General features: G+C 39.5%; 2 protein-coding genes and 1 non-coding gene across 17 annotated transcripts; 2 read left to right on the forward strand and 1 right to left on the reverse strand.

The window, feature by feature from the left end:
- Positions 1-15,782: 15,782 nt before the first annotated feature.
- Positions 15,783-79,088, forward strand: LOC132616546 (plasma membrane ATPase 1-like). Of its 15 annotated transcripts, none has more exons than XR_009573252.1 (25): positions 15,785-15,974; positions 16,263-16,350; positions 17,109-17,228; positions 17,330-17,428; positions 19,016-19,153; positions 20,443-20,577; positions 20,780-20,959; positions 21,728-21,934; positions 22,026-22,145; positions 22,230-22,349; positions 22,446-22,568; positions 22,640-22,744; positions 22,854-22,998; positions 23,692-23,856; positions 24,114-24,352; positions 24,826-24,858; positions 24,996-25,077; positions 25,199-25,359; positions 25,804-25,992; positions 26,072-26,254; positions 26,434-26,609; positions 27,080-27,204; positions 32,373-32,430; positions 35,157-35,400; positions 75,741-76,071. XR_009573252.1 is itself a non-coding variant. In XM_060331025.1 (23 exons), exons 2-22 carry the CDS (start codon positions 16,297-16,299, stop codon positions 27,174-27,176), a joined length of 2,871 nt encoding a protein of 956 aa, XP_060187008.1. In that variant the 5' UTR covers positions 15,785-15,974; positions 16,263-16,296; the 3' UTR covers positions 27,177-27,204; positions 76,614-79,088. The 15 variants fall into 15 exon arrangements, 9 of the variants coding, with proteins under 9 accessions (XP_060187011.1, XP_060187008.1, XP_060187006.1 ...); XR_009573251.1 differs by lacking the exon at positions 75,741-76,071 and adding an exon at positions 47,675-47,983; XR_009573250.1 differs by lacking the exon at positions 75,741-76,071 and adding an exon at positions 44,565-44,893.
- LOC132620546 (U6 spliceosomal RNA) lies at positions 16,103-16,207 on the reverse strand. Its single transcript, XR_009574989.1, has one exon. It is a non-coding gene; the product is annotated as a U6 spliceosomal RNA (small nuclear RNA).
- On the forward strand, positions 48,443-49,228 carry LOC132619921 (uncharacterized). The gene is made up of 2 exons (XM_060334673.1): positions 48,443-48,945; positions 49,003-49,228. Exons 1-2 carry the CDS (start codon positions 48,443-48,445, stop codon positions 49,226-49,228), a joined length of 729 nt encoding a protein of 242 aa, XP_060190656.1.
- Positions 79,089-144,179: the final 65,091 nt, after the last annotated feature.

The raw sequence follows: 144,179 nt of genomic DNA on the forward strand, positions 1-144,179 counted from the left end.
GCCGGGTTCCGTTTGGAGTTATGCTGTGATATGGCTCGTGATGCGATACGCTCACCTATGATTATGTTTGTGTTCGGGGATGTACGGAGATTTGAAACCTTCTGGTGTTATGCTGTGTGTGGCGCCAGCGTCGGAGTGGCGACCACGTTCCTAAGCGTTTGCATGATTTCGTTTGCATTATGTATACATATATGATTTTGATACGGATTTTGACATACCGATTTGTACCCCACTTTGTCATTCGGTTTGCTTTCGGTTTTGATCCATATTTCTGTACTCCGTGCTTTACATACTCAGTACATATTTCGTACTAACCCCCTTTCTTCGGGGGCTGCGTTTTATGCCCGCAGGTACAGACATTGGTGATCCTCCACAGTAGGCTTCACTCTTTGCCGTTCCGGAGTACTCCTCTTTGATCCGGAGTCCACTTTTGGTACAGATTCCTTTTGCTTTGTTTATATTCTGTACATTTGACTATTTGGGTACGGCGGGGCCCTGTCTCGCCATATGTCTTTGTTTTGAATTCGTAGAGGCCTGTAGTCATATATGTGGGATGAGGGTCCTGTATGTGTTGGTTTGATTTCGTTTTCTGGTCTTAAAGCGGTCTGTTCATTATGATGGCCCCAAATGGCCCTTATGCTTACGTTTGCACTTTTGACCGGCGATGTCTATTCCGCCGCTCAGTTTGTATTTGATATGGCATTTTGATTTGGTGCGACCGCTTAAGACATATATTGATATAAACTACGTTTGATATGATTTTGAAAAATTCAGAAATAAGTTTGGATTTGATAATGAATATGTGATTCGGTCTGGGTACCCAGGTAGGGTACTAGTCGCGGCCCACGGGGTTGGGTCGTGACAAAAGTGGTATCAGAGCGGTTTGTCCTCGGAATGTCTACAGGCCGTGTCTCGTAGAGTCTTGTTTATCGATGTGTTGTGCACCACATCTATAAACAGGAAGCTACAGGGCATTTAGGATGTTACTTTCTTTGGAATCTTAGATCGTGCGATAGAGCTGTGCTATTAGGATGATTTTGATCTGACTCGCTATTGTGCTTGCAGTGATGCCTCCGAAGAAGGCAACGGCGGCCTAGAAGGGCAAAGCGAGGATGGGAGAGACTAGCCAGGCCCAGCGAGCTACCCGGGCTCGTGTTTATGATTTGCCTGAGGATGTGCCTCATTCTGAGGGGTCTGCTACACCCCCACTAGTACAGCCTGGAGCAGGACCTTCAGCAGCTCCAGAGGTCCGTGTACCCGCACCTGAGACTCCAGCTCCTCAGCTAGGGGCGGAGGATAGGACCCTGAGAGAGGCTGTACAGTTGCTGACTACATTGGTGGCAGGACAGGCTCGCAGGCGCGGGCGGAGGGACGAGGATGACGACGACAGGCGGGACAGCCTGAGAGTTCGGGAGTTTTTGTTATGTGGCCCTCCAGAGTTCTTCGGGTCTAAGCCCGATGAGTACCCCCATGACTTTATTCGGGGGATGCGACGCTCACTGGACTTGGTCAGGGCTTCAGAGACTGAGTCGGTCGAGCTGGCCTCGCACAAGCTTTGAGATGTGGCTACCCACTGGTACGAGACTTGGGAGCTGTCTAGGGGAGAGGGTGCCCCTCCAGCCACTTGGGATCAGTTTGTGACAGCATTCACCCGCCACTTTTTGCCCCCAGAGTTACGGCGGGCGCGGGCTGATCGATTCTTACGTCTGCAGCAGAGGGGTCGGAGTGTTCGCGAGTATAATCTTGAGTTTGATTCTCTGGCCCGATATGCACCGGCCGTGGTAGCAGATATGTCCGATCGGATGCACAGATATGTTATGGGATTGGACCGGTATTTGGTTGATAGTTGTATGGCAGTGTCATTGCAGACAGACATGGACATTGCCCGACTTCAGGCCTATGCGATGGGTACGGAGGACCGTCGCAGGTCTGATCCTGCTGGCAGAGATCGAGATAGGAGGCCGCCCAAGAGGGCTAGGTCCGCAGGTTATTCTGGAGATTCTCGAGGCGGACAGCCTCAGCAGCAGCAGTCAGATAGACATTTTCCTCCCTCCGGCCGGAGTACTCAGTCAGGCAGCCGGAGATTCGATAGTACGGGACCGTCTGGGGCCGGTCAGAGCTCTAGAGCGGCAGGTTCACAGATGGCTAGAGGTCCCAGCCAGACCAGACCACCCAGGCCCCGTTGCCCTCATTGCGGGAAGTCTCATCCTGGGGAGTGTTATCGAGCGACTGGAGCTTGCTTTTCTTATGGTGGTCAGGGCCACTTTATGAGAGACTGTCCATTGGCTAGCGGTTCTGGTAGTGCTGCTCAGCAGATAGGCTCAGCCGCCGGTTCTTCATCTGCTCCATCTGTTGCACGCCCTGGAGGGCGAGGTATGCCAGCACCGGCAGGACGCGGTCGAGGCCGCGGTGGCGTTTCAGGTTCTAGCGGTCCCTCGAACCGCATATATGCTTTGGCCAGCCGCCAGGATCAGGAGGCTTCGCCAAACATCGTCACAGGTACATTACTGGTTTTCTCCAGATCTGTATATGCATTGATTGACCCTGGCTCTACCTTATCATATATTTCCCCGCTCGTTGCTAGTAAGATTGGGATAGTGTCTGAGCCTATAGAGCCATTTGAGGTAGCTACGCCGGTTGGGGATTTTATTGTAGCGAGACAGGTTTATAGGGATTGTTCTGTGACCATCTATGATCGTAGCACTAAGGCTGATCTGATAGAGTTAGATATGCTTGAGTTTGACGTCATTATGGGCATGGACTGGTTGTCTTCCTGTTATGCTAATGTCGACTGCCAGAAAAAGGTAGTCCGTTTTCAGTTTCCAGGGGAACCAGTTATCGAGTGGTTTGGATCTACTGCATCGCCGAGGGGTAAGTTTATTTCATACCTCAAGGCTAAGAAGATGATCCAGAAGGGTTATATCTATCATTTGGTCCGTGTGCACGATACTGCCGCGAAGGTACCTACCCTTCAGTCTGTTCCGGTCGTCAGTGAGTTTCCAGATGTTTTTCCTGACGAGCTTCCTGGCTTCCGCCTGAGCGGGAGATTGATTTCACTATAGAGTTGATGCCGGATACGCAGCCTATATCTATTCCTCCGTACAGGATGGCACCAGCTGAGTTGAAGGAGTTGAAAGAGCAGCTGAAAGATTTGCTGGATAAGGGCTTTATTAGACCCAGCACATCACCCTGGGGAGCGCCGGTATTGGTTGTCAGAAAGAAAGATGGGTCATTGCGGATGTGTATCGACTACCAGCAACTAAATAAGGTGACTATTAAGAATAAGTATCCCCTTCCCCGGATTGATGATTTGTTTGATCAGCTGCAGGGTGCTAGACATTTTTCAAAGATAGATCTGCGCTCAGGTTATCATCAGGTGCGAGTACGGGAGTCAGATATCCCGAAGACTGCTTTCAGGACCCGGTACGGGCATTATGAGTTCAGAGTTATGTCTTTCGGGCTGACTAATGCTCCAGCGGTATTTATGGATCTGATGAATCGGGTATTTCGGCCTTTTCTGGATATGTTTGTTATTGTGTTTATTGATGATATCTTGATCTACTCGCGATCAGCCGAGGAGCATTCAGATCATTTGAGGACGGTACTTGGCGTTCTCCGTCAGCAGAAGTTATATGCTAAATTCTCTAAATGTGAATTCTGGTTAACTTCTGTGGCATTCTTGGGCCATATTGTCGGCGCAGACGGTATTCGGGTCGATACGCAGAAGATTGAGGCTGTGCAGAATTGGCCCAGGCCTACTACACCGACAGAGGTGCGCAGTTTTCTGGGATTGGCTGGGTATTATCGCAGGTTCGTGGAGGATTTCTCTTCTATTGCAGCACCACTGACGAGGCTTACCCAGAAAGCAGCAAAATTCCAGTGGACAGATGCCTGCGAGCGCAGCTTTCAGATGCTGAAGGAGAGATTGATTACAGCACCAGTTTTGGCTCTTCCAGAGGGATCTGATGGGTATGTTGTCTATTGTGACGCCTCTGGTATTGGGATAGGATGTGTATTGATGCAGCACGGTCGAGTCATAGCCTATGCTTCCCGGCAGCTCAGACCGCACGAGAAGAACTATCCCACTCATGATCTTGAGTTGGCCGCGGTGATTCATGCTTTGAAGATTTGGCGGCATTATTTATATGGGGTCCATGTTGATATCTATACGGACCATAAGAGTCTCCAGTATATTTTTAGGCAGAAGGAACTAAATCTGCGGCAGCGGAGATGGCTTGAGCTACTAAAGGATTACGACGTTGATATTCTGTACCATCCGGGGAAAGCCAACGTGGTAGCTGATGCGCTTAGCCGCAAGTCCGTGGGCAGTCTGGCTGATGTTCCATTTGATAAGAGAGATTTGGTTCGTGATATTCATCAGCTGGCCAGCCTCGGAGTTCGTTTGATAGATTCTGGAGATTCTGGGATTTCTGTTCGTCCAGTTGCTGAGTCATCTATTATTCAGGAGGTAAAGCAGCGCCAGTTTGAGGATCCTCTTTTGATTCAGTACAGAGATGTGGCCCTTAATAAAGCAAATACTCAGTTTGAAATCTCGCCTGAAGGAGTATTATTATATGACGGCAGATTCTGTGTACCGGACATTGCGGGCTTACGACGGCAGATTATGGGCGAGGCACATTATGCACGGTATTCTGTTCATCCTGGTTCCACTAAGATGTATCGGGATCTCAGGTGTTTGTATTGGTGGGACGGCATGAAGAAAGACATTGCTGAGTTTGTTAGTCCGTGCCCGAACTGCCAGCAAGTCAAGATCGAGCATCAGAAGCCCGGTGGATTATTACAGGAGATGGAAATTCTAGCCTGGAAATGGGAGATGATTAATATGGATTTCGTTGTTGGGTTACCGCGCACTCCACGCAGGTACGACTCTATCTGGGTTATTGTGGACAGGCTGACGAAATTAGCCCATTTCCTTCCGGTCCGGACTACTTATTCGGCTGAGGACTATGCCAGATTATATATCAGAGAGATAGTCAGACTTCACGGAGTCCCTGTATCTATTATTACTGACCGAGGTGCCCAGTTTACAGCTAATTTTTGGAGGTCATTTCAGGAGGGATTAGGGACTCAGGTGAGCCTTAGTACAGCTTTTCACCCTCAGTCCGACGGGCAGGCCGAGCGCACTATTCAGACGCTCGAAGATATGTTGCGGGCCTGCGTTATTGATTTCAGGGGCAGCTGGGATGATCATTTGCCGCTTATTGAGTTTGCCTATAATAATATTTATCACTCCAGCATTCAGATGGCACCGTATGAAGCCCTGTATGGCAGGAAATGCAGATCTCCTATTGGTTGGTTTGACGTGGGCGAGACTAAGCTGATTGGGCCAGATGTGATCCAGGAAGCTGTAGATAAGGTAAAGCTTATTCGAGAACGATTATTGGCTGCTCAGAGTCGTCAGAAAGCTTATGCAGATAGACGACGTCGACCGTTAGAGTTCCAGATTGGCGACTGGGTATTCCTGAAGGTGTCGCCCATGAAGGGTGTCATGAGATTCGGTAGAAAGGGTAAGTTGAGCCCCCGGTACATTGGGCCGTATCAGATTGTTCGAAAGATAGGCGAGGTCGCCTACGAGCTAGACTTACCATCCAACTTGGAGGCCGTACACCCGGTGTTTCATGTGTCTATGTTGCGGAAATGTATTGGTGATCCTTCCAGGATATTCCCAGTTGATGACATTCAGGTGACGGAGCAGTTATCTTATGACGAGCAGCCTGTATCTATTCTGGATCGACAGGTGCGGAGACTACGCACTAAAGAAGTGCCTTCTGTCAAAGTTCTGTGGCGCAACAATAACCGAGAGGAGATGACTTGGGAGGCGGAGGATGAGATGAAGAAGAAATACCCCCATTTATTCCCTACGCCTCTTGTAATCTAGACTTTTGAAGTTGTTGTATTAATGAACGGATGGACCATGTGTGTTATATATAAAAACGGTTTTCCCGTCATGTTTGTGAGCCTTCATAAGAGTTATTTAACATTCGGGGATGAATGTTCTTAAGGGGGGGAGAATGTTATGTCCCGTGTTATCGTATAAGTGGAAATCGAGAAATAATTAAGATTTGTGCCTTATGAGGAAATAATTTGATTTTAGTGAATATGACTATGTTGGTTATGGAATCTTAAATGTTAAGACATCGGGGAAGGCCGAGGGTAAATTTGGAATTTCAGAAATTAGTTTCGGGAATTACAAAACGGGACTTTTCAAGAATTGGGCCAAGGAAAATATGACACAAAGTTGAGGCCCAAAACTTGTGAAGTGGCCGGCCATATCCATGGCCCAAGCCTCTTCCTTAATGATCATGTGCTATGCACATGATCAATTATATGGATATATATGATTCACACTTAGTAATTATCAAGAAACAAAGCAAAATTCAAAGAACACCACAAAAAGGGGCATTCGGCCGAGACTAAGAAAAGAAAAGAAAAATCCCAAGCTTTGTTGTTGATCCAAAAATCTTACTTTCTACATAGTTGTGAAGTACTCAAGACCCTCTTCAACGGGGTACAATTTGTTTGGCACAAGAGCGACGTTTGCGACAAGTCGGGTTTTCAAGAAAAGGTGAGAATTCTTCCACTTTTGTGTTATGGAATTGATATGAATGTGTTAAGAATTGAGAATAGACGAGAATCCCGTAACTTTGGTGTATATAGAAAGCCGTGGGTGTGTGTGTATATTGCATGTTGACCGTGAGCCCTAGGAAGAAGAAAGTGATGTGAATTGATCTTGTTTAGTTTGTATAATGTGTTGTTGTGATCTTTATGTCGTAAATGATTGATTGATGAATTAAATTGGCGTTGGAAAATGATTTCGGACATTATCGGAAAGTGTATACCTTTGGTATAATTGTGTATATCATTGTATATTTAGGGTGCTAAAGACTTTAAGTATGAGTTATAGTTGATATTAATGAATTCGGAATGAAACGACGCAAGTTAGAATGTTCGTCGTGAATTTTCGTTGTTTTGAACAATTATGGAAAGCAATGGATTTTGGGGCAATTTCGTGTATGGCTTGGATTGTATTTGGGATGTGATTGTATAAGTTTGAATGAGGAAATGAATACAATTATGTAGATATAGAGTTGGAGTTTTGGAAGTTTGAATGAAAGTTGCCAACTTAGGTAACAAAGTAGAACTTTGAAGCTAGAATGGTTTGATTATTACTTGTGTTGTTTGATGATGTGTGGGCTGTTGTTGTTGATATATTTTGGACCGAGCTAAGTCTCGGGGATGTTAGATTTATAGGGGAAATGCTGCCGAAATTTCGGTAGGCAAAAATGAAGTTAAAGGCATTCTTAAGCCTAAGAATCTCAATTGGTAACTTTGACCATTTGCAGATTTCGGACGAAACGGGACTTGACTTTTGGGAGAGCGTAAGACGTCCGTAAGGTATGTAAAGCTTCCCACTCCTTCGTTTGGCATATCTTAGTATGATAGGCGAATATGAGAACTTCCGGAGCATTTCTGCTCCTCGAAACCCGATCCACAGAAAAGTTACTATTCATTCAATTCAATTGAAGCCTAAGGGCTCTATTTTGGCTAGAATGCCACCACTCGTCCGAAACCTATCGAAATGTGGTCGGGTAACTTAGAAATGATTATGTATGACCTTTGGCCTATAAACGTTCGATAAATATGTTCGCCACCTCAATTTGACTCGAGGTGGGCCCGCTACCCCGAAACGCCCTATTTGTCTTATTGGGCTATCTTTGTAAATAAAGTTTGACATGCTACTTTCGATTTTGGAACTTCCTCCTACGGGATATGTTTTGAATATTACGATGCGCTCAGTTACGTTTTGAGCTATACGTACTATTTTGGAAACGTCTTGTGAAATGAAACCTTATATCGACTAAGTATTCGATTATTTTGTATTATGGAATGACTTATGGGATTACTCTGTTTTGAAAGACTATTTTGAAGTATGATTTGCATTTGTTTGCTCACGACTCCGCTCGTGCCTTATTACGACTTCGTTCACCGGTTCCCGGGCCGGTTTTGATTCGTACGCTTTATGATAATTCGACCGTATGCTGTGTTACCTAAACTCCCGCTCAGGTAAAAAAAAAATCGCAAGTCAGAGATTTGCTATAGGCCAAAAATTAAAGATCACCCCAAAATAAGGGCATTCCTGCGAATTGCCCTAGTTTTGACAATACTTGGGCCTTGTAATTGGACTATAACTTTCTGTGGATCTCTTCTTTTCTTACTCCTTTCATTTCTTTTTATACTAATTTTTTTTTTTCCCTTTTAAACTGTCTATTTCAGTAAATCACAAAAGATTTATTATTTTTTTCCTATATTACTCTTATTATTTAGTAACATAGAGTATTAATAGTCAAACCTAGATTTTCAAAGCATGATTTATAATGGTAATTTATTAAGTTTGTTTTACTCCTAATAAATAATTTTTTAAGAAAAGTGTTAAGTCAACAAGAGACGGGTAAAAAGGAATAGAGGGGTACCTTTTACATTATTTGCCATTATACATTTTTGTACAATTTATGCAACTTTGGAGTCATGGTTTCATTCTAATCAATGCATTTATTAGGTCCACTAATTAGTACCCCATATTCTTCTGTGTTCGGTGTGAAAGAAAAAAATATTTATGAAATATTTTATTTTAAAATATTTTTTCAGGAAAATAAGCGTATTTCATACTTATTTTTTTATGTTCGGCACATAAGCCAAAAATATTATCCTTAAAATATTTTTATATAATCTAGACAAGTATTATGGGTGGTGGGAGTTGTGGGATAGAGGGGATGAGGGCTATGGGGTGGGGTGAAGATGAGATGTAGTGGAGGCGGTGAAGACATAATGAATGTAAAATGCCACTTGTGGAACTTGATTTTCCTACCTTCACCAGGGAAGTCATTTTTCTCATTTTGAAGGAGCTTACTTTCCTATAGAAAATGTTTTAAAAAGAATTTGACCAATCAAACATGAAAAAATAAAAAAATATTTTCTGAAACATGTTTTCCTCCATACCGAACACAAACTTTATTTGTTTTAAGTCTCTAAAATTTTGTATTCGTTAATTCTCCTTCCAAACTTCTTTCCTCATAAATAATTTGTTCTTAAAAATTATTTAATTATGTGACTAAGAAACTTTTATAATTATAAAAACTTACCAACAAGATATTAATTAACATGGCTCTAAACTAAATTAATTATGCAATAAAAAATTGTGACATAAGTTATATTTTTTTAATTTATTTTATTATTTTTGTATCATGAGTAAGCTCAGGCCTCGTGCTACGTGTGATATATATATATATATATATTGCACAAAAGAAAAATTTACAAATGATATACAACATTAAGAACTCTAGGAAAAAAAGGATTTTTTAAAATAGGTATGGTTGGAATTAGTTGAAAATAAATAGACAAGGCAATATGGAAAATTTTGAGAAAGATTGCAAGTAATTTAGACTTGTTTGGAGTCAAAATTCATATTTAAGATCGAGTTGAAAAATTTCTCTGCGACACATGTTCTCACACAGAGACATACACAAATATATACACAACGAATATACAGGATACATAGGAGATACACAATAATATATATAGAAACCTCATCTTCTTCTTCAAACCATATCTCAATTTCAACTCAAACAACCTCAAATCTCCACCAAATTAATAACAATTTGAGATTCATAGCCTTGAGAGTACCCAATTTATTGCAAAAACACTCATTCAATACAAATTTATATTCCGAATATCCAAAATTTTAAACTTGAGTTTAAATGAGCTTCAATAGATGTTCATGGAGGCTAAATAAGCTCGCCACTATGCCATGAGGTTCAAGCGCTTATTTAGCCTTCACAAATGGGTCAATTTTACCCCGTTGCATTTTTTACTCAAAAATGGCTGCGCCCTTTTGTTTTTTCGAGCAAAAATGCCCTCTAAAGACCTAAAAAATATCCTTCGCACTACGCAAAACAAGAAAAAATTGGTCAATTTTGTCTTTAAACTATCTGAAATGAGTCAGTTTTGTCTTCCATTTAAAGTTCGAGACAAGTGCTCTTAATTGTAAGGACTTGAGCAAAAACTTATATTGGAGATTATGAGATTACTTTTACTATATAAACTATAATTTGTATACACTGCCAATTATATGTTTTATAAAAAGTTTAATTACCTGTTTTGTATACGAAAGAGTCGCTAATTCGGCTTAGAAAATTTTGTGCCATCAAGTATTAATAAATTTTAATTTGTCTTTGTGATTTCTAGTTAAGCATAGTTAACCTTCATTTAATTGATATGCACACTTCTAATCCTTTTGAGTGTGAATCTTCACAAACTTAGCATACTACTAAATGCTAACCATTTAGCTATTAATGTTATGTGGTATATTTTATACTGCCATTGCATACTTGAGGGTAATATTATTCTAGAAATAATTCAAATATAACAGGTTTCTTATAAAATGGATGAAAATATAAATTGAAAGTTAAATACACTTAATCAAAATTAATAATTGAAGGACTAATAGTACATTATCCCAAATGGTTTTGAATCTAAGATTTTATAAATTTCATGTTGCACCTCTCCTTTAATCTGCTGGTATATCAAGTTGGGACTTTTGTTTATAGTCATAATTATCTGTCTATTTAATTTCTTGTATATTTAAGTTCTAGTCCTTCGTGGAAGCTAAATAAGTGCACATATTAAGTTACCTCACTCATATCACTGATATTTCTATTTTAAAATATTACGTTAGCATAGATGGGCAGTCCTTATGGTACTCGAAAACAGGGGTGGCTCAGGGTAAAACAACTAAAGCCCCCACCTTAGGCCTAAACGTGTCAACCGGTCCGGTTTAACCGATTCAAACCGGTAACCGGACCGGTAAAATCGGAACCGGAGCCGGAACCGGTAGAACCAGTTAACCGGTTAACCGTTTATTTCTTACCGGTCTGGTTCCGATTTTTTTGAAACCGAAACCGGTAAAACCGGTGAAATTAAAAAAAATATATATATATAGTCGTTGCTGCTGGGCTTATGGACTGTTGGCAACGGTCCATTTGCAAAAATGGCCGTTGCTAAACAACCATAAAGTCATTCCCCCCCCTCCAAACTTTTTTTTTAACACTTTAACCCATTCCCCAACCCTATATAAACCCTTCTTCATTTTCATTTTAATCCACACCAATTCACTCTTCTCTTTCTCTCAAATCTCAATCTCTCAATTATAGTTACTTTGCAATAATTAGCCACTTTAAATTTCTCTCAAATAAATATTATAGTCTTATTCTAGTTTCAATTATTAATTTTACAATTATAATATTGTTGGTGGAGTTGGTAATTTTGCAACAATTCGAAGTAGCTTTGATGGATTTGCAATTCTAGCCGCCTTCACTTTGTTGGAAATTAATCCGGCAATTTGGTACCTTCGTTCCAACTCTATCTTTATTTTTCGCAATTTAATTCTAGCAATTTAATTTGTTGCAATTTATTTTCTTGTGATTTATTTGATTGTGATTTAAATTAATTCTATTTAATAATGGCAAAGAGATTTAGACATGGTGCCGGTAGTAGTAGTGGTATTGTTAGGGGTGGGCTTAATAAGGAAACATTTGTGGAAGAAACACCTACTTAGGTATTGATGTTGGTGGAAATAATCCACTTTTAGGTCATGAGGCAATGCAACAACATTTTACCGATACTTTTAATGAAATTGATAATGATGATGATGATGATGATGAAACACAACCCCCCGAAAATCCCATAAGAGATACATGTCCTGCACAATCACATACACAAGACAAACCGCCTAGAACTCGTAAGCCAACCGCTAAAATTTGGAAATTTATGACTAAGAATAAAGAAAACCAATCAGCTACATGTACCCTATGTGGACAAGTATTTAGTTTTAAGCAAGGAACTAGTAAGGATGGTGGAACGGGTACACTAAATGGTCATATGAGAAGCAAACATATGGATGTTTGGGGAGAGCAAACGGGTTCAAATGTGGGGGGTATTCAAATGACGATAGACCCACGAACTGGTAGAAATTTTAAGTATGACAAGAAAAAAGAGCGTGTAGAAATAGCTAAAATGGTAGCTTATGATTGTTTACCATTTTTCTTTCCCTAGGGTTTGGGATTTGTTACTTACATTCAACGTTGTTATAATCTGTTATTTGAGGGTATTCCTAGAAGTACTTGTAGAGCGGATGTTATAGATTTGTATAAAAAATATAGATTTTATTTGCGCCATGTATTTAATTCTTTAAATTGTAATGTTTCTCTTACCGCTGATTTGGGTCTTAGTCTTAACAAGTTAGATTTTTTTTGCTATTACATGTCATTGTGTTGATGACAATTGGGTTATGCAAAAAAGAATTATAGCTTTTTTATATGATGAAGGAAAAGGTCGTCACGATGGAAATTTTTTAGCGGATTCAATGTCTACTATAATGAGATTTTTTAATATTTATAGAAAAACACTTTGTATTGCTTTAGATAATGCTTCTAATAATACAAAGGCAATTGGTCTTTTAAAAAGAGAAATAAACTCTCCGCTAAGAAATATTTTTCATGTAAGATGTAGTTGTCACATTTTAAATTTAATTGTTAAAGATGGTCTTGTGTGTTTTGACGATTCTATTCAAAAGGTTAGAGATGCGGTTGCGTTTCTTTTTTGTAATGCTAATAGGGCAAGAGTTAGAGATTTTAAGACTGCTTGTGTGGAAAATAACCTTAGACCTAGGAAAATTCAAGTAGAAATTGAGACTAGGTGGAACTACACTTACATTATGCTACAACAAGCATATGAGTATAGGATTCCCATACAACAAGTTCACAACAAATTTAATACTGATAGTGATGATTGGTTAAATTTTTCGCATTAGGAAGATGTTAAAGAATGTGTTGAACTCTTAGAAATTTTTTATAATGCAACTCTTGCTTTTTCTAGACAATTCTATCCCACGGTAACTGGAATTTTAGCCTACTTAGCGGAAATAGCTAGAGTTTTACAAGAGTATAAATATAAACCCGGTTATCAAGCATCTATTTTTGAAATGATAATCAAATTTAAGAAGTATTTTTTTCCCATCCCAACTTTATTTATTTTGGGTTCTCTTTTAAATCCTTGTTTAAAAGTGTCTTATACTAAAACATTGGTTGGTAAAATTTATACATTTTTAGAAATTGAACCGGGAGTTCAACCATCTTTAGCTGAAGCCGAACTCGCTATTGATGACGAGTTTAGAAAAGTTTTTACTCATTATTCTAATTTTGAAGAACGTGCTACACCCGTTGCTCCACGCCCTACTACTTCTCAAAGTAGCAAAAAGGGCTTGTCGAGTTTGTTGCATTTAAAAGTTTTACATTCATAGCCAACTTCTTCTTGTAATGCAAACTTTGATGAATATAACTTTTATTTGATGCAGCCAAATGTGGATATCAAGGAACTGGATGAATTGGAGGTCTTAGCATGGTGGAAGAAGTACAAGGCAAGTCATCCGATACTCTCAAGAATGGCTCGAGATATCCTTACGGTTCAAGTATCAACCGTGGCTTCGGAGAGCGCATTTAGCCAAGGAAGACAGCAAATTGGAGACCATAGACATTCATTATCCGGCTTTAGCTTACAAGTACTAGTGTGCATTCGCGATTGGATTAGATCGGAGCGACGCAACCAAAACTCAGAAGCGGAGGAAGGCGAAGAGGAAGAAATTGAAGATTTGATAGCAAGTGGACTGGACCAAATGGAAGACTTTGAAGATATTTCCATGGCCGAATACGATATGGGGGAAATTAACGAAATGATTCAGAATTGGTGATTTTATTATTCTACTATTTCTTTACAACTCATGTATTATTTGCAAGTTAAAAAAAACTACAACTTGCAAATAAATGTTATCCAAGAATGAATAAAATATATGGTTCATTGAGCTTTCTTCTATTTACTTGTGTTCATATTTTTACTTTTATTAAGTTAGGAATATACCTAAAATATACTAAGAATATACTTATAATATACATTTACTTAAATTAAAAACTAGAAAGTTATATACTTGAAAAATAACTAAAATATATTAAGAATATATATTATAGTATACATATAATATATATTAAGGATATATAGTATACATAAAATATATTTGGAATATACTTATAATATATAGTATACATATAAGTATAACTTTTATATATATATATATATATATATATATATATATATATATATATATATATATATATATATATATATATATATATATATATATATATATATATATATATATATATATATATATGTTTAAGTTATACTTATAGTATACATATAATATATATTAAGTATACATATAATATATATTAAGAATATATAGTATACATAAAATATATTTGGAATATACTTATAATATATAGTATACATATACTATACTTAAACATATAATATACATATAGTATACATATAGTATACATATATATATATATATATGTTTAAGTTATACTTATAGTATACATATAAGTATAGTATACATATAATATATATTAAGTATACATATAATATATATTAAGAATATATAGTATACATAAAATATATTTGGAATATACTTATAATATATAGCATATAAGTATAACTTAAACATATATATACACTATATATATATATATATGTTTAAGTTATACTTATAGTATACATATAATATATATTAAGTATACATATAATATATATTAAGAATATATAGTATACATAAAATATATTTGGAATATACTTATAATATATAGCATATAAGTATAACTTAAACATATATATATATACTATATATATATATGTATACTATATGTTTAAGTATAGTATATGTATACTTAAACATATACTATATATTTATATTTTAGTTATTTTTCAAGTATATACACGTATATGCTGTATTGCTAAACATATACTATATATTTATATTTTAGTTATTTTTCAAGTATATACACGTATATGCTGTATTGCTGATTTGCTGTTAGCCTGTTAGTCAGTAAATATTTAAACTTTACTTATAAACTTATATAACATATGTAAATATACCTACAATATACTAATAAATACTATAATATATATATATATATACTATACGAAAAACAAAAAAAAAAGGGGTTTTGGACTGTTTGAACCGGACCGGTTCCGGTTTTGGTTTTGTAACCGGTTACCGGTCCGGTCCGGGTTGACCCGGTTAACGGGCTTACTTAGGCCTCGAAAAAATTTAGGTACCAAATTTTTTTGTCTTATATGATATTGTCGTTATGTAGTAGGCGTAATTATAACAGAAAAAGGCCACACAATGTTCATTTTAGGTCATTATTTAAATTGTCTATATTATTAGTAGACTCTTCTTAAGGTTTGGCTTTAAGCCACAAGGTTTGTTAAGCGTGCTAATACGATACTCTAAACTACCACCAAGCCTATCTTTCAGTAAATCGAGACAACACTCAACTAACTATTATCTAGTTTTTACCCTAATTTGCGACCTTCATATATCCTCTTATATATCTAAGGGCATATTCTCGGTAAGTTGAAAATGTACAATATCCTTAATAATTACCACTCCCCAATTTATTTACTATTTGTTGAATATAAGTCATGAAGTTGACATAATCTTGAATGATTAGACAAAAAATTAACATTACATCTGAAAAAGAAAGGAATGTAGATCAGTTGCAAAACACATTACGAAAACCCCACCAAAGTCCAAAAGTGCGGGGGGAACTTTTCCCCTATAAAATAAAGCAGAGTAACCTGCCAAGTGTACCATTTTTATACACGGACAATCATCCACTGCCAACAAACCTCTAAGACTACAATCATCTTTAGTAACTTCAGAAAAAAGACTGCCTTATAAACTATATATAAGTGGAGAGGGTTGGTTCCAATAGTTGTATTCTCACCTTTAAGACTTTTCTTTTTCTCATATTGCTAAGTTTCTCATCAGTACCTTCTAGGTAAGTCTTGAATCTTGATTGATCGATCCTTCTATCAGCTCTACTAAAATTAGCGTGTTCTTTTACACTTTTTGTATGTATGATCATATTATGCCGCTGCCGTATTTTTGGGTTCCTACATATTTGGCTTCATGTGTGATCATCATGAATTCTGGCGCTTCATCCTTATGCTGGGACCATGCTAATCTTCTCTATATTATTTTAATTTCATAGGTTGTCCTTATGTTTTAGATGCGTATATATATGTGTGATCATGTTTGTGATGACTCTTTGTTTACTGTGTGACAGAAGAGGCAGACGAGGGAATAGAAAGGGGGTAATAATGGCAGATAAAGATGAAGTTCTGGAGGCTCTCAAAAAGGAGGCTGTTGATTTGGTAAATACTCTCACTCTTTTATTTCACTCTCTCAATATGAATTAATTGAAGTTAACACTTGGTTTTTATTTCACATTATATGAATTAATTGAAGTTAACATGGTGAGATTTTTCTATCTTTAATTGATCAAATGCCTCAAGTTCGAACCTTGAATGAAAAATTTCTTAGTAAAAAACGTTTTTTTCATAAGCTTACGCAGCACAAACTCAAAAAGCCTAAAGAAACAAAAAAAATTAGGGAAACTTACCCAATATGTACAATTCGGCCAAACTCATTTACCAATATGACTGAAATATATAAAACTTATAACTGATCATGTATGTTATGTATATTATATGTATAGTATATGTATATTGTACGTATACATGTACAAAATCTATATATTTGGTCATATTTGTAACTTAGATGGTTATTGGCCTGTAATTTTCCCAAAAAATTATCATGTGGATGGTGGCATAGTCTCTTTTTTTTTTGGTTGATTATTTTTACTTTGATTGTCAATTTACTGCAACACTTTCTTTCATATAAACATGAAAAAAAGATTACGCAAAATTCACTAACGAAGCACAATAAAGCAGAATGAATATAAATGATCAGATCATGCTATATTGGGATTTGAATTATCTTTCTTTTTCGTTTTTTTTTTTGGTTGGGGCGGGGGGGGGGGGGGGGGGGGAGTGTGATGATTTTGGATATGACATTATTTTTGTATAGATATTTTCATTAGGAATTAATATTATTGTTTGTGTGTGAACAGGAAAGTATACCACTAGAGGAGGTTTTCCAGAATCTGAGGTGCAACAGAGAGGGGCTTACTTCCCAAGATGCTCAGAGGAGACTTGAAATATTTGGTTATAATAAGCTTGAGGAGAAGCATGTATACATTTCTCTGTTTTTAGTATTTATGTAAAAGCTACAAGTATTTAGTAGTATGTATTTTGTGAGTGAGTTTTAGAAAATGTTGGTTGGTGTATGCAGGAAAGTAAATTCCTGAAATTTCTAGGATTTATGTGGAATCCACTTTCATGGGTGATGGAAGCTGCAGCAATTATGGCCATTGCTCTTGCCAATGGAGGAGTGAGCCTCTTCTTCTTCTTTTCCATTTAGAATATGCTAGAATTCTGATCATTTTAATTTAATTGAATTGAAGTTATACATATGGACAGTTTAAATAACTTTAATATTATTAGTGTATTTTAAAATATTTTGTAGTAGGGAGATCACATGTCATATTTTCCATGTAAGTTTAAAAACTACTAACTCTATTTAATTTATGAGTTTAAGTTTTATTGAAGTCTCAAATTATTTATCATTTTTTTGATTTATAAGCCCAGAAATATTAATTAGCAGGATATTTGACCTACTTTATCTTTATTTATGTCTAATTTGTTTTCTCTCTCTATTAATAATTTACTCTATTTATGTGTCATTTCAATTAATGACAAAATTCTGCTAGGGGTAAAATGGAGAAAAAATAATTAATTATGCGATGAGCTTCTAAAACGACAAATAATTTGAGACGGAGGGAGTAACCAGTAACATACATTAACAATGAAAAAATTTCTTTTAATCAGCCGTCCAGTTTAAGTGTCTTACTTTCTTTTTTGGTCTGTCCTAAAAAGAGTATGTCTTTCTATATTTAGTATGCTGACAATTCAAACATCTTATATGATAGATAAGTTTATAACCACAAAATTCAAAGTATATTTTAATACATTAGACATATGTTTAATTTAAGACCACAAGTTACATTAGACATATGTTTAATTAAACATATGTCTTTTTTGGTCTGTCCTAAAAAGAGTATGTCTTTCTATATTTAGTATGCTGACAATTCAAACATCTTATATGATAGATAAGTTTATAACCACAAAATTCAAAGTATATTTTAATACATTAGACATATGTTTAATTTAAGACATATGTTTAGACATATGTTTAATTTAACATATGTTTAATCTAATTTGTTTTCTCTCTCTATTAATAATTTACTCTATTTATGTGTCATTTCAATTAATGACAAAATTCTGCTAGGGGTAAAATGGAGAAAAAATAATTAATTATGCGATGAGCTTCTAAAACGACAAATAATTTGAGACGGAGGGAGTAACCAGTAACATACATTAACAATGAAAAAATTTCTTTTAATCAGCCGTCCAGTTTAAGTGTCTTACTTTCTTTTTTGGTCTGTCCTAAAAAGAGTATGTCTTTCTATATTTAGTATGCTGACAATTCAAACATCTTATATGATAGATAAGTTTATAACCACAAAATTCAAAGTATATTTTAATACATTAGACATATGTTTAATTTAAGACCACAAGATTCAAAAGTCTCTTTTAAATTCGGAAACTCCGTGCCTTGTCAAAGTAAGATATTTAAATTGGGATGGAGAGAATACCATTTCAATAAAAAGGATTTATACAATCAGGTTATTTATAAGTTAATTGGTAAATTTTTATGAAGCATTAGTTTGCATTTTTTTTTTTTTTTTTCTTGTGTATGTATTTTTAGGTATTACAGGACAGGTGAAAAAACATTGGTGGAAAAGTACTTGAAAATAATGTTTTCTGCCCTTTCATTGATTGTTTCCACCCATTTTCTACGCTGACTAATAATTGCAATAATTTTTCTGAGTGGTATTATTTTCTCTTTTGGGTACAGGGGAAGCCATGTGATTGGCAAGATTTTGTTGGGATTATTGCCCTTCTTTTTATTAATTCAACGATAAGCTTCATAGAGGAAAATAATGCTGGTAATGCTGCTGCTGCTCTCATGGCCCGTCTTGCTCCCAAAGCAAAGGTAAACAAAACAGGAACTTCAATACTTTTTACTGTAATTTATACCTTAAATAGTTTAAAAGTTAACTGAAAATATATACTTATTAAAGGCTTACCAATATGTACAGTTCGGCTAAATTTATTTATCAATATGATTGAAATATACCAAACATATACACAGATTATATGTATATTAGATTAATATACAAAACCTATACATTTTGTCATATCTAGTAAACTAGATCGCCCAAAGGCATTGGGCTGTAATTCTCCCTTTATTAAATTTGTATGGGCAATTCGAACGAATACCCTTATTTTGGGGTGGTCTTTAATTTTTGCGTTTTGCTAGAACCCCTTGGTTTAGTGTTCGAACCTCCGCTCGTCAAAATTTTTTAAAAAAATTGTAAGATAGAGTTTGGATTTGCAACTCTACCTTCAGGCAGAGATTTGCCTGCAAAACTGGAGTTTTGCTACCTTCAGGTAAAGTTTTGCCTTCAGGCTCTGCCGAAATTGCCCCCCCCCCCCTTTTTTTTTTTTTAAACTGAGCCGGGTTTCAAACCCCAAATCTCATGGTATTAGGCGAAAGGGCAAAAATTAAAGACCACCAATTTGAAGGGCAATTCGCACAAAAAAATGAATTGGTACTCATAGTGAACGCAGTGGTACTTCGAGCTAATTTTTCAAATCGTCATCCAACTTAAGGGTCCAAACTTCAAAGTAGGGTTGGTAATTATTTTAGGGATCATTAATGGGTAAATATTTAGCTCTGCTTGCTAACATGGAAGGTCACTTGACAGTTTAGGTGATTTGGCATGCCATCTTGGCTATTCATAAGATTTAATGGACTTCCATGACTAAATTTATTTTTGAGAAATCAACTTAAATAGCCGCCCACCCAAAAAAATAGTGCTATGTACAATTATTGTATAATATATGTATATTAGCCTGGGGCTATAAATACTTTTGGCTGAGCGGCCAAATGTGTAACTTCCCTTTGTATTTTGAATAATCAGCCATAAGTTCAATGATTTTGAAGTTACAAAATTTAGTTCAGTGACTTTTGTAAATCAAAATTGTGTTCTTTAGATGAGCATTTGAGAAAATTAGTTCTACTTTGCAACCAAGAACTTGAAATCTTATATCTTCATTCATACATCTATAAAGTTCCTTAGATTAGTTAGGCAATAAAGGGTTCACTATGGCCATCCCGTATAAGTTTCTTTTAATTAATAGTATAAGTATGTCATTTATATAGTAGTTGTTTTTTTCCTCTTCCTGCACTATGATACATGTGAAGTAAAATGTTGGTAGGTTCTTCGAGATGGAAAATGGGGTGAGGAAGATGCTGCTGTCCTTGTTCCAGGTGACATAGTCAGCATAAAGCTTGGGGATATTGTCCCTGCTGATGCACGTCTCCTTGATGGAGATCCATTGAAAATAGACCAGGTAAATGTTTACTACAGTGTTCCATCGAATTTGACACATTAAAATAATTTACTTTACCCATTATAACGATAAAGTCAATAAATTTTACTTACTATAACGACAAAATCTATCCATTAAGGTGACTTTACTATTATAGTGGATAAAGTTTTGTAACTTAAATCAACCCTTTATTCTTCTATTCGTTTTGTTTTTGGTCGTGCAGTCTTCTCTAACAGGGGAGTCTCTTCCAGTAACAAAAAACCCTGGAGATGAAGTTTTTTCAGGATCTACATGCAAACAAGGTGAGATTGAGGCAGTGGTCATTGCCACAGGTGTCCATACATTCTTTGGAAAGGCTGCCCACCTTGTGGATTCCACTAATCAAGTGGGACATTTTCAGAAGGTATGGACTATGGTCTAAAAACCCAGTAATGGATAATATTTGATCGAAATCGAATAAAAGATTATCTGAGTTAGAGTTGAAGTTGTGTTTGGACAAGGATTTTACTTAGAAAAACTGAAGATGTGTGAGTAAAAACCATTATTTCATGTGAGATATTCCTCAACCCATTTTTCAATAATTCAAATGCTTAAGTTCAGTATTTGCAAATACTGATAGTATCAAATCCCAAGGGGGAAAAAGATAGCAAAAGCTACCCAACCTATTAAATCCTTTACATAAGCTATTTTGTCCATCTCTGAATGTACACTCAATGGATTATTGGACCCATATTGATGCAATCCGGTGAAACGGTTTGACGAAGAGGACTGTCTTTCATGTGGACAGCGACCCATGGAAGTCTTCGTGCTTGAAATGTAGCTCACCAGGAAAATACAGGTTCAAGTATGAAGGCTTTTCCGTGAGCTTAGATGGAAGCCAAGTATCAGTATTTTCAAATAACGAACTTCCATATTTGCAAATACTGAAATATTAACGGGTTATTAATTTCCTCCGGTTACAAGACTAGGAATTATTGTTTCTTTCTAGGCTGGCTTTGCACTCTCTGTCTGATGGGATATGAGTTGCTCACTTTATGCTAATCTCATTGCGTTTCCTTTTGTCCGAATAATGACTTTCATAGTTCCAACTTCCATGAGGCAACCTCTCTACATAACAACTATTCCGTTCTCCTTTTGTTGGCTATGGAACTTGCTTCTTTACATTGTTTAGGTCTTGACTGCAATAGGGAACTTCTGTATTTGTTCCATTGCCGTGGGCATGATCATCGAAATCATTGTCATGTATCCCATTCAAAACCGGGACTACCGTCCAGGAATTGACAACTTGCTTGTTCTTCTGATCGGAGGCATTCCAATTGCGATGCCAACAGTTTTATCTGTAACGATGGCAATTGGCTCCCACCGTTTATCTCAGCAGGTCGGTTTTCTAAGAGGCCCATCCTGTTCCAAATTTGTGTTGTTTTGAGGGTTTTGGTATAGAAATGATATTTTCCTTGTCAATGCTGCAGGGTGCCATCACTAAAAGGATGACTGCCATTGAGGAAATGGCAGGCATGGACGTGCTGTGCAGTGATAAAACTGGAACCTTAACATTAAACAAATTAACTGTCGACAAAAATCTGATTGAGGTCGATAGCTTTCTGCACCCTCAACATCATGTTACTAATATATATACCTATGATGTCCCAATGAAGCATCTATTCAAAGTGTAGGTCTTTGCAAAAGGAGTAGATGTTGATTCCGTGGTCCTAATGGCTGCTAGAGCTTCACGGGTGGAAAACCAAGACGCAATTGATGCTGCCATTGTGGGGATGTTGGCTGATCCTAAAGAGGTTTGCTAGTGCTCAAAACTTATAAATTTGCTTTACTGTTTGCGATAAGTAGCATCCTTACATATTTTACCTCTGTCCTTCTACTCTATAATCTAGGCGAGAGCTGGAATTCAAGAGGTTCATTTCCTTCCGTTCAATCCAACTGATAAGCGAACAGCTCTAACATATCTTGACAATGAAGGCAAAATGCATCGAGTCAGTAAAGGTGCACCTGAACAGGTAAAGAGTTATCTGCTTTTGATTTTATATCTTGATAGTTTGCATTACTAATACTCTGTCATGGTTGCTAGATTTTGAACCTTGCACACAATAAATCCGACATACAGCACAAGGTTCATTCTATCATCGATAAATTTGCTGAGCGAGGATTGCGTTCTCTTGCAGTAGCATATCAGGTAATGTATAGTTGTATCTATTTCTCAGTTAGACAGTCCATACCAACTGTCTTAGATTCAATGTATTGTGTGTTGTCGTTCTGAACTTGATGCCCGTAACGTTTTACAGGAAGTTCCTGAAGGAAGAAAGGAGTCTCCAGGAGGTCCATGGCAATTTATTGGTCTCATGCCTCTTTTTGATCCACCAAGGCATGACAGTGCAGAGACAATTAGAAGGGCCTTAAATCTTGGGGTGAATGTGAAAATGATCACCGGTGCGTATATCTTTTTATACTCCCTCTGTTTCAATTTGTTTGAACCTATTTCTTTTTTAGTCCGTGCTAAAATGAATGACCTGTTTCCTAATTTGGAAACAAATTCACTTTATGAATGATTTACAGCCACACAAATTTTCAAGGCTTATTTTGAACCACAAGTTTCAAAAGTCTTCCCTCTTTCTTAAATGTCGTGCCCAGCCAAATGGGTTCATATAAATTGAAACGGAGGGAGTATTATTCATCTTTTTCCCTACTTAGTTGAACAATATTCAGATGAATTTAGTACGCTGATAACAAACATTGGATGTTTTGAAGTACAATGCAATTAAATTATGAATAACAAACACGGAAACCATGTAAATTTATTCTTCAGGTTCATCCTTGCCTACTGCTATATTTAGCTTCTTTGTAGTTTAGACAACATCTGCCTTCTAAGGCTCGAACTTATTGCTAAGTACGAGAGGTCTTGGACTCATCTTTTTCTTTTTTGCTGTCGCGGGGGGGGGGGGGGGGGGGGGGTTGGGTTGCATCCGCGAAGTCCTAATCTGAATATTCAGCATATAGAATTTCTTTTTCCTTTTCGTGAGTTGTCAGAATCTTTTATAAGTATGTTGAATGGGATAAATTTTTCATTATCTTTTATAATGACTTTCTGGTCTAATATCCATAAGTAATCTTCTCCCACATCAGGTGATCAACTAGCGATTGGAAAGGAGACGGGACGCCGTTTAGGAATGGGAAACAATATGTATCCTTCTGCTTCTTTACTGGGCCAGGACAAGGATGAGTCTATTGTAGCTATGCCTGTTGATGAGCTCATCGAAAAAGCAGATGGTTTTGCTGGTGTTTTTCCTGGTAAAGTTTTATTCTCTAGAGAATTTGATGATTAATGTTCTTCTTCCTTTTCCTTCAGTTGATAAATGTTAGTATTAGATATTAGTTAGGATTAATTTTAAAGTGGTAATTAATTTTTAGATGCTGATGAAGGCAATATTTAGGGCAGTGAACCTTTAAAAGATCCTTCCTTCAGTTAATTTAAGTTTTCTAATGTTTTTCCTTATGACGTAATCTTTCTTTTCTTCTTCTTCACCCATAAACTAATTGATATGCAGAGCACAAATATGAAATTGTGAGACGTTTACAAGAAAAAAAGCACATATGTGGCATGACTGGTGACGGCGTGAATGATGCACCTGCTTTAAAGAAAGCTGACATTGGAATAGCTGTTGCAGATGCAACAGATGCTGCGCGCAGTGCTTCTGATATAGTCCTCACTGAACCTGGACTGAGTGTCATTATTAGTGCTGTATTAACTAGTCGTGCGATCTTTCAGAGAATGAAAAACTACACGGTAAACTTAAGTATGCCACTATAAATGCATTAAAAACTACTCCCTCTGTTCCAATTTATGTGATACACTTTCCTTTTAGTTTGTCCCAAAAAGAATGATACATATCCTTATTTGGTAATAATTTAACTTTAAACTTTACCTTTTATGCTTAACGAGATGATCTATAACCACACAAATATTTTTGACTTATTTTAGACCCCAAGACTCAAAAGTCTTCCTTTATTTCTTATACTTTGTGCCCAGTCAAACTATATCACATAAATTGGGACAGAGGGAGTAGAATTTATGAGAGACCAAGTCTATTTTAGTGTAAACATTTCCTTAAAGATCCATAACTTTTAGCTACCCATCTCATTTCTCTTTAAAGTGTGTACCACGTTTTTATATTTATCCTCACATTTAACTCCCTCACTTCCTAATGTGATGTTTATGGTAGCTATTCGTTTAGACTAATGCATTTGAATTTTGTGCAGATTTATGCAGTCTCCATTACTATCCGTGTAGTGGTAAGCATTTGATTAGTGTTAGAGCTCTTTCTACTAGTTTAAACTTTGTTCATGCAGCAGAATATTTAAGCATATTGCTGTCAAGATTTGGAACCCCTTTTTCCGCTTTCTGAGCTTCCAATTTTTTATTTTTGCAGTTTGGCTTTATGTTACTTGCTTTGATTTGGAAATTTGATTTCCCACCTTTCATGGTCTTGGTTATTGCAATCCTTAATGATGGTACGCTTTCTTGGTTCTGTCCCAAAAAAAAAAAAAAAAAATTGCTTCCCTTTTCTGTTGTTTAAGTAGATTTATTATAACCAGTGCTGCATTGTAATATATGCATTATATGGCATACTAGGCACCATAATGACAATATCGAAGGACAGGGTTAAACCTTCTCCTTTGCCAGACAGCTGGAAACTTTCAGAAATTTTTGCAACCGGAATTGTTCTTGGTGGTTATCTAGCAATGATGACAGTCATTTTTTTTTGGGCTGCATATGAAACGGACTTTTTTCCGGTAAGAAACGTTACTCTATTATAAAGGACTTCAAGTAAAATTCCTTGAAAAGCTCCTTGCTTTTAACTTTTATATATTTGCTTGGAGGTTCTCTGTGACAATTTTATGGAGAACCTGGGCTACTTTTGCATTTTATAGCTAGAAAACTACGGTTTGCATTGCTAGACTTTATGCTTCTCCAGTTTTTTTTTCTTTTTTGTTTGATATTCTTTCTTATGATTGCCAATGGAATTATGCTTTGTGGTTTGCATCTTATGCCTCTAGTACATTTACCAGTGTCACATGGAAGCAATCATTTCTTTCATAATGAGTTTTTCGTAGTCAGTACTTGGATATTATTAGCATCTAGTATTCAGTGTAATACTTTAAGACTAGAGGCTTTATCTATGTCATTTTTGTGTGTACTCACAAATACTTAAATTGCTCTCTTCCATTACTTCTTAGCGTGTTTTTGGAGTTGCAACACTGGAGAAAGGTGTTGCTCGTGACGACTTCAGAAAGCTCGCATCAGCAATATATCTACAAGTGAGTACCATCAGTCAGGCACTAATCTTTGTGACACGAGCTAGAAGTTGGTCATTTTTTGAGCGTCCAGGCCTTTTGCTTGTGGCAGCATTTCTTCTTGCCCAACTGGTTAGTAAGTTATAGCCATTTCCTTCGATCTCTTTTATATCAAGTAACTTGTCAAATCAAGTACATGTATTGCAAGCAGGTCGCTACTCTTATCGCTGTGTATGCAAATTGGAGTTTTGCAGCAATTGAAGGGATTGGATGGGGATGGGCAGGTGTAATTTGGCTGTATAACCTTGTGTTTTACATTCCACTCGATTTTATAAAGTTCTCCATCAGATATGCATTGAGTGGGAAGGCCTGGGATCTACTTTTCGAGCAAAGGGTATGAAATTTTGATATGGACGATAAATATATATTTTCGAAAATTCACCAAAGTTTCAAAAATATCAATTTTCGAACCCATAATTTCTAAGAACTTTAAATTTTAGACCCCTCTGATTCTAGTGCCTTATAAAACCAAACTTATGCTTGTGTTTATCATACCTCTTATCTTCTATTCAGATTGCATTTACAAAGAAAAAGAACTTTGGGAAAGAAGAACGCGAGCTCAAATGGGCACAGGCTCAGAGGACCCTTCACGGGCTGCATCCACCTGAGACTGATTATGGGGACCGCAACAGTCATGCTGATCTCAACCAAATAGCAGATGAGGCAAGACGAAGAGCTGAGATGGCAAGGTAAATCAAACTCACGTGCAAACATGAGTCTTGTGAAGTCCAGAAAGCACTAGTCCCTCCGTTTCACACGGGACATGGAGTTTAAAGAAAATATGAATGACTTTTTGGACTTGTGGTCTTAAACATGTCATTTTGTGGCAAAACAATCATGTCATTAAAGTTAAAATGAGAAGTCTAAAGTTAACTCTATAAGTAAAAAGGTGTCATTCTTTTGTAGAATACTAAAAGGGAACAGATGGAGTATTAATATCCAATCAATTGAGTAGCAGAGTGATCTGTATAGGATTGATATGCTTCATTGATAGAACAGAAAGTTCCCAATTTACCTTTTTGTCCGCAAAGACAATCATTTTTACATATAAGTGCATTTTATCAGACATTAGACTGTAATATAGTACGAGAAGGGAATTCAATCATGTAAACCACGCGTCAGGCTTGTCTAATTATACCAATTTGCTTTAATTTTGCAGGCTTAGGGAATTACGCACTCTGAAAGGGCATGTTGAATCAGTTGTGAAACTGAAGAATCTTGACATTGAAACAATACAACAATCATACACAGTTTGAGAGGATGATGAGATATTACATCCATATGGTATGTTGTTACTTTAGAATCTTTTAGGTTCGTTTGAACATTTTTTTTTTCTTTCTGAATTTTCACTTTGTTCACTTGGTACATTCATCAACCCTAGAAATGTGACGCTTTTTACTTTTCTTTAGTCGACTGAATAGTTATAGCAGAGTCGACTTCCCTGTATGTCTAAAGAACTTGATTAGTAAGCAGATAAAGATAAATAAAGTAATGCAGAAATGAAATGTCACAGATATTTTTATATTGGTTCGGATCACCGGTGTGGTACCTAATCCAGTCCCTTGGGTTACAAGGCTGTCCTTACAGCCTTTGAGCAATCTTGAGTTCAAAGTTGGTTCAGGTTGAACCGCGTATCCATTTTGGACTTCTTCTAAAATCTGTAATTGACAACCTCAGGCTGTATAGTTACCTATCCTTTTTTTTTTCTAACACTGATAGACTTAATTGAATATAATGCTTTTTACAAGATTAAGAGTGAATAAGAATATTGCTCAAGTGAAGATGTTCTTTTCTTCGGCTCGTGAGGTCTTCTTTTATAGTTGGCTGCTTCAAGTCTTGAGGAAGGCAGTGAATCAATCTTTCCATTCGATTGATTTTGATTGGCTCGCTCTAAGGTAACCCAAGGGAATTTGTTCTCAATCAGGGTTTTGAAGTGATCTGCTAATTGATCTTGTATCTTCCTTCTTTCGATGGTTTAGGGCTTGAGATCTTCGCTGGTTGATTGGTTGACTTCCGTCATCTCTTGACAGTTTTGTACTAGTTGTCTGCAATCTGTTTTTTTTTTCTTTTTTCGGTAACTGAATAATTTCATTAACCAAAAGTGAACATTACAAACCGAGCAGGGCTGGCCCACTCCTTCCTCTCTAGCAACATGTTGCTAGTGACAACATGATAACAAAAGAACCACGTAGCAATAGTGAAAACAGTACAAAACTAAGGCTATCCTATACAACATATATGGGAAATGTGATGCTTTTTTACTTTTCTGTAGTCGACTGATAGTTGTAGTAGAGTCGACTTCCCTGTATATCTAAAGAACTTGATTAGTAAGCAGATAAAGATAAATAAAGTAATGCAGAAATGAAATGTCACAGATATTTTTATATTGGTTCGGATCACCGGTGTGGTGCCTAATCCAGTCCCCTTGGGTTACAAGGCTGTCCTTACAGCCTTTGAGCAATCTTGAGTTCAAAGTTGGTTCAGGTTGAACCGCGTATCCACTTTGGACTTCTTCTAAAATCTGTAATGGACAACCTCAGGCTGTATAGTTACCTATTTTTTTTTTTTTTTTTTTCTAACACTGATAGACTTAATTGAATATAATGCTTTTTACAATATTAAGAGTGAATAAGAATATTGCTCAAGTGAAGATGTGCTTTTCTTCGTCTCGTGAGGTCTTCTTTTATAGTTGGCTGCTTCAAGTCTTGAGGAAGGCAGTGAATCAATCTTTCCATTCGATTGATTCTGATTGGCTCGCTCTAAGGTAACCCAAGGGAATTTGTTCTCAATTAGGGTTTTGAAGTGATCTGCTAATTGATCTTGTATCTTCCTTCTTTCGATGGTTTAGGGCTTGAGATCTTCGCTGGTTGATTGGTTGACTTCCGTCATCTCTTGACAGTTTTGTACTAGTTGTCTGCAATCTGTTTTTTTCTTTTCTTTTTTCGGTAACTGAATAATTTCATTAACCAAAAGTGAACATTACAAACCGAGCAGGGCTGACTCACTGCTTCCTCTCTAGCAACATGCTGCTAGTGACAACAGGATAACAAAAGAACCACCTAGCAATAGTGAAAACAGTACAAAACTAAGGCTGTCCTATACAACATATATGGGAATGAATTAAGATTAACCAGTACACTCTTCCATGACAAAATTCTGCTTCTCTGATATGGATATGGATAGCAATTTCTCCACAGATCTTCTCAGCATCAAAACTTCCTTGTTTAAACCTCAAGCTGTTGCGCTCCCCCAAGATGAGATAAACATACATAGAAAAGCAGTAGGCAGAAATAGCACACCTATGATTCCTGGTCACCAGTAATTCTAGAATAACCCGGCCGTACTAGTAACCTTTCCCAAATAGTTTTTGTAACACAACAATCAAAGAAAAGATGGTCAAAGGTTTCTCTGCTTGTTGCAAAAAAAGCACAATTTGGAGGAACAACTATTCCAATCTTCGGTAGTAGCTCAACAGTTGCTAATCTTCTTTGGCCAGTCAGCCAGAGAATAAATTTGAATCAAGGATGCAACTGTTTGTTCAACACTACACTCTTCCAGGCCACTCTTGGATAATGAGGAATAACAACAGATACTCCTTGTGTATTTCTGTCACGACCCAACCGGGGGGCCGTGACGAGCACCTGGAGCTAACCTACCGAGCAATTCCTAACATACATCTCGTAATCATATCTAAGCGGGCCACATGGCTAACTCACAACTATCATAATCTGTAAGAGACACGAGTTCAAGAGATATATGCACATCTATATAATCACCATCAACTATGCCCATATATACAAGCCGACAAGGCTGCCAAAAATGATATACAAAATATGAACCGATGAGGTTATAGAACATCTGACTATATACATCTGTCTACTAGCCTCTACATGGAGTGCTTAGCATCATAAGGATGGGACAGACACCTGTATGCCCATATATGTACACAAAAGAATAATACCAGCTGAACCGTAGCTCCGGAACAAATGGAGCGCTCCTGTACAATCGCCGATGAAGCAGCCTAGGGGTCTAGTCCGTCTCCCTATCTACCTGCGGGCATGAACGCAACGTCCACAAACAAAAGGACGTCAGTATGAATAATGTTCCGAGTATGTAAGGCATGAGTAACAAAATGATGGAAGTATGAAGACAACATAAGATAAAGAGATCAATCTGTACCTCTGAATGCCTCTTATGGCGGATGTCCTGCATGCTTAGCTTTTTTAAAAAAACATTTTCATATATATATAGTACCGTACCCGGCCATATAGGCTCTGTGTTATCATCATATCATCATCATCCCGCGTCCGGGGTAACACCATAACCTGTCCACTACAGTGGTGTGCACATCTACGTGTCTTCCCGGCCGACTATAGCGCGGCGCGGCGTGAGAAAATACATACATATATAGAAAGCATGCATGAGAGCCCAAATGAAAGCTATAACTCTATTAGAGTGACGTATGGTCGGTAAACCTCCGATTGCCATTATGGAATCATCATCATCACTATATCTCACCTTGAAGGAACAATTACCATAAGATGAGATCAATAACAATGAACAAGATCACTAATCGGGAAACAAAGTTCAATAATATCATAAGAACATCAAGAACTATAAGCTTTAGTATTTCCAGAAATGGAGTCATCATAGAGGACATTTGTATATATGTTCGTATCGAAGTGATCATTCCATAAGAAGGAAAGGGTTATCCTTAACATACCTTTTCGCCTCCTTAACTACTTAACGTTTTTCCTCCCAAGATCGTAAATCTACATTCAAGAGGATTCATACTAGAGTTAAGTCTTGAAAACACTCATAAGTTCAAACTAGAGTAATTAGTGAGCTAGCGGAATGTAACACCTCGTGCATTCAAGCTAAGATTTGACTCGTAAGACGGGGGTATAATGAACCCAATATGAGTAGTGTAGAAAGGGTGTATGAAACCCAATCAATCCATAAGAAGAGTCCTTGGGAAAAGTAAAGTCGGAGGCTACCCTATGGAGCATGTTTTCAAGTGAGTTTGCACTAGGTCTCACTTAAAGTGAGTATACGGAAAAATCTATATGGAATTTGGGAAAACGTCATTCTTGTAAGTTGTAGATATTTGAAATACCTTTCCAACGGTATATTATGGAGGTTAAACGAACATCTGTACAAAAAGTTATGTCCGTTTTACTAAAATAGTGTTCTGCCAATTTACGGCAGAATTTACGGGCCGTAAAATTGTCCAAAAAATCCAGCAAACTGTTATGGATTTACGGTCCGTAAATCTGATTTACGAGCCGTAAAATGGGCCTAAAGTGAGCGTAAAACAGGTCCGACAACAACTTTAAAACTTCATTTGAAGGCTTTTTCACTTCATTCTTCACATCCCCAAGCTGTAGAACGACCATTCTCTCTTCTCCTCATCCTCATACATCAAGGTAAGTCCCTCCCATGTATTCCCAAGTGAATTTTAATGATTATACATGAATTCTAAGCGAAATCCTATGTTAACAACCTAGGATTTTCAAGAAAACCCGTCTCAAGGTTCAAGATTCAAGATTCAAGATTTTGGAATTCTTCTTCAAAGATTCAGACTTTTCTCAAATTTTTGGAGCGATTAAGGTATATAGGGTTTCTATCTACGTGGGAAACATCATTGTTCTTCCCCACTCCACGTTCTTCCATGATTATACGAAAGTTCTCCAAAAATCAGGGTTTTAGCCATGTTCATGATAAACCCTAAGTCCGTGTACTATGATATACTATGTTTAGATTTATAATTCGTTATTGTACTCCTAATCTTCCATTTTGGTTATTGGGAATCCGTTCGTAATCCATGAAAACCCATACTTTGCATTCCATGGGTTCTTACATGCAAGTTATTAATTACTATGTTTATTTTCATGAAACACTTTACATGTTTACACGTTTTCATGCAAGTATATTATGTAACTATATCCATGTATAATGCAAGTCATGCTTTATGGAAAACCATGGCTCAGATGCCGCCTATTTTCATGTTCATGTTTTTGGGAGTTGCACAGATTATCGAGAAGGCTCAAATAGCCTGAAACTACGTTAGCCACCGTAGGATAAGGATCGCTCCGCCCATGTTTAGGACGATTCCTTAATATTGATTGGATCCTTTCATGCCATATTTATATCTTATACCCCTAGCAAGGTATGAGAGCTCTACTGGCCGATCAGGTACCAGACTCCACGTATCCACGTGGTGATTCATGTTGTCGGTTATATTTATGATCTCTCTACTTAAAATGTTTTACTTATGTTATATTTATATATATATGTATTCATGTTCATGACCAGACTTTAGTTTCAGTTTCAGCTCTTATTATGATATTTCATGTGCCACGTTTATTTTATTCAGTTGCTTTACATACCAGTACATTTAATGTGCGGACGTCCCCTTTCTATTGTCTGGGGCCCTGCATTTCACGATGCAGGTACGGACTTACAGGACGACGAATCTACTCTATAGGATCATCCACGTATTAGCTTTTGGTGAGCCCCATCTTCTTCGGGGTTTAGTCATTATTTACTTTTATGATAGTTATGCATTTAAGGTATGCTGGGGGCCTTGCCCCAATAAGTATGTTTAGCAGTTTAGACTCATGTTAGAGGTTTCATAGACTAAACAGTTATGTTATGTCAGATGTTTAGAGTCGTATAGCCATCTTTGGCTCATTATCTATGACAATCCATAATCATGTTTTTAAACAAGTATTTTATTTGATATTTATGATATCCCATGTTTAGGCTCATCATGTTTTTATGTCATATTCCGCTCATGTTATGCCTCATGATGATTCATCAAGCCATGTGGTTCGCTCGATCACATGCAGTAAGGCACCGAGTGCCGTGTTATGTCCAAGCCATGGTTCGGGGCGTGACACGAAATTTGGGCAACACTTCCCCTATTTTATCTACTTCTACCAAATTCCAAAATAACTCCCAAACAACAGTAACAACTTCAACAATACCATAATCAAAAGACTTCATTCAAACTAAACTTAAATTAATACAAAATCCCCTTTCAAATTTAACTCATAGCCATCAACTTCAATTTGATACCTTGTGACTTCTCCACTATGATTCTTTTCCTTTACAAGACTTGTTAAACCTTTAAGTCAACTCAATCATATAAATAAGATGAATAACATACCTTATAATAGAAGAACTTCACCTCACTCAACTTCGTCCAAGACTAAATTCATCACAACATTGAGTAGAGGCAAGAATAATCATCTTCCATGGATTAGCATGGGGTTTTGGATTTTATCTTCTCTTGTGATGGTGTGAAAGGTTTTGGAATGTTAGAGAACCTTCAAGAACACTCTAGTAATATGGGGAGAGATGTGAGGAAAATGGATATGAAAAATGGGATCTTTTGGATATTAAAAAGGGCTTAAAACTGCCCCATCGCCCCTTGCTGCGGGGGGAGATGCGGCACCGCAAGTTGAACTTGCGGCCGCATACTCCCTCCACAACATGGAGGTGGTGCTGGGCAGTAAGCTCAGCCAAAATGGCAAGGTTGCGGCTAGTATGCTGCACCTCAAACTCAGTATGCGGCCGTAAACTGCCCACAAACTCCAATTTTCACGAAAATGCGTTCTTTTCAATTCGTTTGACCTCCAATCCTTATGATACCTTCTTAACACTTATGTAAACCATCATTAACCATCTAATGAGCCCTATAAATCCCTCTCAAGATAATGCTAAACAATGTATTGGACAAATGCTGCGAAACCTTCCCAAAAACATGACACCAATTCTAACCTTCAACGAACTTGCTTCCTCCGATTCATTTAACCCCGAAATCTTAAGGTACATACTTAAAATTGTTAGATATCCTCATTAACCTTGTAAGGGCTTCATGTCTACTTTGCACTTACGTTAGTTTACTTATAATGCAAACCCTGTGAAGTTTCCAAGGTGTAACATTCTTTCTCCCTTAGGAACATTCGTCCTCGAATGTTAGACTTTTAGGGGTCTTACAAAAATTTTGGCAGAGTTTCCCCTGTAACTATACTACTGCCATCCTGTCACAACAATCCAAAATATACAACGCCTCACAGGGCCATAACAATAATAACAATAATGGCCCCACGACCGAGAAACAATACAAAGGGAACATTACGCACCTAAAGATAATGACGTCTCTGTCTGAGTCTCCTATGGAAGTGGAAACAAGTGTGGATATCTGGATCTCATGTCTTCTTCAGCTTCCCAAGTCATTTCCTCCTTATTCCTATTCCTTCAAAGGACCTTCACTGAAGCAACATGTTTAGTCCTCAATCTCTGAACCTGCCTATCTAGGATAGTAATGGGGACCTCTTCGTAAGATAGTTTCTTGATAACTTGAACATCATCTACGGGTACAACTCTGGAAGGATCTCCAATACACTTGCGAAGCATTGACACATGAAAAATCGGGTGGACTGACTCCAAGTTTGAAAGTAGATCTAACTCATAGGCCACCTGGCTCATTCTGCATACAATCCTATAAGACCTAATGTACCGAGAACTAAGCTTACCCTTTTTGCCAATTCTCATAACTCCTTTCATAGGCGACACCTTCAAGAATACCCAGTCATCAACTTAGAACTCTAAGTCTCGTCGGCGATTATCTGCATAAGACTTCTGACGACTCTGAGCTGCCAATAATCGATCCTGAATAAGCTTGACCTTCTCCACTGCTTGCTGGATCGCATCTGGCCCTACTAATTTAGTCTCCCTTGCTTCGAACTATCCAACTAGTGATCTACACTTTCGCCCATATAAAGCTTCATACGGGGCCACTGGATACTAGAATGATAACTATTGTTATACGCAAACTCAATGAGCAGCAAATGATCATCCCAACTATCTCTGAAGTCTAGTACACATGCCTATAACATATCTTCGAGAGTCTGAATAGTACGCTCAGCATGTCCATCCGTCTAGGGTGGAATGTTGTGCTAAGACTCACCTGAGTCCCCAAACCTTTTTGGAAGGACTTCCAGAAGTTAGCTGTAAACTGTGCACCCCTGTAAGAGATAATGGATACCAGCACACCATGGAGTCGTACTATTTCCTTGATATAAAGCTTTGCATTATCTTTAGTTGAGTACGTAGTCCTGTGATGTTCGGTCCAAAATGCATATATTTAGCTATTAGTTGCCTCACATTCTAGTACTTTTGAGTATTACTATATTAATTTGTGCTTAATATTATATTTTATTGTGTAGGAATAAAGAATTGCAAAATTGAAGAGGTTTGGAGCAAAATTGAATAAAATGTGGAATAAAAAGAAAGGAGAAAAGAAGAAGAGACAAGATGGGGGACACTCCTTAGAGTTTGCCCCCCTTATTTGAAGACAAAATAAAAAGGAAACAAATTGGAGAAATGTCACGACCCGACTAGGGGCCGCGATGGGCACCCGGTGCTAGCCCATCCGGGCACCCCTTGACTTATACTTACACTTACATCTAGGTGAGCCACGTCATTAAACATGTAATTCCATTCATTCGCCGTGCTAGTCCCATTGGACAACAATGCTTTTATATCATCGTTGGCGTCTATACCACATCAACATACATAAGCCGACAAGGCTAACAAAATGATATACAAAATATAGGCCGACTAGGCCAGACATATCTAACCATATACACATGTCCACGAGCCTCTAAGAAGAGTATAACGTATCACATAAGTGGGACAGGACCCCGCTATGCCCATAATTATGCACACAAAAGAATAAGTACCCAAAATGCTATAGCTCCGAATGAAATGGAGCTCTGCTATGTAGTCTCTGAGAACGTGGCTATGGATCAAGTCTGTCTCCCTGTGCACCTGCGGGCATGACGCAACGTCCAAAAACAAAAGGACATCAGTACGAAGAATGTATTGAGTATGTAAAGCATGATCAATATCAATGTAGAAGCAATATAAGCAACATATGAAACAGCATAGGATGAGAGGCAGTAATAACATCGTCATAAGCACTTACTTGCCTTTCGTAGGGACTTTCCATTTCTAATGCGTATTTGGGTACATATATTCATATCCGTATCCGTACTCATACCCGTATCCATTTACGTATCCTTATTCACATTCGTATCACGTACATATTCGTATTCATTCTCATATCTATATCATACACATCATCATATCATATACATAGCATACCCGACCATGAAGGATCGGTGTTTCATACATACTTGGCCAACCAAGGCTCAAGGTCACACATACCTGGCCCTACCAAGGCTTCAGGGTTACATCTACCTGGCCCTACCAAGGCGTCAGGGTTATCCGTACCATCTGCAGAGGTGTGCACGCATTACATAATCATATACATACATACTTACATATCTTACCCGGCCTCATAAGCTCGGGGTTCCATAATAGTCATACATCGATACATATACATAATAGCTCATAAACATCTTTACTATTATCATCATTGTCATCGTTATCGTTATTGCTATTACCATTATTATCGTTATCTATATCATTAATACTATTATCGTCATCTATATCATTAATACTATTATCGTCATTCATCACATCTATCTTTATAGACTTACTCATCATATGAGGAATTTGGTACAATCGTAGCGTATCAAGCATCGTGAGCTTACTAGCACGGAAGATCAAATCATTAGAAGAAATCATGGTCTTCTAGAAGATTTAGACGTTTGGCCAAAGAACCATGCCTTATGAAAGAAGGGTTAGCCTTACATACCTTTCCGTTCGACTATTTATCACTTGTACGTTCTCCTCCCGCGCTCGCGTTTCTACCTTCATTAAAGTCATACTATCATTAGAAATAGGTGGCTAGCATACATGACTAAAGCTAGGGAAAATCGGATAGCATATCCTTTATTTATACGACATTTCCCCCATATCATATCTCAACTCCCAAACGTCATTAATGCATTCGCAATATCGTAACAATAGCCTTCAATCATCTACATTATCCATACTTCTCAATTCACTTCCAATCATCCCTATTCAAGGTCATATCACACAATTTCGTTCATTCATATGCAAGGTCTATTCCATGCTCTCAATGTCATTTATAACATGATTATAATCATAATGTATCAAGAATCATAACTCACTCCAAACATTTACTCAAAAGTGACTATTCCCACATTCATGACCCATTTCCTGTTTCCTCATATAATCCAAGTATTTCAACTTTCAAATACCTTAAACAACAAGGAAATGTCATAAAACTTACCTTAAATGGTGTAGGAATGAACCTTGGGTGCAAACACTTCACTTGAGAAAAGCCTTAGTTTCACCTTTACTTGGATTTCTTGCTTTGGATGAACTTTAATGGGTTCCTTACACTAGATTCACTTAACTTGATGTGGTTGATCATTAATATCTCTTGAAAATTTGAGGAATAAATGTAGAGAGATGTTTTTTAGAGAGAAGGGGTGTGGAAATGAAATGAATTAATGAGCTTGAGTCCCCTTTTTAATGACTTAAAATCTGATTGCAATGAATAGTAGTCGAAAGTGCAACAGTGGTCGTAAACTTAGTTTACGGTCCGTATTCTAGTTTACGGGCCGTATTTCGTGGACGTATTTAATCATAACAGAACCAGAAAATCAGGCTGAGGACATGGTGGTTTACGAACTCACTTTATGGTCCGTATTCCAGTTTACGGTCCGTATTTCAAGTCGTCTTTAACCATTCGAGCATTGGACAGAAAGTTGAAGTTTTGGAAGTTGAAATACGACATGGCAGTTTACGGGCCGTATACCACTTTACGGTCCGTATTTCATCGACGAGGCCAAAGTGCAAACCTGCAACTTTTCACATTTTCAGGACCCATAAGTAGTCGTTGGGCTCATAACCTACCTCTTATTCCCATTGCCTTTGAAATCTTACTTAGGGTCGTCAAACGTCATTTCCTTCTTATTAAAATATCGCATACTCGTATTCTTCGTTAGTCTATTCACTGTACGTTCACGGGGAAATTTTCGAGGTGTAACAAGAAGGCAAAAAAAAAAAAAAAAAAAAGAAAGAAAAAGAAAATGTACCTGGCAGCAAAGTTGGATGAAATAATTGTTCCCTGAAATTTCCTCTTGGTGCATCGCCTGGGGTGACGCCCAGGGCGGTGCACCAAGCCATTTTTTCACTGTGTTTCCCGATCCGAGTTGAATTTGGTTTTTAAAAGCCCAGGCCTTTTGGTACCCTATAAAGACATATTCTACCGGGTTGTTACATAACTTTGGATAACTTGAAACCCTTAGTTCAGAACTTTGACCTAGAGATAGCTTCGAGCCGCCGTGGAGGCCGTAGTTACAGTGTTTTACCTTCTCTTCTCTGTAATACTTATTTTGACATTTTTATTCGGATGATTTGTTTTTTTTCTTCCATGTCTATGTGGACCTAAACTCTTTAGTTCTAGGGTTTTGACACAAACATGAAAGTTGACGTGTGATTATCATTTATACCTATTGATTTTCCATCTTTGGGTTGCTTATTTATTCTTGTTCTTAATTGTTTAATTACTTGATCACTAATTAGACACTATCTGTGGTGCGTGAGTTGGACCTGAGAGAGGGAATTCACGTACGTAATAAGAATAAATAGCGTTTGTTCGATATTATCATTTTGCTACTGAGGATAGAGATATACCCTTTAGCCCTACTTAGTTGAATACGAAAAAATAAATGCGTTCTTCTAACCTCTGACGACCATAGAGATATAGGCGCTATAGTAGCATCTACAGGCTTCTGAGTAGTTCGAGAGAATATCATAAAGTTAAAATCAACCCGTCAACTAGTAACCCATAGGTAGAACGATTTGAAGACTCAACTGGATTGTTAGTGGTCATAGCCCTAGATCTATCTCTTCTCTGATAAAAATCTGCTCTTTCTTGGTTGAAGTTCATTATTTGTTTTCTTTTATTTTTATTTAGTTCGTAAATACAAATTTGGATTTTATTTCTTGTTTAGATAATTAGCATTAGTTTAATTTAGTTGACGGTTAATCATAAATCTCTGTGGGTATGATATCTGGACTTAACAATCCTATATTACTTGTACGACCGCGTATACTTGCGTGTGCATTTGGGAGCAACAAGTTTTTGGCACCGTTGCCGGGGACTTAGAAATTAATTGTTTATCTAGATTTGTCACGACCCATCCCCGTAGGCCGTGACTAGTGCCCGGACTGGACACTCCTACGCGCTCATTTACCAGATACAGCATACAGACGACTCGTACATAAATGAATATCAGACGGGGCTCCACACTGGTGCCTACAACCATATATACTGCATAGAAGCCGACAAGGCTATCATACTATACATAACGTACCGAAGCATACATACACGCGGCCGATAGGGCCGCCACAGCGGATGGGCCGCCCAAACACAATTTACACAACGCGTCCAAACAAAACTGTACATTACCCACGTCTATGTCTACAGACCTCTAACACGGAACAACAGAATCAGATGGCGGGACAGGGCCCCGCCGTACCCTGAATAAACATAAACATACACATCGGAAGAGTATGTACCCAAAACGTCAGCTCCGGAACAAAGGGAGCACTCCGAACCGCAAAAGGGAAATCCTACGCCAGTGGGTCACCAAAACGTGAATCTGTACCTGCGGGCATGAAACGCAGCCCCCGAAGAAAGGGGTCAGTACGAAAGATGTACTGAGTATGCAAAGCATGAAGTACAGAAAACAAAGACATAACCGAAGTAAAATGTACAGAAGGTGAGCACAATAGCCAGAATACCAAAGTGTTGCATCTGACGTACAAATCATACATAAAAGGTTCCGGAAGGCAAATACGACAATCAAAATGCCAAAATACTTTGCTTTCTTTTGAAAAACATTTCCGTCTCATACACACAGAAAATCAAACACACAATTACCGCGGCCAAAAGTCCAGCGGTCACTATCACACATACCACGACCAAGTGTCCAGCGGTTAGCATCCCAAACTCGACATACCGCGGTCAGGGGTCCAGCGGTCAATGTCGCAGATACCGCGGTCAGGGGTCCAGCGGTCAACATCACATAGTGCGGCATACCGCGGTCAGGGGTCCAGCGGTCAATGTCGCACACACCGCGGTCAGGGGTCCAGCGGTCAATATCACATAGTGCGCACAATAATATAAATGCCAACTTTATTACTTTCCAAATATAAATCACACATGCCAGAATCATGCATCACACAAGAATCGTATATCAGGAAAAATATAGAAGGTGAGTAGCTTATCCAGAATATCAGAATACTTACTTTTATATCATACCAGAATAGCTCAAGTGAGACAAACGAAGGAAGTTTCGGAACTTGTGGGCCCACCCCGGGTCAAGTCGAGGTGGCGGATATAAATTACAAACATTGGACTCTATGGAGTCATCCATGAAGGTTTCAAAGCGAGTCTATCACGTCTGTACGGGTTATGGATGTTTGAACAGTTTTCCAACAAAACTTAAGGGCTATAATTCAATTGTGCTGAATGAATAGTACCAAAATTCAGACTCGCATTTCTATGAGCAGAATAACCCACGAGGCTCAAATCCGAATCTAGTACACCTAGGACATGCCAAGAGAAGAAAAGGGCAACTTTACATACCTTAGTTGCGCCTTACGCTTGCTCAAATTCAATTCCCATTTCGCCCAAAACCTACAATTGGTCATAGTTACCAATTATGAGTTGCTAGTTTTTAGCAATTCAAACTTAAGTCTATATTTGTCTACCGAAATTTCGGCAGCACTTCCCCTATACATATAGCATCCCCGAGACTTAGCTCGGCCCAATATATCAACAACAACAACCCAACAATCCAACAACACCAACAATTACCACACAACACACTATAACATAAATAATCCTCTTTTCTATATAGTTCAACAACTTCCATTCCAACTTCACACTATCAAACTAATATCAACATTTTCCATATCCATTAACTAATTCAAGATCATTACAATACGCTTTGAAAGCATTTCATATCATTTCTACAAACTATTCACAAGATATACAAAATATACAAACTTTCCACCAAAACCATAATCCACCTAAACTTCCAATCTTCAACATAAACATCCACAACATATTCTTATCTTCCAATTTCATTTACAACCACAACAAATTGCATCTTACAACTTCATTCTCATAATTACATAAACTATAATAAAATCACATACTTTCCGACAACCACTTAACAACAATTTTCTCATGCCAACTAGAACCATTAACCTTCCATTTTCATCACAGGACTACAACAACACAATTAACATACTAAATAAAATAAATTCATCTTCTCTCCAACACTCACCACATTCGGCCACACACAAGCACACCCATAACACATCAATTTCACACTTTTATTCATTTCCACATGCTACAACATATATATATATATATATATATATATATATATATATATATATATATATATATATATATATATATATATATATATATATATAATTCTTCCAATATAAAAGAGTAAGATTCTTACCTTTTCTTCAAATTTCAACTCGCCGCAAACGTTGTCCTCTTGCTTAACTAATTATGCCACGTCGAAGAGCATCTTGAACTTGTTAGGAATTCAAGAGGAACAAGATTTTTGAACCAAGATTGGAAGCTAGATTTTGTTTTTCTTTCCTTTCTCTCTTTCTCTTGGCCGTAGGCCTTTCTTATTTTTTTCTCTCAATTGTTCTTGAAGCTTCTTACAAAATGATGACTTAGCCCCTCCTTTCTTATATTTATCACATAATGTTACAACTTGGGCTTGGGCCTCTTTATTTTGTTCCATGGCCAGCCACCTCTCCTAATTGGGCTTTTGTTTTTCATTTTTTTTGAGCCCAATTGGTTATGGATTTTTATTTGTAATTCACGGAACAAATTTCTAAAATTCCAATTTTGCCCTTAACCTTCCTCGATATTTCCGCGTCAATACTTTTCATGAACAACAAATGCATGTTAACTAAAGTCAAAATATCGCCTTATCTCATACAAGTCACAATTGTTTCGAAATTCTCGAATGTGCAAAATTACGGGATATAACAAGATTAGACTTTTCTTTTTGTCTATTCAAGTTTGTTTTTTTATTTTTTTTGTTTAATATTCTGGTATTCTTCTTGACATGGCATCTTGGAACGAAAATTTATCGAATGTTGGGTATTCTTGTTTTAATGATTTTTGTGCATTTTGTGGAGGACCCCACTTATGGGAAAATTGTTCTAAAATTTGGATCATACGAGATGTGTTGTGTGACCCTTCTAAATTCTATGATTGGAACTTTTGTAAATGGTGTGGTGGTTAGTGGAATGAGTGTCCAAACTGTTGTTCTAGTCTCTCAAGTGATTTTCATAAAGTGGATGTTGTAAGTGATACTTGGCTAATGGTTCGAGCTCACCGATTAGAGGTATGGGGGGATATCTTGATGAAATTACAAGTGACATGACATACTTCATGGAAGAAAGAACAAAGCTCAGACAAGAGATAGTCCAATTTGGCTCAGATATCCATGACCTGCAAGCTCAATTGAATAAAAAGGTTGAGGCGTCTAATGCCCAACTACATATTATCTTGGATAGTGGCCAACATGTGTAGCGGATAGAGGAATTCCAACCATTTGATCAGATCTTTGTTGATGATGCCAATGTTGAGGAAATGTACAAAAGTGAGGATGTCAAAAATATTGCATCTCTAGAGTTGGGGTGTGTTGGTCCTCATTCTAAACAGTTTTCTACATTATGTTTGGTTGGCGACATGGAAATCGAACCTTCCACGCTGATGAAGAAGTGTATAGATGAGGAACAAGAGCCTTATATCCTGAAATTTGCCACACCAAAAAGACAAAACGACATTCCTCACTTAAGGGCCAAGAAGTGCAGAATGCAACATGTAACACCCCAATTTTTTTTTAAACTAACTCTTGAATTTTTGATTGACCGTATCTTGATAGTAAGGGTATATTTTACTTCGCACTTCCTGAACGTGAACTTGACGATATTTGGAACTTGTTTGAAGTGTTATGATGTAGTTATGTAAGATACTACTATTATTATCTTAGTGAATTATTAAATGGATTAGATATTTATATATTTAGGGCAGCTCCTTTTTGTAGTATTCCAAACAAAAACAAAAAAAAAGTTTGTAGTTATCCAAAGGTAAATATATTACCTTTAGCTCATATCCTCTCCACCTCCTCTTCATATTTCGTTTCTTCCAACAAAATAGAACCCCAAAGCTTCTCTCCTCTCATGATATTCATCCTCTAAATCAATCATCAAGAATTGTTTTGGTTGAGCCACAAACTACTTCACACTATTGAGGTAAGTTACAAAACCCGTTTTTGAACAGGACAGCTGTTAGTATTTTCAGCATAATTCCTTGTATAAAGTTTATTTTTAAGTGATCCAAGATGTTCTAGAAACATATTTCATAGCCCTACAACTTTTGTTCATGCTCCAAAACCTAGTTTTGCTTTTATTTACTGGACAAGGGGTGATGAAGTACAGGGCAGGTGCTGCCCAAATTTCTGTTTTGCAAACCCTACATGTACTACTGTTAATATTTTGAGCATATATTTTTGTACAAAACTGCTATAGGAGTGATTTAAATTTCTTTGAAACCCCAAGGCATATATTTACAACTTTCTTTAAGGCCACAAAGTCTATTTTTGTCATTCACCTCTTTGAAACCGAGCCACAATACAAGACAGTAGTACTGTCTAGAATTCCTGCTTTCATAGTTTAGGGTGATTTTCATTGATTTCATGTTTAGTTTCGATGTGCTGAAACCATTGAACTTAAGTAGATATTTGATTGTGTATTTAAGGTATATATGCTCTTGTACAAGCTAAGAGGAATTATTTGACGAAGTGGACTTTAGTTGGTCTATGGCGTAGACGATTTGAACTCCTTGAGTTGTGGTAGAACTTGTTATGTGGTAAAACACCTAGGTTTGTGTATAAACTTGAACTTGGAATATCTTTATTTTTTGGAACTTTTGAAGTATCTTGATGTGTTGTTTCCTTTCTCTTCATCTTATATCATTGTATGGTTATTATCTCAAGTATTGCAGAATATTCGCTAAATTGCCCACTTGTACGAATTGCTTGATCATTTTCTTTCTTGTTGGGACTTTGTCCTTCTTGTTGCGGTGACTTTGTCACCGATATCGGCATGCCTCTTGATTCGGATCTTGCCTATCTTGGCTTTGGATTTACATTTCGTCTTGATGATGGACTTCTGTCCATTTTCGAGTATGAGTGGAAAGCCACTTTCAACGTGGCTCTTGATTCTCTTAATTATTGGGTGACGACCCTACTTGATTTGGGACTCCAGTCCTTCTTGTTATTGATTGTGCTTGATGTGATGGCATGACGTACATATTGGGCGAAATTGGTTATTTGACAAACTCTCTTGAATAGATTTATAAGCCTTCTTGACACTTGAGCCTTCAAATATTGATTTCGACATTTGGAAACTCCTTAAGGTTTGATATTTGATACTTTGATATACTTGTTTACTTGGTTTATTATTATCTTATTGAGCTACCTACGACAGATAAGGGAATTGGAAAATCTAATGGCTCCAAGCCCAAAGTTTATACGCCACTAAGCTTTATGCTTAGCAATAGTTGTTTTCTATCGTAGGTAATGTACGGGAAGAGATATGAAGATGGCCATTTAGAGTAGGCTTTTTGGGATCTTTAGTGAAGATCACATTTGCATATGCATCTAGGTCTTATAAAATTTTGGGACTTGTACATGATCCATATGTCACACTTATGTATGAAATTTTGGAGGCTTGTTGGACCACAAGACCATAAGCTTGTAACTTGAGCTCGGTAACTTGTTTTGCTGTTTTTAGGTGTGCTTTTATCCCAAGTCATCCCATGTACTGGGTTTACATTTTGCCTTGTAATTATGTACAAAGGAAGATACTAGTTTTCTGTGATAATCGCAAGTTTGAGTTTCGTGTATATTATGAACCTGCAGTGGTGTTGATTGGAAAATATAATTTCAAAATGAAGTTTCTTAAATGTGTTGACTATTTGAGGAGGGCGCTACCATTTTAAATTGATACTCTGATATTGTATTTCATCTAAGAAAAATTTTGGAGTGTATAATGGGAAAAGAAAATGCCGCACTTTCACCCTTTTTTCGCATGGGCCTATTTCCGCCATTAAATTTTTTGTAAATATCTTTTGGCTAAATTTCTTCTAAATGTTGTAAGTGTGAAATTAGCTTTTGTTTCGTAAGTGGTATCCTGCCAAAGGGGATGCTACAAGTTTTGGTATTAGAGCCTAGGTTTATGATTCTAGGACTTTTGTTGTGACTTGTTAGTATACTTGTTTCTTTTTAACATGTTTTGTTGCGTGTATTGTGCATATGCATCATATACATGTCCCTAATGCAATGTAATCTTCCCTTATGTAGGAATTAAGTTATGGCCTCTTCTTACTCTACTAGTGTTACACCCCGGAAAATTTTTTCGTTAACATACAGTGAATAGACTAACGAAGGGCACGACGTATACGATGTTTTAATAAGTAGGAAATAACATTTGATGATTCTAAATGAGATTTCGAAGACGTTTGAGGTAGGAGACGAAAGTTGTTAAGGAAAGCAAGGTATATGTTGTGTGTCGGGTAAGATTTATGGGTATCGAATTAATGATGGCTTAGTGATGTTTTGGAGAAGAGTTATAATGCCCCTTAGATTGTTAATGAAGTGTTAAACAAGTGCTAAGAAGGTTCTATAAGGATTTGAGATCAAACGAAGTGACGAGAACAAAAATCGGAGAAAAGATAGATTATACGACCAATTATACGGTCCGTATAATGGTCCGCAGAATCGTCACAGTGAAGGTCCCTCACTGATGGGATTTCACGGTCACTTATACGGACCGTATAATGTGCCGTATAATGGTCACAGAATGAGTTGTTGCTGGAGATGATTTCACGGTCACTTATACGGACCGTATAAAATTATACGGACCGTATAATGTGCCGTATAATTGACACAGAAAGGAGTGGTTGCTGAAGCGATTTCACGGTCACTTATACGGATCGTATAAATTTATACGAACCGTATAAGTGTCCGTATAATGATGCCGGGACAGATTTTTAATTTATAAAAGATCACCCAAGTTCATTCTTCTCCACAACTCAAGACCTCTCTAGAACCTTCCACACTCTTCACATACAAGAACCCAAGAGAAATTAATGATCAACTTCATCAAATCAAGGGAAACAAGTGCAAGAAACTCACTAGGGTTCATCTAAGGCAAGAAATCTCAAGGAAAGTGGAACTAGGGTTTTTCTCAAGTGAAGTATTTCCACTTAAGGCTTATTTCTACACTATCAAAGGTAAGTTTTATAGTATTTTCATGTTGTTTGAGGTGTTGAAAAGTTGAAACACTTGGATTGTAGGAGGATATAGGAAATGGGTTATGAATGTAAGAATAGTGCCATTTTTGAGTAGTAGTTTGGAGTGAATCATGAATATTGATATGTTGTGATTGTAAGTATGCTATAAGTGACAATTAGAATATGGGATAAGCATTATGTGTGAGAAAACGCAAATGTGAACTATGACCATCATTATGGAGGAATTGAAGTGAAATTGTGAAATGTGGATAATATATATGAATGACGATTGTTGCCTATAACATTGTGAATGTTATGGATGTTTGGGAGTTGATATGGAATATGGGGAAAGTTGTATAAACAAAGGAAATGCTGCTCAATTTTCCCTAGCTTTAGTAAGCATGTTTTTATAATCGATTAGCTAATGTTAATACGAACTCCCTTGAAGGTAAAGACGTGAGCATTGAAGGAGAACGATCAAGCGGTAGAATAGCTAAAGGAAAAGGTATGTAAGGCTAATCCTTTCCTTCTATGGCATGAATCTTCCTAATTTTCCATAATCTACCTAAATAACGGAAATTATGAGTCCATGACTATAAAGAGCTACGTATGCATATGATGAAGAAAAGAGATACGATACGAGCATGAGAATGACGATGATGAGTTTAAGTATAAAGAATCCTAGAGTAAAACAAGATGTCCATGAAGCTAATGATCCTAAGTATGGTTCCATTGATGCTTTTCTTTGTGTGCACTCACATTAAAATGTTAGTCCCTTCAAGGTGAGATATGATGATTATAATCATTCCATAATGTAACCGGGGGTTCAAGACCTTATGTCACCTCGACATAGCCACGGATGCCTTCTAGTTCTAATGTATGTGTGATGATAAATGTATAATGACGCTAAGCTTATGATATGCCTATGAGATGTATAATAATGATAAGTTTATGTTGACTATATGACGATACGATTCCACCGTGCCTAGTTGGCCGGGCATGTCACCGCTAAGGCGGGCTGCATACGATTCCACCGTGCCTAAATGGCCGGGCATATCACCGCTAAGGCGGGCTGCTATGTTTACACCGAGCCTAGAGGGCTGGGCATGACACCACTAGTGGGCGGTATATGATGGTTACCCAGACGCGGGTCAACGGTGATGAATTATATGATGCGATGATGTATGCGCTACGATGATATGACTATATATATATATATATATATATATATATATATATATATATATATGATGTATGTATGAAATGTATCCACCCATAAAAGTTACGCAGGTTATATCCCCATCTTATGTCTTATGATTTCTCTATTATGTTCATTTCATTCATGCCTTACATACTCAGTACAATGTTCGTACTGACGTTCGTTTTCTTTAGACGCTGTGTTCATGCCCACAGGTAGACAGGGAGATGGTGCAGATCCATAGGAGCTATCAGCAGATTTACAGGAGCACTCCATTATTCCGGAGGTGCTATTTGGTTTATTATTTTGTGTACATATTTGGGCACGGCGGGGTCCTGTCCCGTCCATATGTCTAGCACTCTAGTAGAGGCTCGTAGATATGTATGTGTGGGTAGTATGGTCTCACGATTTTCCTCATTGTATATATGTATATTATTTTGATAGCCGGAAGGCTTATGCATATAAGGTAATTATGTTTCCAAATGAAAAAGGGTTTTTTCCTATGATTATGAGCACAAGAATAATGAAGAAACGTTTAATGAGCATGATAAGTAACAGAATGAGTGGTGCTCGGTGGTTAGCCCCGAGTACCCGTCATGGCCCCTAGTCGGGTCGTGACAAATAGACCCATGAAAGCCGCTCGTGAGAGTTTAAATAACTCTATTGCCCAACCTCACTTACAAGATGGGGTTGGAGAACATTTTTTTTATTCTAATTTTCCTCGTACTAGTGGATCTGAAGTAGAAATAATCAGGATATAAGAGTTGGGCCACATCCTCAAATGAGTCATAGTACTCCTGCTGTTGATCCTACTTTTCAACAAATGGTTGATTTCTTTCGTTACATGGCTAGAAGAATGCCCGACCCTAATGAAATGAGCTTTGAGAAAATGAGAAAAAATCGGTGGAGTCGAGTTTGAAGGCAATGTTGATCCTACGGATGCCGAGCAGTGGTTGGAGCGCATGGAAAGAGTATTTGAGCAATTAGAGTGTTCAGACACTGCCAAATTTAACTATGCTGTCTCACTGTTACAAAAAGATGCTTATGACTGGTGGGTAAGTGTACCGAATGCCAAGGCAAAACCTTCTGTTCTTACTTGGAATGATTTTGTGAAAGAATTTCATATGAAGTATGTCCCACCTACTTATCATGATGCAAAGAAAAAGGAGTTTCTGAATTTAGAACTAGGGGGTATGTCTATTGCTGAATATCAACAGAAGTTTCCCAGGCTTTCTCGTTATGCTGGTGGTATTATTAATAACGAAAAAGATAAGTGCAGGCGATTCGAAGACGGTTTGAATAATTCAATCAGAAAATCTGTGGCGGTCCTACAACATGAGAGCTTTTGTGAATTAGTTTCAGCTGCTCTTGCTTGGGAAAGGATCGACAAGGAACAAACTAGTAGAAATGAAAATAAGTTCAGAAAAGCTGATGCAGATTTAGGAGGTCCATCTAAAAGGGAAAGGTTTGACAATTCCAAAGCTTGTGCATAATGTGGAAAGAATCACTCTGGTACTTGTAGGAGAGCTTCTAGTGCTTGTTTTAACTGTGGGAGCTTCGATCATAAAGTGAAGGATTGTCCTAATCCTAACCCTACTTCTTCTCCGCGTACAGATGGCTCAGTTCAGAAACCTATTGCCATTCCTTCTCAAGGGAATAAATATGCAAGATCTAGAAACATGCAAGCAATAAGTGCAGGTGGAGCTAATCAAGCTAGTGCATCAAGAGTTCACGAGCTTATGCTATGAGACAGAGGGATGACCAAGATGGGGCGGAGGTGGTTGTTAGTAAATTTCACTTATTCGGCTTATGTGTTGTTACATTATTTGATCCTGGTTCTACACATTTCTATGTTAGCTCATCTTTGGTTTTTCCTAAAAATGTGAAATCTGTGAGACTTGATTGTGGTGTGCTTGTCCAAAGTCCTCTGGGTCAATAGGTTGTTTGTAATCAAATCTATCGAGGTTGTCCCTTTGTGATTCAAAATCTAGTCTTCCCTGCTGATTTGATTGAAATGCCTTTCCAAGACTATGATGTCATCGTCGGTATGGATTGGCTTCATAGATACCATGTGGTAGTTGATTGTAGGTCAAAGCATGTGACCTTTAGAGCTCCTTCATTTTCACACATCATTGTTCAAAGTGAAAGATCATTGACGTCTAACATTATCTCCGCGGTTGTGGCAAGAAAGATGATTAGTCAGGGCTGTGAAGCTTATCTTGCTCATATATTTGATACACACCTGGAAAGTCCAAGCCTTAAGGATATACCTGTTGTATGTGAATTTCCTGATGTTTTCCCTGAAAATCTTCTGGGGTTACCCCCGGAAAGGGAAGTTGAATTTCCTATAGTGGTTATTCCTAGAACTACTCCTATTTCTATAACTCCTTACCGAATGGCTCCAACAGAATTGAAGGAGTTGAAAATTCAACTGCAAGAACTTCTTGAGAAAGGTTTTATTCTCCCAAGTGTTTCTCCCTGGGGAGCTCCTGTTTTATTTGTGAAAAAGAAAGATGGCACTATTAGGCTTTGTATTGATTACCGGCAATTGAACAAGGTAACAATTAAGAATAGATATCCACTGCCTAGGATTGATGATTTATTTGACCAGCTAAAGGGTGCTAGGTTGTTCTCAAAAATTGAATTGAGGTCTGGGTATTACCAACTGCGGGTAAGTGAACAAGATGTTCCTAAAACTGCCTTTAAGACTCGCTATGGTCATTATGAATTTTTAGTGATGCCCTTCAGGTTGACAAATGCTTCTGCAGCATTTATGGATCTGATGAATCGCGTGTTCAAGCCTTATCTTGACCAATTTGTGGTGGTCTTCATAGATGATATTTTAATATATTCCAAGAATAATGAAGATCATGAAAAGCATCTCCAGATTGTTTTGCAAATTTTGAAAGAGAAAAAGCTCTATGCTAAGCTTTCCAAATGTGAATTTTTGCTTGGTGAAGTGGCTTTTCTGGGACATGTTGTGTCAGCTGAAGGTGTGAAGGTAGATCCTAGTAAGATTCAAGCTATTGTTGAATGGAAACCGCCTAAAAGTCCAATTGAAGTAAGAAGTTTCTTGGGCTTAGCGGGATACCATAGAAAGTTTGTCAAAGGCTTCTCCATTATAGCCTCTGCTTTGACTGAACTCTTGAGGAAGGATGTCAAGTTCGTATGGGATGACAAATGCCAAGAGATCTTTGAAAAGATCAAATCCTTATTGACACAAGCTCCTATACTTACTCTACCAACTGAAGGGAAAGAGTATGTGATATATAGTGATGCTTCTCATCATGGTTTGGGTTGTGTCCTGATGCAAGAAGGGAAAGTGGTTGCGTATGCCTCTCGAAAATTGAAACAACACGAGTTGAATTATCCTACTCATGACCTTGAGCTCGCTGCCATAGTGTTTGCTTTGAAAATTTGGAGGCATTACTTATATGGAGAAAAGTGTCACATATTTACTGATCACAAGAGTTTGAAGTACTTGGGTACACAGAAAGTGTTGAATTTGAGACAACGTAGATGGCTTGAACTAATTAAAGATTATGACTGTATCATTGACTATCATCCAGGTAAAGCCAATGTGGTTGCAGATGCTCTAAGTCGCAAATCCTTTGTCAGTTTATCTCTAAAACCTTTGCCGTTGTTTCTTGAATTAAGAGCCATGAATGCTTGTCTTGCATTTAATTCTGATGGCTATATTGTTGCTAGTTTGCAAGTCAAGCTAGTTCTACTTGGACAGGTGAAAGAACCACATAAGTTAGATGAGAAGCTTGTGAAATTGATCAAAAAAGTTCAAACTGGAGGAAAGCTTGATTTTAAATTAAGGGAGGATAGTGTTCTATTTTATCGAAATAGGTTATGTGTTCCTAAAGATGACAACTAGAGGAAAGAAATTTTGAATGAAGCACATACTTCACCATATGCAATACATCCTGGAGGTACTAAAATGTACCAAACCATCAAAGAACACTACTGGTGGAATGGTATGAAGAAGGATATTGCAGAATTTATTTCTAAATGCTTAGTTTGTCAACAAATAAAAGCTGAGCATCAAGTCCCAACTAGTTTGTTACAATCCTTATCGATACCTGAGTGGAAATGGGAAAGAATAACTATGGACTTTGTTTCTAGGCTTCCACGCACTCAAAGAAATCATGATGCAATTTGGGTTATAGTTGATAGGCTAACCAAGAGTGCTCATTTCTTGGCCATCAGAGTGGACTACCCACTTGAACGTTTCAAGGAATTGTACGTTAATGAGATTGTGAGGCTACATGGAGTTCCTGTTTCTATTGTATCTGACCGAGACCCAAGGTTTACATCCAGATTCTGGACTAGCTTGCAAGAAAGTTTGGGCACTAGGTTGAACTTTAGTACTTCTTTCCATCTTCGGACAGACGACCAGTCCGAGAGGGTAATTCAAATCTTGGAAGATATGCTTCAAGCTTCCATTATTGAATTTAAGGGTTGTTGGGATAGACACCTAGCCTTGATAGAATTTGCTTAAAATAATAGCTACCAATCAAGTATTGGCATGCCTCCCTATGAAGCATTATGTAGGAGAAAATGTAGAACTCCTCTTTGTTGGAGTGAAGTTGGTGAAAGAAAATTTGGTTGGTCCTGAGATTGTGCAACAAATTGAAGATAAGGTAAAAATCATCAAGGATCGTCTAAAAATTGCCTCGGATAGACAAAAGTCTTATGCTGATCATAAGAGGCGTGAAATTGAACATCAAGTGGGAGATAAGGTATTTTTAAAGGTTTCTCCACGGAAGAAGATTATGAGATTTGGCCAAAAAGGAAGACTTAATCCTCGATTTATTGGACCATCTGAAGTACTTGAGAGAGTTGGTCCAGTTGCATATTGTTATATTCCGCATTTTGTACGTTCGGATGATTCAAGGTAATCGCGGGAAGTTAGAAGCAAGGCCATATTTTTATTTTGTTTAGCACACAAGTTGCTTATGAAAATTTTTGAAGTGGAAATATTAAGAAAGGTTAAGGGTAAAAAGGGAAATTCGCAATATGACTCATGGAAATATGGAGGAATACTACGGGCAAATTTGGAATTTGGAAAAAATTAAATTTTCATGAAGTGCAAAACAAAAAAAAAATGGGCTTGGAAATTAAAGGGGGCCATTTGGGCCGTCCATAATAGATGGGCCAAAGCCCATATGGGGACAAAATTAATAAGTCCAAAAGATGACTTATTAGTCATCTTATTCATTTCATTCCTAGAAATTTCAAGAAGCTTAAAGAACAAAAGAGAAGGAGAAAAGAGCCAAAGGCCATTCGGCCATGTCCAACTCCAACAAGAACCTTGGAATTTTTTTATCAAAAATTATTTTCTTCTAGCTAAACAATCCATTGAAGGGTCCTTAGCAAAGTGAAGTGGTTATTGGAGCAAGAAAAACATATATTCATACAAGTTGCAAATTCTAGCCAAGTGAAGAATCAAGGAAAAAGGTAAGGTTTAATCCTTTTCTTATATGTTATGGATGATTATGTATGTTGTAGTATGTGAAAGTGGATGAAATTCATGGAAATATGGACACTTGTTGTGGCCGTGCATGTATGTGTGTGTGTAGGAATAATGATTTAATTATTTTATCTAGTGTTTGGTTGTTGTTGTTGTGGATGCTATGTTGATAATGAAAGTTGGATGATTCTAGTGAGGTTGTGATGGTTGGAGAGTTGTTTTAGAAATTAGTGTGATTTGAAAATAGTCTTCTTGTATTTATGGAAGATAATGTTGTTAGTGTGTAAATTGTTGGGTTGTTGTGATTGAATTTGAAAGAAGGAATTAGATTGTTATTGTTCTTATTGGAGTTGGAAGGTCTCGGGGAAAATAGTATGTTGATTGGGTTGTTTGGAATGTTATGTGAATTGTTGAAGTATTTTTGAATCATGTTAGAAAGATTTCGGATTAATACTTGAATGTGGGATCATTGGTGTTAGTTGGATATTGAATTGAATATAAATGAATTGCCGATGAATTGTGTAACGAAGGTTGCTAATGTTAGAATATATTTTGGATTGATTGTTGAAGTTGTTAGTATGATTGTTGGTATTGTTGTTGATAGTTTGGCCGAGTTAAATTCTCGGATTGTTGTTGATAAGAATTGGCCAAGTTAGATTCTCGGGGATGGTGTATTTACAGGGGAAATGCTGCCGAAATTTCGGTAGACAAAGTGTTAGTTTAGAATGAGATTCTTGGATATCTATAGCTAATGTTTGTATTCATTAACATTGTTATAGATTTTGGGAAGGCCAAGAGTTAAGTTGGATTGACTAAGGAAGCGGACAAGGTATGTTAAGGCTCGTCCCTTTCTTTCAAGGCATGATTCCGATGTTATGATTTCATATTTGTTTCCATATCTTCCTTACTCTCAAAAGTTAGACGTTTATGATCCTAAGGCATGAGTCTCTTCCTGATAACCCGTAGATGTTTTTCAAGAATGTCCGTATTTTTCCAAAACAAAGGTTTATGGTATTGTAAGCTTTTATGACAATAACGATGGATATGTTTTACAACGACATTGATGATGTCGAGGATAAGAATATTTCTATGATGGCTATGATAAGAATGGTTTCATGTTTGAAAGGTACTTGATGTGATCATTGCTTGATTTTCCAAAAATGGCTTCTGAAAAATTCGTAGAAAGTTCTGTACTTCAAACGTCCATAACTTTTTCATACTAACTCGGATTAACTCAAAACATGGTTATGATCTTATTCTATGTCCTCTTAACGCTGTTATTCGTTGCTAGTCTCATCTTATGGTAATCGCTCCTTCAAGGTGAGACAAAGTCATGATGATTGTTCCATAATATATTCGGAGGTTACCGACCTTACGTCACTCCGATAGATACACGACTTTCTTTGGGCTCTCATGCATGCTGCTTATATGATATATGTATATGACACATGGACATGACATATGTATATGTATATGGGGGATATGGGGAAAGGGACATATGTTGCGCTATAGACGCGTTGCCACCTGGTCAGCTGGCGTAACTCATCCCGGACGCGGGACATATGTGGGGGAGCCGACGTTATTCGGCGCTATGACATGATGATATGTTCTATTTTCTATATATGAACAAGAAATGTTTTGTTTTTCAAAGGAAAGATAAGCATGCATGGCATCCGTCCTAAAAGGCACTCTCATATGTACAGGTTACTCTCTTATCTCACTATATGCTCTATGACCCTATGATATTGTTATTCATACTTTATGTCCCCTTACTATGCTGCTTTTCATGCCTTACATACTCGGTACATTACTCGTACTGACGTCCCTTCTTGCGGACGCTGCGTTTCATGCCATGCAGGTAAGCAGGTAGACGGGTTCGATTCCTAGGAGCTCCACCAGCGGTACATTGAGAGCGCTCCAGTTGTTCCAGCGCTTCAGTTTATTGGTACTACTTTTGTGTACATACTCGGGCACAGCAGAACCCGACCCTCCTTGTGATTATATGTATCTTGTTTAGAGGCTCGTAGACAGATATGTACATTCAGATGTTTCGCAACCTTGTTTGTCCTTGTCGCTGTATAATATATTAGTAAAGTTTATTACCACTTGTTTACGAGTATGCTATTAATGATGGTGTCGAGTAAAGAAATGACGATATTGTTCATACGGCCCACTCAGTAGTAAGAATAAGATGCGAAGTAAGAGGTGCTCGGTATAGTAATATCGGGTACCCGTCGCGGCCCCTAGTTGGGTCGTGACAAAAGTGGTATCAGAGCAGTTCGTCCTAGATATTGTCTATGAGCCGTGTCCAGTAGGGTCCTGTTTATGGGTGTGTAGAGCGCCACACTTATAAACAGGGGGCTGCAGGGCATTTAGGAAATCTGACCTTCTTTGTACTCTAGATCGTGCGATAGAGCTATGTTACCAAGCTTCCATGTTCTTTTCTTAATCCTGTGTTATGGTTTCAGTAATGCCGGTGAAGAGGAAAGCTACGGCGGCCCAGAAGGGCAAGACGGTGGCTGGAAAAAGAGTTGAACGGGAGCCACCGGCGGAAGTAGAAGAAGGCGAGTCTCATAACGAAGCTCCTCCTCAGACTTCTCCTGCTTCCCCCGTGTCAGCAGGGCAGGAAGGAGTTCCAGCTCCAGCCCCAGTACCTCCAGTTCCACCGCCAGCAGCTTCGGGCCAGCAGATTACAGAGGCTATTCAGTTTTTGACCCAGCTAGTTGCCGCACAAGCTTAGCGGCAAGATGAGGGCCAGGGAGACAGGGCGGTGAGTGCAAGAGCCCGTGATTTTATCACCCTGAAGCCTCCAGAGTTTTATGGATCGAAACCAGAGGAAGACCTGCAAGGTTTCATAGACGAGATGCTGAGGACACTGAGGATAATACATGCTTCGGATACAGAGTCAGTAGAGTTGTCTTCATATAGATTGCGGGATGTAGCGGTTCAGTGGTATAACAATTGGATATCTTCCAGGGGAGCGAACGCACCTCCCCCAGTTTGGAAAGAGTTCACCGAAGCATTCCGGCGACATTACTTACCACCGGAGGCTCGACGGGCTCGAGCCGATGTGTTTTTGAATATCAAACAGGGAAATATGAGCACCCGGGAATACAGTCTTCGTTTCAACTCTTTAGCCAGGTATGCCCCAACCATGGTGGCTGATATGGGAGATCGTGTACATCGGTTTGTGAGTGGGTTGGGGCCACATTTAGTTAAGGATTGCTTGACGGCTTCACTCCACGATGGGATGACTATTGCTCGTATCCAGGCCCACGTCCAAAACCTGGAGGAACAACATCAGCTACAGAGAGGTGAGCGTCATTCTGATAGGGGTTCCAGAAAAAGGGCCAAATCTTTCGAAACTAGAAGTGAGTATAGAGGGGGACAAGCACAACAATATTCCGGGTATTCGGGCCAATCAGCGGCCAGCGCACCTCCTCGATTTGCAAATAGGAGATTTGATCGTCCTACCTATTCAGGACCAGATCAGAGTGCCAAAGCTTCAGGGTCCCAGTATAGAGCTGATTCCAGCAGGACGGGGCTACCTCCACCACGATGTGCTCGGTGTGGCAGGCCACACTCTGGACAGTGTTATCTAGATACAGGTTCTTGTTTTGTCTGTGGTCGAACTGACCATTTGATGCGTGATTGCCCGCTGAGGAATGATAATAATATCATTAATACTATTATCGTCATCTATATCATTAATACTATTATCGTCATTCATCACATCTATCTTTATAGACTTACTCATCATATGAGGAATTTGGTACAATCGTAGCGTATCAAGCATCGTGAGCTTACTAGCACGGAAGATCAAATCATTAGAAGAAATCATGGTCTTCTAGAAGATTTAGACGTTTGGCCAAAGAACCATGCCTTATGAAAGAAGGGTTAGCCTTACATACCTTTCCGTTCGACTATTTATCACTTGTACGTTCTCCTCCCGCGCTCGCGTTTCTACCTTCATTAAAGTCATACTATCATTAGAAATAGGTGGCTAGCATACATGACTAAAGCTAGGGAAAATCGGATAGCATATCCTTTATTTATATGACATTTCCCCCATATCATATCTCAACTCCCAAACGTCATTAATGCATTCGCAATATCGTAACAATAGCCTTCAATCATCTACATTATCCATACTTCTCAATTCACTTCCAATCATCCCTATTCAAGGTCATATCACACAATTTCGTTCATTCATATGCAAGGTCTATTCCATGCTCTCAATGTCATTTATAACATGATTATAATCATAATGTATCAAGAATCATAACTCACTCCAAACATTTACTCAAAAGTGACTATTCCCACATTCATGACCCATTTCCTGTTTCCTCATATAATCCAAGTATTTCAACTTTCAAATACCTTAAACAACAAGGAAATGTCATAAAACTTACCTTAAATGGTGTAGGAATGAACCTTGGGTGCAAACACTTCACTTGAGAAAAGCCTTAGTTTCACCTTTACTTGGATTTCTTGCTTTGGATGAACTTTAATGGGTTCCTTACACTAGATTCACTTAACTTGATGTGGTTGATCATTAATATCTCTTGAAAATTTGAGGAATAAATGTAGAGAGATGTTTTTTAGAGAGAAGGGGTGTGGAAATGAAATGAATTAATGAGCTTGAGTCCCCTTTTTAATGACTTAAAATCTGATTGCAATGAATAGTAGTCGAAAGTGCAACAGTGGTCGTAAACTTAGTTTACGGTCCGTATTCTAGTTTACGGGCCGTATTTCGTGGACGTATTTAATCATAACAGAACCAGAAAATCAGGCTGAGGACATGGTGGTTTACGAACTCACTTTATGGTCCGTATTCCAGTTTACGGTCCGTATTTCAAGTCGTCTTTAACCATTCGAGCATTGGACAGAAAGTTGAAGTTTTGGAAGTTGAAATACGACATGGCAGTTTACGGGCCGTATACCACTTTACGGTCCGTATTTCATCGACGAGGCCAAAGTGCAAACCTGCAACTTTTCACATTTTCAGGACCCATAAGTAGTCGTTGGGCTCATAACCTACCTCTTATTCCCATTGCCTTTGAAATCTTACTTAGGGTCGTCAAACGTCATTTCCTTCTTATTAAAATATCGCATACTCGTATTCTTCGTTAGTCTATTCACTGTACGTTCACGGGGAAATTTTCGAGGTGTAACAAGAAGGCAAAAAAAAAAAAAAAAAAAAAGAAAGAAAAAGAAAATGTACCTGGCAGCAAAGTTGGATGAAATAATTGTTCCCTGAAATTTCCTCTTGGTGCATCGCCTGGGGTGACGCCCAGGGCGGTGCACCAAGCCATTTTTTCACTGTGTTTCCCGATCCGAGTTGAATTTGGTTTTTAAAAGCCCAGGCCTTTTGGTACCCTATAAAGACATATTCTACCGGGTTGTTACATAACTTTGGATAACTTGAAACCCTTAGTTCAGAACTTTGACCTAGAGATAGCTTCGAGCCGCCGTGGAGGCCGTAGTTACAGTGTTTTTGTTATGTCCCGTGTTTTCGTATAATTGGAAATCGAGAAATAATTGCGATTTGTGTGTTAAAAAGGAAATGATTTAATTTTTGTGAATATGACTATGTTGGTTGTGAAATCTTTAAATGCTAAGACCTCGGGGAAGGCCGAGGATAAATTTGGAACTTCGTAAATTAGTTTCGGGAATTACAAAACGGGGCATTTCAAGAATTGGGCCAAAGAAATTACAACTCAAATGAAGCCCAAAAAGAACAAAGGGGGCCGGCCATGTCTTTAGGCCCAAGCCATTTTAAAAGGGTCATGTGCTATGCACATGACCCCTAAAAGGATATATACTAGTGAACACTTAGAAATATCCAAGAAACAAATCATAAATCAAGAACTCACCAAAACAAAGGGGTTCGGCCGAAGTGAAAAGGGAAAAGAAGAGAAAAATTCCAAGCTTGTGTGGTGATTCAAAAATCTTGGTTGCTACATATTTGTGAAGTACTCAAGACGCTCTCCGACGTGGTATAAATAGTTTGGCACGAGGACGACGTTTTCGACAAGTCGGGTTTTCAAGGAAAGGTAAGAATTTTGCCCCTTTTATGTTATAGAATTGATGTGAATGTGTTAAGCATTGGAAGTAGATGGAGATCCCGTAATTTTAACGTAAATAGAAAGTCGTGGGTGTGTGTGTGTAGTGTGTTTGGCCGTGAGTTATGGAAGGAAAGAAATGGTTTGAATTGATCTTGTTTAAGTTGGCATAATGTGTTGTTGTGACCCTTAGATCGTAATTGATTGATTGTTGAATTAAATTGGCGGTGGAAAACGAATTCGGATATTATCGGAAAGTGTATATCCTTGGTATTCTTATGTATATCAATGTATATTTTGGGGTGCTATAGACTTTAGATATGAATCTATATCGATGTTGACGAATTCGGATTGAAACGACGTTAGTTAGAATGTTCGTCGTGAATTTTAATGTTTTTGAAGAATTATGGAACTAATGGATTTTGGTGCAATTTTCGTGTATGGTTTGAATTGTAATGAGAATGTGGTTGTATAAGTTTGAATGTGGGAATGAATACAAATAGGTAGATATAGAATTGGAATTTTGAAAGTTTGAATGGAAAGTTGCCAACTTAAGAAATCATGTAGGACTTTGAAGCTAGAGTGAATTGATTGTTGTTTACATTGTTTGGTTGATGTGTGGGCTGTTGTGGTTGGTTAATTTGAGCCTAGCTACGCCTCGGGGATGTTAGATTTATAGGGGAAATGCTGCCGAAATTTCGGTAGGCAAATATGGAGTTAAAGGCATTTTTGAGCCTAAGAATCTCAATTGGTAACTTTGACCATTTGCAGATTTTTGACGAAACGGGACGGACTTTTGGAGGAGCTTACGACATCTGAGAGGTATGTAAAGTTTCCCAATTCTTTATTTGGCATATCTTAGTGTGTTAGTTGAATATGAGACCTTCCGGAGCATTTCTGCTCCTCGAAACCCGATCCACAGAAAGGTTACTATTCATTCAATTCGATTGAAGCCTAAAGGCTCCCTTTTGGCTAGAATGCCACTATTCGTCCGAGACCTATCGAAATGTGGTCGGGTAACCTAGAAATGATTATGTATGACCTTTGGCATATTACTGCTCGAAAAAGAATATGCTCGCCACCTCACTTCGACTCGAGGTGGGTCCGCTACCCCAAAATGCCCGATTTGCCCTTCGGGCCATCTTTGAGAATAGAGTTGAACGTACCACTTCTGATCTTTGGAACATCCTTCCACGGGGTATGTTTGGACTATTCGATGCACTAATCCAGGTTTTGAACTATATGGACCATTTTGGAATCGTTTTGCAAAATGAAACCTTATGTCGACTAAGTATTCGACTATTTTGTAATAGGATATGATTTATGAGTTTACTTTATTTTGAATCACTATTTTGAAATACGATTTGCATTTGTTTGCTCACGACTCCGCTCGTGCCTTATTATGACTTCGTTCACCGGTTCCCGGGCCGGTTTTGATTCGTGCGCTGTATGATAAATTTGGCCGTATGCTGTGTTACGATTCCCGAGGCTTCGCCATAGGGCCCGGTTCCGTATGGAGTTATGCTGTGATATGGCTCGGGACGCGATACGCTCACTGATGATTGTGATTATGTTCGGAGATGTACGGAGATTTGAAACCTTCTGGTGTTATGCTGTGTGTGGCGCCAGCGTCGGAGTGGCGACCACGTTCTTAAGCGTTTGCATGATTTTAATTGCATAAAACATATGTATATGATTTTGATACAGATTTTGACATACCAGTTAGTACCCCACTTTGACATTTGATTTGCTTTCGGTTTTGATCTATACTTCTGTACTCCGTGCTTTACATACTCAGTACATATTTCGTACTGACCCCCTTTCTTCGGGGGCTGCGTTTTATGCCCGCAGGTGCAGATATCGGTGATCCTCCGCAGTAGGCTTCACTTCTTGCTATTCCGGAGTACTCTTATCCGATCCGGAGTCCACTTTTGGTACAGACTCTTTTGCTTTGTATATATTTGGTATATCTGACTATTTGGGTACGGCGGGGCCCTGTCTCGCCATATGTTTTTGTTTTGAGTTCGTAGAGGCCTGTAGTCATATATGTGGGGCGAGGGTCCTATGTGTTTATTGGCTGATTTTGCTTTCGGGTCTTAAAGCGGTCTGTTTGATATGATGGCCCCAAATGGCCCTTTTGTATATAATTGTATTTTGACCGGCGATGTCTATTCCGCCGCTTTGTTTGAGTTTGATTTGATATGACCGCTTAAGACATATTTTCGATATAAATTATGTTTGATATAACTTCTTGAAAATTCTGAAATAAGTTTGGATTCGGAAATGAATATGCGATTTGGTCTGGGTACCCAGGTAGGGTGCCAGTCGCGGCCCACGGGGCTGGGTCGTGACAAAAGTGGTATCAAAGCGGTTTGTCCTCGGAATGTCTACAGGCCATGTCTCGTAGAGTCTTGTTTATCGATGTGTTGTGCATCACGTCTATAAGCAGGAAGCTACAGGGCATTTAGGATGTTACTTTCTTTGTAATCTTAGATCGTGCGATAGAGCTGAGCTATTAGGATGATTTTGATCTGACTCGCCTTCGTGTTTGCAGTGATACCTCCGAAGAAGGCAACGGCGGCCCAGAAGGGCAAGGCGAGAATTGGAGAGACTAGCCAGGCACAGCGAGCTACCCGGGCTCGTGTCTATGATTTGCCCGAGGATGTGCCTCATTCTGAGGGGTCTGCTACACCCCCACTAGTACAGCCTGGAGCAGGACCTTCAGCAGCTCCAGAGGTCCGTGTACCCGCACCTGAGACTCCAGCTCCTCAGCCAGGGGCGGAGGATAGGACCCTGAGGGAGGCTGTACAGCTGTTGACTACACTGGTAGCAGGACAGGCTCGTAGGCGCGGGCGGAGGGACGACGATGATGATGACAGGCGGGACAGCTTGAGAGTTCGGGAGTTTTTGCTATGTGGCCCTCCAGAGTTCTTCGGGTCTAAGCCCGACGAGGACCCCCACGACTTTATTCGGGGGATGCGACGCTCACTGGACTTGGTCAGGGCTTCAGAGACCGAGTCGGTTGAGCTGGCTTCGCACCGGCTTCGAGATGTGGCTACCCACTGGTACGAGACTTGGGAGTTGTCTAGGGGAGAGGGTGCCCCTCCAGCCACTTGGGATCAGTTTGTGACAGCATTCACCCGCCACTTTTTTCCCCCAGAGTTACGGCGGGCACGGGCTGATCGATTCTTACGTCTGCAGCAGAGGGGTCGGAGTGTTCGCGAGTATAACCTTGAGTTTGATTCTCTGGCCCGATATGCACCGGCCGTGGTAGCAGATATTTCCGATCGGATGCACAGATATGTTATGGGATTGGACCGGTATTTGGTTGATAGTTGTATGGCAGTGTCATTGCAGGCAGACATGGACATTTCCCGGCTTCAGGCCTATGCGATGGGTATGGAGGACCGTCGCAGATCTGATCCTGCTGGCAGAGATCGAGACAGGAGGCCGCCCAAGAGGGCTAGATCTGTGGGTTATTCAGGGGATTCTCGAGGCGGACAGCCTCAGCAGCAGCAGCAGTCTGACAGATATTTTCCTCCTTCCGGCCGGGGCACTCAGTCAGGTAGCCGGAGATTCGATAGTACAGGACCGTCTGGGGCCGGTCAGAGCTCCAGAGTGGCAGGTTCACAGGTACCCAGGGGTCCCAGCCAGGCCAGACCACCCAGGCCCCGTTGTCCTCATTGCGGGAAGTCTCATCCCGGGGAGTGTTACCGAGCGACTGGAGCTTGCTTTTCGTGTGGTGGTCAGGGCCACTTTATGAGAGACTGCCCTTTGGCCAGCGGTTCTGGTAGTGCTGCTCAGCAGACAGGGTCAGCCGCCGGTTCTTCTTCTGCTCCATCAGTTGCACGCCCTGGAGGGCGAGGTATTTCAGCACCGGCAGGACGCGGTCGAGGCCGCGGTGGCACTTCAGGTTCTAGCGGTCCCTCGAACCGCATATATGCTTTGGCCAGCCGCCAGGATCAGGAGGCTTCGCCAAACGTCGTCACAGGTACATTGCTGGTTTTCTCCAGATCTGTATATGCATTGATTGACCCTGACTCTACTTTATCATATATTTCCCCGCTCGTTGCTAGTAAGATTGGGATAGTGTCTGAGCCTATAGAGCCATTTGAGGTAGCTACGCCAGTTGGGGATTTTATCGTAGCGAGACAGATTTATAAGGATTGTTCTGTGACCATTTATGATCGTAGCACTAAGGCTGATTTGATAGAGTTAGACATGCTTGAGTTTGACGTCATTATGGGCATGGACTGGTTGTCTTCCTGTTATGCTAATGTCGACTGCCAGAAAAAGGTAGTCCGTTTTCAGTTTCCAGGGGAACCAGTCATAGAGTGGTTCGGATCTACTGCATCGCCGAGGGGTAAGTTTATTTCATACCTCAAGGCTAAGAAGATGATTCAGAAGGGTTATATCTATCATTTGGTTCGTGTGCATGATACTGCCGCGGAGGTACCTACCCTTCAGTCTGTCCCGGTCGTCAGTGAGTTTCCAGATGTTTTTCCTGATGAGCTTCCTGGCCTTCCGCCTGAGCGGGAGATTGATTTTTCTATAGAGTTGATGCCGGATACGCAGCCTATATCTATTCCTCCGTACAGGATGGCACCGGCTGAGTTGAAGGAGTTGAAGGAGCAGCTGAAAGATTTGCTGGATAAGGGTTTTATCAGGCCCAGCACATCACCCTGGGGAGCACCGGTATTGTTTGTCAGGAAGAAAGATGGGTCATTGCGGATGTGTATCGACTACCGGCAGCTGAATAAGGTGACTATTAAGAACAAATATCCCCTCCCCCGGATTGATGATTTGTTTGACCAGCTGCAGGGTGCTAGACATTTTTCAAAGATAGATCTGCGTTCTGGTTACCATCAGGTGCGAGTACGGGAGTCAGATATCCCGAAGACTGCTTTCAGGACTCGGTACGGGCATTATGAGTTCAGAGTTATGTCTTTCGGGCTGACTAACGCTCCAGCAGTATTTATGGATCTGATGAACCGGGTATTTCGGCCTTTCCTGGATATGTTTGTTATTGTGTTTATTGACGATATTCTGATTTACTCGCGATCAGTCGAGGAGCATTCAGATCATTTGAGGACGGTACTTGGCATCCTCCGTCAGCAGAAGTTATATGCTAAATTCTCTAAGTGTGAGTTCTGGTTGACTTCTGTGGCATTCTTGGGCCATATTGTCGGCGCAGATGGTATTCGGGTTGACACGCAGAAGATTGAGGCTGTGCAGAATTGGCCCAGGCCTACTACACCGACAGAGGTGCGTAGTTTTCTTGGATTGGCTGGGTATTACCGCAGGTTCGTGGAGGATTTCTCTTCTATTTCAGCACCACTGACGAGGCTTACCCAGAAAGCAGCGAAATTCCAGTGGACAGATGCTTGCGAGCGCAGCTTTCAGATGCTGAAGGAGAGATTGATTACAGCACCAGTTTTGGCTCTTCCAGAGGGAGCTGACGGGTATGTTGTCTATTGTGACGCCTCTGGTATTGGGATAGGATGTGTATTGATGCAGCACGGTCGAGTCATAGCCTATGCTTCCCGGCAGCTCAGACCGCACGAGAAAAACTATCCCACTCATGATCTTGAGTTGGCCGCGGTGATTCATGCTCTGAAGATTTGGCGGCATTATTTATATGGGGTCCATGTTGATATCTATACGGACCATAAAAGTCTCCAGTATATTTTCAGACAGAAGGAACTAAATTTGCGGCAGCGGAGATGGCTTGAGTTACTAAAGGACTACGACGTTGATATTTTGTACCATCCGGGGAAAGCCAATGTGGTAGCTGATGCGCTTAGCCGCAAGTCCGTGGGCAGTCTGGCTGATGTTCCACCTGATAAGAGAGATTTGGTTCGTGATATTCATCAGCTGGCCAGCCTCGGAGTTCGTTTGGTGGATTCTGGAGATTCTGGGATTTCTGTTCGCCCGGTTGCTGAGTCATCTATTATTCAGGAGGTAAAGCAGCGCCAGTTTGAGGATCCTACTTTGATTCAGTACAGGGATGTGGCCCTTAATAAAGCAAAGACTCAGTTTGAGATCTCGCCTGACGGAGTATTATTATATGACGGCAGATTCTGTGTACCGGACGTTGCGGGCTTACGGCGGCAGATTATGGGCGAGGCCCATAATGCACGGTATTCTGTTCATCCTGGTTCCACTAAAATGTATCGGGACCTCAGGTGTTTGTATTGGTGGGACGGCATGAAGAAAGATATTGCTGAGTTTGTTAGTCAGTGCCCGAACTGCCAGCAAGTTAAGATCGAGCATCAGAAGCCCGGTGGATTATTGCAGGAGATGGAAATTCCAGCCTGGAAATGGGAGATGATTAATATGGATTTTGTTGTTGGATTACCGCGCACTCCACGCAGGTACGACTCTATCTGGGTTGTTGTTGACAGGCTGACGAAATCAGCCCATTTCCTTCCGGTTCGGACTACTTATTCGGCTGAGGACTATGCCAGATTGTATATCAGGGAGATAGTCAGACTTCACGGAGTCCCGATATCTATTATTACTGACCGAGGTACCCAGTTTACAGCAAATTTCTGGAGGTCATTTCAGGAGGGATTAGGGACTCAGGTGAGTCTCAGTACAGCTTTTCACCCTTAGTCCGACGGGCAGGCCGAGCGCACTATTCAGACGCTCGAAGATATGTTGCGGGCCTGCGTTATTGATTTCAGGGGCAGCTGGGATGATCATTTGCCGCTTATTGAGTTTGCCTATAATAACAGTTATCACTCCAGCATTCAGATGGCTCCGTACGAGGCCCTTTATGGCAGGAGATGCAGGTCTCCTATTGGCTGGTTTGACGTGGGCGAGACTAAGTTGATTGGGCCAGATGTAATCCAGGAGGCTGTAGATAAGGTAAAGCTTATTCGAGAACGATTATTGGCTGCTCAGAGTCGACAGAAAGCTTATGCAGATAGACGACGTCGACCGTTAGAGTTCCGGATTGGCGACTGGGTATTCCTGAAGGTGTCGCCCATGAAGGGTGTCATGAGATTCGGTAAAAAGGGTAAGTTGAGCCCCCGGTACATTGGACCGTATCAGATCGTGTGAAAGATAGGCGAGGTCGCCTATGAGCTAGACTTACCATCCGACTTGGAGGCCGTACACCCGGTGTTTCATGTGTCTATGTTGCGGAAATGCATTGGTGATCCTGCCAGGATATTCCCAGTTGACGACATTCAGGTGACGGAGCAGTTATCTTATGACGAGCAGCCTGTATCTATTCTGGATCGACAGGTGCGGAGACTACGCACTAAAGAAGTGCCCTCCGTCAAAGTCCTGTGGCGCAACAATAATCGGGAGGAGATGACTTGGGAGGCGGAGGACGAGATGAAGAAGAAATATCCCCACTTGTTTCCGACATCCACAGGTAATCTAATTTCTTTTTTCAGTTTGTTGTGTTATTTGATAAAATAAATTATGTATGTCATTATTAAAAAGGGACACTCCTGCCTTGATCATAAGACCTTATAAGATTAATCTAACATTCGGGGACGAATGTTCTTAAGGGGGGGAGAATGTTATGTCCCGTGTTTTCGTATAATTGGAAATCGAGAAATAATTGCGATTTGTGTGTTAAAAAGGAAATGATTTAATTTTTGTGAATATGACTATGTTGGTTGTGAAATCTTTAAATGCTAAGACCTCGGGGAAGGCCGAGGATAAATTTGGAACTTCGTAAATTAGTTTCGGGAATTACAAAACGGGGCATTTCAAGAATTGGGCCAAAGAAATTACAACTCAAATGAAGCCCAAAAAGAACAAAGGGGGCCGGCCATGTCTTTAGGCCCAAGCCATTTTAAAAGGGTCATGTGCTATGCACATGACCCCTAAAAGGATATATACTAGTGAACACTTAGAAATATCCAAGAAACAAATCATAAATCAAGAACTCACCAAAAAAAAGGGGTTCGGCCGAAGTGAAAAGGGAAAAGAAGAGAAAAATTCCAAGCTTGTGTGGTGATTCAAAAATCTTGGTTGCTACATATTTGTGAAGTACTCAAGACGCTCTCCGACGTGGTATAAATAGTTTGGCACGAGGACGACGTTTTCGACAAGTCGGGTTTTCAAGGAAAGGTAAGAATTTTGCCCCTTTTATGTTATAGAATTGATGTGAATGTGTTAAGCATTGGAAGTAGATGGAGATCCCGTAATTTTAACGTAAATAGAAAGTCGTGGGTGTGTGTGTGTAGTGTGTTTGGCCGTGAGTTATGGAAGGAAAGAAATGGTTTGAATTGATCTTGTTTAAGTTGGCATAATGTGTTGTTGTGACCCTTAGATCGTAATTGATTGATTGTTGAATTAAATTGGCGGTGGAAAACGAATTCGGATATTATCGGAAAGTGTATATCCTTGGTATTCTTATGTATATCAATGTATATTTTGGGGTGCTATAGACTTTAGATATGAATCTATATCGATGTTGACGAATTCGGATTGAAACGACGTTAGTTAGAATGTTCGTCGTGAATTTTAATGTTTTGAAGAATTATGGAACTAATGGATTTTGGTGCAATTTTCGTGTATGGTTTGAATTGTAATGAGAATGTGGTTGTATAAGTTTGAATGTGGGAATGAATACAAATAGGTAGATATAGAATTGGAATTTTGAAAGTTTGAATGGAAAGTTGCCAACTTAAGAAATCATGTAGGACTTTGAAGCTAGAGTGAATTGATTGTTGTTTACATTGTTTGGTTGATGTGTGGGCTGTTGTGGTTGGTTAATTTGAGCCTAGCTACGCCTCGGGGATGTTAGATTTATAGGGGAAATGCTGCCGAAATTTCGGTAGGCAAATATGGAGTTAAAGGCATTTTTGAGCCTAAGAATCTCAATTGGTAACTTTGACCATTTGCAGATTTTTGACGAAACGGGACGGACTTTTGGAGGAGCTTACGACATCTGAGAGGTATGTAAAGTTTCCCAATTCTTTATTTGGCATATCTTAGTGTGTTAGTTGAATATGAGACCTTCCGGAGCATTTCTGCTCCTCGAAACCCGATCCACAGAAAGGTTACTATTCATTCAATTCGATTGAAGCCTAAAGGCTCCCTTTTGGCTAGAATGCCACTATTCGTCCGAGACCTATCGAAATGTGGTCGGGTAACCTAGAAATGATTATGTATGACCTTTGGCATATTACTGCTCGAAAAAGAATATGCTCGCCACCTCACTTCGACTCGAGGTGGGTCCGCTACCCCAAAATGCCCGATTTGCCCTTCGGGCCATCTTTGAGAATAGAGTTGAACGTACCACTTCTGATCTTTGGAACATCCTTCCACGGGGTATGTTTGGACTATTCGATGCACTAATCCAGGTTTTGAACTATATGGACCATTTTGGAATCGTTTTGCAAAATGAAACCTTATGTCGACTAAGTATTCGACTATTTTGTAATAGGATATGATTTATGAGTTTACTTTATTTTGAATCACTATTTTGAAATACGATTTGCATTTGTTTGCTCACGACTCCGCTCGTGCCTTATTATGACTTCGTTCACCGGTTCCCGGGCCGGTTTTGATTCGTGCGCTGTATGATAAATTCGGCCGTATGCTGTGTTACGATTCCCGAGGCTTCGCCATAGGGCCCGGTTCCGTATGGAGTTATGCTGTGATATGGCTCGGGACGCGATACGCTCACTGATGATTGTGATTATGTTCGGAGATGTACGGAGATTTGAAACCTTCTGGTGTTATGCTGTGTGTGGCGCCAGCGTCGGAGTGGCGACCACGTTCTTAAGCGTTTGCATGATTTTAATTGCATAAAACATATGTATATGATTTTGATACAGATTTTGACATACCAGTTAGTACCCCACTTTGACATTTGATTTGCTTTCGGTTTTGATCTATACTTCTGTACTCCGTGCTTTACATACTCAGTACATATTTCGTACTGACCCCCTTTCTTCGGGGGCTGCGTTTTATGCCCGCAGGTGCAGATATCGGTGATCCTCCGCAGTAGGCTTCACTTCTTGCTATTCCGGAGTACTCTTATCCGATCCGGAGTCCACTTTTGGTACAGACTCTTTTGCTTTGTATATATTTGGTATATCTGACTATTTGGGTACGGCGGGGCCCTGTCTCGCCATATGTTTTTGTTTTGAGTTCGTAGAGGCCTGTAGTCATATATGTGGGGCGAGGGTCCTATGTGTTTATTGGCTGATTTTGCTTTCGGGTCTTAAAGCGGTCTGTTTGATATGATGGCCCCAAATGGCCCTTTTGTATATAATTGTATTTTGACCGGCGATGTCTATTCCGCCGCTTTGTTTGAGTTTGATTTGATATGACCGCTTAAGACATATTTTCGATATAAATTATGTTTGATATAACTTCTTGAAAATTCTGAAATAAGTTTGGATTCGGAAATGAATATGCGATTTGGTCTGGGTACCCAGGTAGGGTGCCAGTCGCGGCCCACGGGGATGGGTCGTGACAGTTTTACCTTCTCTTCTCTGTAATACTTATTTTGACATTTTTATTCGGATGATTTGTTTTTTTTTCTTCCATGTCTATGTGGACCTAAACTCTTTAGTTCTAGGGTTTTGACACAAACATGAAAGTTGACGTGTGATTATCATTTATACCTATTGATTTTCCATCTTTGGGTTGCTTATTTATTCTTGTTCTTAATTGTTTAATTACTTGATCACTAATTAGACACTATCTGTGGTGCGTGAGTTGGACCTGAGAGAGGGAATTCACGTACGTAATAAGAATAAATAGCGTTTGTTCGATATTATCATTTTGCTACTGAGGATAGAGATATACCCTTTAGCCCTACTTAGTTGAATACGAAAAAATAAATGCGTTCTTCTAACCTCTGACGACCATAGAGATATAGGCGCTATAGTAGCATCTACAGGCTTCTGAGTAGTTCGAGAGAATATCATAAAGTTAAAATCAACCCGTCAACTAGTAACCCATAGGTAGAACGATTTGAAGACTCAACTGGATTGTTAGTGGTCATAGCCCTAGATCTATCTCTTCTCTGATAAAAATCTGCTCTTTCTTGGTTGAAGTTCATTATTTGTTTTCTTTTATTTTTATTTAGTTCGTAAATACAAATTTGGATTTTATTTCTTGTTTAGATAATTAGCATTAGTTTAATTTAGTTGACGGTTAATCATAAGTCTCTGTGGGTATGATATCTGGACTTAACAATCCTATATTACTTGTACGACCGCGTATACTTGCGTGTGCATTTGGGAGCAACAAGTTTTTGGCACCGTTGCCGGGGACTTAGAAATTAATTGTTTATCTAGATTTGTCACGACCCATCCCCGTAGGCCGTGACTAGTGCCCGGACTGGACACTCCTACGCGCTCATTTACCAGATACAGCATACAGACGACTCGTACATAAATGAATATCAGACGGGGCTCCACACTGGTGCCTACAACCATATATACTGCATAGAAGCCGACAAGGCTATCATACTATACATAACGTACCGAAGCATACATACACGCGGCCGATAGGGCCGCCACAGCGGATGGGCCGCCCAAACACAATTTACACAACGCGTCCAAACAAAACTGTACATTACCCACGTCTATGTCTACAGACCTCTAACACGGAACAACATAATCAGATGGCGGGACAGGGCCCCGCCGTACCCTGAATAAACATAAACATACACATCGGAAGAGTATGTACCCAAAACGTCAGCTCCGGAACAAAGGGAGCACTCCGAACCGCAAAAGGGAAATCCTACGCCAGTGGGTCACCAAAACGTGAATCTGTACCTGCGGGCATGAAACGCAGCCCCCGAAGAAAGGGGTCAGTACGAAAGATGTACTGAGTATGCAAAGCATGAAGTACAGAAAACGAAGACATAACCGAAGTAAAATGTACAGAAGGTGAGCACAATAGCCAGAATACCAAAGTGTTGCATCTGACGTACAAATCATACATAAAAGGTTCCGGAAGGCAAATACGACAATCAAAATGCCAAAATACTTTGCTTTCTTTTGAAAAACATTTCCGTCTCATACACACAGAAAATCAAACACACAATTACCGCGGCCAAAAGTCCAGCGGTCACTATCACACATACCACGACCAAGTGTCCAGCGGTTAGCATCCCAAACTCGACATACCGCGGTCAGGGGTCCAGCGGTCAATGTCGCAGATACCGCGGTCAGGGGTCCAGCGGTCAACATCACATAGTGCGGCATACCGCGGTCAGGGGTCCAGCGGTCAATGTCGTACACACCGCGGTCAGGGGTCCAGCGGTCAATATCACATAGTGCGCACAATAATATAAATGCCAACTTTATTACTTTCCAAATATAAATCACACATGCCAGAATCATGCATCACACAAGAATCGTATATCAGGAAAAATATAGAAGGTGAGTAGCTTATCCAGAATATCAGAATACTTACTTTTATATCATACCAGAATAGCTCAAGTGAGACAAACGAAGGAAGTTTCGGAACTTGTGGGCCCACCCCGGGTCAAGTCGAGGTGGCGGATATAAATTACAAACATTGGACTCTATGGAGTCATCCATGAAGGTTTCAAAGCGAGTCTATCACGTCTGTACGGGTTATGGATGTTTGAACAGTTTTCCAACAAAACTTAAGGGCTATAATTCAATTGTGCTGAATGAATAGTACCAAAATTCAGACTCGCATTTCTATGAGCAGAATAACCCACGAGGCTCAAATCCGAATCTAGTACACCTAGGACATGCCAAGAGAAGAAAAGGGCAGCTTTACATACCTTAGTTGCGCCTTACGCTTGCTCAAATTCAATTCCCATTTCGCCCAAAACCTACAATTGGTCATAGTTACCAATTATGAGTTGCTAGTTTTTAGCAATTCAAACTTAAGTCTATATTTGTCTACCGAAATTTCGGCAGCACTTCCCCTATACATATAGCATCCCCGAGACTTAGCTCAGCCCAATATATCAACAACAACAACCCAACAATCCAACAACACCAACAATTACCACACAACACACTATAACATAAATAATCCTCTTTTCTATATAGTTCAACAACTTCCATTCCAACTTCACACTATCAAACTAATATCAACATTTTCCATATCCATTAACTAATTCAAGATCATTACAATACGCTTTGAAAGCATTTCATATCATTTCTACAAACTATTCACAAGATATACAAAATATACAAACTTTCCACCAAAACCATAATCCACCTAAACTTCCAATCTTCAACATAAACATCCACAACATATTCTTATCTTCCAATTTCATTTACAACCACAACAAATTGCATCTTACAACTTCATTCTCATAATTACATAAACTATAATAAAATCACATACTTTCCGACAACCACTTAACAACAATTTTCTCATGCCAACTAGAACCATTAACCTTCCATTTTCATCACAGGACTACAACAACACAATTAACATACTAAATAAAATAAATTCATCTTCTCTCCAACACTCACCACATTCGGCCACACACAAGCACACCCATAACACATCAATTTCACACTTTTATTCATTTCCACATGCTACAACATATATATATATAATTCTTCCAATATAAAAGAGTAAGATTCTTACCTTTTCTTCAAATTTCAACTCGCCGCAAACGTTGTCCTCTTGCTTAACTAATTATGCCACGTCGAAGAGCATCTTGAACTTGTTAGGAATTCAAGAGGAACAAGATTTTTGAACCAAGATTGGAAGCTAGATTTTGTTTTTCTTTCCTTTCTCTCTTTCTCTTGGCCGTAGGCCTTTCTTATTTTTTTCTCTCAATTGTTCTTGAAGCTTCTTACAAAATGATGACTTAGCCCCTCCTTTCTTATATTTATCACATAATGTTACAACTTGGGCTTGGGCCTCTTTATTTTGTTCCATGGCCAGCCACCTCTCCTAATTGGGCTTTTGTTTTTCATTTTTTTTGAGCCCAATTGGTTATGGATTTTTATTTGTAATTCACGGAACAAATTTCTAAAATTCCAATTTTGCCCTTAACCTTCCTCGATATTTCCGCGTCAATACTTTTCATGAACAACAAATGCATGTTAACTAAAGTCAAAATATCGCCTTATCTCATACAAGTCACAATTGTTTCGAAATTCTCGAATGTGCAAAATTACGGGATATAACAAGATTAGACTTTTCTTTTTGTCTATTCAAGTTTGTTTTTTTATTTTTTTTGTTTAATATTCTGGTATTCTTCTTGACATGGCATCTTGGAACGAAAATTTATCGAATGTTGGGTATTCTTGTTTTAATGATTTTTGTGCATTTTGTGGAGGACCCCACTTATGGGAAAATTGTTCTAAAATTTGGATCATACGAGATGTGTTGTGTGACCCTTCTAAATTCTATGATTGGAACTTTTGTAAATGGTGTGGTGGTTAGTGGAATGAGTGTCCAAACTGTTGTTCTAGTCTCTCAAGTGATTTTCATAAAGTGGATGTTGTAAGTGATACTTGGCTAATGGTTCGAGCTCACCGATTAGAGGTATGGGGGGATATCTTGATGAAATTACAAGTGACATGACATACTTCATGGAAGAAAGAACAAAGCTCAGACAAGAGATAGTCCAATTTGGCTCAGATATCCATGACCTGCAAGCTCAATTGAATAAAAAGGTTGAGGCGTCTAATGCCCAACTACATATTATCTTGGATAGTGGCCAACATGTGTAGCGGATAGAGGAATTCCAACCATTTGATCAGATCTTTGTTGATGATGCCAATGTTGAGGAAGTGTACAAAAGTGAGGATGTCAAAAATATTGCATCTCTAGAGTTGGGGTGTGTTGGTCCTCATTCTAAACAGTTTTCTACATTATGTTTGGTTGGCGACATGGAAATCGAACCTTCCACGCTGATGAAGAAGTGTATAGATGAGGAACAAGAGCCTTATATCCTGAAATTTGCCACACCAAAAAGACAAAACGACATTCCTCACTTAAGGGCCAAGAAGTGCAGAATGCAACATGTAACACCCCAAATTTTTTTAAACTAACTCTTGAATTTTTGATTGACCATATCTTGATAGTAAGGGTATATTTTACTTCGCACTTCCTGAACGTGAACTTGACGATATTTGGAACTTGTTTGAAGTGTTATGATGTAGTTATGTAAGATACTACTATTATTATCTTAGTGAATTATTAAATGGATTAGATATTTATATATTTAGGGCAGCTCCTTTTTGTAGTATTCCAAACAAAAACAAAAAAAAAGTTTGTAGTTATCCAAAGGTAAATATATTACCTTTAGCTCATATCCTCTCCACCTCCTCTTCATATTTCGTTTCTTCCAACAAAATAGAACCCCAAAGCTTCTCTCCTCTCATGATATTCATCCTCTAAATCAATCATCAAGAATTGTTTTGGTTGTGCCACAAACTACTTCACACTATTGAGGTAAGTTACAAAACCCGTTTTTGAACAGGACACCTGTTAGTATTTTCAGCATAATTCCTTGTATAATGTTTATTTTTAAGTGATCCAAGATGTTCTAGAAAGATATTTCATAGCCCTACAACTTTTGTTAATGCTCCAAAACCTAGTTTTTCTTTTATTTACTGGACAAGGGGTGATGAAGTACAGGGCAGGTGCTGCCCAAATTTCTGTTTTGCAAACCCTACATGTACTACTGTTAATATTTTGAGCATATATTTTTGTACAAAACTGCTATAGGAGTGATTTAAATTTCTTTGAAACCCCAAGGCATATATTTACAACTTTCTTTAAGGCCACAAAGTCTATTTTTGTCATTCACCTCTTTGAAACCGAGCCACAATACAAGACAGTAGTACTGTCTAGAATTCCTGCTTTCATAGTTTAGGGTGATTTTCAATGATTTCATGTTTAGTTTCGATGTGCTGAAACCATTGAACTTAAGTAGATATTTGATTGTGTATTTAAGGTATATATGCTCTTGTACAAGCTAAGAGGAATTATTTGACGAAGTGGACTTTAGTTGGTCTATGGCGTAGACGATTTGAACTCCTTGAGTTGTGGTAGAACTTGTTATGTGGTAAAACACCTAGGTTTGTGTATAAACTTGAACTTGGAATATCTTTATTTTTTGGAACTTTTGAAGTATCTTGATGTGTTTTTTCCTTTCTCTTCATCTTATATCATTGTATGGTTATTATCTCAAGTATTGCAGAATATTCGCTAAATTGCCCACTTGTACGAATTGCTTGATCATTTTGCTTTCTTGTTGGGACTTTGTCCTTCTTGTTGCGGTGACTTTGTCACCGATATCGGCATGCCTCTTGATTCGGATCTTACCTATCTTGACTTTGGATTTACATTTCGTCTTGATGATGGACTTCTGTCCATTTTCGAGTATGAGTGGAAAGCCACTTTCAACGTGGCTCTTGATTCTCTTAATTATTGGGTGACGACCCTACTTGATTTGGGACTCCGGTCCTTCTTGTTGTTGATTGTGCTTGATGTGATGGCATAACGTACATATTGGGCGAAATTGGTTATTTGACAAACTCTCTTGAATAGATTTATAAGCCTTCTTGACACTTGAGCCTTCAAATATTGATTTCGACATTTGGAAACTCCTTAAGGTTTGATATTTGATACTTTGATATACTTGTTTACTTGATTTATTATTATCTTATTGAGCTACCTACGTCAGATAAGGGAATTGGAAAATCTAATGGCTCCAAGCCCAAAGTTTATACGCCACTAAGCTTTATGCTTAGCAATAGTTGTTTTCTATCGTAGGTAATGTACGGGAAGAGATATGAAGATGGCCATTTGGAGTAGACTTTTTGGGATCTTTAGTGAAGATCACATTTGCATATGCATTTAGGTCTTGTAAAATTTTGGGACTTGTATATGATCCATATGTCACACTTATGTATGAAATTTTGGAGGCTTGTTGGACCACAAGACCATAAGCTTGTAACTTGAGCTCGGTAACTTGTTTTGCTATTTTTAGGTGTGATTTTATCCCAAGTCATCCCATGTACTGGGTTTACATTTTGCCTTGTAATTATGTACAAAGGAAGATACTAGTTTTCTGTGATAATCGCAAGTTTGAGTTTCGTGTATATTATGAACCTGCAGTGGTGTTGATTGGAAAATATAATTTCAAAATGAAGTTTCTTAAATGTGTTGACTATTTGAGGAGGGCGTTACCATTTTAAATTGATACTCTGATATTATATTTCATCTAAGAATTTTTTCGTAGTGTATAATGGGAAACAAAATGCCGCACTTTCACCTTTTTTTCGCATGGACCTATATCCGCCATTAATTTTTTTGTGAATATCTTTTGGTATAAATTTCTTCTAAACGTTGTAAGTGTGAAATTAGCCTTTGTTTTGTAAGTGGTATCCTCCCAAAGGGATGCTACACAACACCAATTGTTTGGTTCCTTTGTATTTACACCACCGCTCCAGAAGCGTGATAGAAAATTTGATGCAAAATTGGGGGTACAATTCATAAGTTCGAGGTGGAGGAAAAAGTTGATTCATGTCGTGCCGCGGCGTTAAATCAAGCGCTTGTTAGGAGGAAACCCAGCTTGTACTTTTTTTTAATTTTAATTTATTTTATTTTTATAGTGTCACGCTTTGTTTTGTTTTTATTTTGTAGATTAGGGGAAGTCTGAGTACCCAAAGTTGAAAGCTAAGTAGCATGTTTTGGCTTAAGTGTGGGGTCGTCCTGACCCTTAATGTTGAGGATTATGCTTCTAGCTAGGCCCTAGAGGGTCTCAGGGAGTATTTCTTACCCTTGTTTTATTTTTTCTCTACTATACATGCTTCGAGGACAATGCATATTTTTAAGTGTGGGGTGGATACTTCTGATTATTGAGGTCAAGGATGATTATGCTATAGGATTTTTTAAATTTTATTTTTATTTCTTAGCCATATATATTAAAAAAAACAGAAAGCTAATAAAAATTCAAATAGATTTTTGAATCTTTGTTCGTTCTTTTATTTTTCTTTTATAGCTTCTTTTTCCCTTTTAGTGGCATTGATCATCCACCCCTTGGGTTTTCTTATGGCCTCGGTTCTTTCCCGATGGGGGCCCTTTGAACCGGGTAATTTTTTTTTTAGGAGTAATTTATTTTTAGGAGTCCTAAAGGAGAGAGAAGAAAGACCCCTTTGAATTGTTTGATACTAGCATATTTAGGCCTGAGCTTGTGTAATACGTTCCTGTGAGTGCTTGAGTAATGAAAACGTTGGCAGACTTTCTGACACCTAGCTCATGGTTGTGACTCTGTATATAGCTTGTTCTTATTTTGCAGTTCGTCATGATCCTATCTGTCTTAGAATAGAATTGGTCCATCTTGATTGACACTTGTGCCATGTGTGGTGAGGAATTTCTACATTTATTCCATGTTTTGCATCATAGTCTTGTCACGCCCCAAAACCCACCCTAGACATGACCGGCATCCGACGTCATGAACAACATCGGAAGAACCTAAAAAATGCAATAACAATATTTGAACCCGCCAGGTTCAATATTCGCCTCCAACAGTTTATAAAATAAATGTAACAAGTCATGAATATATGAATTAAATCAGCGGAAGTCTTTATTCACCAAATACTTAGTCAAACGTAATAACGTGCCCGAGAGTTAATCAATAACTCAACAACTACCCACAAGAACGTATACTATGAAGCTTCTAAGATAATGAGAAATGTCTAAATCATCGGGATGCAGCCCAAAACTAAAAGATGAAAAGTAAAGATAGAATGGTGCCCCATGAACAATCATGTGGGCTCACCGAATAGTCTCGAAAGCAGCAAGTTCTCTTAAGTCGTAGGCGTATCACGAACCTGTTCCTCAATGATACCTAACATACCATAAAAAACAACAATGGTATGCCTGAGTACTGGGTACTCAGTGAGTGTCTAAGGAGCAATAGTTAACAAAACAAGATATAGTGAATGAAATCAATAAAATGATATCAATGAAAATAACAGTTCAAACCCAGGAATAAAGATGACAGACACATTAACTTAACTCCTTACCATTTACCAAGCCAAGTATTTCACTGACGAATTCAAATCACCACAAGCCACTCACAGGCAACAAGATATGAAACAAGCCACTCACAGGTAGATCAATCAATCGATACTCCGGGTTAGGAAATCGCGGAGGCTAATCGTCCTCTGGACTAGCACAGCCATAGATACTCCGGTCTAGAAAGATACGGAGGCTAATCGTCCTTTGGACTAGCACACCAATAGATACTCCGGGCTTGGAAGCAACGGAGGCTAATCGTCCTCTGGACTAGCACAGCCATAGATACTTCGGTCTAGGAAGAGACGGAGGCTAATCGTCCTCTGGACTAGCACAGCCATAGATACTCGGGTCTAGGAAGAGACGGAGGCTAATCGTCCTCTGGACTAGCACAACAATAGATACTCCGCGCTAGGAAATAACGTAGGTCAATCGTCCTCTGGACTGACACAACAATACTCGTATCAATACGTTAGGATCTATAATGGCTAATCGTCCTCTGGATTAGCACAGCTTGCCCATACAGGCCCAAACACCAACAAAATACAAATCATGGCATATTACCGAATCATCAATCATGTCTTAGAGCCGAATATCACTTCTCAAGTCATCATCTCAAAATGGAGACATTTCAAGTCATAACTGATTTAGAATCTTATTCAAATCTCTTATTCAATTTCAAGTTCAAGAAACCCATTCAACAACAAAACAAGTTTAAGGTCTAACCTTTAGAAGATTAAGTTCAATCATCCAATAATGGAAAAAACGAGTTTCACAAAGTAGTATAGTTCGTATAAGGTTCGATGCGGGCTTGACCCTACACACGCATGACCTCGTCTAAAAGAAATCATCTTTAATTCCAGAATAAATTCCACCAAACAAGAGTTATAACTTATACAAACAATCAAGGAAGGATTCTTAAATACAATTCATGCTTTCACAATATAAGCGTACTTCACAAGTAGACATAGTTGAAAAGATGATTTTTGGAATATAGACATACTTCAAGAAAGATTTTTGGGAAATTCTAGACATACATGAAAAGACGAATTTTGAAATATAGACATACAAAACACCTTCATAGTCAAAAGGATTTTTTTAAAAGGGACATACAAATCACAACCAAAGAGTTCATAAAAACCGATAGAAAGAGTATGTTCAAAAGAGACATACAAATTACCTTTATATTAAAAAAGGCTTGTATTTTTAAAGAGACATACAAATTACCTTTATATTCAAAAAGGATTTTATTTTTAAAGAGACATACCTTAATATGTTAAAAAAAGTTTAACAATTCACTTTCCTAATGAGGAACACCCAAACCCTAGCTTGAATCACTTTGAGAAGAATTATGCGGCAAACCCTAGGTTTTGATCACAAGAATCATGGGTTTGATGTTAGAATAGATTACAAATGTTAAGAGTGTTCTTACCTTTGATTTGAAGAATTGGAGGGATGATTTTTGTCCCTAGGGTTTGGAAGGATGAAAAAAAATGGGAACAAAATAAGACCATACCCATTTTAAACCCAATTGTTTGCCAGAAACGGAGAAAATACGGCCTACAAAGTATGTCCCGTACTTTGAAGTATGTCCCGTACTTGTAGCCTGTATTTAGGATGCCAAGACCAGTGAAGAACGGAAGAAGTACGTGCAAAATGACGTCCCGTACTTTAAAGTACGACCCGTACTTTGTGCGAAATCCCCAGCTTTTGTGCCCTTCTGTAAAATGGACATAACTTTTTGTACATAGCTGTTCTCAGGATGGATGACCTACCGTTGGAAATATAATTCAAAGATCTACAACTTTCATCAAGGAAGTGTTTCCAAATTCACAACACATTTTCATCAAAATCGCTCAGAAGACAGACCTACCAAAACTTAGGCGAAGTTAAGAGCCTTTAAGAACTTGAATTGTTGGTTTGACTTCAAAACGACCATCTTCCACCCGAATTCATGAAGAATGGATTCGTATAGGTATAATATCATCTTAACACTAGATTTTTACATATTCACACCTAACCCCAATTTACGGAGTGTTACAAGTCTAGAACTTGCCCTGCATGTTATTGAAACGAAATAAAAAGTGTTGCTATGTTTAGAAGATTATAATAGGCTTTCTTTGATATGTCTTGTGAATTTTAATCTTTTCAGAAATTGTATCACTAGTTAGCCCTTGGAGCCTGTAGCCTTTTATTGCTAGTCGTATTTTGCCATGATCCTTTTGTTGAATCCCTAGTTTTTGCACCCTGCTTCCTTGAGCACTGTAGCTTAGACTGTGTTATAATTGTGAAATTTGAAGAAAAGGGATGGTCAAGTGAAAAAAATGGTGGCCAATGATAAGCTGCAAAGTGATGAAAAGGCCCTCTTAGAAAGAATGTGACATGGAAAAAATGAGAAAAAAATTGCTTGAGAAAAAAAATTGAAGCGTTCTTGATATGATGAGAATTACTAGTGAAAATAATTGATGAAGAGAAGGTTGAAAAATAAAGTGAAGAGGTGAAAATAATGGGTGATGAAGTCTCAAATTGCAAAGTGCTTAGGGAAGTGTAAGTCACTATTATATAGTTCTCCTACCCGTCCCCTAGCCAACATTACAACCCGTTAAAGTCCTATTTGATTTTATTCGAGCACGCTTAATTAGTGGAGATGTACATAATGGTCAAGCCTATGGTTCTTTGTGCATATATGTGAAATTCTTTGTGAGTGCAAGAGTTGTGCTTTGATTCTAAGTCCTTAATTTACATTCGGTTCTTTGATTTGAGTGTGTGGACTATTTATTCTTGTGAGGGCACTTGTTTCATGATAGATATGTGATGTTATTAGATTTCTTTGACAGCATAGGTGAGCGAGCTTAAATTTGATGAGTTAGAGTACGATCCATCTATGAGATTAGGAGGTTAGAAGTTTGTTTTTTGTTTGTTGACTTGTAAATCTTGCATGATGATCAGGAAGTATATTTGATGGTTTGAGTTACTAGAGGGCCTAATTGTTGGTATCAGTCAAAGTGGTGGTGTTCCTAAGCTTGATTTATTCAGAGTGGTATTAGCGCTTACTCGAGGACGAGCAAGAGTTTAAGTGTGGGGTGGTGATGTTCAGCCTAAAATGCATATATTTAGCTATTAGTTGTCTCACATTTTAGTACTTTTAATCGTCTTTGAGTATTACTATATTAATTTATGCTGAATATTATATTTTATTGTGTAGGAATAAAGAATTGCAAAATTGAAGAGATTTGGAGCAAAATTGAATAAAATGTGGAATAAAACGAAAGGAGAAAAGAAGAGGAGACAAGATGGGGGACACTCCTTAGAGTTTGCCCCCCTAATTTGAAGACAAAATAAAAAGGAAACACATTGGAGAAAGGAAAAGAAAAAAAAGAAAGTAAAAGAAAATGTATCTGGCAGCAAAGTTGGACAAAATAATTGTTCCTAAAATTTCCTCTTGGTGCGTCGCCTGGGGTGACACCCAGGGCGGTGCACCAAGCCATTTTTTCACTGTGTTAACCGATTCGAGTTGGATTTGGTTTTTAAAAGCCCAGGCCTTTTGATACCCTATAAATACATATTCTATAGAGTTTTTACATAATTTTGGATAACTTGAAACCCTTAGTTCAAAACTTTGACCTATAGAGAGCTTGGAGCCGCCGTGGAGGCCGTAGTTACAGGGGTTTACCTGTCAAGAATAACTAGTTCCACCCAAGTGTCATATCCCATGGATGTATTTACACAAGACCGATAGACTCGATCTACTACTATAGAATCCCCAAAGTAGTAGAGACACGAGTAGGTATATCAAGCAAGTCACAAAGCATGTCTAGACCCATAGATAAATAAGTAGACACATAGGAGAAAGTACACCCCGAATCAAATAAGACTGAAGCAGACTGATGACAAACCGAAATGATACATGTGATAACCGCATCAGAAGCCTCGGCCACTGGTCTATCAGTAAAAGCATAGAAATGGGCACATCCATCCTCGGACTGCATGATACCGCGACCAACACATCCTGCATAAGCTCCACCCCTCACTGACTGAGAAGTGCCCCTACCGGACTGCCGACCACCTTTGCAAGGCTGCGAGCCTCATCTACCAGAATATCCACCCCTCTAGCTGGCGGTGCTAGAGGCCTAGGTGCCTGAACTTAAGAACTCTGCTGGGCTCCACTCTGTCTATACCTAGGACAGTCCCTCCTAATATTTCCTATCTCACCACACTCATAGCATGCCCTCCACGGTCGGTATACCGGGAATAAGAACACCTAGATGTCTACCCTAAACTAAAGCCAATATGCCCTCCACTGTACCAACTGTGCCCTAAAGAACCACCCGCGGAAATTTGGAGTGTTGATTGGATGGGGCGACTGGAATGGTGATGAAGGACTCTGTCATGGTGTCCCCACCCTCTAGAAGAAGAACTACTGAAGCTGCCAAATTTGCTAGCCCTCTTATCATCACCCTTATCAAAGAGCTGACCTCTCACAGGCTCAACTTGCTTAGCATGATCTAATACTGCCTAGAATGTATCCCTAGAGGCTACTACCTATAATGTCGCCAATCAAAGCAGAAGGGTTAAACCCTTCATAAACCGCCTCACTCTCTCTGCTTCGGTGGGAGCACGGAGGCTATAAAATGAGCTAAGGCATGGAATCTAGACTCATACTCAGTGACTAACAACCCTTTCTACTCTGGGGCGGAGAACTCGTCCCTCCTCCAGTATCTTAAGCTACTAGGAACATACTTCTAAAAAAATACCTCATAAAACTGAGTCCATGTTAAAAGCCAAATAATTAACTCCATGCGACTCCACTAAGCCTAGCTTGTGAAGCCTCTCATGACAACTGATAATGAACTCATACGCATCCTCCTCGGGAGTACCATAGAATAGGGAGGACACATATTGGTAAACCTCTGGAAAGTCTTTTGCTCCTCATGGGACATGACCGGCCGAGGAAATGGCTAAGCAGCAAAATCAGGTGTTGATTCCATCAAAGTAGGGTGCCACAGTGGCAGCAGGTTGTGCCCCTGGAGTACGATACTGATCATGAGTCCGACCTCCAACTCTGGTATGTGACCCATCTGGAGTAGCTAAAAGAATGCCTGCCTAGGTCAAACCCTCAAGAAGGCTACGAATACGCACAATAGAGCCCTAAAGAACTGGCGTAGCAATAATCTCTGGCGGTGCTTGAGGTTGTCCCAGGAGATAATGATATAGCACGGGACTGACCAGTCATTGGTGCCCTATCTATGGTTAGTGTTGCTCTACGGGGCTACCCCTACCACGGTCTCTGCCTCTACCACGTGCCACGGCCTCAACCGCAGGCAATGGTGCCTCATACCTAGCCACATCGCATGTCCTCACCATCTGTGAGAGAGTAGAATATGAAATTAGATACCAATTTGAATAAACTAACACAAAAAAATGAATGAAGGGAAATTTCCTAAATGCCCCATTGCCCCTCGAGGATGGGTACAAATGTCTACGTACCAATCCGCAAGACCCTACTAGACATTACTCTTATACTTGTGAGACCGGTGAACCTAGGGCTCTGATACTAATTTGTCACAACCCATTTCAAGGGTCATGATGGCACCTACTCTATCCCCCCGGTAGGCGAACCATCCCCAAGTTGTCAACCAAGTTTTAAAAAAATGCCGAAGTTAAATACATCAAAAATACTAGCTACCAGTCTTAGTATATATAATAAGTGTGGAAAGATAACTCAGTCAAATACAATCCCCAAACCCTGGTCTTAACTTGTACAAGAGCTTCTCTCTACAAGAAAAGTGTCTTTTTGTGGCAATAAAAGTCGCCACAAAAAGCCCAAAAGTCGCCACAGATGAGTTTTAGTGGCGACACACGGGTCGTTGGCTATACTAAGTGGCTGATACTTATCTATGGTGACAAAACATGTCCATGAAGGGTACGATTTGTGGCGACATATACCACCACAAAAGCTGATTAAAATCGCCACGAAAACCACCCCAAAAAGTGTTAGAAAGAAAGGTCGCCACTGAAAACATAGCTTTAGCGGCGACATGGTTGCCTTAGAAAACCTACAATGACGATTGTTTAGCTGCCACAAAATGTTTTTAGCTTTTGATAGCCTCTTCCGTGGCAACTGGGGTCGCCATTGAAGTCTCTTTTTAAAACAAAACCAAAAAATTACTAGGTTGCTGTATTTCTATTTATTGCCCAACAACATAAAAAGTATAAAACAAATACACCTAGAAAGAATGAGATAAGAACTTTTCATTACCAAATAATTTATGTAACAAAGTATACAACACTCCGTAATATATTGTAATTGTGTATACACATGAAAAAAGAATCAAATGCCTTCGAACTTCTCCTCGGCCAACATCATCTTCTTTGTTGAAGAACCGTATTGTCGTTATTTCAAGAAAAAATGTAAAGAATTATTTTGGTAACCACCACAATAGAAATAAACTATTTATTTATAACATACCAATTCGAACAAATTTAAATCAAGTATTTGAAGTTCGTATCGACTACAATAATTTTTACCTACTACTTTTATGTGCAAAAGGGAAAGTTGAAGTTAATTCCATTCAAGGTAATACCTAAGTCATATATCAGATATGGATTAACACAAAATAAGTACTCCATGACTAGAATTTGAACCTTTTCCCTATAACCTCTTGTCTATTATCTTTGTTCAAACAAACCCCTTTTCACTGAATAGCTACTTATTAAAACGCATTTCAAGCTTAAACGCAAAAAGTCAAAGAAATTACAAATTTTGGTCCAACTTTCTAAGTGCACTAACCATTATAATGCAATAACACAATTAGAATTGCTTCAGACATGAAAGGGAAAACTTTAACCAAAGTGAAGTGGTCGACTTTTGAGCTGCAACACTATACGTGTCGTGCACTGATCTCAATTCCCAACTGGCTTTAATATTTGACACTAAGCACAATATTATCATTTAGCCTATCAGAGTTCAAAACATGGATTAAGGAACAACCTATATAGTTAAGCTACTTGATGACTCTATGTGTTCTTTACTCACATCTTCATATCTCCAACAACAGAATTTATAAGCAATGCCAATCATTATTCAATTTTGATAGAGTACTAACCTACAACACTATTTTTAGTTTCGGTTCCTTGATGATGGTTACTTGATTGTTACAGTCCTCTTCACCTCTCCCACTTCTACCTCGTCTAAATTATGTCATTTCCTGAAAAATAACATAAACAATATAAAGGAAGCTTTTGTTTCCTTACATGAAAAGGAGTAACTCTTTTCCTATAAGAATGAGACTGCTGAACTGTCGTGAAAATAAAGGCATACAAAAGCTGCATATAAGAAATTCCCATAGAGAGCTAAAAGAAATAGAGGGATGGATGAATTTAGGTCCTACCATATATTGGCTAAAAGTCAAATAAAAGTTTCATTTTGCTTCATTAATTAATGATACCACATGCAGGAGTGTAGATGAATTTGCAATAAAAGGGACTACTGATATGCTGAAATTCTCAACGTCTTCATCAAAAAGGGTGGACAACATATATTATTTAGGTGTATTTTAGACTTTTTTTTTTAATGAAAACCACCAAACCAAGTTTGGCAGTGTTTTATTAAAATAGAAGGTTTTTTGTACAAGAAAGGAAAAAAGAAAAACAAACAAAAAAAGATCCTTTGCTGGTTTCGATAAAACAGTTGCACCAGTCAGGAAAAAGCTACTCCATTTTTTTAACCCCTCCCCCCAGGAGCTCTCTCCTTTGCTCCCTTGGTGACTCGAACTTGCAACCTTCGGATTGAAAGTGGAGGGTGCTTACCATCTGAGCCACCCCCTCTTGTCAAAATAATGTTACTTTTGGGAATCGAACCTAGGACACAGACTTTTTTTCATTTTTTTTTACCCTCCCCCCAAGAGCTCCCTCATTTGCTCCCTTGGTGACTCGAACTCGCAACTTTCGAGTTGAAAGTGAAAGGCGCTTACCATCTGAGCAACCCTCTCTTGTCTAGACCATACTTGTCAAACCAATTGCTTTATGATAAAACCATTACAGAAAACAAGAAACAACCATCTTCCAAGATTAATGACATAAACTCAGTAAATCAAATACAATAATTAGTCATCAAACAACATAATTAAACCATTTGAATGTTATTTTTTCTTGAAACCACACTCTCATAGAAAGGTCTACTCCAAAAAATACTTTTTCAAATCTAAAGCAGTTTCAATTATTAATTAGATCAAATAAAAAACAGTCTACTCTAAATCAGGCTACTAGAAAAGCTTACAAGTGAAATATTTCAGCCAAGACAAGTAACAGTACACAAAGAATGAAAAAAGAATGGAGGATGGAAATTTCCTCGAGGACGTGAAAGTTGCATCAAAATAAGTTTCTGATCTAAAGTATTCTTATTACTTCTTCACAGTATAAAGTCCAATTAATTTAACTAGACTAAGTTTGCTTTCATGTTTTCTTAATATAATTTTGAAGCAATTAAGTCATAGATGAAACAAGTATACTAGGGTTATTTAGACAGCCATCATAAACAGATAATCAAAAATTAAAAGGCAAGAACTGACTGAAAAGCTTCAAGTTCCTCTCTTTTTTGGTCATCAAAGATACTTATATTTCATATCATAGTAAAGTGAACTACAGAGAACACCTTTGTGGACTAGCCACCATATATCGTTGTGGCACAACCATACTACTACTAACCAAACTAGTAGCAATATTTACATTATGCACAAAAGATATCACAGTACTAAGATAACACACAAGAATAGGACATGGCATAGCACCGTTCTAGTAAATATAACTCCATCTTTACCTGCATTAAAAAATACCTTTAAGGACGATGCAGTATCCCAAAACAACATCGTTGTAGGAGATATGGAAGATCTGAATGGAATCGAGGGAAAATACAACAAAATTGGTAGTATTTTTCACATAGAACTTTAATGACATCAAATACACAATAAGACCTATGGAGTAGTAGAGTCGAATCAGGCCTCAAATACACCTCATAACAAGTAATAAATAGAGAGACAAACACTAAACACATAAACAACAGATAGATTTAAGAAAGAGATACAAACCCTAAGTTTGTTTGCCGAGAGAGAAAACTAGGTTAGGAGCGAAATTTGCTCAAGAAAATGTCTGGGCTCTTCAACACAACAGGGGGGAAATCTCCATCTGGGTAGGGATCATCGTCGGCATCATCAATTTTGGGTCAGGACTTGGGTTATCTAAGGGGAGAATTGGGTATATGAGATTTGCTTTATGAGTTCTCTCAAGGAGACACTGAAAGCATAAATCTGAGTTACATTATTTTCTTAGAGGAAAAAACGCAAAATTTCTTTTTTGTTTTTGTTTTGGAAAGTTTTCGTTTGAATTTAATTTCAAATGTTAAAATAATCATATTTGGCAGTGACTTCGTCACCACAACGGCCTGTTAGTGGTGACTTCTATCGGTTGCTACTAAATCATTTGTAGCCAAATTTTGTTCTACACGAAAAGTGAAATTTAGACCTGTGATTGCATGTATTTGTTGCGACGTAACTATAATCGCCACTAAAGGTGTATTTTCTATGACGACTTTCAAGGGCGCCACAAAATCCATGATTTTCTATGGCGACTACTAAAAGTCGCCACGAATCCATAACTGTTTGTGGTGACTAATCTAGTCGCCACTAAAAACCAAATTTCTTGTAGTGTAAATACATTACATCTCTTAAATACGGAATAGAAATTGTATGATATATAACTAGATAGAAATATAAAGATAGGAGAAGATCCAGGGCTGCTGATATGGCATGTAGCTCACCCCGAAACCTTTAAATACACCACCTCGGGATTAGCAACGAGGCTTGGAATTGGAGCAAGGATCGGTATCTGCACAGAAAGTGCGGAAAGTGTAGTATGAGTACAAACCACTAGTACTCTGTAGGTATCATAGGCCGACAACGAAGGAAAACACATATAAAGCATATAAAGACTTAATCGAAACACCCTTTAGGCTACTCAACTTAGGTTATGCTAGTTCTAACCAAGAGTTAGTGTTTCACAAGACAGGTACACAAGTATCACATAGGAGAAATAATAGAATAAATGAATGAATGTATGAATGCAATGCATTAGCAAATATCAATTCCGATAAACACATGCTAGCGCCCATTCCGTCTAGTCATGACTCATGGGGGACTCGCAAGGTTCATATACTTGTTGCGGTGTGCAACCCCATCTCATGTTGTGGTGTGCAACCCCATCCCATAATTTTTACTTGTTGCGGTGTGAAACCTCATCCCATAATCATCTTGGATATGTAACCTCGGTCCCATAATCATCACAGATATGTACTTGTACCCGCACTCAGTATATCTTATAGACTGACAACGAAGAAGTAGTGACGAAGTGTGAGAAGGAAAAATCTCAACATTCCATGAAGGCAACAACTCCAAACCCATAGGCGAATTCAAGTAAAATCTAAAGCCTTTCAACGTAAATTAAAAGTTGAATTACATTAATTTATTACTGATTACGTCAAACACATAAATACTTGAGTTTTTAGGGATAAAAAATTATTTATTAAGAGTAGGTAATATTTCTAATATTTGTCCAAGAAATTCTTATGGTTAATTACTTTTGGATTTTAATTTATTCCCATTTGTTGTGATTTAAAATTACAGATGTATCTTAAACAAGATTATAGTGGGATTTTGTCAATCTATACTTTATAAATAAAAACCAGTCAACTATACAATAAAAAATTAAGTTTGGTTATAACATGAACCATCTAAATTGATTTTTGTCATTTAAGACAAATTAGAATCGTTTGAAATAGATGTTTTCTAACTATCATGTTTATGCTTATTTCAACCTACTGGTATCTAACGAGTATACTCATGATAAATGTCGAACTAAACATAAATGTAATAGCATAATCCAAATTTTAACTAGTTAGTATCACATAATAAAGTGTACACTTGAAGCATACATGGACGTACATGTGTGGCACATATTTCTTCAAGAAGGACAACAAAGCCAAAAATAAAATAAAATTGCAGACACATTTCACTGGATATTCCGTCTAGATTCATTAGGTACTCTATCGACGTACATCAAATTAAAGCTTCTAGTTCACTTTATTTAAATACATGTAAGTTCACAAAAATAAAGATTTCCAACTTATAAAAGAAATGTTTTACGTAGATTCGAGTATTTAAAGCCAAACCCAAGAGTATAACTCCATCTTCTCCACTATATATCTTTGGTCCGAGGGTGAACACATGTCAATCTATCCCTTCCGCTCTGAAGAAAACTATTTATAAGACCTACACCGATTGTTATTATTCAATTTGACCAGCCAAATACATCTTCATTTACATTAACTAGTATTATCTTTTCCACACAGTCAATCATTGTCTATCGATAGATGAAGAGATGCCAAGTTTGTTGAATCTGTTGAAAATATCAACATTTTGGTTGTGGTGATGATGTCGCTTGTCTTTTCCATTGTTGCTATGATAATCACGGAATGTCACTACCAAGATACTTGTACCAAGCCATGTGGGGTTGACTGCAATATACAATTGAGTTAGCTTTCTAGTACGCACTTTTATGGTAAAGCAAAGTCTTCTAAAAAACCAAAAACAAAAAAGAAAGCTTCTCATACGGACCAACAATCAACAAAGTTAAAATTACATTTACAAACTTTCAACTGCCAATTGTGATACTCGTGATACCAGATTTGTGTTATATTTTTTACGGTGACACGTGATTGAATATGTTGCTGCATTTATTTAGGAGGGCAGGAGTAATCAACCTAAAATTAAAATGAAAAAACAATCAAATGATAATTATGTTAAGGGTTTGTTACAAGAGATAGGTAAGAGGGTGTCTCTGGGATGCTACATGAGGAACCATAAACTAATATCTTCATGTTATAAGTTTAGCCTTGTTTCCATATGCACTATTAGTTTAAAATAGATAGAACCAACACATCCCGCATCACCACAAACACGTAGTCAAGTATACCACAAGTCACTTAGTGCATAAAGAACGGTGACAAACCCACACAATAAGAAATTATACCAACCTTATGGATTTAACACCACAACCATTCCAAAAGGCCTATCATGATTTCCCCATCAACAACTACTTGATTTGCTAATCAAAGTCTAAGAAGGTAAGTCGTAACCTACCTCGAAGCCGAGCATGAGCCTCAAACTCCTCAAATCTTGGCCTACATTTTCCGGATTGCCTCCTAACTATCAAAGTCTAGAAATTAAATGACCTACATTAGACTACAATCTAACGATATAAATAATACTATGCTTTCAGAAAAACCCCAAAATAACCCCAAAAGAGACCCCAGGCCACATAAAGTAAAGTGGAAAACTATGAGAGAGAAAAGGTCAATCCAAAGTTAAAGAAGTCCAATCACTAATTACCAATATCAATTAGTCCCTAAGTAGCATTAATTTAATCAAATAAAGAAAAAACCCCAAGTTCCATATATTCAAACCCTTGAATTTAGGAAGAGATTCAACTTAATATCTAATTCTCAAATGATTAGAAGCCTAGAATCTAAGAAATATCCCCATAAAACTCATTAGAATTACAAAGAAATCATAAAAGAAATTTAGGGTTCCTAACCCATCTTCCCTAATCTAATTCAAGAAACTAGCATGGAATCTAACCTTGAACCATAAATAAATTACAAGAGAAGAAAAGGAACTTACCCCAAGATGAATTCACCCAAAGATGCTTCAATTTCACCCACAATACTCTATAGGATAATAATTTGGCGAATGGAAGGAATGATACAAAGTTGAGAAATAAAAAGGGTTTTCTGATTCAACGATTTTCGCATCCGCGGACACCCTATCCGCAGATGCAGACTCGCCTCCGCGGAGAGGGCCTCGCCTCTGCAGAGTCACTAACCACCTCACCATTTCCCATCTGCGGGCCAAGTCCCGTATGGACTGACCCGCAGAGGAAAAACATGTCTGCAGAAGCGGGACATCAAAAACCAGCAAAATCTGTTTTTTCACCAAGTCCAATCCGAAACCCGACACTAATTCGAGACCCCTCAGATACAAACCAGATATGCATACCAACATAAAATCATGCTACGAATCCACCTGCGCCCTCGTAATTCCTAATAAAGGTCATATTGACTCAGTCAACCCCCAGAACCCCCAAAGTCAAGTTTCCAACCAAGGACCCAAAACACTTCCGAGTGCTTCGGGAACAGATCCAATCACCCCAACAAGTTATAAATGACTCTCCGAACCTTATGGAATTTACAGAATTCCTAAAAAGGTTCGTTTATCTAAAATTCAACTATTAGTCAACAATTGTTTTTTACTTTAAGCCTCTAATTCCCTCAAAACCCATCCGTATCGCCTACCGAACCGCGCTACCCCTCCATACGAGTCAAACATGCTCTGACGAAGCTTGGGGAAGGGTCAACAGAGGTAAAAGGGTCAAAAGGCCTAAATGATCAAACAGGTCATGACATGTCCCTACCCAACTCCTGGGTCGAGTGGGTACCCACGCTATCCCCCTTGGTGGGCGAACCCTTCCTTTACCTTACCTTATTTTACATAAACATACAAAAGATTAAGATAATTCTTAAGCAGTCTCAATATATAAATACTAAGTAAAATGTGGAAATACAAGACGCACACTCCAAGGATCTGGTCTGAATAGTAGTACAAGAGATACCAAATAAATACAAGTCTGAAATGGAATACTAAAGTCCCAAACTAACAATACTGTTATAGAAGAGTGCAAATGAAAGATAATAGAGAGAAGGAGGCTCTAGGCTGCGGATCTGGCAGTGCTCACCCTGAAATCTCCGGTAGATAGGCCTCGGGATCACTTGTGAGGTTGTGACGAGGATGTAATAGCCAATTCTACACTCAGAAAAAGAGTAGAGCAAGGTAGTATCAGTACAACACTAGTACTGGTAAGCATCATAGGCCGACAACAGTTAGTTCATATATATAAAAGACAGAAATTAATAGGTAGGTAGATAAGCAATCAAGAACACTCCATGAACAGTCTCAATATTAAGTCAGACCATGAATAAGATCATTTGAAACAGAAGATCAATCGAAATGCAATTAAACGAATCAGTCAATGTAAATGAGTGAATGTATATGCAATGCACTGGCCAACTTTTTTATACCGTACACACATACTATGAGCAAAGCCTCATGGCCATGACCCATAAAGGACCCGCGAGTCCATGTACACCTCATCCCGGCAAGACACCTTAGGCATTGAGCACTCTCTCGCTCTGGTAAATGACCTCGAATCACGAGCACACATTGCGCTCCGGTAACAACCTCGGATCATGGACTCTCAGCTCTCTTTTACGCTCTCTGGAAGAGACCTTGAAGGCTACACTATCTCACTTTTCAACATATCAAACACAGTTCATATCAAATCATCATATGAATAAAGATGTATGCCATGCATGATATCAACATCGACAATAATCATATTAAAATAACATTGTTACTTGTCATGAAGTACACAACACAAATTCAAGCCTTTTTTATGATCTTTCCTTTTTTCGATGATAAGTGAGAAGACAACAGAGAGATGAATGCAACAAAATCACAATATAGCAAATATGGCGACAAACGCACATAACAGCTAACAGAACCAACCTAATTGGATTTCACCTCCACTTCATGCCCGAAGGCCTATCATGCATTCCCCGTCAATAACTAACTCTGCATAGGTGTCACTAATCAAAATCTAATCATAAGGTAAGCCATAACATACCTCAGTGTTGAGCAGGTGCCACGAACTATCCAACACGAACCTTCCCTTTATGAAGAGCTTCCAAAAGGTCAAAGTCTAATCAACAACGTTATTTACATTAGAAATTGGAACTAACGATACCCATATTTCTATAAAATATTCGAATCGAAAAACGATCTTTATAAAGAGAAGCCTGGGCCCACAAGGGTAAAAATAGAAATTCCAAGTTGGAAATGGTTAACCCCAAGCCTAAGAAGTCCAAACACTAATAATCAACACAATCTTATCTCACTTTAGCATTAATTTTTTCATTAATCGAAAGCCCCCAAATTTAGCGAAAATCACCAAATTCCATGACTTAGATTCTTGAAATAAAAGGACGATTCAAGCCTAGGGACTAATTACCCGTTGATTAGAAGATAGAAATCTGTAAATTTCTCAACAAAACCCAATTAGATTGAAAAAGCTTTATAATAATCATCCTAGAGTTTGTGACCCCATCTTCCCAACTAGTTCATGAAGACTACCATCGATTCCAAACTTAACTATAAAATCAAAAAGAGATTGTAAGGAACTGACCCCAAGAAGAATCACCCAAAGCTTCCACAAGTTGCCCCAAAATCTATTCTAAATTTCAATTTTGTGAATGGAAAAGAAATGATTCGAATTGGGAATATAAAGTTTCTACTCAGGAATTCCCGCATCCGTGGACACCTGGTCACTTAACAAAAGGGTCCCATAAGCGGAGTCACTTACCACCTCAATTCCTCACGTCTGCGGGCCAAGAACGTACAATGAAAAGTTGCAGGTTGGCACTTTGATCCAGTTGGTCGTAAAGTGGAATACGGCCCGTAAAGTGATTTACGGACCGTAAACTGCTATCGTCCTCCAAGCTTTCAAAATTTTTAACTTTCTGTCAAATGCTACACATGGTTTAAAACGACTTGGAATACGGATCGTAAATTGAAATATGGCCCGTAAATTGAGTCGTAAACTGCCATGATCTCCAGCATGCCTTTCTGGTTTTGATATGCTTAAATACGGTCGCGAAGGACGGGACGTAAACCAGAATATGGCCCGTAAAGTGGGGTTTACGACCACTGTGCATCCCGACTACTGTTCATTAAAAATCAGATTTTGAGTATTAAAAAGGGACCCTAAGCTCATTTTATTTCATGTCTCACCTACACGGTTCAAGAACTCTCTAGAGTACTCCAAAACACTTCATCCACAAGAATTCAAGAGAATCAAAGGGAGATCAAGATCAACAACATTAAATCCATGAAACAAAGTGTGTGAAACTTAAGTGAAGTTCATCCAAACCAAGAAGTTCTAAGAAAGAGTGAAGTAGGGTTTTGGTGCTAGAGGAGTAAATCCATTCAAAGCTTGTTCAACCATCATTTAAGGTACGTTTCATGACCATTTCATGTTGTTTAAGGTATTGGAAGGTTAAGATACCCGAATTGTAGAAAAGCATAACAAATGGGTCATAAATGAGTGAATAGTGCCATGAGTGAATGGTAATTGAATTGAATCATGAATGTTAGTGTGTTGTGAGTATGAATACGTTATAAATGACATGTAAACCATGAGACAAGTGTGAACCCAAATGTGGGAAAATACGATAGTGAACCCAAAACCATAAATGTGGGAAAAATGAAGAGAAATGGTGGATCGTGGCCATTGTATATGAATGATGATTGTTGATTGCTATATTGTAATTGTTTTTGTGGGTGTTGGAAGTTGACATGAAATAGGGGAAAAGTAGTATAAACAAAGAAAGTGCCGCCCAATTTTTCCTAGAAATAGTAGCGCGCGTTCTTATAGTCGATTAACTAACGTAAATGCGAATTCTCTTTTAAAGGTAGAAACGCGCTATGGAAGGAGAACAAGCGAGCGATAGTTCAGTTAAACGTCAAAGGTATGTGAGGCTAGACCTTTTATTTCTACGGAATGAATCCCATGATATGATTCTTCTTCCTTTCGTTGATCCTCCTATATTCCGGAAAGCCAAGAGCCTAAGATCATGGATAGCTACATGAGTCAAGAGATATGATATGACGTTCTTATAAAGTAAATGTTGTCGTTCCTTGTATACACTCACCTTATGTACAAATCCCTTCAAGGTGAGGCGGAATGTTCATAATGGAATCGAGGGTTCACGACCTTACGTCACCTCGATAAAATATAGTTATTCTAGAGGCCTTATGCATGTACGATGATAAGCATATTATGATAAGAATATTATTATAAGTATTTTATGATGAGCATGTTATAATCATATTACACCGGGCCTAGTTGGCCGGGCAGTCACCGCGAAAGCGGGCAGCTTATATGATACACCATGGCCAGTTGGCATAGGCAGACACCACTAGTAGGCGACATGAGATGGTACCCCGGACGCGGGAGGCTTGGACTCGGGCTAATGTTACTGATTATCACACCGCACCTATATGGTCGGGCAGTTTATATATATATGATATGTATACATGAGATGATGATAAGCTTAAAAGTAAGCCAGCATGCATTACTTTTCATATAATTCCCAGTCAGGTACAGTTGCTCCATACTTGATGCCTCATTTATTTTCTTGATGTGTTGTTATTGTTCATGCCTCTCATACTCAGTACAACATTCGTACTGACGTTCGTTTTCTTTAGACGTTGTGTTCATGCCCACAGGTAGACAGGGAGGCGAGTTCGATCCGGATTCTTAGGAGCTGTCAGATGATTGAAAGCACTCCATTGTTCGGAGGTGCTTATGATTATTCTTTTGGTACATATGTATATTTTGGGCATGACGGAGTCTTGTTCCGCCTATATGTATAGTATGTCAGTAGAGGCTCGTAGATGCGTAGTGTGGGTTAGATGGTCTCACAAGTCTACTACAGTATGCATACATATATTACATATATTATTTTGATAGCCTAATGAGGCATTTGTATATGTATACATATAGATTAATTGTGCTTTCCACCGAAAAATGATTGTCATGCGATTGTGAATTTATGAATGATAAAGAAGCGTAAATGACCATGACAAGAGAGGAAGTAAGGGGTGCTCAGTGGTCAGCCTCGGGTACCCGTCGCGGCCCCTAGTCGGGTCGTGACAGTTTGTTTACCCAAAAGTCAACTATTGGTCAATGATTTTTCACTCTAAGCCTCTAATTTCCTAAAAACTAATCCCGATCTCTTAGGGAACCGCGCTACCCATCCCCACGAGTCAAACACAAACTAATGGATCTAGGGGAAGGGTTAATAAATATAAAAGGGTCAAAAGCCCTAACGACCAAACGGGTCATTACATCAGATACTGTAAGGAGTTGTTATTGCACTTTTGATCCATTTACCCTCGTTGACCCTTTCCCGAGCCTTTTTAATATAATTTTAACATGTAAGGATAGGCAACACAGTTCTTGAGATTGTCAGGTGAGTTTTATTGTGACTTATGAGAATTAGAACCTTAAAGTGAAAAACCTTTGACCAATAGTTGACTTTTAGGTAAATGGACCTTTTTTCATAAATTTGTCAATTCCGTGAGATCTGAAGGGTCAATTATGACTTGGTAGGATGTTCAATTCGGTTCCCAAGACACTGGAGAGCTTTTTGGGCATTGGGTTGGAAAGTTGGTTTTTGGCCGTTGGGGGTTAACTCGGTCAAATAGATCTCCGATGGGAATTTCAAGACCGCGAGTGAGTCTGTAGAATTTTTTTACATATGTATGCATATCCTTTTTGTATCTAGGAGGTCTCGGGTGATAGTCAGGATTTGGGGATAACTTGGTTTCAAACCAAAAATTACTAGTTTCAGATGTCTCGCCCCAGCTAGACTGGGTTTGCCGACGCGAAAGCTGTGGATTTTATAGGAATCCGCCCCAGCGGAAGGTATTCTGCTGAGGCGAATGCGCGACAGCGGGACTTCTTCTGCTGGAGCAAATGAGGTTGTTCCAGATTCATTAAATGCCTAAGTTAAACCCTTCATTTCCCATTCTCAGAATTATTTCTCGAAAGTGTCTTAAGGGCGATTTGAAGTGTTTCTGAGTGGATTTTTCTTGGGGTAATTCTTTTCCATCTTGTTATCCATTATTTACCTTTCCTAAGCTTGAATCTATGGTGAGAATCTAGGCTAGGTTTGTTAATTGAATTTTAGGCTATGAATGTGAGTTTAATTGATGAATCTTGCTATTCTGATCATGGAATCTTGTGAGTTAGTAAATAATAAGCTTGAATCTATAACTTGGGTTGAGGAATTAATCATGGAAAATTAGGGTTTGTCCTAAATTGGGGGTTTTTTGATCTAATGATGATTTTGATTACTAATTGAGCCTAATTAGTAATTGGGGAGTAGTATTGAACTTCTAGAACATTGGGTTACCACTTCCAATCTTAAAATTCACGTTTTGACCTTGTGGGCCTGATTTCCCCCTGTTAAAGTTTGATTTTTCTATTCGAATGAATGTATGGCAATATGGGTATCGTTAGTCTTCGTTTCTGACTTAGATTTCGATAATGACTAGACTTTGAGTATTCGGTGGCTCTTCAAAAAGGCAAGGCTCACGTTTGACGGTTCATGGCATCCGCTCGACATTGAAGTAGGTTATGACTTACCTTAGTTAGACTTTGATTAGTGAAATGTATGTATGTGTAGAATTGACGGGAGAAAGTATGATTAGGTTTTCGAACATGATGTTGGAATGAATATACTCTTAGGTTGGTATGACTTCTGATTATGTGGGTTTGTCGCCGTTATTTTACGCACTGTGGCATGTGGTGTACTTATTGATGTGATAGATTCACTATGATTATTGAAACTCTTTGTTGTTCCCATTTCCATGGTTGTTGTGATTTGTGCAAGTCTTGTTATGACTTATGGTGCTTTGTGATTGGCTTTTTATTCATTGATATCTCATCATTGCATTCATACATTCATGCATAATGGAAAAGTTGTGGAAAATAGTGTGATAAAAGGATCGTGGAACAATTGATGGAAAAAGAGTTTGGAAACATTTTATGAAAGTGAAAGATGAAAGTCACCTATGGGCTTTGTGCAAAGTGACTGGTACATGGGCACCAGGGGTCCCCCGTGGGTCATGACTGTCGAGACGTCGAGATTCCATCTAGAGCATGTGTGTACAGGTTATGTTATTGGCCATTGCATTGCATTGAATTGACATCCATATCATTGCATTGCATATATCATCATCTCATTTTATATCTATTGATCGGATTTGTAGTTGTACTTGTGTTGTGGCTATTCTGAGGAAATAGTGAAAAACTTGGCAGACTTGTGTTTAGGTGCTTCACCATAGGCTATGACTCAGCTATTGATCATTTGTAATTTGTGTGGATGTTTGTACATGTCTGCTTATCTTGTCTGATTTTGTGTTTTATATACATGAGCTAATCTTAGTCGGCCTATGATGCTTACCAGTACTTGTTGCTTGTACTGATGCTACCTTGCTGCATTTTTTTAGTGCAGAGTTTGTTACAGATTTCACATCAGGCCCTCGTGAGTGAGTTTCCCGAGGCAGTCAATTAGAGTTTTCAAGATGAGCCATGTTCCGATTCGCTACCCAAAAAACTCTTCTATCATGATACTTGTCCCTTGTATTCGAGACAGTATTGGTCAGATTTGATGTATTTTATTATTCATACTTATGCTCATAATTAGTAACTCTTTTAATGTGACTTGACCAGATTCCTTGGGTAGTTATTGTATTTTCTCACTTATATACTTTATATGATATGGAGACTACTTAGATACTTCTGTTTCTTTTGGTATGCTTAATTTGAAGGATTCAATAAGGGAAGGGTTCACCTACCAGTTGGGATTTGGATAGGTGTTCGTGTGATCCGTGATTTGGGTCGTGACAAGTTAGTATTAGAGCCCTAGGTTACCCGGTCTTATAAGTACAAGAGCATGTCTAGTAGAGTCTTGTAGATCAGTACGATGAGATCCGTACCTATCTGCGAGAGGCTATAGGACATTTAGGAAAATTCCAATTCTTTCATTCCTTTCGTACTACTTCATTCAAATTGGTATCTAGCCGACTCCAATTGGTATCTGAATTTCTTTGCCTTATTCTCTCACGGATGGTGGAAACTCATCCTCAAATTCTTATGCGAACTGTTTGTTATGATGTGTTGTGGTATGGTACGAGATGTGTCATCCTGATTCGGATGTGTGACCAAGTATAGTTTCTAGTTATTGCTTGAGAATTCAGTTGTGTGGGATCATGGTTAAGACTCGTTTATTGTGGGGGTCTTCATGAGAAATGGGAGAGAAGGTACAGAGGGTCATATGATCTCCATGTTTTCAGCGTTGGGCTGCTCGAAAGTTGGAGAAGTTCATTTAGGGCTTAACGAGAATGACTTGTTCGAGGTATGATTAGTTTGGGAAAAGTTTCAACATCATCAAGGTATTATGACGGTTTGCATGGCATGCGTGTACGAATGGCAGGTCAACGATTCAGCAGTGGCAGTGTATTAGATGTCGATATACAGGACGAGTGTATGTTTGGTAAGGATCATTAGATTTGGCAAGAGGATAGTGACCGCGTGTAATAAAGAAGAGAAGTCGAGAATAAGGACATGAAGGAAGACTTTTGTGGAAAATGTGTAGCGAAGTAAGATTTCTTAGGGTACATTGGTAAGAGGTCTTTTTGTGTTATGGGACGGAGGTGTAAGAAAGAGGATTTTTATAGATCAATCTCTGCTATTAGGAAGGGGACAATTGGTAGCTGACATGCTTGTCAAGATAAGGTTGCAATTTGTATGAGAGCGAATTTCGTATTCGGTTGTGAAAAGTTAAATTGCACTTTGACGTGGCAATATGGTAGTGGTGGAGTAAGAACTAATGGTTTTTGGGTTCCTTCAGAAAAATGGTTATCGGTTCTAGATCTAAAAGCAAGGTTACTTGTGATGAGTGGAGACTTAAGGTATTTGGCAATTGTATTCCTGGTCCTTCATTAAAGGGTGTGTTCGCTGGGTCGTCGTGTTTAGATGAATGGTAAGGAGATCGTTGAATCAAGAGCTAGTTGATCTGAGAGTTATGTTGCGGTCATACATGGTGGAATAGACATAAGAGTTCAGTGATGAGTTGGTATGTTTGGTTATTTCGTAGGCTAATAGAGGCTAATGGTTGGCTAATTGAAACAACTTAAGTGTTGAGCCATTATAAGTTTGGTACTCTGAGGGTTATTGGGTGTTGTATCTAAATTTGGACTAGGGTTGATGGCCTTGTATCTGTTGTGTAAGATTCGGTTAGATGCTGCTACTACTGGTGTTATTACTCGGTTGAGTTGATCGAATGAAGGGGATTATCGCGCGAATGGTTAGAGGTGTTCTGGTTCGACAAGTAAGGCAAGAGGTGATTCTTCACGGGCGAGTAGCATTTAAAGACATTTGAAGATCAATGATGGGGTTTAAATTTATTCAAGTTGTGGAGAACATTTCGGAAATTGAGTTAAGGAAATTTGAGCAAGGAACCTTAGTGGAGATACATGAGGACATTAGTAGGACTGTGTATGTGATACGCTGGATTTAGAAAGCAATCGCTTTTAGAGTTGTGTGAGGTAAGGGAACTCTAGGGTGTGTGGCATACTACTATCTCCAGGATTGATTCAGCTAGTTTGCAAGACATATGATTATGCGGCATGCTATTGAGTGGGTTCGAGTAATGGTCAGATGGTGGCTATGAATGTGAACTGATGGAAATTAAGGAATTGAAGAGCCAAGAAAAAGTATAGTTGATTGAGAATAGGTAGGAATAAGGTAAATCTTCGGGATTACTTAGGTCAATATAGATCGTGGTGTTGTTGTCTTGCATCTTTCAGATGAGGTGTGAATGTTGAGTACGCTTAGAGAAGGAAGTCTACAGAAATGGACTAAGTGATATGATGATGTTCCGTGAGGTTTCGTGATCAGTGACTAGTGAGAAGAAGATTTCAGATAGTCGACATTTTATGCTTTATGGGAAGTGGCTAGTGTGGTACCCAGTTGGGTAATTCGGTAGTACTCTTCAATGGATGAGCTAGGGTGGTTTAACAAAAAGGAATTCTAGGAATCTGTTACATCTCGTCCTTCAGGAGATACGTTTGTCGTATATTTGTCGGCAAACGCTCGTAGAATAAGGGTATTCTTGAAGTTGCAAGTTATATGTATTGTAACTAGTAATATTCAAGAAGCTAGGGTCATGTTTGATGAGTATTAGGAAGAATAGAAGTTGAACGAATCGAAGAAATACGTTTCGACGAAGGTGGAAATTGGGTAGTTTTTCCAACTTAGTCGAAACGTATTTCTTCGATTCGTGCAACTTCTATTCTTGCTAATACTCATCAAACATGACCTTGGCTTCTTGAATATTACTAATTACAATACATAGAACTTGCAACTTCAAGAATTCCCTTATTCTACTAGCGTATTTCGACGAATATACGATGAATGTATCTCCCGAAGGACGACATGTAACAGAATCTCTATAATTTGAAGGCTAGAGTTATATTTTCGAGATGAGACCATATTCGTGATAGTGTATTATGTTGTAAGTATTATTAATTGGATACCTTTGGTGAGCACTTTTGGACTTTAAGGACTTGGAAGTAGTTGCATGAGGATTAGAGCAGAGGTTGCAAGATTTGATACTTTCAAAATTGTTATGGGCATATCAAGGTGTCACATATAAGGATTCAGTGGTTAAAGGTGTGTTAAATGAGGCCAATGGTTTGCGTTCAAACGTTCGGAATCGTAAGCAAGCTAAGGGGAAACACGAGGAGATTTGATGTATTTAGAGTTCATGGGATCAGATGTCACACCCCAATTCTGATAGGGCATGACGGGCACCCGACTTTTATCAGAGTCGAACGAACCCTCAGACATTCGCTCTATCAAAACCTGTCATTTCAAAAGCTTTTCCAAATAGAAATCATCTAAAATACATACTCTTTGAAATTCCACAAATGACTCAACTGACATCACTTTGTCGACATCTCGACAAACATACCACAGGACACTCTCTCCAGAAGTCTCTAAGAAGTAAACTGAACATTATGAGTCAGGACAGGGCCCTGACATACCTATAATCATACATATCTATACATAACTCAGCACAACTCCAGAATGAGGTGGAACTTTCCAATCCCAACTGAAGTCCAAGCATCCTAGCTATACACTTAACCTGCCAAACAATCTGGGGCTGCGGGCATGAACGCAGCGTCCCCAGGCAAAAGGATGTCAGTACGGACAATATACCGAGTATGTAAGGTGGTAACAAGTCATAATCATAATTTGACTTAAGAGAGAAGAAATCACAATCTAACTCAACACCTGCAGCCTTTGTTGGAAGAAACATAAATGTGAACACGAAATCTCAACACAATCTTTACGTACATAATGCAATCCAACACACATGCCGCTTCCAACATGTTAACAGAATGGTCCCTTCGGACGGCCGCTTCCGGCATAATAATGATGGCCCCTTCGGGCAGCCGCTTCCGGCTTAATAATGATGGCCCCTTCGGGCAGCCGCTTCCGGCTTAACAATGATGGCCCCTTCCGGCAGCTGCTTTCGGCTTAATATCACAATCATGTCAACACAAACTCAATCCACAAATATCAATTTCAATTCATAGCATAAGTCACTAATCAATTCATCACAATCCAGTTATTTAGTCTTTCATAAGAAGTTATCAAATTTGTATCTCACTAGACTTAGGAGGACACACTTCCAGGTTTGAGGGTAGAATTGTTCTGAAATTCTTACTACCTATATTCTACTCAATTTCATCTTATTGCCTTACCCAAAGAATAAATGATCATATCAATACAAAGAGACGATACTATGGAATGTAAACATAAATCGTAAATGAAATGAAGTAGTAAAATCTCGCACCCCTTCGGAGTGGTTTTGAAAATCAAACTTTATGTTTCCTTTAGTATAAAACTCATTTCCTCGAAATCGTTAGTAGAACCATATACACAACTCAACTTGGCACCTTATGGGTGTTCCCTTCGGAACAGAATAGGAGTACAATATCAATAAGCCATCACAAGAAACATTTAGACCTTACTTGTCTAAGAATGGAATCATATGGGGTACATAGAGAATGAATAACAACAAGGATCATGCCAAAAGAAGAAAGGTTTGCCTTACATACCTGGAAGCTTACATTTCACTTTCCAACTTACTTCTTGCCTTGCAATCTACGTAAGATCATTCATAGTCTCGTAATCTACATATAAAACCATTCATGCTATTGTTAGGCCCGTTGTTATATACTTATCCTAAGTCTCCAAATATATCTTTCTAGAATCTGCCGAAATTTCGGCAACATCACCTTTGTTTATATGCCTAGCCCAAAATCTCAATTCAGCAACCAACAACAACAACAACAATACCAACATCAACAACAATATTATCAACATCAATATATTCCATAAAATATCCCACACGACATTTGTCCAATTTTTCCACCAACAAATCCACTATACGATTATTCTACAACTCTACTTCCATAAATAAACTTATATCCATATTAATAAGGAGAGATTCATACCTTATTCTCGCTAGTACCGCGATATCTCCAATATTTCCCTTGAATTCCAACCAAGATTCGCCGCAATACGATAGTATAATCGCAACTACGCACTGTCGAAACTTAAATCCGGAGATTATACTTAATTCACGTTAAATTCTAGTGGGTACAAGTTGGAAGAATTTTCTAGAAGATTTGGTCCTTAAATAGTGGGTCAAATTCGGGTCGGAGTCACTGTAGCAGTCACTGTGGCAGTTCGGTACTGTAGCAGTCTGGTTACTGTAGCAGCATTTCTGCTCTGTCAGCCTAACTTGTAACATCCATAATTTTCCACTTCGATGCCGTATGGACGAGCGGTTTGTTGCGCTGGAAACTAGACATGACGAACTTTATTTTAGGCCTTAACTTTGCTTCAAAACACCTCATCTACTAAAAGATATTCTTTCTCCAAGTTGGGCCAAATTACCCCTCATATTCTCTTCCAAGTTCCAACAAATTTAATTTCCTTAATTCACTTGCCCTTCAATCCTTCCATAGCTTACTATATGCACTTAAACCCTTATAACCATAAGTTAAACACATATAAGCTCACATACCTCCTGAAAGGTAGCTCGAATCTCAATATACGAAACTACGGGGTGTAACATCAGATTTGTGTATCGAGTGAAGGTTGATAAGCATGAAGATTGTGATCTTAAGGTATAGTTTTTCGTCACTAAGTTGAAAACTTGGATAGAACCCAGCTTTTGGAGTCAAGGGTGACAAACATGATGGATTATGCATGAGGAAAAGATTAAAATTGGTCGCCACAGATGTGTGATTGGGCTGTGATTGGTTTCAGAAGGTTTGGAATCAGTCGGGTGACTATTGGTGATATCCAGGGGCTGTGCATCCATTCCGGGTCAAAATTGTTGGATCAAAGCATGGTGGACTATGTGTCTAGGACAAACATGTGCTTAAGTGGTGGATGATGTAATGACTCGTCAGGACGTTTTAGTTATTTTGACTGCTTTACCCAAGTTGACCCTTCCCCTAGCGTCATTAGAGTATATTTGACTTGTGGGGATGGGTGGTGCTATTCCAAGGCATTCGAATGTGATTTGAGTGAGAAAATGGAATTTTTGGATGTTCTTAAGTGTTTGGTTGACCAAAGTAAACATTGGAGTGTCACGACCCAAAATCACAAGTCGTGCAGGCACCTACCATTTCCCACCTTGGAAGGTGAACCCCTTCCCAAATTATTCATTCAACCATAATAAAGAAATTAGGACAATAGGATTATAAGTTATAACAAGATAAGTGCGGAATACTACATACAATCCCAAGGAATTTGCTCTAAGGTAGTACAAGAGCCACTACTACATCACTACAAGTCTGAATATGAAATACATACGTCTAAAATAGTGAAATACTGTCTCGGAATAACAAACTCTAACTTGCAAACCTTCAATTCATCAACATAAATGGAAGATTCAAGCCTATTAGTCACTAATTCATTAAATTCCATGCTTAGATTTGTCCAATCCACCAACAAATCTCATTTAGAAGGACTAAAACTCAAATAATAAAATAGTCATCAAAACCCACCTTCCTTCTTAGGTTCTATGGAATTTCTAGCATGGATTCAAGCTTAGGAAAGGTAAAGGAATGAATTCTAAGTTAGGGAACTTACCCACAACAGAAATCAGCCAAGAACCTCCTCAAATCGCCTAAAAAATGCTTTGGAACAATAAATGAAAAGATAGGAAATGAAAGGTTTTAACTAGGCCATTAAATAGGATGCTCGTCCCGTCACCCGCTGCAGCAGTCATGAGTCCTTTACAGCGAGCCCGCTCCAGCAGTCACCCTTCGCTATCACGATCCGCCACAGCAAATCTCAGTCCGCTGTGGCGACTCACCACAATCCAAACACACTCACCATAGTGGACCAGGCCCCTGCTGTGGCGGGTCCGCTACGGCGCATGTAGTGCCGCTACGACGGACACCAAAACACCAGAAAACTTTTGGTTTTCACAATCTCAATCCCAAAATCCAATAATCACCAAAGGCCTCCCAGATCCAAACCAAACATGCAACCATACATAAAAACATGATACATACTCACTCGTGATCTCGAAATTCCCAACGGAGGTCTATTTAGCCTAGTCAACACCCAATGGCCAAAGGTCTATTTAGCCGGGTCAACTATTGGTCAAATATTTTTCACTTTAAGGCTCTATTTCACAAAAAAATCATAAATCTCACCCAATCACCTCGAGAACCGAACCAACCATCCCTGCTGGTCAAAAGTATTATAACAACCAAATGGATCGTTATATCAGGTACCAATTAAATAATTGCCCGTCCTCGAGAAACAAGGAAGGAAATGAGGGAAAAGTACCTGAGTCAGCAAACAACTGGGGATATCTGGAACGCATATCAGACTCGGTCTCCCATATGGCCTCTTCAACTGGGTAATGCTTCCATTGGACCTTAACATGAGCTATCTCCTTAAACCTCAACTTCCTAACCTACCTATCTAAGATCGCGATAGGCTCCTCCTCGCAGGACAGATTCTCATCAAGCAACACAGAATCCCAACGAACCCGTCTGAATGGTATCTCTTCAGCATAAAAACATGAACACTTGACAAGCCGGGTAGCAAGACTAACTCATAAGCAACATCACCAATACGACGGAGAATCTCAAATATACCAATAAACCTCGGGCTCAACTTGCCTCTCTTCTCAAATCACATAACACCCTTCATGGGTCAAATCTTCAGAAGAACCTGCTCACCGTCCATAAACTCTAGATCCTGGACCTTCCGGTCCGCATACATATTTTGCCGACTCTGAGCTACCAGAAGCTTTTCTTGAATAAGCTTCACTTTGTCCAAAGAATCCCTCAGCAAATTTGTACCTCAAGGTCGTACTTCAAAAGCATCAGACCACCCAAAAGGAGACCGACACCTCCTACCATATAAAGCCTCGAGCGGTGCCATATCAATACTCGAATAGTAGCTATTGTGTACACAAACTCTGCCAAAGGTAAGAACTGGTCCCAATGACCACCAAAATCAATAACATAAGATCTCAACATATCCTTAAGCACCTAAATAGTCCGCTCGAACTGATCATCAGTCCGTGGATGAACTGCGGGTCCGTGGATGAAATGCGGTGCTAAGGCCTAACTGAATACCCAACTCTGCTTGCAACGTCCTCTAGAAATTGGAGGTAAACTGAGCACCTCAGTTGGAAATGATGGAAATAGGAACCCCGTGCAATCGTACTATCTCTTGAATGTAAATTCTAGCCAACTTCTCTATATTATAAGTAATCTGAACTGGTATGAAATGAGCAGACTTATCAACCGATCAACAATAACCCAAACTGAATCGAACTTGTCCAGAGTCCTCAGAAGACCCACAACAAAATCCTTGGCAACCTTCTCCCACTTCCATTCGAGAATGGGCATCCTCTGAAGCATACAACCAGGTCTCTGGTGCTCATACTTGACTTGCTGGCAATTGCCACACTGAGTAACTAAATTTGCAATATCTCTCTTCAATGGACCCCACTAATAGTGTTGTCTCAGATCACGATACATCTTAGCTGCCCCTGGATGAATAAAATACCTGGGGTTATGAGCCTTCTCCAATATCAATCGAATCAGACCACCCTCACAAGGAAGCACACACGTCCCTTGATCCTCAAAATCCCCTCATTATCAAGAAGGGTTTCCTTGGCCTTACCTCTCAAAACATTATCACAAATCTTACATAACTTAGCATCATTAAAGAGCTAAGCCCTGATCTGCTCCAAGAGAGACGACCTCACCTCAACACACGCTAAAACTCTACCCGGATCTGAAATATCAAGACGCACAAGACTATTAGCTAGAGTCTGAACCTCCATGGCTAAATGATGCTCCAAAGCAATCAACCGAGCTAAACTGCGCATACTCACTGGCTTTTGGCTCAATACATCAGCTACCACATTCGCTTTACTCAGATGGTAAAGAATAGTGATATCATAATCCTTAAATAGCTCCATCCATCTACACTGCCTAGAATTGAGATCCCTCTTACTGAATACGTGCTGAAGGCTGTGATGAACGGTGAGTACAATAGTGCCTCTAAATCTTCAAACTGAAGACTACCACTGCCAACTCCAAATTATGAGTAGGGTAGTTCTTTTCATGGATCTTCAATTGTCTAGAAGCATAGGCAATGACCTTGCCCTCTTGCATCAACGTGGTGCCCAAACAAACATGGGACGCATCACAATAAATCGAGAAATCCTTACCCTCATTGGGTAATGCCAAAATTAGGGATTTAGTCAACAAGGTCTTGAGCTTTTGGAAACTCTCTTCACAAGCATCGGACCACTGGAGAGGAACCTCTTTTTGAGTCAATCTGGTCAGGTGAGAAGCAATAGAAGCAAACCCTTTCATGAACCGACGGTAGTAACTAGCCAAACCCATGAAGCTACGAATCTCATTCACTCTAGTGGGCCTCACCCAATCCCTAACGGCCTCATTCTTCTTGGGATCAACCATGATCCCATCCTTTGACACCATGTGGCCTAAGAATGCCACTGAATCACGCCATAACTCACATTTTAAAAACTTGGCATAAAGCTCTTTCTCTCTCAATACCCCAAGGACAATCGTCAAATGACACTCATGCTCCTCCCTATTCTTCAAATAAACCAAGATATCATCGATGAAGACTATGACAAAGGAATCCAAGTATGGCTTAAAAATGCCATTCATCAAGTCCATGAAAGCTGTCAGGGCATTTGTAAGGCCAAATGACATAACAAGGAACTCGTAATTACCATAACGAGTCCTAAAGGTCGTCTTCAGAATATCCTCGGCTTGAATCTTCATTTTGTGATAGACTGACCTCAAATCAACCTTCGAAAACACAAAAGCACCCTGAAGCTGGTCGAACAAGTCATTAATGCGAGGAATAGGATACTTATTACGAATTGTGACCTTGTTCAACTGGGTGTAATCTATACACATCCTCATCATCCTATCTTTCTTCTACACAAATAACATGGGAGCATCCAAGAGGAGACGCTCGGTCTAATGAATCCCTTACTCAGAAGATCCTGCAACTGCTCATTCAACTCTCTCAACTCAGCAGGTGCCATCCTAGATGGTAGAATGGAAATGGGGGGAGTGCCCGGCTCTAAATCGATGTAGAAATTAATGTCACGATCAGGTGGCATACCCGAAAATCAGAAGGGAATACCTCAGCGAACTCGCACACAATAGGCATGAACTCAAGGGGCGGAGAATTAACACTAGTATCACGAACATGGGCCATGTAGGCCAAACACCCCTTGTCGACTAATTTCTTCACCCGGATATAGGAAATGATCTTCTTCAGAGCGAGACTTTGAGTACCCCTCCACTCAAGTCTAGAAATCCCAGGCATGGCTAAGGTGACTATCTTAGCGTGATAGTCCAAGATAGCGTGGTACGGGGACAACCAACTCATACCAATATAATATCAAAATCTACCATATACAAGACCATCAAGTCTACCCACGTGTCATACCCATAAAAGTAACTAAGAAAGATCGATAGACTCAATCAACCACAACAGAATCTCCAATCGGAGAAGACACATGAATAGGTACACCAAGATGGTCACAAGTCAAATCCCAACCAACAGAATGATAAGTAGACACATGTAAGAAAGTAGAACCAAGATCAAATAAGACTGAAGCTTTCCGATGACGAACGGAAGTGGTACCTGAGACCACAGCATCGGATGTCTCGGCCTCGGGCCTACCTGGGAAAGCATAATATCGCGTAACACTATCGTCACTCTGGCCATACTGTACTCCTCCCCTGGAGACCTGGGAACCACCCCTACCAGACTGATGTCTACCCCTGGATGAATGCGAACCACCGCGGCCTGACTAAGCATGGCCTCTCGCTGAAGAACCACCCCGACTACTAAAAGATGCTGGAGTCCTCGGGGTCTGGAGCTGGGAACCCTGCTGAGTCCTACTCTATTTAGGTCGGGTGTAATCTCTCATGATGTGACTGGGATCACCATAAATATAACAAGATATGAGGGCTGGCGGCTGATACACAGAAGCCGAAGAACCAGACGGGCCTCCACGATAGGCTGGTCAAGAGAAAGAACCTCCATATGATTGCCCGACCCTATAACCACTCTGTCTCGAATGGCCACCAGAAGATACCTGCAGTGCGAGCTGAACGGGACGGCTAAGGGTGACTGATATGTCCTGGAAGACTGACCCCAGCCCCTAGAACTGGAACCACTATATCCACCATGCTGACGAGGCCTCTTCTCACTAGACCCTCCAAAAGATCGAGCCTTGGCCGACTCGACACTCGCGGCATGATCCACTACCGCTGAAAAGAAGACCCCAAGGCTACAAGATGAAGATAAGAAATATGAAGTGGAAGCACAAGTCCACCTACAAATCTACGAACCCTCTCTGCCTCTGCCAGAATCAACTGTGTCGCATATCGAGCCAAAACAGGAACTGGGCCTCATACTCTGCCAATAACATACCTCTCTGTTGTAAATAAAGAAACTCGTCCCTGCGTTGATCTCTCAAAGTACGTGGCACGTACTTCTCCAAGAAAGCCTAGTAAAACTGTGCATAGGTGAGTGGAGGTGAACCAACAGGTCTGCCCTCAATAAAATACCTCCACCATGTCTTTGCATTCCCGCGAAGCTGGAAAGACACATAATCCACACCGTACGACTCCACAATACCTATCTTGTAGAACCGCTAATGCATATCCATAATGAACTCATACATGTCCTCACTAGGCGTACTAAAGAATCTGGGCGGCTCCATCTTTAAGAATCTGCTAACAAGATCCTGATCCCTAAGTGTCATGACCTGGCCTGCTACTGGCCTAGGAGCACCCTCAGGGGAAGGTATACCATCAATGCGCGGGCTATGCCAGCAGCAGGTTGCATCCCCGGTGTCTATCCCTGCTCGGGAGTCCGTACTCCTGATCTGTTCTGTGAACCACCTGGAGTAGTGGCACCACCCACGACATGCTGGGCATTAAAATGAATAAGGATACGGGCCAAAGTGTCCTGGAATACTAGATCATACATAACCTCAGGGTGAGTCTGGGCTGGCCCCATACCTCCACTAGTTGCTTGCTCTCTCGAGGGCTGGCGCTCTTGCTGATGTTCAGGAGAAGTTGATCAAACGCGCCTCTATCCAGTCTTAGGTGGTGCAGCACAACGGCCTCCAGCTCGATCGCGGCCTCTAGCCTATTCTCATCCTCTAGTACCGGCCCCAGCAGCGGGCTCGGGCACCTTGTCTGTCGTGATCGTAGCTCGAGTTCTCACCATCTGTGAGAGAATAGAAATGAATCGGATTCCAATTCGAATGTCTAGATACTAATTTGAATAAAGTAGCACGAACGAATGAAAGAATTTGAAATTTTCTAAATGTCCCATAGCCTCTTGCAGATAAGTACGAAGCTCATCGTACCGATCTGCAAGACTCTACTAGACATTATCTTGTACTTATAGACTGGGTAACCTAGGGCTCTAATACCAACTTGTCACGATCCAAATCACAAGTAGTGCGGGCACGTACCATTTCCCACCTTGGTAGGCAAACGCTTTCCCAAATTATTCATTCAACCACAATAAAGAAATTAAGACAATAGGATTAGAAGTCTCAAACGTAGATATAAATAAGGATAAGTAGTTAAGCGTGGAAATAATACATCTAATCCCAACGAATCTGGTCTAATGTAGTACAAGAGCCACTACTACATCACTACAAGTCTGAATATGAAATACATAAGTCTAAAATAGTGAAATACTGTCTCGGAATAACAAATAAGACAAGTAATAAATGAAGAGTCATACGAGCTGCGGATCCATCCATGTGCTCACCCTAGATACTCGTCAGCAAAGGCCTCGGGAATTAGTCACGTGGAGAGGAAGTGGATCATGTGACGTACTCTGTACTCATAAAAGAATACAGCAAGGTAGTATCAGTACAAATAATATGTACTGGTAGGTATCATAGGCCGACAATAGTTAGCTAACATATATAAAGGAAGAGACTGAAGAATAGATATGCTCACAACTAAGTATAAAACAACACAATCCAAGAATAGTAACTCAATTACAGAAAGATCAAACAACCGAATCATAGCCTATGTGAAGCAGCTAAACACAAGTCTGCCATATTTCTTATAATTCCTCATAATGACCACAACCACAAGTACAACCAAGAAATCTGATCATTAGATGTAAAATGACATGATAATAATGAAGGCATATGCAATGCAATGATATGCAATGGCCAATGTAATCTATATAAACACATGCTCCGAGGGGAATACCTCCATGCCTCGATAGTCATGACTCATGGGGGATCCGCGAAGTCCATGTACCTACTGCGGCGCGCAACTAGATCCAATATATGTTGCGGAACGTGCAACCCGGTCCAAATAAATGTTGCGGCGTGTAACCCGATCCAAATATATATATATGTGTGTGTGTGTGTGTGTGTGTGTGTGTGTGTGTGGTGGCGTGCAACCCGATCCAAATACATGAGTATGAATGCATGAATGATATCAATGACAGTGAAAATATATCAGTCCTAATAAGTATATATCAATACCAATCGTACCACACAGGGACACATACCGCAATACCAAGAATAAGTCAAATCCTTTCTCTATTCCAGATAATACCCAATAAATGAGAGATACGATTTCACAATCATGATAAGGAAACTAAGCATTGTGTCTAGTATCACACACGTGGCGAAAAGTCAATAGATCACAATAAAGCAACAAGCCACAATCAAACAGCAATACAAACCTAGGTAATCCATTCCAACTTCATACCTGAAGGCTTAACATGCTTTCTCCAACTATCACAAACTCTACATATGGTTCGCTAATCGAAGTCCAATAATTAGGTAAGCCGTAACCAACCTGGTAGCCAAGCGGGACCCACGAACAATCACACTTTCACCTTGCCTTTTCAGAGAGCCTCCAAGTACTCAAAGTATATCCATAATCGAATTCTATGCTAGAAATAAGGAAGAATAATACACATATTGCTACACTATCGTTAGAATCAAAATCAATTATGAAAAAGGGAAAAGCCAGCCCACAAGGGCAAAGCGGATATTTTAAGGGTGATTGGTAACCCAACATTCTAGAAGTTCAATTCCACTATTCAATTGCTAGATTAACACAAGAATAGGTCAAATTCATCATTCAAGTCAAAACCCCCTATTCGGGTATAAACCCTAACTTGCAAACCTTCAATTTATCAACATAAATGGAAGATTCAAGCCTATTAGTCACTAATTCATTAAATTCATACTTAGATTAGTCCAATCCACCAACAAATCTCATTTAGAAGGACTAAAACTCAAATAATGAAATAGAAAAATCAAAACCCATCTTCCTTTTTAGGTTATAAGGAATTTCTAGCATGGATTCAAGCTTAGGAAAGGTAAAGGAATGAATTCTAGGTTAGGGACCTTAACCATAAGAGAAATCAGCTAAGAGCCTCCTCAAATCGCCTCAAAGATACTTAGGAACAATAAATGAAAGGATGGGAAATGAAGGGTTTTAACTAGGCAATTAAATAGGATTCTGGTCCCTTCACCTGCTATAGCGATCACGAGGCAGCTACAGCAGGCCCGCTCCAGCGGTTACCCTTCTCTATCACGCATCCGCCACTGCAGATCCCAGTCCCCTATAGTGACCCACCACAAACCAAACACAATCACCATAGCAAACCAGGCACCTACTGTGGTGGGTCCGCTATGGCGGACACTAGACACCAGAAAACTTCTATTTTCAGAATCTCAATCCTAAAATTCGACAATCACCCGAGACCTCCCATATCAAAACCGGACATGCAACCACACATAAAAAAATGCTACAGACTCACTCGTGGTCTAAGAATTCCCAACGGAGGTCTATTTGGCTAGGTAAACGCCCAATGAACAAAGACCAACTTTCTAACCAATAACCAAAAATGCTCCCGAGTACCTCACACGGAACTGAACATCCCCCTAAGTCATAATTGACCATCCGGACCTCTCGGAATTGACAGATGTTCGAAAAAGGTCTGTTTACCCAAAATTTAACTATTGATAAGACGCTTTTCACTTTAACGCTTTATTTCACAAAAGACATCATAAATCTCGCCCAATGACCTCGGGAATCGTACCAAACATCCTCGCGAGTCAAAAGTGCTATAACAACCAAATGGTTTGGTTGTTCCACGGGGATAAATAGATCTTTTTGGTAAATTCATCGATTTATTAGGTACGGAATGTCCATTATGACTTGGTTAAGTAGTTGGTTTGATTCCCGAGGGACTCGGGGGCATTTTTGTTTTTTTGTTATAAATCTATTTTTAAGGAATTTGGGGTTGACCAGGTCAAAATAACCTCTTTTAGAAATTTCGAGTGCACGAGTGAGTTCGTAGTGTGTTTTAGGAGTGGTATGCATGTTTGGTTCATGCCCAGGAGGTTCAGGTGAGTTTCGGTGTTGGAACGTAGTTTGGAACATTGCACTTCTGCTGGTTTCTAGTGTCTCGCTTCTGCGAGTTATGGGTCGCACCTGCGGAACCGCACCTTCGCGAGGTGGGCCCCAAGTGCGGTGTTTGGCGGAATGGTCTAAGGGCCGCTTCTGCGTGTATTGGTCCATAGATGCGGACCTGGTCCTGATAAGTGAGGCTCTCTGATGCAAGCCATTTTACTCAAAGGCGGACCCGCAGAAGCAAAAATCGCTGATAGTTGAGATATTAAATTCCCCATTTCGAGTTTTAATTCCCATTCTCATATTTAGGGTTTTTCACTTCGGTTTAAGGGCGATTTTGAGGGTTTTTCAAGAATCGCCATTTGGGTAAGTTTCTTACCACCATCTTATGTTTATGTGTTCGATTTGTGAGAGATTTCATGCTAAGAATCATGTTTTCGGATGGGGTTTCATAGATTATGAACCCTAACTTGAGTTTTGAACTATCTCTAATTAATCATGGTTTGTTTTGAGTAAGCTTCCTAGTATTCTCTTGTTAAATATTTGGGTAAACTGATCTAACACGAATTTCTAATTCAAACGGGATTTCAAATGATTTGATTTATGTATTTTGACACAACTTGGGATTTTGGATAATCCATGAAATTGGAGGCACAATTGGGGATAGAACTCCATATATCATAGGATTATGACTATCTAGACTATGAGTAACATGTTTCTAACTTAAAATTCTGATTTTTCCCTTGTGGGCCTGGGTCACTTTTTGGGTTGTGCTTTTGGGTTCCGTTTAGAAGTATAGAAATATGGGTGTCCATAGAATTGTTTTCTAACATAGAATGTATATTTAATAGACTTGATCGAAAAACTTGAAGCAACCCCCTAGGGAGGATGCTACTTAACGAAATTAATCCATACTTACCTATTTAAATATTTGTCCTGAAACTATTTTTGCAAAATAGACTAATGACTAAATTTAAGGATAAACTTTATTTGACAACATATTCACAAGTAGAAGAAAATAATAAATAAATAAATATGTAGTTCAAGTGTACCACAAAATTTAGAAGAAACAAATTTAAAACAATGACCTTATGCGGAAATAGGCCCATGTAAACAAGTTTCAAAATACGATATCTCAACATCGTAGGATCGAAAAAAAAAACTCGTCAAAAAAATGGAAATATGCACTCATAAAATGGACAACACCTTTTGAGTTAAATCAGCACTTTAGAATTCATCAAACACATAGAGAAATAAATTTTCATGCTACAACATCCAATGCTCATACCAAGCATAAAATTAAATTTTCAATCTCAAATATAAACTAGTTAAGTCTCCCAAGTTCAACACAAGTACTAAATTTAAAATATTACAAGAACTCCCAAAATAGTCAAGTCATTCATCAAAATCAAGTTACAAAATATTAGCATCATGACCGAAATTTTATTCAAAAGTGCATATCTAAGTGTATCACATGGATCATGTACAAGTCCCCAAAAGTGTACAAAATAAACAACTTTATGCAGATGTGATCTTCATCTAAGCTTTATGCTTAGCGATAGTTTGTTAGGGGCTCTCCGAAAGGGAAAGGCATTGTCTTGAGGTTTGCTGCACTTGTTCGGCCTTCGAAATAGGTTATGGCTTACCTCTTTAGACTCCGATTAGAGAATCCTATGTAATTTGTAGATGTTGACGGGGAAAGCATGATAGGCCTTTGGGCATGGTTGTGGTGATGAATCCACTGGTTTGGTATGAATGTTGTTATGTGGACTTGACACCATGTTTTCTATGATTGTGATTGTTTGCTAAATCTATCCTTGTCACTTGGTGTCTCACTTATCTCATGGAAAATGGAAGGATAATATTATCGACTTGAGTTGTGATTCATATTCATGACATACATCTATTGACTCTATGATATTTGTTGTTGTTGAAATTGATTCCATGCTTACATTTTCATACATGACTGATATGGTGGTGCAAGTGTGATTGATTGCCTCTGAGGTCTTTGCCGGAGAGCGAGTAAGATTGATAGCATCCGAGGTCCTTGCCGGAGAGCGAGTATGATTGATAGCTTCTGAGGTCTTTGCCATAGAGTGAGATATATTGATAGCTTCCGAGATCTTTGCCGGAGAGCGATGTGGTACATGGACTTCTTGGGTCCCCTATGGGTCACTTCTCTGAGGCATAGCCCTTAGTATGTGTGTACGGGAGTGGAGAGTTGGCCTATGTGGCATTGCATTGCATTACATTCATTCATTTACTCATGACTGCTTACATGGTGATCTACATACTCATTCTGAACTTTTACTTGAAGTATGATTTCGTGACTGTACTTGACTACCTTATCTGTTTTACTTGTTAATTTCTTCATCTTATATGCGTTATCTAATCGTTTTTGGACTATGATGCCTATGAATACTATTGTTGTACTCATACTACTCATGCTGCACTTTTTGTTGAGTGCAGAGTTTGATCTGGATTCTAGCTTGCGACCCCGTGATTGATCCCGAGGCTTTCAAGTCGAGACTTTAGGGTGATCTACTGGACGGACCTGCAACCCTGAATTCTCTTCTTATAATATTTGTCTACTACTTATTCTTCAGACAGTATTCTGTTTCAGTACTTGAGTTGTATTTCATTATTTCAGACTATGTATTTCATTTTAGAAGCTTGATACGCTCAAATTACACCTAAATTATGGCGTAAGGCGGTCGGTGTCAAATATAGTAACCCAACTAGGTTGGGGTCGAATCCTAGAGGGAATACAATGTGAAATAAATACTAATTATATATGTTACTAATCGTTAAAGTCTTTAATTCTATTCCGAAAGGGTAGAAAAAAGGTTTTGGTTTGTATTCGCTATTTGGAAGTATGTGGAAATTTTTGGATTAGAAGAACCAAAGTTGTGTTCCCGCTGTGATTAGATGTTATGCTATAGGTATCAATATGATATATTTCCAATGGGTGGTGGTTATGTATGCACTTAATCTCTAATGCACTTCCTAATATTTTCCAATAGTTAAAAAGTATTTCTTTTCATGATTTTCCCAAACATAGAAAAGTTGCAACTAAGACCGATTAAATATGCCAAGTAGAACTCGTCTTATCCCTAAGTGAGTTCATTAAATGAGGGTTAGAGCCCCGAGTGCTTGTTATATTATTTCAACTCATACCCTAGTTCATCTTTCCAAACAAAACTAGGGTTTGTGCATAAGTAAGTGTTTGCAACTACTAACTAACAATGAATATGAGAAATAATAAAACACATCACAACCCATTATATATATATATATACAATGTTAGACACCCATTACATAACACCCATCATTTGGGTCCACAACTTTGGTTAAAGAAACTACTCACACATGTTGGTCACAAAAGTGGTAAGCATTAATGGAGACATAAAGCATACAAAGAGTAATAAAGATAGTGGGAATGGAATCTTTTTGTCTTCACTAAGCTCCAAAAGAGGGGTATTCAATGATCACCCACCAATAGAAAACGTGTTCAATGTTCGAGAATATTCTCATGATGACAAAAACCCAAAATGTTCTTTAAATAGGCTAAAAAAACACACATCAGCAATTGGCAAAACTGCCCCTGGTGGCAGAATCGACGGACCGTCGATCGGTTTGTCGGGTCATCGATTCCCTCGTCTTCTAGTTCTCCAATTTGACGATCCACTTGACGGTGCCGTCGACCAGTTCAACGCCCTGTCGATTCTTCCGTCTTTCTCTCTTTTGATGGACAAGTTTGTTTGACGAGACAAACGACGAAACGTCGATCCATTCGACGCTTCGTCGATGGTTCCGTCCTTTGTCCCCCTCAACATAGGCCATCACTGGAAAATCCATCTTATCGACGCTCCAAAGGACGGTCCGTCGATCAAGGGACGGACCGTCGAATCTTCATTTATGGGCAATTCTTCCTTTTTCTTTGTTTTTGCTTTTGGGCCATCGCCTTCCTAGAACATAACAAAAACACATTAAAATGAACCAAACTTACTTGAGAACACCAAAATATATAGTAAAAAGGCGTCGAATGTACCACAAATCTGTGGCACATCAACACCCCCAACTTAGGATCTTTGCTTGTCCTCAAGCAAGTCAGACAAAACAACTACAAACTAAAAACTACAACTAACTAAAAATAGGGTAAAAGTAACTACAATAGTGTTTGTTCATCACTACCAGATGTGCGTTTTCACATTAACTCCTTTTTTCCTCATTTCAAGAGAAAGTAATTTCATCATAAATCATTAGCCTTGACTACGACGCTTCAATCAATGACATCACATTATCAGAAGCATTTATGCGTGCGAGTATTCACCATTATGCCCTCACTTGGATCAGAGAATGTCCCACATACAATTTTAAGATAAGAACCGGGACAAGGGTAAATGAGAATAGAAAGCACTCACGGTCACAAAGAAGTTCATGATATACAAGTGCGGATACCATATGCTTGCCTTTAATTTCAATGCTTCACACTTTCGAATGGTTCAGTTGTGATCACTACAGGACTTGTTCTTGGGTTGTAATATAGGCTTGGGGACGGGTAGGATACTTATTTGGGAATTAGTGACTCATCCTCCTCGACACTACACATTTTCACTTCTTTTGCATGCCCATTTTATTCATGATTAGTTCCTCAACTTATGACTATGATGTGATTTGATTCCTACTAGAATTTACAATCTTTCTATGGCCCTCCTTCTAGCGCCGACCATATATATATTTTTTATTTTTTATTTTTTATTTTTTTATATCACCTCTAGTTCACATCACATCTGGTTCATATCACATCTAGTTCTCGACTATGTAACTCCCACGCCCCCTGCTTTAGGCTCTTAGCCTCTACTTCACACATACGCCACCCCCAACTTAGGCGATTTGCCTCTTTTCTCTCGTAGTTTCAAGGAGGGAACGGGTGCACAGATGGAATTGCTTCATGAAGAGGGGAAAATGTTTGTTACGACTGATAAACAAAATGTGTCAAAGGCTCAAACGAGGGAACTAATGATATTCATCTAGAATGGGTTTTGGGCTTTTTAAGGCTAAAGTGACTATTACAAGGAAAGCCTATGATCACTTCACAACCAACTATCCTAAGCAATATAGCATGACTTACCAGGAAAGTTCTAGATCCACATATGCCAACGATGAACACAAGAAGTTCTCACACGCACAATGGCATAAGGATTTGAACACTCAACCCATACACACTCTAATATCTATGATGTCACAAAAATAACCATACATGTCAATTCATTACATCTTATGATAGGCAATAAAATCTCGGAGGGGGTTAATTTTAAATCAATTCAATATATCCTTTTCAATCCAATTTGTTCTCACAATTCATGCCATAAGTTCAAAATGCAACAACCACTAAAGTCACAATTACTCTAAGCAAGATTTAACACATATATACACTACAAAATACATCAGGTTACCCCACCCCCAGCACAAAAAGGAGGCATTGTCCCCAATGCATCAAAATCATACCGTCACCCCATGGTGGAGGGGTCAACCTGAGAAGCTCTAATCCCTCTGCTGCTGCTGAGGTGGCTCCTCCGCATTAGTACGGATGGAACTCTCTCTGCTGCTGGCTCAATCGACTCAGGAGGCGGGGCTGACTGGCCCTGTGGCTACAGGTCTTGAGGAGCACTTGTGCTGGAAGATACTCCGGTGAACCTCATGTCCAAGCACGATCGCCGAATACCCTCCTGAAGCTCAGGGTCCTCATCCTCGTTATCCTCCCCTTCATTATCATCATCAGCCAATGTCTCATGCCTTTTTCTCTTCAGACTTTTGCTAGGCTCATCCTCAGTCACTAAGTCAACTACTCTGATCAACTCTGAAATGTTGGCGACTGGCGCAGGTGGTGTCAGGTCATCCACAATAACCTGCTCTCTTGCACGAAGGGCCTTAATCTCAGCTCTGAGCTGGTCAAGCCTGGTCTTCAAATCTCTAGAAGTTCCACTCTCACTCTTCTTCTCAATAGTGAGTATCTGCATCTCTAAACTGTCAAGTCACGCATTCACCCTAGCGTGATGCCTCTCCATAACCTCCTGAAGAGGCTTCAACTCTGGTGCAATCTCTTTGCGAACAAACCTACCCAACTGCTGTAATATCCGGGTCACCTGCTGATCAGCTCGCTTTGGCTTGATGGCAAACTCTCTGAAGTTGGCCCTGTTGAGGACAAAGAGATCCTCGGAGGCCGATGCTGCGGCTGACGGAGGAATAGAAGATGAAAACGGGATAGCAGGCCGAGGTAGTGCCTCTGAAATAGGGGTAGCATCAGCTGCAGATAGTGTGGAGGCAGCTGCTGTGGATAGTCCCTCCGTGCCCAGATCAACTGTGCCCTGTGGCACTGAATCTATAACATTCTCAGTCTGCTCATCCGAGAGATCTAGCAGTGAAGTACTGGTGGCCTGAGATGTACGGAGTGTCTCATCCCTACTCCGTGTGTTGTCACACACCTTTGTTGCAGGGAGAGTGGCTACGAATGTATCAATGTGTCTTACCTAGGCCAACCTGCACAACTGTGTGATAAGGCACGGGAATATCAAGGTTGTCGCCTCCTGTGGTACGCATGCCCGAATGGCTCTACTGATCAAATCACCTAAGTTCATTGGGTACCCGGATAGCATGGCAGCCACAACTATTATTCTGTCCGGTGTGACTATGTTAACTGCTCCCATGGGCAGAACCCGATATATGACGAAATTCCACCAAAATTTAGCTTCCAAGCTGATATTTGCCTTATATATTTTGGCAGCCAAGTTACTCACCCATGGGGCCTTGTCCGCCGGCCCTCTAGCCATCATCGTTGCAAACCATTCCCTCACAGATTGCTCAGCTCTTCTTTCAAACTTATCATCATATTCCACTGTAGTCGGTTCAACGAAGGCATCCTCAAAATAAAACTTGTTAATTGTGTAGGCTGAGATATCAACATGTACACCCCGAACATACACTGTGTCTAATGAAGGGGTGGCTTTCAAAGCTCTCTTGTTCTTGTGCCGCTGCTCAAGTAGCACTTTGTAGGTAGCATAGAATTTCCGAACCATGGTAGGGAAATAATCCCCTGGAGGCTGTGTGAATGCCTCAAGATGATAGTGCTGGATGAGATCAGTAATTCGAGGGTAACTCTCTAATCCGCTCATACTGATTTGTTCCTTTTCTTGAATATTCCTCATCGGATTACCCCCGGTGACTGTAGTCGCCCCCTTTATGTAGTACTTTCGGCACCCATCATAAGGGAATCGGATTGCAGCTACCTCCATCTTCTGCAGCTGCAGCCGGTCTTGTTCCTCATCTAAATTCCGCTCAGGAGCGGCTGGTTGCTCTGTTGCTGCCTCGCTAGCACTAGCGGATGTGGAGGATGAAGCCCCTCTTCAGACTGGGAGGAGTGTGGGGTAGGTGATGCTGCGCGGGGAGTGGTGGGCCGTGCCCTCATTCTAGTCGTTGGGACCACCGCTTGATGTTCAGAGTCGGAGGGTTCATCTCTAAGAGTAAGGGTTGTTTGTCCCCGACCTCGGCCTTTTTTAGGACCACCACCCTGCTTGACTGGATTCTTTGGAGGCATATCTGCAAAGAGAAAACCCTTCATCGTTGAGACAACCATAGAAATATAATAAAACCAGAAAAAGATGCAAAACATGTGCTAATATTAAAGCTACCAGCGGCCATGTATTTGCTAGAAGAGACGTCGAACAGATCCATGGATCGTCGAGGTGTTCGTCGAACCGATAGACGAGCCGTCGATCTCATCGTCGAGCTCTATTTTGCCACTGGAATTTGCAAATTGAAGACGGTGCGAAGGACGCCCGGTCGATTAATTCGACGGGCCATTGAGTCCACCGTCGAGTTGGTTGAGCTTCAATCATCAGAGAGGATTCATTCGATGTTGAGAAGGACGGTCCGTCGAATGAATCGATGGGCCATCGAACTTAGCGTCGAATGAATTCTGCAGGCTGCTGCTAACAAATTCAATACGATCCTCGGGATGTGGGGCAAACCCTCACATAATTTGGGGTTACTCAGATTTCACCCTACGTTGGCTTGGGTTAAAATAGGGACAACAATTGGCGGGCAGAACAACTCTCAGTCGTACTGCCCTCCAAGCCAAAGTTACAAACAGTGCCACACTTGGGCCTTTTATCAAACAAGTGGCGGGCAAAACAACAACAATCTCGTGAATGAGGTATGTTTGTCGTAATGCCCTCCGACTCGGTGAAAGACTAATGAATCAAACATAAACAAACCACCCCCAGCAAAAAGAGTGAGCATGCCAAGCGAAATAATAGAAAAACATGGGGCAATTGGAGCACAATAAAGTAATCAACAATAATACATGGAAGGCGAGACAAACAATCCATGATCTAGCATACCTTAAAATTGAAAGAAGACTTGATTTTAGCACGTAAGGAATGAAGAACACACCAGTAGCCACTACTAGGGTTACACACATAGAGGGAAAGAGTAAATGAGGAAGAAAATAATGGGGAATGAGGGGAATGGTGGTTGTGGGGTGGATGTAGTTAAGAGAAGGGGAAGGGGGAACGGTTAAAGGAGGGAGAAAGAGAGAGAGAGAGGGAGAGAGAGAGATTTTAAAATAAACCGAAATGGGGAATAGGGAGTCGTCGGGTTATATGAATTCATATAACCCAACCGACGTGTCCAAAAGACGGAACGTCGAATGGTTCGACGTTCCGTCGAGTGAAACGTCATGTCGCCCCCTACTTTTTTTTTTTAATTGAAGAACGCCCCCGTCGAACTGACCGTCGATCTGTTCGACGAGGAATCAAACCTATCGTAGAAATGCCATCATTTCCAGTGATGAGTTTTTCAGGTTGTCTATTTTGACGGCAGATTCGACGACTTGTCGAATGGTTCGACGGTCCGTCGAGTGCGCATCGTTCACCTGCTTCTTAGGAAATTTCTGCATCCCATACTTAGGCTCCTAGACACATCAACAAACATCAAAACAAAAACCAGCGAAACAAAAAACATAATGCGAAAATGAACATGAGTTGCCTCCCAAGAAGCGCACAATTTAACGTCGCGACACGACGCAATACCTCTGTTCGTGTCAAGGTCCGGTGCCATGTTTCAACCGGTGAGCATCGACAATCTTGTTCCCATCAACCATCCAATGGTAGTGCTTTACCCGATGCCCATTCACCCTGAAAGTAGAGTCCCATCGTCGGACTTCAATTCCATCGAACCATTGGGTGACAAACTCACCAAAGTAAAAGGGCCGGACCACTTGGATTTCAACTTTCCAGGAAAGAGCTTCAACCTTGAATCACCCGGTTGAAAATCTCTCTGCAAAAGTTTGACATCATGGTAGTGCTTCATCTTTTATTTATACAAAGTCGCACTCTCATAGGCATGATACCGAAACTCATCCATTTCATTCATTTGAAACAACTGCAACTTGGCTGATTCGTCCCAATCCATGTTCAATTTTTTTAATGCCCACAAAGCTTTGTGTTCAAGTTCAACCGATAGATGGAAAGCTTTGCCAAACACCAACCGATAAGGAGAAGTACCAATGGGCGTCTTGAATGTCGTTCGATAGGCCCAAAGAGCATCATCAAGCTTAAATGACCAATCAGTTCTATTTGCATTAACCGTCTTGGCTAAGATACTCTTTATCTCCCGATTGGAGACTTCGACTTGCCCACTAGTTTGGGGATGGTAAGGAGTTGCCACCCTATGCTTCACTCCATATTTCTCCATGAGATTAGCGAATTGCTTGTTGCAAAAGTGAGTGCCACCATCACTAATGATTGCCCTAGGAGTGCCAAACCTTGTGAATATGTTCTTTTTGAGAAAATTTGTGACACTCTTGCCGTCATTGTTGGGCAATGCTACAGCTTCGACCCATTTGGACACATAGTCAACCGCAACAAGGATGTATCGTATATCACGAGAACTCACAAATGGGCCCATAAAGTCAATGCCCCACACATCAAATAGTTCAACCTCCATGACAAATTTCATTGGCATTTCGTGCGTCCTCCCAATTGACCCTCGGCATTGACATTGGTCACAAGATTTCACCATCAAATTTGCATCATGATAAAGGGTGGGTCAATAATAGCCACATTCAAGCACTTTTGCCGCTGGGCGGTTCCCACTGTGATGACCCCCCACGGGAGAGTCATAAGCTCAAATAGCAATGACCAATCCGGAGAGACAATAATTGGAGTAGAAGTGAGCATTTCCTTCAACTCATTAAATGCCTTAAGGCATTTCTCATCCAAAGCAAACTTAGCCTCTTTTTCAAGAAGCTTACACATCGGATTGGCGATCTTTGAGAAATCTCTGATGAATCGCCGATAGAAGCCGACATGTCCCAAGAAGCTATGAACTCCTTTGACAGAGATAGGTGGAGGAAGCTTGGCTATAACATCAATTTTTGCTTAGTCTACCTCAATACCCTTCTCGGAAATCCTATGGCCAAGGACAATCCCTTCCTTCACCATGAAATGACATTTCTCCTAATTAAGTACAAGGTTGGTTTCTTCACACAGTTTCAATACCTTACCGAGATTGGAAAGGCATTCGTCAAAAGAGTCACCAACAACCGAAAAGTCATCCATAAAGACTTCCAAGAAATCTTCCACCATATCCGAGAAAATAGACATCATACACCGTTGGAATGTAGCCAGGGCATTGCATAAGCCAAAAGACATTCGGCTAAAAGCAAAAGTGCCATAAGGACAAGTGAAAGTGGTTTTCTCTTGGTCTTCTAATGCAATGTTAATTTGGTTGTACCCCGAATATCTATCCAAGAAGCAATAATAAGATCTCCCGGCTAGCCGATCAAGCATTTGATCAATAAAAGGCATAAGGAAGTGGTCTTTACAAGTCGCGGTGTTGAGCTTTCGATAGTCCATACACACTCGCCATCCGGTAACTGTCCTTGTAGGAATCAACTCATTCTTGGAATTAGGGACAACAGTGATGCCCCCCTTCTTTGGCACACATTGCACCGGACTAACCCATGGACTATTTGCAATTGGGTATACAACACCCGCATCCAACCATTTGATTATCTCCTTCTTGACCACTTCTTGCATAGGAGGGTTTAGCCTTCTTTGATGCTATACACTTGCTGAACTATCCTCCTCGAGTTCGATTATATGTTCACAAATACCGGAGGGAATCCCCTCTAATATCCGCAATAGTCCACCCAATAGATCTTTGATAAGCCCGCAACACTTCAAGCACCTTTTGAGTTTGTTCCTCATTTAACAAAGATGAGAGAATAACCGGTAAAGTATTATCTGGGCCAAGAAAAGCATACTTCAAATGAGAGAGAAGTAGCTTGAGCTCAAGTTTTGGAGGCTCAATAATCGAAGGCTTAGCCGGAGGAGTGGTTCTTTTATCAAGATCAAGAGATAATTTCTTTGGCTCATAAGAATACGAACCCCGGCCAATAAGAGAATTTACCATTTCAATATACCCCTCCATGTCATCTATCTCAAAATTCACCAAAATAGCCGAAAGTGTTTCGTCAAAGTGTTCCTCCTCTAACTTATGCTCCTCCGCTTCGTTTACCACATCTAAAGAATCAATGACCGAAATGCTCTCATAAGCACTAGGCAATTTATCCCCTTGCTAGCTTGGAACATTACCTCTTCATCATTGACCCGGAATTTTATTTCATAAGTCCATTAGAGTTCTCCCGGTGGCAAGAAATGGCCTTCCCAAGATAATTGGGACTTCTTTGTCAACCGCGCAATCAAGGATGACAAAATCCGCCAGCAATAAGAATCCCCCCACTCTAACAAGGACGTCATCAACAACCCCTACCGGTCTTTTGATGGTTCTATCGGCCATTTGGAGACGCATGCTCGTTGGTCTAGGTGTTCCCAAACCGGATTGTTTATAGATGGATAGTGGCATCAAATTAATACTAGCCCAATTATCACATAAAGCACGACCAAAATCATGGTGACCTATGGTGCAAGGGATAGTGAAAGCCCCGATCTCCCTTCTTCTCAACCTTTGATGACGAAATAATAGCGCTCACACGGTGATTGACTCCCACCGTATCATGCTTGATTGGTATTTTCTTTGTCAACAAGTCTTTCAAGTATTTAGCAAATCCCGGCATTTCTTGGAATGAGAGCCTACCACTTCGAAGCGGTGTGAGAGCCTACCACTTCGGTCAACTTTTCCATCTTCTTGTCACTCTTATTTTGGTTGTCCAAGATATTTTCAAGCATAGATTCCATTCGAGAGGTCCCTTGATCATTGGAAGGACCCTCTCGCCAATTTTGAGAGTTAGAAGAACGGCCCTTCGGTGGAACATAGGCATTGGAATTCCGATTACCACAATTGTTGTTATTGTAATCCCTCTTGTCCGAACCACTATATTCATTTCGGCCATATTGATTGCTTTGTTGTTGGGGTCTCCATTGTTTTTGATAACCCCCTTGAGAGTTATCGATATAATTAACATCCTCACATTGTGGCTGCCCCGCTAGATAAGTTTCCTTCGAGACTTGATACATTCCGGGAGCATGAGATGGCATTTCTTCAACAACATTCACAGTCTTAGCTTCTTTCTCCGCAAGCCTCTTTGACAGCAAATCCACAGTGGTTTGCAATTGAGCAAAAGCATGATCTCGCTTATGATTTTCTTTGGCCACTGCAGCAATAGAGGGACTACCATATGATAAGATTTCACTATCATTTGAGTGCCAAGCTTGATTATGGGTGGTGAGCTTATCGAGAAACCGGGTGATGTTAACAAATGACTTGTCCATGAAGCATCCCCCCGTGGCAGTATTGACAGCAATCTGGTTCATTGTATCTAACCCCTTGTAGAACTTCTCAGTGAGAACAGCATCCGGAACCCGTCAGCTGGAGATTGAGCTAAATAGTACTTGAAACGCTCCTATGCCGAATACAATTGTTCCCCCGGAAGCTATTTGAACTCAAAGATCTTATCTTGAAGTTCAGCCTTTTTGCTCGGTGGAAACCACTTCTTCAAAAATGTATTGGCTAGCTCGCTCCATGTGTGAATAGAATTGCTGGGAAGCTTTTCATACCATTCCCTTGCTTGGCCAGCCAAGGAATATTTGAAGACCCGTAACCGAAGTGCATCAGCAGAAACAGCACCTTGGGATTGTTGAGCACACACATGTAGGAAGTTCTTCAAATGTCGGAGTGGACAATCCTCCGAAGAATTTCCGAAATAACCTTCAAGTTTCAACAACTGATAGATAGAGCTATCGATTTTGAAAGTAGCATTTCCAGTCCTAGGAGGGACCACAGCAGCCGCATAATCATCTTCATTAATGAATTTCGCAAATATGTTCTCATCTTCCTCCTCTTCTGGTGCAGGTGGGTTCACTTGGAGCCCACCTTGGTTTCCTTGATTTCGATTGTGCCTTCCTACCATTTTCACCTAATTTACCAGAACAATAAACAAGGTGTGATGGAATAGAAAAAGTTTTAAAGAAAAGTACACAACAATCAGTAATTTCCAAAATCGTATTCCCCGGCAATGGCACCAAAAATTTGATACGCTCAAATTGCACCTAAATTATGGCGTAAGGCGGTCGGTGTCAAATATAGTAACCCAACTAAGTTGGGGTCGAATTCCACATGGAATACAGTGTGAAATAAATACTAATTATATATGTTACTAATTTTTAAAGTCTTTAATTCTATTCCGAAAGGGTAGAAAAGAGGTTTTGGTTTGTATTCGCTATTTGGAAGTATGTGGAAATATTTGGATTAGAAGAATCAAAGTTGTGTTTCCGCTGTGATTAGGTGTTATGCCATGGGTATCAATATGATATATTTCTAATGGGTGGTGGTTATGTATGCACTTAATCTCTAATGCACTTTCTAATATTTTCCAATAGTTAAAAAGTATTTCTTTTCATGATTTTCCCAAACATAGAAAAGTTGCAACTAAGACTGATTAAATATGCCGAGTAGAACTCGTCTTATCCCTAAGTGAGTTCATTAAATGAGGGTTAGAGCCCTGAGTCCTTGTTATATTATTTCAACTCAAACCCTAGTTCATCTTTCCAAACAAAACTAGGGTTTGTGCATAAGTAAGTGTTTGCAACTACTAACTAACAATGAATATGAGAAATAATAAAACACATCACAACCCATTATATATATAGATACAATGTTAGACACCCATTACATAACACCCATCATTTGGGTCCACAACTTTGGTTAAAGAAACTACTCACACATGTTGGTCACAAAAGTGGTAAGCATTAATGGATATATAAAGCTTACAAAGAGTAATAAAGATAGTGGGAATGGAATCTTTTTGTCTTCACTAAGCTCCAAAAGGGGGGTATTCAATGCTCACCTACCAATGGAAAACGTGTTCAATGTTGGAGAACATTCTCATGATGACAAAAACCTAAAATGTTCTTTAAATAGGCTAAAAAAACGCACATCAGCAATTGGCAAAACTGTCCCTGGTGGCAGAATCGACAGACCGTCGATCGGTTCGATGGGTAATCGAGCCCCTGGTCTTCTAGTTCTCCAGTTTGATAGTCCATTCGACGGTGCCGTCAACTAGTTCAACGCCCCGTCGATTCTTCCGTCTTTCTCTCTTCTGATGGACAAGTTTGTTTGACGAGACAAACGACGAAATGTCGATCCATTCGACGCTTCGTCGATGGTTCCGTACTTAGTCCTCTTCAACTTAGGCCATCACCGGAAAATCCATCTTATCAACGCTCCAAGGGACAGTCCGTCGATCAATCGACGGACCGTCGAATCTTCATTTCTGGGCAATTCTTCCTTTTTCTTTGTTTTTGCTTTTAGGCCATCCCCTTCCTAGAACATAACAAAAACACATTAAAATGAATCAGAATTACTTGAGAACACCCAAAATCCATAGTAAAAAGGCGTCGAATGTACCATAAATCTGCGGCACATCAAAGCTCTTGTACAAGTTTAGACCAGGTCTTGGGGGTTGTAACTGTTTAAGTACTTCCGCACTTATTTTATATATATATATATATATATATATATATATATATATATATATATATATATATATATATATATATATATATATATATATATATACATATATAGTATAATTTGGTATTTGTTTTCACATAACTTCTTATAAACGAATGTGATTAAGGGGACGGTTTGTCGGGATAGTGTGGGTGCCATCATGACCCAAGAAATGGCTCCTGCCATTTTAAGACCAAGTATTGTCTATCATCAAGGTATTAAAGGCAATTCAATAAGAGAAAGTGAAACAATTATGGGTAAGTGTTGTCCGTAGGGAATAAGTTGTTGCTTCAAAGTCCATGCGTTAAGTTTTTCTTATGATGCACTAGTTGTAGAGTATCTCATAAGTCAGACATAGTGAAGTAGTATAAAGTGATTCCCATTGGCAATAACTTGTGTCTTAATTCCATGACCTAAGTTTTTCCTATGAGACATGAACTATAGAGTATCTCATACAGTGAGGTACTGTAAAGTGTTTCCCATGAAAAATGAGTTGTGAATTCAAAGTTTCGTAACTAAGGTTATTTTGCCTATGCGGCAAACGTTATAGAGTATCTCATCAGTTAGCCATAGTGAGGTAGTGTAAAGTTTAGTCCGTGCAACACAACTTGTGGATCGATAATATTCCATGAACACAACTCAATGTTAAAACAACAATTCAAATATCAAGAAACAACACCCAATGATTTTCAACCACAAACAACTTTAATTTCGCAAGAACCCAGATCCAGAATTCTAAATTCAAAATGGAGCTTAATTATTCTTTATCGATTTTATGCTCAATATAGAGATCATCGTTAGGTAGTTATCGTTTGTGAGTTGTCCATGCTAGTTGGTGGTTCTAAGAATTGGAAGAATAAAAAAGTGTTCAAATTGGAAGGTATATTGTTCCAACTAATTTTTATTGAGTGTGTGTTCGGCATGAAGGAAAATGTTTTACAGAACAATAAGTGAGTTTCTTACATATTATTTTGGGTTCGGTACGTAAGCAAAATAAACTTACCCTAGGAGCTTTTTATCAATCTAGAGAGGCCAACAGGGGAGTGCAGGGGTGGGTGGTGGCGCTAGGGATGTGGTGGAGATGAGGTGAGCTTGAGGGTGGGAAGAAGACAATTAATGTGGAATGTCACCTGTGGACTTATTTTCCCTACTTTCATTAGGATGTTCTTTTTCTCATTTTTAAGAATTTTGTTTTCCCTAAAGAAAATGCCTTTAAAAAAATTTGACCACGGACATGAGAAACTTAGAAACCTCCGCACCCACACTAAGTAGGCGTTTGGCCATGAGATATGAAATCATGATTTCATATTTTTATTTCAAATCAGCAGTTGTTTTTTAAATTTGCACAAAATTTCTACTTCAACTTCATATCATGATTTCAAATCTCAAATTCTCCTAAAAGGCATGATTTGGAATTTCAAATAATGATTTCAAATATTTTACATGTAAAACTTGACCCATAAATTTATATTTTGTAAAAAAGGATCCATAAGTTGGTAGATATACTTGTCAACCATGTTTACAATCATTTATATCAAATATGAAAAACGGTATGCAAGTTGGTAGTATATTTATAACAAATTTACTCTTATCAACCATTTACCAACTAAATTTACTTCTACGGAATACCAAAGGAGTGGGGAAATATTCACGGAATGTGAACATAATGATATGTTTGCTAATGATATTGACCAGTAATCGGATTAAAGTAACAATGTTGGATTGTCTTCTCGTTCATCTGATCGGAAATGCATGCTCGATGTGAAGAAATTATCCATACCATGTGGGAGGATTATATTAAAGAGTAGTTATATTATCATGTTCAATTTGTATTTTTATTGAACTAAAGTTCGATCAATAAATATTGTATTTTTTTAGAAAGATCATCTAGTAGTGTATTAATTTTGTTATGAATTATGATTTGTTCATTCGGTAAGATTATATGAGAATTGGGGTAGTTTTTACGATTTTCACAACTTGTGGGGTTTTTATGTTTATGAGAAAAATACAACTTAAGAAATCTAAATTGTATATCCAAACAAAACTTCAAGTTCAAACTACTGATTTCATATCATGATTTCAAATCATGTCCAAACGGAACCTAAATTTAATTGAAATTATCTTTGCTCAACTAAGCTTAATGAGGACAAAAGCTCAAGACCAGCCTTATTGGGTCCATTCCCGTTAGGGGTGGGCATGGTACGGTACGATACAATACGATATTTGAAACTTCGGTAACGTAGATTCAATTTTTCGTTTCTAAAAATACTATATCATTATCATGCCAAATTAATTTGGTATGATTCAGTATTTTTAAGTTCGATTTCGGTATTTTGCGGTACGGTAAATCGGTACCATAGTTTCTTCGACTTTGACTTACGTATACTCATATCATAGAGAATTGTGACTCCGGATATTGAAGAAATGTCTCAATCATATTGTACTAACACCATACACATGTAAATTTATTCAAAAGAAAGTACAGGAAATCTCCTTCATAAATCATCAATTATACAAAAAAGACATTTAAATCAAGATAGAATAGTTAAAGTTCCAACGTTTAAATATTTAGTTTTGTACTGACACAAGTTTATATATTTATTAGTATTATAATACTAAGATTTGAATTGTATATGTAACTATACACTTCGGTATTCGGTACTTCGATATTTTCTTTATGAATATCGAATACCAATTTTTTTTAAATGAATACCATAACACCGAAAACGCAGTATAACAAATTCTTGTTTAGATACGGTAATAGGTATCTACGAAACAGAGTCCGGAGCCTAAAGGGCATTAATTCGCCCAAAACAAAAAACCAAAAGGGGTTTCCCTCGTGGAGGTGCTACATTATACGAAAAAAATAAATTGTCAGATCGTTTCGATATTAAAAAAAATTACAAGTAAAACGTTGGCTACCCAACGTTTTACTTGTAATATATATTTTGTAAAACGTTTTGTTGTCCACGATATCTCAGACAGAAACCCCAAAACTGAAGAGTCCTAATTGTTTTCCTTCTTCCTCCTGTCTTCTCCGCTATTGCTACGTTGATACCATCTTCTCCAACTTACAGCCGAAGTCTCCTCTAAAAATCTTGTCCTTCTCCTTCTCTTCTCCTTCCCCTTCACTTATTTTCTTTTTAAACCCTACATTGTGGTCTAATTTTTGGAGCAATTTCTTCGTAAAAAACTTTTGTTGCTATCTAAATTAAGGTATTTTTTCTAACTCACATAATATTGTGTATTTATGGTAGATGTACGATATCTGTTTATCTTATATATCTTGATTTATTTTTTCTTAATTTTTTGATTGTGTGATTTTTATCTGAACTTTAAACATGATTGTTAGAAGCATTGTTATATAAAAAGGTCTGATTTGTTAAGTAGCACTTTTGAAGAAATTTGTTCTTATGTTACTGTTATTTTCGTGGGTTGTTGCACCTAAATTTGCTATTTTTGTGGATTATTGTGCATTCAAATATTATATCTGAATATGAAATACGATGTCTACATTATATGTTGCATGCTCCCTTTATTTCTACCCCACCCAACCAAAAATAAGAAAAAGATAACAAGAAAGAAGACAAATAAAATGTCGTAGGAGATTCTCTTTTGGTACTTGAATTAATTTAATTTTATTTTATTTTAACATTATCGAAAAAACGGACCCCTTATCCTAAAAATTGCAATATCTATTTCAAAATTTCTTATTTATATTGTATTCTCTCAATTATTTTGCAGGATTTCCTTTCTTAATTAGGTTTTCCTATTTGTTTTATTATTCGTTTTAGTTATAGTTATGGAGCTTCCACGGGTGCCCATACATCCGGGGCCAGAAGTGTACGATGTGCTAATACTTTAGGAGAAGCATCGATCACAGGGTGTTTGGAATGGGATCTTGAAAGGACCGAAAGTGTGCCTAATTCCACACCGCGGATCACGAATTTGGAAGCACGTGAGGCGTCATCCTTTTCATCCTCGCATCCTTGACTACTTTGGTAGGTGTATATTTACGGGAGTAGTAGAGGTAGGATGTGTACCATATGATTGGGGAGTCATCACTGCACTTATAAAGAGATGGTGTCTTGAGACGCACACCTTTCGTCTGCTTACGGGTGAGGCGACTATCACATTACAAGACATTAAGCTCATGTTTGGCATGGTTGTAGATGGTTACCCCTTGAATCAGGTTAATGCTAGAAATATAGACATTGTGGGGTGGCAATAGCTGATCCACGAGCTTACTAGTTGGGCACCCGGTGAGGATTGTTTTAACGGTGTTAGTAGGTTGGAAGTAAATAAATTAGTTGAATATATGAGAGGCTTAGATGCCATTACAGATCAGACCCCAGAAATTGAAGTGCAAAAGAGGGTTAGGTTGTACTTGCTTGTTACATCTCGGAAATTCCGAATTTGTTGTCTTGTGAATAGACTAATGTGAGCTTAAGATGAAAATGAAGTCCTTACGAGATTAAGGAGAGAATTAGATAGCTTAAAGTGTGTACCACGAGATTGCGGAATAATATGGATATGTGAGACTAAGTTTGTTGAAGGAAGTGAATGTAAGTCGTGTTCGGAAAGGGTTTCACTATAGTTGAGATAATATTTATTTGGTAATTTCTTGAGGGGCTGATATAGGGCCTATTGTATGGTTGAGGAAGTGTTATATAAGTGCCAAGAAGGTTCCACGAGGATTGGAAGTCAAACGAATCGACGAGAATGAAATTCGAAAATTTCCAGTTGTATGGCCATTTGTACGAACCGTATAAATTATACGGCCCGTATAATGGTCCGTAGATTACTTCTAGAGAAGGGTGATCCCTGGTGAGATTATACAGTCCAATTATACAGACCGTACAAATTATACGGCCCGTATAATTGGCTGTATAATCGGGTCGGGTTAGATTTTTCTTTTTATATACTTGGACGACCCTCACTGTCTTTTTCATTTCCCACTTTCTCCAAACTCTTAAAATCTCTAAAACGCTTCTCTAAGCATATTACACTCAAACCCAAGAGATTACAAAGATCAAATAGCAAGAATTGAAGTGTTCAGGTGTTAGAAGGTTCCCCAAGGTTAGTAGATTTCAAGAAATTCTTGGGTATTGTAGCTGGGGTTTTGCACAAGTTGATAACTTGCTCCAAATCTCATTCTTATAAGATAAAAGGTTAGTTTTCATGCTTATTTCATGTTATCAAGAATGTTTAGTTGTTGAACAACTTAGGTCGAAGGAGAAAGTAGAAAATGATGTATAAATGTAGTTTTCATGATGTTTTTGAGTAGTGAGCTAACTTGAATCATGATTCTTAGTATGATACGGATATAATCTTATTATAGAAGGTAATAATGATGATGAGAAAGCGTTCTACGAAAAATGTGCAAACGGTTGGTGTGAAGTTGTTAGTGTAAGTTGAATGTGAGAATGAATATGGAAGACTTAATGGAATATGATCACTTAATTATGAAATTGTGGATGTTGTCATGGTTGTTAGGGGTTGTTTTGTAATATGGTAGAAGTCGATGAAATAGGGTAAATGCTGCCCAATTTTCGTTAACTCATGAATTGTTCTAGTTTGAATTTAAGAGTATCTTTAAGGCTTAACCAAGGTATGAATCCTTTTAAATATAGATTTTCCAAGCTTCGACGGTGAACGTTAAGTAGTTAAGAAGACAACGAGGTATGTAAGGCTAACCCTTCTTTCATTAAGGCATGGTCCCATTGCTAAATACCTTCATATGATTTCTATAACGTCTTCCAAATGACTTCAGTCCTAGAATCGCTAAGGCTCATGATCCTTGATAAATCTTATGATACCATTGGTCCCATCCTATGATAGTTGATTCTCTAAGGAAGGATATAATGAGAATGATGATGACGATGATAATGTTGAGAAAGTGTGTGTGCTCCTATGTATACATATTTATGTATTAAAGTATGACTACTAAGAAAACTAAGCTTATATGGCCGGGTATGACACTTATCGCGCGCACACCACTGCAGTTGGGTACGGATAACACTGAACCTTATCATGGTCGGGTACGTAAGACACCGAACCTCTATGGTCGGGTATGATACTACTACAAGTATAAATGTATGAAATGGAAGGTTCCCATTAGAAAGAGGTTAAGTAAATACGATGAACAACGCTAGAGGTATAAATGGCTTCATTATCTCATGACTTCTCTATCTTATGTCATTTCTTATGCTTCTATTATGATGTTGATGATGCTTTACTTACTGAGTACATTATTCGTACTGAAGTCCTTTTTTTTGTGGACGTTGCGTCATGCCCGCAGGTGGACAGGGAGATAGACTTGATCCTTAGGCTGCATACCCAGGGATTGCTTAGAGGAGCTCCATTTGATCCGGAGCTGCAGCTTGGGTACTATTCTTTTGTGTATATATGGGCATGGCGGGGTCCTGTCCCGTCCCTATGATAATGTTTCATACTCTTCTTAGAGGCTCGTAGACAGTCATGTATAGTAGATGTCTTTTGCCTTGTCGGCTCATACTTTTGGTATATTATTTTGTTAGCCTCGTCGGCTTTTGTGTTTGAATATGGGCGTAGTTTTTGATATTGATATAGAAGTGTCATTGCCCAATGAGATTCGTATTATTGATGTATAGAAATCATGAGTAGGCCATGTGGCTCACCTAGATGTGAATATGAATGTAAGATGAGAGGTGCCGGGTGGGTTAGCACCGGGTGGCCGTTATGGCCCTCCGGTTGGGTCGTGACAAAAGTGGTATCAGATCAGTTCCGTCCTAGGGTGTGTCTACGAGCCGTGTCCAGTAGAGTCTTGTTTATGGGTGTGTTGCGCGCCACACTTATAAATTGTTACACCTCGGAAAAATCTTCCGTTGGTACGAAAGTGAATGAACTAGTGATGAGTACGAGTGTATGACACTCCATGAGTAAGAAATGACATTCGACGACCTTAGGCGAGATTTCAAAGGCATCCGATGCAAGACGAGGAAGTTGGCTAAGACAAGGCAAGGTATGAGATGAGCAAGGTAGGCAAATGGATACGGATGATTAGAATGAAGAGTCAAGAAATGTGAAAAGTTGCAGGTTTGCAATCTGGCCAGTCGGTCGTAAAGTGAAATACGGACCGTAAAATGGTATACGGTCCGTAAACTGGCCTGTCGTATTTTGGCATTTGAGACTTCAACCTTTTGCCAGATGATCAACAGTTAAATACGACCTGGAATACGGACCGTAAAGTGATTTACGGCCCGTAAACCATGGTCGTAAATCACCATGTTGCAGCCTGAGTTTCTGATTCTGTTATGGTTAAACACGACCACGAAGGACGGTCCGTAAACTGGAATACGGGCCGTAAACCAAGTTTACGACCACTGTGCACTTCAATTCAAATTTTTAAGTCATTAAATAAGGGGTGCCAAGGTGGGGTAGCGTCGGGTGCTCGTCGCGGCCCTAGTCGGGTCGTGATAAAAGTGGTATCAAAGCAGTTCAGTCCTAGGGTGTGTCTACGAACCGTGTCTAGTAGAGTCTTGGTTATGGGTGTGTTGCGCGCCACACTTATAAACAAGAAGCTGCAGACATTTTAGGAATGATTGACCTTCTTTCTTCATAAGAATCGTGCGATATAGCTATGATATAAGAAATTCGTGTTCCTTAATCGTGTGTTGTGTATTTCAGAGATGCCTAAAAAGAGAAAGGCTACAGCAGCCCAAAAGGGCAAGACGGTGGCAGAAAAGTGGGCTGAAAGAGCACCGCCACCGGTAGTAGAGGAAAGTGAGTCCCAGAGTGCGGCTCAATCTCAGTCCTCCCAGACAGTGCCTATTACTGAGGAGCGTGAGGGAGCCTCCGCCCCAGCTCCAGCACCTCCAGCTCCTCCACCAGATGCTTCGGGCCAAGATGTAAAAAAGGCCATTAATTTGCTGACTCAATTGGTTGCGGCCCAGACTCAGAGGCAAAGTTCAGGGCAAGGTGATAGGGTTGTTAGTGCAAGGGCCCGTGATTTTATTACTTTGAACCCTCCGGAATTCTTTGGATCAAAGCCGGAGGATTACACTCAGGATTTTATTGATGGTATGTTAAGGACGCTTCGATTGATACATGCTTCGAACACCGAGTCGGTGGAGCTAGCGTCATATAGATTGAGAGATGTCTCGATCCAATGGTATACGGTTTGGATGGGTTCACGGGGAGCCAATGCACCCCCCCCCCCCCCGTATGGCAAGAGTTTATTGATGCTTTTCTCCGTCATTATATGCCTCCAGAAGTTCGGCGAGCTAGGGCCGATAAATTCTTGAACTTGAGGCAAGGTAGTATGAGTGCCTTAGAGTATAGTCTCCACTTCAATTCCTTGGCCAGGTATGTTTCAGCCATGGTAGCGGATATGGGTGACCGGGTACACCAATTTGTGAAGGGCCTAGGGCCACACTTGATGGATAGATGCTTGACTGCGTCCCTTCAGGACGGTATGGATATTGCACGCATTCAGGCCCATGCGCAGAATTTAGAAGAAAGCCTGCAGCAGCAGAGAAGTGAACGTGAGCAAGATAGGGGCCATAGCAAGAGGGCCAAATCGTCGGGTTCGACGAGCGATTTTAGAGGTGGGCACAGGCAGCAGTTCCCTAGACATTCAGGCTATTCTATGACCAGTGCACCTCCACGATTTTCAGGCCAGAGATTTGATAGATCTTCTCGTTCGGGGCCGAGTCAGAGTTTTTCAGGGTCTTAGTTTAGGGGTGATTCGGGTCAGGTGAGGCCACCCGTACCACGATGTTCCCAATGTGGGAAGTTGCATTGGGGTCAATGCCGATCAGGTTCAGACGTTTGCTATTCATGTGGTCAGCCAGGTCATATTATGCGTGATTGCCCCTCAGTTCATGGTAGAGGTGGAACCCAGCCATCAGGGTCGGTAGCCGGATCTTTAGCATCTGTACGCCCTACGGGGCCAGGTTCACATGTGCCAGTTGGCCATGGTAGAGGCAGAGGGAGAGCTCCCAGTTCTAGCGGTCCTCAGCACCGTATTTATGCTTTGGCTGGATGCCAAGATCTTGATTCTTCTCCTGACGTGGTCACAGGTATATTATCAGTATTCTCTCATGATGTATATGCTTTGATTGATCCGGGCTCCACATTATCGTATGTTACTCCATATATTGCGGGTCGATTTATAGTCGAGCCGGAGTCGATCAACCCTTTTGAGGTGTCTACACCCGTGGGTGAATCGGTAATAGCTAGCCGAGTATATAGAGATTGTGTAGTTGTGATATGTGACCACCGTACTATAGTTTACTTGCATGAACTAAAGATGGTGGATTTTGATGTCGTTATGGGCATGGATTGGTTGGCTTCTTGTTATGCCAATGTTGATTGCCGGATGAAGATGGTTCGTTTCCAGTTTCCGGGAGAACCAATTCTAGAATGGAAAGGGAATACGGCGTCACCAAAAGGTAGGTTTATTTCCTATCTAAAAGCAAGGAAAATGATCACGAAAGGGTGCATTTATCATCTAGTGCGAGTTCAAGATGTAGAAGTTGAGTCGCCGACTCTTCAGTCAGTTCCAATGGTGAGTGAATTTCCGGATGTGTTCCCGGAAGAGCTTCCAGGCCTTCCTCTCGAGCTGGAGATTGATTTTGCTATTGATGTGTTGCTAGACACTAAGCCCATATCTATTCCTCCCTATAGAATGGCACCCGCAATTGAAAGACTTGCTTGATAAAGGCTTCATTAGGCCTAGTTCCTCCCCGTGGGGAGCACCCGTATTGTTCGTCCGAAATAAATATGGATCCTTGAGAATGTGCATCGATTATCGCCAATTGAATAAGGTAACAATTAAGAACAAATATCCTCTTCCGAGGATCGATGATTTATTTAATCAATTGCAAGGTGACAATTGATTTTCAAAGATCGATTTGAGGTCCGGGTATCACCGGGTTAGGGAGAAAGATATCCCTAAGACAGCCTTCAGAACAAGATATGGCCATTTTGAGTTCCGCGTAATGTCTTTGGGCTAACTAATGCGCCAGCAGTGTTTATGGATTTGATGAACAATGTGTTCAGGCCCTTTTTAGATCTGTTCGTGATTGTATTCATCGATGATATCTTGGTGTATTCTAGGTCCGAGGCAGAACATGCGGATCATTTGCGTATTGTCCTTGGAGTTCTTCGAACTCGAGAGTTGTTTGCAAAATTCTCCAAGTGTGAGTTTTGGTTGAACTCAGTATCATTTCTGGGCCACATTGTTGCAGCCGATGGTATTCGAGTGGATGGCCAAAAGATTGAGTCTATGAAGACTTGGCCAAGGCCCACGATTCCTACGGAGGTTCGTAGCTTTCTGGGTTTAGCAGGTTATTACAAGAGATTCGTTGAAGGTTTTTCTTCTATTTCCGCACCACTCACAAAGTTTACCCAGAAGTCAGCAAAGTTTCAATGGACAGATGCTTGTGAACGCAGTTTCCAAGGGTTGAAAGATAGATTGACTTCTGTCCCAGTCTTGACCCTTCCAGAGGGATTGAAAGGATATGTTGTTTATTGTGATGCTTCAGGTGTTGGGCTAGGCTGTGTGTTGATGCAGCATAGTAAGGTGATTGCGTATGCTTCAAGGCAATTACGGAAACATGAGCAGAATTATCCTACCCATGATCTAGAATTGGCCGTGGTGGTTCATGCATTAAAAATATGGAGACATTATTTATATGGTGTCCATGTGGATATTTATACAGATCATAAGATCCTTCAATACATCTTCAAGCAGAAAGAGTTGAATTTGCGGCAACGACGATGGTTGGAGTTGCTAAAGGATTATGATGTTGATATTTTGTATCACCCCGGAAAGGCGAATGTGGTAGCTGATGCTCTTAGCCGCAGATCTATGGGAATTTTATGTGATGTACGACTGGAGAGGAGAGAAATGGCCTGTGAGCTTCAGCAATTAGCCAGCCTAGGAGTCCGGGTAGTGGGCTCAGGTAGCAAGGGAACTATTATTTAGAATTCAGCAGTTTCGTCGCTAATCGCGGAAGTGAAAGAGCGGCAATACGAAGACCCTATGCTAATTCAGTACAAAGATCCACTCCCTCGGCAGGAGGAGTCATCATTTGATATTTCAGGAGACGGAGTTCTCCGATGTAGAGGCAGATTATGTGTTCCCGATGTGGCGAGTCTACGCCACCAGATATTGAGAGAAGCTCATTGTTCCCGTTACTCCGTTCACCTTGGAGCGACGAAGATGTATCATGACCTTAAGTCTATATATTGGTGGAATGGGATGAAGAAAGATGTAGCGAAATTTGTAGCTCAATTTACTAATTGCCAACAAGTGAAAATCGAGCACCAAAGGCCGGGCGGATTGTTGCAAGCTATAGAAATCCCAACTTGGAAGTGGGAAGTAATTAACATGGATTTCATTACAGGCTTACCTCGTTCTCGATGTAAATATGATTCTATATGGGTGATCGTAGATAGACTCACAAAGTCCGCTTATTTCTTACCAGTTGGAACAACGTATGTGGCGGAAGATTATGCAAGGCTTTATGTTAAAGAGATAGTGCGACTTCGTGGTGTTCCAGTATCTATTATCTCCGATAGAGGGACTCAGTTTACCGCTAAATTTTGGGAATCTTTCCAAGAGGGGTTAGGGACCTGACTTAGCCTTAGCACGGCATTTCATCCACAGACCGATGGACAAGCTGAACGTACTATTCAGACTCTTGAAGATATGTTACGGGCATGTATGATGGACTTTAGAGGTAATTGGGATGATCATTTGCCACTCATTGAATTTGCTTACAATAATAGTTATCATTCTAGCATTCAAATGGCACCGTATGAGGCTTTATATGGGCGGAAGTGTAGATCCCCAATTGGGTGGTTTGAAACAGGGGAGGCTCAGTTGATAGAGCCAGACTTGGTTCAGCAAGCCATAGAGAAAGTCAAGCTCATACGAGATCGGTTATTAGCAGCTCAGAGTCGTCAAAAGTCCTATGCGGATAATCGTCGAAGAGATTTGGAGTTCCAGGTGAAAGATTGGGTATTCTTGAAAGTATCGCCGATGAAGGGCGTGATGAGATTTGGCAAAAGGGGGAAGCTTAGTCCCGGTACATTGGGCCTTATGAAATTGTGCGCAAGATAGGCAAGGTAGCCTATGAGTTAGATCTACCTCCCGATTTGGAGTCAGTCCATCCAGTTTTCCACGTCTCGATGCTCCGGAAATGTATTGGAGATCCTACTAGGATCGTCCCAGTAAATGATGTGCAGGTGACAGAGAAATTGACTTATGAAGAGATACCCATTGCCATACTAGACAGGCAAGTACGGAGGCTTAGAAACAAAGAGGTGGCCTCAGTTAAGGTTCTATGGAGAAGCAGTAAACCAGAGGAAATGACGTGGGAAGCGGAAGAAAGTATGCGATCCAGATACCCACAATTATTTCAGCCCTTGGAAGAGATCCAAGATGAGACGTCAAGATCATAAGGTATGTATGTTTTGTTTTTATGCTTTTGGGTCGTGTGTGGCCAAATTTTGTTGCTATTATGTTGTTACCTTGTGAGGCTTTGTTATTATGGGATGCTGTGACAGGTTGGTAGTGCCATATTATAGGGGAAACTCTGGCGAAATTTTCATAGAACTCCCGAAGACTTTAACATTCGAGGACGAATGTTCCTAAGGGGGGGGGGGGGGGGGGAGAATGTTACACCTCGGAAAAATCTTCCGTTGGTACGAAAGTGAATGAACTAGTGATGAGTACGAGTGTATGACACTCCATGAGTAAGAAATGACGTTCGACGACCTTAGGCGAGATTTCAAAGGCATCCGATGCAAGACGAGGAAGTTGGCTAAGACAAGGCAAGGTATGAGATGAGCAAGGTAGGCAAATGGATGCGGATGATTAGAATGAAGAGTCAAGAAATGTGAAAAGTTGTAGGTTTGCAATCTGGCCAGTCGGTCGTAAAGTGAAATACGGATCGTAAAATGGTATACGGTCTGTAAACTAGCCTGTCGTATTTTGGCATTTGAGACTTCAACCTTCTGCCAGATGATCAACGGTTAAATACGACCTGGAATACGAACCGTAAAGTGATTTACGGCCCGTAAACCATGGTCGAAAATCACCATGTTGCAGCCTGAGTTTCTGATTCTGTTATGGTTAAACACGACCACGAAGGACGGTCCGTAAACTGGAATACGGGCCATAAACCAAGTTTACGACCACTGTGCACTTCAATTCAGATTTTTAAGTCATTAAATAAGGGGTGCCCATGTGGGGTAGCGTCGGGTGCTCGTCGCGGCCCTAGTCAGGTCGTGACATAAACAGGAGGCTGCGGGCATTTTAGGAATGAATGACCTTCTTTCTTCATAGATCGTGCGATAGAGATATGATATAAGGATTTCTCTTTCCTTAACCGTGTGCTATGTATTTCAGAAATACCTGTAAAGAGGAAAGCTACAGCAGTCCAAAAGGGCAAGATAGTGGCAGAAAAACGGGTCGAAAGAATACCACCACCAGTTATAGAGGGGGATGAATCCCAGAATGAGGTTCCGTCTAGATCCTCCCACTCATTACCCGCTTCAGAGGAGCATGAGGGAGCCTCAGCCCCAGCTCCTCCACCAGATGCTTCAGGCTAAGATGTGAAAGAGGCCATTCATTTGCTCACTCAGTTGGTTTCCGCTCAGACCCAGTGGCAAGGTACGGGTCAAGGTGATAGGGCTATTAGTGCAAGAGCCCGTGACTTTATTTGCTTGAACCCTTCGAAATTCTTCCGGTCGAAGCCTGATGAGGACCCTCGGAACTTTATTTATGGGATGTTGAGGACACTTTGGTTAATGCATGCTTCGGACATTGAATCGGTAGAGTTAGCTGCGCGATGTCACAGTTCATTGGTATACGGTTTGGATGGCTTCAAGGGGAGTTAATGCACCTCCCCCGGTATAGCAAGAATTTATGGATGTCTTCCTCCGACATTACTTGCCTCCAGAGGTTCGGCGGGCTAGAGCCGATAAGTTCTTAAATCTTAGGCAAGGAAGTATGAGTGCCATGGAGTATAGTCTCCGCTTCAATTCTTTGGCTAGGTATGCTCCGGCCATGGTAGCGGACATGGGTGATCGAGTGCACCGATTTGTGAATAGCTTGGGACCACATTTGATAGATAAATTCTTGATTGTGTTCCTTCAGGACAACATGGATATTTCACGCATTCAAGCCCATGCCCAGAATTTAGAGGAAAGCCAACAACAGCAAAGAAGTGAGCGTAAGTATGACAGAGAGTATAGCAAGAGGTCTAGATCTTCGGGTCCGATTAGTGAATTCAGAGGAGGGCAAAGACATCAGTTTTCTAGGCATTCAGTCCATTCTATGACTAGTGCATACGGGCCAGAGATTTGATAGATCTACTCACTCCGGGCCAAGTCAGAGTTTTAGAGCATCAAGTTCTCATTACAGAGGCGACTCGGGTCAGGCAAGGCCACTCATGCCACGATGTTCTCAGTGCGGGAAGCTACATTGGGATCAGTGTCGACTAGGCTCAGATGTTTGTTATGCGTGCGCCAGGCCAGGCCATATCATGTGTGACTACCCCTCGAGTGGTGGTAGGGGTAAGATCCAGCCTTCAGGGTCGGCAGCCGAGTCTTCATCATATATACGCCCTTCGGGGCAAGGCTTTCAGACTCCAGTTATTCGCGGTAAAGGTAGTGGAGGAGCTCCCAGTTCTAGTGGTCCTCAGCACCGTATTTATGCCTTGGCTGGGCGACAGGATCTTGAGTTTTCCCCTAATGTCGTCATAGGTATACTATCGGTATTTTCTCATGATGTATGTGCTTTGATAGATCCGGGCTTCACATTGTCATATGTTACTCCTTATATTACTGGTTGATTTGGGTTGAAACTGGAGTAAATCAAACCTTTTGTGGTATCCACACCCGTTGGTGAACCGGTAATAGCTAGCCGAGTATATAGAAGTTGTGTAGTTGTGATTTGTAATCACCGTACTATGGCTGATTTACATGAGCTGAAAATGGTGGACTTTGATGTCATTATGGGCATGTATTGGTTAGCTTCTTTCTATGCTAATGTCGAATGTAGAAGAAAAATGGTTCGTTTTCAGTTTCCGGGAGAACTAGTTCTGGAATGGAAGGGAAATACAGCATCGCCGAGAGGTAGGTTTATTTCCTATCTCAAGGCAAGGAAAATGATTGCAAAAGGTTGTATTTACCATTTAGTCCGAGTTCAAGATATCGAAGCCGAATCGCCAACTCTTCAGTCTGTCCCAGTAGTGAATGAGTTTCCGAATGTATTCCCGGATGAGCTTCCAGGCCTTCCCCAAGAGCGGGAGATTGATTTTGCTATTGACAT

Source organism: Lycium barbarum, chromosome 11 (assembly GCF_019175385.1).
Source record: "Lycium barbarum isolate Lr01 chromosome 11, ASM1917538v2, whole genome shotgun sequence".
NCBI classification, from domain to species: domain Eukaryota; kingdom Viridiplantae; phylum Streptophyta; class Magnoliopsida; order Solanales; family Solanaceae; genus Lycium; species Lycium barbarum.

Coding starts and splice junctions, on each gene's coding strand:
- LOC132616546 (XM_060331025.1), top strand. CDS start 16,297: ATGGCAGATAAAGATGAAGTTCTGGAGGCTCTCAAAAAGGAGGCTGTT. Junction 17,229..17,329: donor ATAAGCTTGAGGAGAAGCAT/GTATACATTTCT, acceptor TGGTGTATGCAG/GAAAGTAAATTCCTGAAATT. Junction 26,255..26,433: donor ATCTACTTTTCGAGCAAAGG/GTATGAAATTTT, acceptor TCTTCTATTCAG/ATTGCATTTACAAAGAAAAA.
- LOC132619921 (XM_060334673.1), top strand. CDS start 48,443: ATGGAAAGAGTATTTGAGCAATTAGAGTGTTCAGACACTGCCAAATTT. Junction 48,946..49,002: donor GGTCCATCTAAAAGGGAAAG/GTTTGACAATTC, acceptor TGGTACTTGTAG/GAGAGCTTCTAGTGCTTGTT.